At 38.0% G+C, this 144,179-nt stretch overlaps 3 protein-coding genes across 15 annotated transcripts in view; 1 reads left to right on the top strand and 2 right to left on the bottom strand.

The window, feature by feature from the left end:
- The first annotated feature begins 14,175 nt into the window (after positions 1-14,175).
- GNB4 (G protein subunit beta 4) lies at positions 14,176-82,732 on the top strand. 4 transcript variants are annotated; one of them, XM_020879170.2, is made up of 10 exons: positions 14,176-14,485; positions 47,315-47,412; positions 63,217-63,255; positions 63,936-64,042; positions 66,801-66,864; positions 68,249-68,411; positions 69,420-69,486; positions 69,594-69,795; positions 74,881-75,097; positions 78,375-82,732. In XM_020879170.2, exons 2-10 carry the CDS (start codon positions 47,356-47,358, stop codon positions 78,479-78,481), a joined length of 1,023 nt encoding a protein of 340 aa, XP_020734829.1. In that variant the 5' UTR covers positions 14,176-14,485; positions 47,315-47,355; the 3' UTR covers positions 78,482-82,732. The 4 variants fall into 4 exon arrangements, with proteins under 4 accessions (XP_020734829.1, XP_020734830.1, XP_070322471.1 ...); XM_020879171.2 differs by lacking the exon at positions 14,176-14,485 and adding an exon at positions 15,075-15,162; XM_070466370.1 differs by lacking the exon at positions 14,176-14,485 and adding an exon at positions 31,078-31,192.
- A 353-nt stretch (positions 82,733-83,085) lies between these two features.
- Positions 83,086-117,184, bottom strand: MFN1 (mitofusin 1). Of its 2 annotated transcripts, XM_020879168.2 has the most exons (18): positions 117,050-117,184; positions 114,144-114,259; positions 112,371-112,506; positions 110,865-111,027; positions 107,607-107,731; positions 105,095-105,203; positions 103,400-103,507; positions 100,753-100,906; positions 100,570-100,637; positions 95,223-95,344; positions 93,470-93,596; positions 93,197-93,301; positions 92,802-92,904; positions 92,425-92,654; positions 90,347-90,499; positions 89,280-89,476; positions 87,173-87,307; positions 83,086-85,256 (listed from the first exon to the last, which is right to left on the bottom strand). In XM_020879168.2, exons 2-18 carry the CDS (start codon positions 114,253-114,255, stop codon positions 85,178-85,180), a joined length of 2,226 nt encoding a protein of 741 aa, XP_020734827.2. In that variant the 5' UTR covers positions 114,256-114,259; positions 117,050-117,184; the 3' UTR covers positions 83,086-85,177. The 2 variants fall into 2 exon arrangements, with proteins under 2 accessions (XP_020734827.2, XP_070322470.1); XM_070466369.1 differs by lacking the exons at positions 93,470-93,596; positions 95,223-95,344.
- A 16,936-nt stretch (positions 117,185-134,120) lies between these two features.
- Positions 134,121-144,179, bottom strand: part of ZNF639 (zinc finger protein 639) — a 10,114-nt gene continuing 55 nt past the window's right edge. Inside the window, exons 1-8 of one of the 9 annotated variants that reach the window (XM_070466373.1) lie at positions 144,057-144,179; positions 143,199-143,283; positions 142,354-142,456; positions 139,270-139,332; positions 138,575-138,643; positions 137,456-137,566; positions 135,482-135,616; positions 134,121-135,341 (exon numbers count right to left, since the gene is read on the bottom strand). The exon at positions 144,057-144,179 is cut by the window's right edge and continues 55 nt beyond it. In XM_070466373.1, coding sequence (XP_070322474.1) covers positions 134,188-135,341; positions 135,482-135,616; positions 137,456-137,566; positions 138,575-138,632 — 1,458 coding nt within the window. In that variant the 5' untranslated portion in view covers positions 138,633-138,643; positions 139,270-139,332; positions 142,354-142,456; positions 143,199-143,283; positions 144,057-144,179 and the 3' untranslated portion in view covers positions 134,121-134,187. The other 8 variants (XM_020879158.2, XM_070466372.1, XM_070466374.1 and 5 more) reach the window with 8 other exon arrangements.

Raw genomic sequence — 144,179 nt, forward strand, 5'->3', positions numbered from 1 at the left:
TTGTACTTATGAGTTACCTGTGTTTTTTTTTTAAAGTATAATTGACATTCAATGTTACATTCATTTCAGATCTTCAACATGATTTGATATTTGTATAAATTACACAGTGATTGCCACAATATGTCTAGTTAATAACCATCACCATACTTAGCTACAGAAATCTCTTCTTGTAATAAGAACTTTTAAGATCTACTCTCTCAACAACTTCAAATTTCTAAGTATTATTACTAACTCTAGTTGTCGTGCTATACATACATCCTCATGACTTATTTATCTTATAACTGCATTTTATACCTTTTGACTTCCTTTATCCATTTCCACCCCCATTCCACCCCACCTCACACCTCTGGCAACCACCAGTTTGTTTTCTGTATCTACGAGCTTGGATTTTGCTTTTTGTTTTTTAAGATTCCACATATAAGTGAGACCATGTAATATTTGTCTTTCTTTTTATGACTTACTTCACTTAGCATAATACCCTCCAGTATTAGCAAATAGCAAGATTTCATTCTTTTTAATGGCTTAATAATATTGCATTGTGTATACATACCACAACCACATGTACGTGTATATATATCTGTATAAACTACAACTTCTTTATCCACTCATCCATTAATGCACACTCAGGTTGTTTCCATATCTTGGCTGTTATAGATAGCACAACAATAAACATGGAGGTGCATATATTTTTCCTAATTACCTTTTCATTCTCTTTGAGTAGATACCCAGAAGTGGAATTGTTGGATCATACTGTGGCTCTATTTTTAATTTTTAGAGGAACCTCCATATGGTGGAGGCACCAATTTACATTCCCAGTAACAATGCATAAGAGTTCCCTTTTTTCTGCATCCTCGCCAACACTTGTTAATTCTTGTCTTTTTGATGATGGCCATTCTGACAGATGTGAGGTAATATCTGACTGTGATTCATGATGTTTAGCAGCATCTTTTTATGTGCCTGTTGGCCATCTGTATGTCTTCTTTGGAAAAATGCACATTTTTAAATCAGATTTTATTTTTTGCTATTGAGTTGCATGAGTTCTTTATATACTTTGACTATTAACCACTTATTAGTTATATGATTTGCAAATATTTTCTCCCATTCAGCCGGCTGTCTTTTCATTTTGTTGGTGTTTTCCTGGGAATCTTTTAAAAATATAGATTCTGTTCTATAGGTTGAGGAGCAGGACTTGTTATTCTGTTACACTCTTTGAGGAGCAAAATTATTGGACTATTAAGCAAGACCACGGTTTTGGATACCAGTTACATAATGAGCTCATAATAAACACTTGACAAATGTTTAGGGCTGTTATTTTTACTATTATTACTAACAAGTACTGATTAATTCTTCTCTCCTGCAGAAGCAATGACAAATTTATTTCAGGAAACTGTCCTTAAAAATATGATAAATTTCTTCTGTTTTAGGAGACAAAATACCTAATCTTCCAATATATGCCAAATGGCGCTGTTTCTTTTCAATGTCTTATTTCTAAAAGACATAGTAGAGGAAGGATAGATTTAGAGAGAAGGGAGTTTGATTTCTTTTTTATTTCCAGGGGCTTCGTTGCTTTAAACAACAGCAGATAGTGCTCCCTGACTCAGTGAATGTAAAGACCACTAATAGAACTTCTTCAAGAAATAAAAAAAAAAAAATCTATTCTTTTGTTTGTTTTATTTGTTTACAGCCTTGCCATGCAGCATGTGGGATCTTAGTTCCCCAAACAGGGATTGAACCTGCTCTTCCTGCATTGGAAGTGCAGAGTCTTAACCACTGGACCATCAGAGAATCCCCTCCCCCCCAAAAATCTATTCTTATTTCTTTTCTCATCTAAATACCCTCAGTTATTTTTTCAAACCTCTTGAGACATTGTGCACAAACTTTCTGTCTCTTTTTATTCATTAGCCTATTTATTCTCTTTTATCTTTATCACTTTTTTTTCTTTTTTGGTGCTTACAAATGGGGTTGTGTTAGGTGGAAAGAATCTTCTTTTTACTTAAAATGGTTTTGTGGTAACTCAAAGCATGAGAGGGCAAGTGAATCAATGACTTTTCTGTACGTGGGGGAAAAAAAGCTCAAAAGGGATAGAGGCACTATATGAGCTTAGATTTTTCCAACCTCATAGCTCTTGTTCTCTCCACCATACCATGCCTCCTCTCAAATCTGGGAGATAAGACAAGCACACAGATGACTATAATTTAAGCTGAAGTGGGGCAGAAGCGACAGAAGTACACAAGAGCAGTATATTTAGGGCTGCAAAGATCAGAAACAAGGAGAGATTTGGTTGGGAGGATCAGTTGTGGCTTTGTGGACAGGTTCTGCTATGAGGCACTCTAGTTCAAGAGAACAGCACAAGGAAAATGGGGAATCCCAGGACCTCTTCTCAGAAGTAGGAAGAGGCAAGTTTCAATGGAGAATACCGCAGAGAAAAAGCTGGGACAGACAGGTTATGGCTAGGTAATGTCAGGCTATGAGTGCAGGTGTGACAGGAATGTTTAATTCAGTAAACAACCAGAAAATGCTGTAGGTTCTTATCCAAAAAGTTACTTAAGCAAAGTTTAACTTCAAAAAAATTAATTTAACAGTGGTATATTTGATGGATTGAAGTATGGAAAGTCAGAAAACTCTGTTTGGTGCCTTAAGGGATACAAAGATGGTTCAGACTTGATCTATATCTTTAAGAGTCTTATTTACACAATTACTTTTTACAGAATTGCACAAATAACTTCAATAAAAGGCAGATTTTAATAAACATCACTAAAATGTACAAAATATACATAGTTGTAGACTGAGGAAGAAAAAGATCTGGAAATTGCCATGTTTTAGTTGCTCTTGGTTAGACTTACTAGGCAATCATTGTCAATGTGAAAAAAGACACTAGGTCTGATTTCATGGAAAATAATTAAATTGGGGATATTTAAACTTCATTGAAATTTGTATTTCAGCTCATATGTGGACTGAAACAATTAGCACACCATCTCCAAGCCAAGAAATTCCTTCCAACTATTAATACTTGAAATCATTTTGTTAGATTACATATTCATTAGGTATGCCAAAAGACAAAGTTAAGAGTTTGGTTTTTAAAATAAAGAAAAAGAACAAATGTACAGTAAGTTTTATTTTTAGAGCTGCTGCTTTGTCAACTGAACCAAGATGAAACAGTTACTCATAAGATGACAAAATCTCTTTTTTTTTTCCTCCTTAAATTCATTTCTGAGTTAATACAAATCTGACTCATTGTCACCAAAGAAGAGGAACCTTCTTGCAGAGGCTGTGCGGCTGCCCTGGGGTTGATCTCTACAGAAAATACATTTGGACATTGCTAGTAATGTAAATACTAGTTAATTAAATTCTGGGTTTGGCTGTAAGTAAATCGGATTTTGAAAAAAAATTGGTAAGCTGGAGTAGAATTTTCTTTAAGAAGTGAGCCTTAAAAAATGAAACAGCCTACTTGTTACTTAGGAAGATGCAAATTCCAAATCACTGACTCATTTCCAATGAGAAAGTCCATGAAATTCTCAGAAAGTAAGATGGAGCAGTACAAATATCTGTAATGAGCAATAATGCCACATTACAGAAAAATTAGGATTAATGTCACTCTGATTCAAAGCTTTTAAGCCAGGAAATCCAAACAACAGAAGGGATAAAAGCTCAAATTTATTTCAGTTAAAGCAAAACAGGAAGAGCAGTAAGTAGCTATCCTGATAAAGAGAGCAGGGACATAAAGAGCAAAGAAATTGATGTTCTCAGATTGAAAGAATTTGTGACCTCTCTGGGATTTGGGTAAGTGTTGGGGCAAGTCAAGTTGGATGAGGGTGGAGCAGTTAAATTATCTACCTGCCTAGTTTTTATTTATGTAATACAACTGAAGAGATAGAAAAACCTCTGAGGCATTCATTAACCAGAGGGTTTGCTCCTAATTTATTTAGAAAGAAATACAATATCCAAAATGAAACCTAAGTGAAAGCAGTTGTGTTACTGTTGGAGAGTCAGCTTCAAAGAACAGGAATGGGAACACATCCAAGCATCAAGTCAGAAAGTTCTGGCTCCATTTGAAAACTCTACTATGTTTTAGGCATTTGATTTGATACAGGAGAGTCTCCAGGGCCAGGATATTGCTGAGGGAAGGACATGTTTTGAAGTTATATTTGCATAAAATTTGCATAGCCCTTTCCTTCCGTAGTATAGTTACTAGGGAAGCTAGGACGGCTGTTGGAGATAGAGGCCGTTGTTGTTCAGTCACTAAGTCATGTCTGACTCTTTGTGACCCCATGGGTTGCAGCACACCAGGCTTCCCTGTCCTTCTCTATCTCCCAGAGTTTGCTTAAACTCAGGTCCGTTGAGTTGTTGATGGCATCCAACTATCTCATCCTCTGTTGCCCGCTTCTCCTCCTGCCCTCAGTCTTTCCCAGCATCAGGGTCTTTTCCAATCAGTTGGCTCTTCACATCAGGGGGCCAGAGTAGGGGAGCTTCAGCTTCAGCATCAGTCCTTCCAATTAATATTCAGTGTTGATTTCCTTTAGGATTGACTGGTTTGATCTCTTTGCTATCCAAGAGACTCTCAAGAGTTTTCTTCAGCACCACAATTCAAAAGAACCAATTTTTTGGCACTCAGCCTTCTTTACAGTCCAACTTTCACATCTGTTCATGACTACTGGAAAAACCATAGCTTGGAATATATGGACTTTTATCAGCAAAGTAATGTCTCTGCTTTCTAATATGCTGTTTAGTTTTGACAAGAAGGATAAGAAGAAGATAAAAAGGATAGGAGCCTGAATTTTTTATGCTCATCCCCTGGCACTACCTTAGGACCTTGAGCAATATTCTACTCTCTCTGAACCTACATCTCCTCCTTTTCCAATAGGAATAATAGTATTTCCTTATAAGTTGTAGGTAGTAACTGAGGTAAATGATGTGAAGTGCTGACTCCTAAATATTCAATAAATGTATATAAACCTAAAAGGTACTGAAAGGGAAATACTATATTAGGATATCTGTTCTAAAGATTGTTTCTATTAGGAAAAAATCTTAACTCTGCTGCATTTCTAGAGCATTTTCAGTTCAGTTCAGTTGCTCAGTCATGTCCGACTCTGCGATCCTATGGACTGCAGCACTCCAGGCTTCCCTGTCCATCACCAGCTCCTGAAGCTTGCTCAAACACATGTCCATCGAGTTGGTGATGCCATCCAACATCTCATCCTCTGTCGTCCCCTTCTCCCCCTGCCTTCAATCTAGAGCATTAGATCTAGAGCATTTTAGATATTTATTTTCAGTCCTATGTGTTGGTTTTCCCCCTAGAGGTCCTGAAAGGAAGAGAAAAGCAGTTCTGTTTTTTTAACAATGCTGGTTCTGTTTAAATCAGCATTACCCGACTATTATTCTTGCATCAGCATAAAGGGCTGGGCTTTCCCACAGAACACTTAAAAACAAGTGACGATATCACACCCACTAGTGCGCTCAGCACAAACTATGAGAACAAAAGCTGGCTTCTGCCAAGCAGTCTTCTCCCATTCTTATCCCCTGAAGAGAGTGAATTGCTCCAGAAACCCTTATTCACTGCTGCCATTTGGATAACAAAATGTGGGAGCAGCCCCCTCCAATCCCCATATCACATTAAGAACTAAAATGATGGGACTTCCCTGGCAGTCCAAGAGTTAGGACTCCGGGCTTCCACTGCAAAGTGAGTGGGTTCCATTCCTGGTCTGTGGAACCAAGATCCCACATGCTGAGCAGCCAAAAACAAACAAACAAACAAAAACACTAAAAAGACAACAAAAGGAGGTGGTAGCTACCTTCGCAGCTACCACTGTGCAGATAGCTCAGAGCTCAGAGGTTGTGAAGGAAAAGTGTCCCAAGCCTTAGAACTTGAGCTCTGCTTCCACACCAGTTTGACCACCTTACTTGCCAGAAGACTCTGCTCCTAGAATAATATTGAATCAAGCATTTTGCGAGCGTGATTCTATTTATTTCTAAATAGCTTTGAAGTTATCTTTTTTCTGAGAACTTATCAAATACTCACAAATGAATGAATGAAGCTCCCAGCAACCTCTCCTTAGAGCTCTACAGTCTTTTATTCATTGAACAAACACAAGGGATCCCTACTACACGTTGGTGCTGTCCTAAGATTAAAGATACAGTGATAAGACAGGAGCCCTAGAAGTAAGAATTTGGTATGGAATAGTCATGTAATTGTAAACCTCTAGACCATACAAAATAATATATTATGCTCTATATACTATAATTATGGGCATAATTATAGAAGAAGGAAGTTATGTAGAATGTAACTTGAATACATTATACTCTTGACCTAAACTGATCTTGCTATCATTAATGATTTCATTTAACTTTCTTAGAATTTATATGGGCTTTCAAAAACATTATTTTGATATTCTGGTCCACTTAGAAAATATGACTGAGACAAAACAAATAAACCTTTTTCTCTTAATCCTTGGAGCAAGCAGAGGCTTTTAAAATCATTCCCTTAACCTTAGAGGTTTGTTCCAAAGAGCAGGTTTGTTAATGTCATTACTGAGAATGCTGTCTCTTCAACAGTTAAATAAAAATGTTTAGAGTAATAGCTGATTTATATATCTCCTTTCTTTAACTTCATAAGTAGAGTTTGAAGTCCAGGGTAGGTGACTTGGTATCAGACAAAAGCAATTGTTTTTTTTTCAGGAAACTAATAATGTTATTAAATTATTCTTTCTCAGCTTTCATTTACTGAAGGGAAGTGACATATTGTTGACAGCTATCAGAGTTCTTCATGCTTTATTGAAAAGTCTTTGAAAAATTACCATATCATTAATCTCAAATCTCAAAAATGTTTCAGAAACCTCTCAGAGAACTGGTAAGATAGACATGAGATGATATTATTATTTCCAAGTAGAATCACTGGGAATGTAGTTGGTCTATATCAGTAAAGGAGACATTTCTCAGCTGGATACAAACTGGTCCTGGATTTGCTGACCTGCCCAGGAGGGTGATCAAAGAACCTGGGGAAAGTGGCTGGGATAGATTGCATGGTATTTCACGGTGGTATTCCAGGCATAGAGAATCAAGGACAGTCCCCTCAAGTTCTTGTTTCTTGAGAAATACAGAAGAAAGGACAGAAGAGACAGTTTTGGGAACAGCACTGACAAAGATGAGAAGGCAAAGAACCTCGTCTCAGAAGAACAAAAGGACTAGATTGAGAGAAAAATAAAGAAGTAAAAGATGAACCTGGGAAAGCAGGTTGGAGTCAGATTATGTAAGGCCTTGCAAGGCAGATATATTCAGTTCAGTAAGTAATTGGAAAGTGCTGCAGGTTCTCTGAGCCAAGAATGAATCTAATCAGTATTGTGATATAGGAAAACTTATTTGACAGAAATGCATGGACTGGATCAAGGTAGAGAAAGGCAGGAGATAACATGTATGCATGACACTGAAGAATTTACAATAATGAACTGCTATGATGAGGTACTACTACACACCTATTTGAAAGGCTGAAATTAAAAAAACAAACACTGACATCAAGTGCTGACAAGGACTCAGAGCAACTCGAACTCCCCATCCATTGCTGGCTGAGAATGAAAAATGGACCAGCCACTCCAGAAAATGATTCGGCAGCTTCTCATACACTAACCATGCAATACAACAATCCCACTCATGGCTATCTGCTCTAGAAAAATGAAAACATAAGTTAACATAAACACTGCCATTTGGATAGTACATAAGTATTTATAGAAATTCTGTTCATAATTGCCCCAAATTGGAAAACATTCCAAATGTCACTGACTGGGTGAGTAGGTAAACTGTGGTACTTTCATACCATGGACCACTACACAGTAATGAGATGGAACAAGGCAGTAGGCTGAGTGAAAGAAGCTAGTCTCAACAAGTGCTCGGGCCTGGTGCACTGGGAAGACCCAGAGGGATCGGGTGGAGAGGGAAGTGGGAGGGGGGACTGGGATGGGGAATACATGTAAATCCATGGCTAATTCATTTCAATGTATGACAAAAACTACTGTAATGATGTAAAGTAATTAGCCTCCAACTAATAAAAATAAATGGAAAAAATAAATAAATAAATAAATAAATAAAAAATTAAAAAAAAGAGGAGGTCAAGGACAGGAAAAAAAAAAAAAAGAAAGAAGCTAGTCTCAAAAGGTTTCATACAGTAGGATTCCATTTATATATTAATAACCTTCTCAAAAAGACAAGGCTGTAGGGACGGAAGACAGACCAATGGTTTTTAGGAGTTAGGGAGGGAGGTAAGATAATAGTAATAATAATAATAATAAAAGGATGGCATGAGAAAATTGGGGAGGATGATAGAATTGTTCTATATCCTGATTGTAGTTATGGTTATAGGAATCTGTACATGTTTTTAAAATCATAGAACCACATACCAAAAGAAAAAGATCAATTTCACAACATGATAATTTAAAAAAATTTTTTAAAAGCCCAAAAACCAAACTAGCATAGAAAGCAAGACATTTTCCATTGTGTAAAATATCTATTAGATATTAGCATAAATAAACAAAAGCAATGTTAAATGGGAAAAAGGAATGGAAAAGTAGAATTTTAGATTTCTAGATTCACACATTAATCCAGGGTCAGAAAATATGCTCATGGCAGACTGTATTTTCAAGAATGGCTGCAACAATAGGTGTCTACCTAAATGCTCTTCTAGAACCTTGCTACTCCTCCATCAAGAGGTTTATGTCCCTATATACAATGGATATTACTCAGCCATAAAAAGAACAAAGTGATATTTGCAACAACATGGATGCAAGCATAGATTATCATATTAAATGAAGTAAGTCAGAAAGAGAAAGACAAACACCATAGGATATCACTTATAAGTGGAATCTAAAATATGGCACAAATGAATCTATCTACAAAACAGAAACTGACTCGTAAGCATAGAGAACAGTCTTGTGGTTGCCAAGGGGAGGTTGGGAAGAGGGACAGACTGGGAGTTTGAGAGTGGTAGATGCAAATTATTACATTTATACTGGATAAACAACAAAGTCCTAATGTATAGCCCAGGGAACTATATTCAATATCTTGTGATAAACCAGAATGAAAAAGGATATAAAAAAGAATGTGTAAATGTAAATAACTGAGTCACTTTGCGGTAAAGCAGAGATTGGCACAAAATTGTAAATCAATTTCAATAAATACTTCAATAAAATTTTTTTTTCTTAAAGAGAGATCTATGTCCCTATGACTTGAATTTGTGACTATTTAGACCAAGAGAGAATGCTGAAAGCTACAGTATATGCTTCCCAAAGTTAAGTCATAAAACTGCTATGCATTTCCTCATTCTCTTAGAAAACTTGCTCTTGGAACCCAGCCACTATAGCATAAGCAATTCCAAGTAGCCCAAGGAAAGGCCTGACTTTAGAGGAACAAAGGCCCTGGCTGATCTTCTTCTAACCAACAGCCAGCCCAATAGTGCCAGCCATATCACACAGCCATCTTGAACACAGAGTCAAACTAACTGACACTGTCCAGAACACAGCAGAGAGTGTCAGCAGAGCCCTGCCTAAGTAGGCTTTTGTGAGCAACATAAACAACTGCTGTTGTGCTAATCCACTAAGTTTGGAGAAGGCTGGTCACACAGCATGCATGCACGATTGCTAAGCCGCTTCAGTGGTGTCCAACTCTTTGCGGCCCCATAGACTGTAGCCCACCAGGCTCCTCTGTCCATGGGATTCTCTAAGCAAGAATAGTGGAGTGTGTTGCCATGCCCGTCTCCAGGGGATCTTCCAGACCCAGGAATCAAACTCACATCTCTAAACTGCCTGCGTTGGCAGGTGGGTTCTTTAACCACTAGCACCATCTGGGCTGTCCCCGACTAGTGCCACCTGGAAAGCCCCCTGATACAACGCTTTTTCTCACTTATAAGCCAGTAGATCAGAGTGCCTTCCTTGGGTGTGGTACAGGTTTCCCCCACTATTCAAAAGCAGAACCTCAGGAAACCATTTGTAAGCCAAAGTGGTCTAAAGTGAAGAAGTAATTATGTTAGGACCCACCTTGCTAATGGAAGCACAAAATAAAGCCCAGATGTCCACAGACACAGTTCAAAGCTATGGAGGATGGATGCTGAGATGCTGACTGTATTTCTCAGGAAAGGAGCTGGGGGGTGCCACACTCCCTGCTGCTTCGGGTGTGCACTGCCTCTGCCAGGGCTGTTGGAAAACAAATGCTGAATGCTATTTTCGCCTTTTGCCTTTCTTTCCCCATAAAAGCAAAACTCCTTCTTGGATTTCTTTCAGTTAGTAAAGAAACAGATTCTAATATAGGTCTTTCATAAATGTGAAGTGGTATAAACTGTTGAAAAGGTTGGGGGATACCTGTGTTCAGAAGAATTTGGGGGATGGTAATGAGGCTTAGAGGGAAAGAGTCCTTTTCTGATTAGTGAAGTTATACGTTGGGCACAGTACTGAGTGATGGCATCACTGCTATTTGCCAACCCTGTTAAGATCCAGCACTCCCACTTTGTATACTGAAGAAGACAGAATGCAGGCAGGTTATGATCTGCTCACACAGATATTTAGTACAAGAGCCAAAGCTCTAAATCAGGTCTTCTGATGTGCAGTTTAGTATTCTTTCCACTTGGCCTGTCCATTTTCAATAACAGATTCCAGAGACATGAACCATAGGACCTAGAGCAGCAAATATATGCTTGGGTGATTCTGTTTCCCCTTCCATGCCTGAGACAGACATCATTAATCAAGTACAGTGACTAAGATCACTGATGTGCATATAGACAATAGATCCAAATTACCATTAGAGGACCTGGGAAGAAAGATGCAAGAGCTTTAACTTATTTGTATTAGGAGAACAGATCAGAAGAACACAGTAAAGGCAGGCTCAAAATATAAACTGTAAAAAGAGCTGATATCAAAATGCAATGTGTGTGAACAAGAGGGAAGGGTTTAGACAGGACTGCCCAGGATTAAGGATATCTGAGACAACACACAAACTCACTTCTTAGAGTCTACTAAGGATTTGCTTCTTACATCCTTAAGGAACTCTGCTGCAAATCCTGTTAAAACAATTTCCATTAACATTTCTGAACTATTTAGTTGTAGTTAGAAGAAAATCTGTTACTTTAGTTCCATAAAGTATATGCCATGTAGAGAACTTGGTGTCATCCTGAATACAATAGATTGGAATGTATACAACACATACAACAGTCCTGTACTGGGATATTGTACACTTTGACTGTTGCGTTCTTCATAATGTACTTGGCATTGTCTGACAGCAAAGTAGGCTCAGAAAAAAAAAAAAACTAGACTAGTTCTAAATGACAAATTAGAAAATAGGTTCCAAACCATTAGAAAATGGTTCCAAATAGGAAAAGGAGTACGTCAATGCTGTATATTGTCACCCTGCTTATTTAACTTAAATGCAGAGTACATCATGAGAAACGCTGGGCTGGAAGAAGCACAAGCTGGAATCAAGATTTCCGGGAGAAATATCAATAACCTCAGATATGCAGATGACACCACCCTTACGGCAGAAAGTGAAGAAGAACTAAAGGGCCTCTTGATGAAAGTGAAAGAGGAGAGTGAAAAAGTTGGCTTAAAGCTCAACATTCAGAAAACCAAGATCATGGCATCCAGTCCCATCACTTAATGGCAAATAGACGGGAAGATAGTGGAAACAGTGGCTGACTTTATTTTTCTGGGCTCCAAAATCACTGCAGATGGTGATTGCAGCCATGAAATTAAAAAACGATTACTCCTTGGAAGGAAAGTTATGACCAGCCTAGATAGCATATTAGAAAGCAGAGACATTACTTTGTCAAAGATGATCCGTCTAGTCAAGGCTATGGTTTTTCCAGTGGTCATGTATGGATGTGAGAGTTGGACTATAAAAGAAGGTGAGCGCTGAAGAATTGATGCTTTTGAACTGTGGTGTTGGAGAAGACTCTTGAGAGTCCCTTGGACTTCAAGGAGATCCAACCAGTCCATCCTAAAGGAGATCAGTCCTGGGTGTTCATTGGAAGGACTGATGCTGAAACTCCAATAGTTTGGCCACCTGATGCGAAGAGCTGACTCATTTGAAAAGACCTTGATGCTGGGAAACAGTGAGGGCAGAAGGAGAAGGGGACGACAGAGGATGAGATGGTTGGATGGCATCACTGACTCAATGGACATGGGTTTGGGTGGACTCCGGGAGTTGGTGATGGACAGGGAGACCTGTCATGCTGCGGTTCATGGGGTTGCAAAGAGTTGGACATGGCTGAGCGACTGAACTGAACTGAGGGGATGATTTAAAAGCCGAGGTTATGAACCTATGCACTGTGGATTCTACCGTAGCTTGCTGAGAATCGGTTTCAGATTCATCCAATATAGAAACCAACAGCAGAGCTTTTCTGAAGTTGGTTATAAGCGAGCAAAACTCCCTGCAGAAGCAATGACAACTGAACTCCCAGAAAAACAGTGATCACTCTTCTGCTTTCTATGATTCTGAGTAGGGGCCTGAGGGAGGTCGGAATGAAGGTTGAGTAAAAGAAGTAGCCAGGTGCCTTTATTTATTCATTTGTTCACTGCGTACTTAGAATCTACAAGGTATTCTGTTAAACATCACAAAGAACACAAGGATGAAACAGACAGGAATTTTGACTTCCAAGGTTCTCCAGGGGAGCCCCCCACCATCCTCTTTTAATAAAATAGGATTTGCCAACATGGGGTTAATGAGTTAGAAATCAAAATACCAGCCAGTGGCATCTAAACACAAGAACACTGAATTTAATTATTAGAAGCAGGCAGGATACATCATTACACAATTGTCTACACAAATCCACAGGCTTGAAGAATATTAATAATACCTACCTCTCTTTCTCTCTCTCTTCCTTCTTTCTTTCTTTCCTTCTCTCTCTTTCTTGAAAGATTACTAATTGCTGGATCAGTTAGATGTATCACAGTGTTTTTAGGACATTATTCCTGCTACAGAAATTCTTTTCATCATCTCCACTTTCAGATTTGTAACACAGGCTTGTCCTTTAACAAGTAAGTGTTCTTTTCAGAGAAATGTGCAGCAGATGTGGCAAAACAGAAATATAATATTCTTGGAAGTGAACTAGTTTGGATAATAATTTAACTTTCTTTTTTTGTACTTGGACTTTATTCTTTCAGTAATTTCTCGGTCCACATCAAATTTTCAGGAAGGTTGAAGTGATCATTTTGTGTAACTTATTCATAAATCTTCAAATAATGGGCAGTAAAATTCTTGTAACATTTTTTTTTTCCAGGTTTTTGTGTTTAGGAGCTGTTGATTTATATTTTCCCTAATTGTTCCTGGAAGAGAATAACTCAATATTTTCCACTGGGTTTTCCTAAATACCAGCAACTTGCTTTTCAACTGATAATCTTAACCCAACCACCTCTCAAAAACCTACAATATCTGTTAAGTGCCAGCGCACAAGTAGGGGACAGAAAAGAATCTGAAAGCAAGTGGGTATTGGAGTCGATACAATCTGGATTCCATACAAAGTCTAACGCTGTGCAATTCTATATAAATTACTTAATCTCACTGAGCCTTATTTTTTTTTATCTGTAAGACAGGGATAGACTGCACACTGGAGAATTAAGTACAATGTAAGAAAGCAGGGAGCCTGGTACATAATAAGAGTCCCTTAAATAATAAATTCCCTTCGCTTCCTCTTAAACATGACAATGATAATGCTCAGGATTTGATTAATAAAACATAAACAGTTAACGACTGCAAACTACTCAGGTCCCAATCAGCTTTTCAGACACATATATGTAGAAGATTTGGCATGTCTCCTCCTTTTTCTTAATGGAAACAGCACCCCGCATTAAGAAAAATAAAAATCTGGTGGGGGGGGGAACCACCTATAATTTCATCATCCACAGCTGTTTCCATTTTTGTCATGGTCTGGCTTTTCTACAAAACGGTCACATCTTCTCTGTTGCAGTCAGGGTGTGCTCATCATGAAGGTACTAAAAAATTCATTCCAGGTGATGGTGGGGAGCTGCTGAAGAAGAAATGGAGGGCTGCGGAGGTGTTAAAGTTCTCTCATGATATTGTTCGAACGTTGCTTCAGCACAGAAACTCCACAAAGAACTCCTCTGCAGTTTTCGCTACCCAGGGCTGTTTCTTTAAATTGTTTGACGTCAGAGAAGGAATGCTATAGCAACAGTCTGTCAAACTGGAATTAACTCAGAAGAAAGATGGGGGTGGGGGGAGAGGAAAATTGCTCCCGGGCGGTACTGACTTCAGAGGAAGCAAACTGGGTAGATGCCTTCATTTTATGACATTTTAAACATAAAACAGCCCTAGAAATCTGGAAAAAGTCGGTTGCCTGTGATGTTTAACTCATGCAGAGATGAGCGAATTGACAGGGTTATCTAGAAGGCCTGGTTTCATCAGCGACAGCAGTAACAATAACTTCCAAGCGTTGATCATTTATTCAGAGGCAGGCTCTGTGCAAACGTTACCTCGTTAAAAAATTTCGCACCTTCATGAGGTAGGTACACTAGCCCTACTTTGCCCAGGATGACAGTCCATGAGACGGTACACAGTCACACAACTAGCGACGATAGAGCTGGGATCCCAAGGCAATTTTGGAAGACTCGGGGCTTCAGTTCACAGAATGTGAAGCCTAAATGGGACCTTGAGGTCTCCTAAGTCAGCCCCTCCATCCAGCCCACGAGCAAGCTGAGGCCTGCGCGGTGGCAGGAAGGAAACCGGCCACGCCACTTGGGCGCTCCTCAGAAGTGTGCTCAGAGTCCAGGCGCCGCACCAAGAAAACGAAACTGCCCGGGGAATTAATGTTTTTCTTCTCCTTCTAGCAGGAAACGAGAGAAAAAATAGGAAGCAAAAGCTGAGCGCCGCGCCAGCAGCTTTCGCCCCCCAACCCGGGACGCGCAAGCTCCAGGATCTGCGCGCGCCCGCGGCGCGTCCCCGCCGAGTCCGCGCGCCTCGTGCCTCGCGCCTTGCGCCTCGAGCCACGTCCCCGCCCCGGCCCCGCGCGCCGCGGAGTTGGCTGCTGGGCGGCGCGGGCCTGGGTGTGGTCGGCGGATCTCCGCGGCGCTGGTCTCCGCGGTGCACTGCGCTCTGCACGCCGGCTTCGCGCGCCAGGGGCGGCTGAGCGCCTAGCCGATCTCCGCACCCTCAGTCCACGCGGGCCCCAGCTCCCTCCAGGTAGGCGGCGGCCGCGCGAGCTGCGGCTCGTCGATGCGCCCCGCGGGGGCAGGAGGCGCCGCGGTTCCTCCCCGGCGGAACCCGGCCCGGGAGGCGGCGCGGGGCCGCCCGGGCGGAACCCGGCTCGGGGTCGGCGAGGTCCCTCCTGACTCGAAGACTGGGGACTCCGGGAGGCGGATCTTGCCTGGGAGGGACGGGGCGGGTGCGCCTCGATGGCACTCCGCTGGGGTGCGGGGACCGCCGCTCGGCCGCCGCTTCGGGCACTTCCTGGGCTGCTCGGACCTCTGGCTCTGGGCAGCGAGGGGGCGGTCAGTGGTCCTTGGCCTCCAGACCCCTAGTTCCTCTCCGCGACCGGAGGCCCCTCCGGGGCACTGGAACGCGAGCTCCTGTTTGTCCCGAGAATAGCGGTTATTCAGGGCTGCCCAGAAGGGTTATTGGGTGGTGAGCTCTGGGAGATATAAAAGTTCTCTACCGAGTGCTAAAAATGAGTCCAGTGCTTTCATGTTAGATTTATTTTGAAAAGGATGTGATGCTCAATATTTGGTGGATATTTGGTGGAGGTGGGGATTAAGGATTTTGAATACTTGTAAGTTCAGTACATGATAAAATGTTTTTTCCTTTTCTCTCCGTAGTCTTTTTCTGCCTCGAAACACAAACGATTGCCTTGTAGTTTTATTGCTATTTGGTAGAGGAAGATAGAATTTCCCAAAGTTTAAGAACAGACTTTCATTTGTTTATGGAAGCAGTGCTTTGTTATTTTGCTTCTCTCTCTCTCTCTCTCCCTTTTCCCCCCATTCCTTCCTTTTCTCTTAGTAAAGGGTGTGGATGCGTCTTTCTCCCTCCACAAGCTCTATATGTGAATTAGCACATATACTGGAAAGTTTTCTTAAGACGTTCGGCATTGCATTGTTGATGCATTCTAATCATCTTAGTATTGCAAACTGAGATTGTGACCTTTAAGCACATCTTCTAGAACAGAAATAGACTACACACCGATTATTTAAGATGAGAGAGAAGTCATTACTACTCGGCGAGGAAAACGACGGTCTGTAGGATAAAATTGTATGTTTTGAGTCTCATTGCTGTTGAGCTTATTAAGACTCTTAACGTGTGGGGCTTTGGGGTTATTACTGATTCTAGGCTCTGAAAGTTTATTGTATTTTTCAGTATTTAGTTAAAGGTCATTTAAGACTTTCCATGTTACATTTTGGTTTGTAGATTAATTTGAAACTTAGTTAACTTAGATTAATAGAAACTTAAAATATCACTTTATTCAGTGTCCTTAATTCTCTTGTGTGTATACGAATTTATAAAATTATAAGATTGGGTAATATTGCTTATAATACATTTATGTTCATTTCTTTGTGAGCTGTAGGCATTCCTTAGTTTATTTCGAGTTGTTAGCTGTTAACTTGCAGAATAGTTTCTATTATTACTTTCTCCAGCTTTATTGAGATTTAATTGATACAATTAACATATAACATTCTGTAAGTTTAAGGTGTACAAAGTGGTCATTTGATATATAAATTGCAAAATGATTATGGATGTTAAGGTTAGTTAATACATCCATCACCTCCTATAATTAGCTGTGTGTGTGTGTGTGTGTATGTAGGGTATTTAAGATCTGTTCTAACATCTTTCAAGTATGCAGTGAAAGTGAAGTGAAAGTGTCAGTTACCCATTTGTGTCTCACTGTTTGCCTCCCCATGGACTATAGCCCGCCAGACTCCTCTGTCCATGGGATTTTCCAGGCAGCAATGCTGGAGTGGGTTGTCATTTCCTTCTCCAGAGGATCTTCCTGATCCAGGGATTGAACCTGGGTCTCCCCATTGCAGGCAGATTCTTTACCATCTGAACCACACTGTAGTCACCATGTTGTACATTAAGTCCCCAGAAGGTATTCATCTTATAACCAGAGGTTTTTAACGTTTGATCAACATCTCCCTAGAATGGTTTCTTTTAAATCATTGGCACTTTAGTATGTCAGCACATATTTTTACACTTTTAAAAATAGATTCTGGGACATTCTGAAAATTGAGGATTGGAATTATGTGGACATTTTTTTTCTTAGCAAATACCACCTGCATATGTGCATGATCAGCTGTGTCCAACTCTTTGTGACCCCATGGACTAAGTAGCCCACCAGGCTCCTTGTCCTTGGAATTTTCCTGGCAAGAATACTGGAGTGGGTTGCCATGACCTCCTCCAGGGGATCTTCCTGACCCAGGAATTGAACCCAAGTCTCCTATGTTTCCTGTGCTGCAGGCGAATTCTTCACTGCTGAGCTACCCAGAAAGCCCCAAATACTGCCTGAGATGGTGTGATTTCACTGATTCCTTTCAGGCATGTTATTGTAGCACTTTACCTTGTTAATCTGTGTTTATTATAGGAACTACTTATTAAACGTATGTTCTGGGCCAGGTGCAAGAGACACAAATTTGATCCCTGGTTCCGGAAGATCCCCTGGAGAAGGAAATGGCAACCCACTCCATTATTCTTGCCTGGGAAATTCCATGGACAGAGGAGCCTGGTGGGCTACAGTCCATAGGGTCACAAAGAGTCATACACACCTGAATGCACGCACTCATCTGGGCCAGGGGCAATGCTGTACATTATTCTGTTTATGTCCTATGTTAACATGGTAAAAGGGACATTATCCAGTTCTACAGGTAAGAAAACTGTGGCTCTGAGATGTTAAGTAATAACTTGCCAGTGGTTATGTAGCTGTTAGGTAACTCATTTGGGATTTAAGGCCAGACCTCTCTGTGAAGTTTATGTTCCTCCCTCTGTGCCGCACTGACAGCATCAGGACATGAGGAGTAACCCTGTTACTCATTAGCATGTTAGTACATTTTACAAGAGGTTCCTAGAGATGTGAGTTTATTTTTCTAGCGTAATCATTATTATCTGTCAGTGCTATTATACACATCCTCGTTTTAGTCATTCTCTTCTCACCTCTTTTCCTCTTAAGTGTCAAGTTTGAAACTTCCCTCTTGCCAGGGCAGAATTTCTCCTACTGACATTAATAGGTTGTAATTGTTTAGTTTCTAAGTTGTGTCCAGCTCTTTTGTGAGACTCCTCTGTCCATGGGATTTCCCAGGCAAAAATACTGGTGTGGGTTGCCATTTCTTTCTCCAGGGGATCTTACTGACCCAGGGACTGAACCCATGTCTCCTGCATTGGAAGGTGGATTTGTTATTACTGAGCCACCAGGGAAGCCCAGCTTTAGTAACAGCGTTAGCTTAATTATCCTTCTGAATAATAACCCTATTTTTATGTGAGTTCTCCAGAGCCATAGGTATTAGTAATTTGGAAGGTTGCAAACAGGATGGCAGTCTATTTTGGAATATGGGAATCCTTCAATGTCCCTCAAATTAAACCAGAAGGAATTTTGATGGATATTTCCTTCTGTAGTTATCCTATCTCTTCTACATCTTCAATTTCAGTTTCTGTGGAATCATTTACATTATAATGCAAACATTCTGTTACATCTTCCATCTTAAAGTTCTTTCTTGATCCGGTATTCTGTCCCATTTCTCTGTTCCACGTGGAGAAAACATAATATTTTGATATAGCATAAGTAAATAGAGAAGAGAAAACCAGAAACTAATTAGTTACCTACGGGGAATGGGTAGGAACAGAGTAAAAGGGATGGTGGAGGGAGTGGCTATGCTCTGATTACACCTTTTTGTGTAGTTATGAGTTTTGGAAACTTTCTAATATTTTATATTTTTTTTTAAAATGAAATTAACAAGGTTGGGAGGGTAAAAAACTTCCAAAATTGAATACAGATAGCAGCAGATGAACTGACTATACTTTAATAACAAATTCTCAGAATAAAAAAAAAAATGAATCCAAGTAAACTTTTAACACAGAATTTGATTATATACCTTTAACTTAAGATAAAAGGACTGACAAAAATAAAAACAAGAAATCTTGAACCAGGTGTAGTAGGCTGTTATGTATAGTGGTAGAGACATAGCAATTTTACAACTATTCTGTGTGTATTGTAGGACTGAGCAAATGAGTAAATTCCTTGCTATGTTGGGAACTAGGATTTTCACTGTAGAAGCAGGGAAAATAGGAAAGAGAAGAAGGCAGTGAAGACCTCAGCAATGTTGGATGGGAATTAAGAGTTTATCCATATGAACTTGTGATTAAAATGTCCATTCATACAGACATGCATATAATTCCTAACTCTGTGTAATGAAAGGGCTAGAACTAATGACACCCTAGTAGCAGTGAGCCCAGCTAGTTTGCCCAAATGCAAATGGCAAATTCCAGGGTTCAGTTCAGTTCAGTCACTCAGTTGTGTCCGACTCTGCGACCCCATGGACTGCAGCACGCCAGGCTTCCCTGTCCATCACTAACTCCCAGGGCTTACTCAAACTCATGTCCATTGAGTTGGTGATGCTATCCAACCATCTCATCCTCTATCGTCCCCTTCTCCTCCCATCTTCAATCTTTCCCAGCATCAGGGTGTTTTCAAATGAGTCAGTTCTTTGCATCAGGTGGCCAAAGGATTGGAGTTTCAGCTTCAGTATCAGTCCTTCCAATGAATATTCAGGACTGATTTCCTTTAGGATGGACTAGTAGGATCTCCTTGCTGTCCAAGGGACTCTCAAGAGACTTCTCCAACACCACAGTTCAAAAGCATCGATTCTTCAGGGCTCAGCTTTCTTTATAGTCCAGCTCTCACATCCATACATGACTACTGGAAAAACAATAGCTTTGACTAGACCTTTGTTGGCAAATAATTGCTCTGTTTTTTAATATGCTGTTGAGGTCGATCATAGCTTTTCTTCCAAGGAGTAAGAAAAATAAGTAAAGTTGCTCAGTCGTGTCTGACTCTTTGCAACCACACAGACTGTAGCCTACCAGGCTCCTCTGTCCATGGGATTTTCCCGGCAGGAGTACTGGAGTGGGTTGCCCTTTCCTTCTCCAGGGGATCTTTCCGACCCAGGGATCGAACCCAGGTCTCCAGCATTGCAGACAGACGCTTTACCGTCTGAGCCACCAGGGAAGCCCCTCCAGGGAAGCCCCTCCAAGGAGTAAGCATCTTTTAATTTCATGGCTGCAGTCACCATCTGCAGTGATTTTGGAGCCCAAGAAAATAAAGTCTCTCACTGTTTCCCCATCTATTTGCCTTGAGTGATGGGACCAGATGCCATGATCTTAGTTTTCTGAATGCTAAGTTTTAAGACAACTTTTTCACTCTCCTCTTTCACTTTCATCAAGAGGCTCTTTAGTTCTTTTTCGCTTTCTGCCTTAAGAGTGGTGTCATCTGCATATCTGAGGTTATTGAAACTTTTCCTGCAGTCTTTATTCCAGCTTGTGCTTCCTCCAGCCTGGCGTTTTGCATGAAACTGAAACTCCAATACTTTGGCCACCTGAAGCAAAGAGCTGACTCATATGAACAGACCCTGATGCTGGTAAAGATTGAGGGCAGGAGGAGAAGGGGACAACAGAGGATGAGATGGTTGGATGGCATCACTGACTCAATGGACATGGGTTTGGGTGGACTCCGGGAGTTGGTGATGGACAGGGAGGCCTGGTGTGCTGCAGTTCATAGGGTCGCAAAGAGTTGGACACCACTGAGCAACTGAACTGAACTGAACTCTGCATATAAGTTAAATAAGCAGGGTGACAATATACAACCTTGATGTACTCCTTTTCCTATTTGGAACCAGTCTGTTGTTCCATGTCCAGTTCTAACTGTTGCTTCCTGACCTGCATACAGATTTCTCAAGAGGCAGGTCAGGTGGTCTGGTATTCCCATCTCTTAAAGAATTTTCTACAGTTTGTTGTGATCCACACAGTCAAAGGCTTTGACATAGTCAATAAAGTAGAAATAAATGTTTTTCTGGGACTCTCTTGCTTTTTCAATGATCCAACAGATGTTGGCAGTTTGATCTCTGGTTCCTCTGCCTTTTCTAAATCCAGCTTGAATATCTGAAAGTTCACAATTCACGTACTTTGAAGCCTGGCTTGGAGAATTTTGAGCATTACTTTGCCAGCATGTGAGATGAGTGCAGTTGTGTGGTAGTTTGAGCATTCTTTGGCACTGCCTTTCTTTGGAATTGGAATGAAAACACCTTTTCCAGTCCTGTGGCCACTGCTGAGTTTTCCAAATTTGCTGGCATATTGAGTGCAGCACTTTCACAGCATCATCTTTTAGGAATTTAAATAGCTCAACTGAAATTCCATCACGTCCACGAGCTTTGTTTGTAGTGATGCTTCCTCAGGCCTGCTTGACTTTGCATTCCAGGATGTCTGGTTCAAGGTGAGTGATCACACCATTGTGGTTATCTGGGTTGTGAAGATCTTTTTTGTATAGTTCTTCTGTATATTCTTGCCATCTTTCTTAATATCTTCTGCTTCTGTTAGGTCCATACCATTTCTGCCCTTATTGAGCCCATCTTTCCATGAAATGTTCCCTTGGTATCTCTAATTTTCTTGAAGAGATCTGTAGTCTTTCCCATTCTATTGTTTTCCTCTATTTCTTTGCACTGATCGCTGAAGATGGCCTTCTTATCTCTCCTTGCTATTCTTTAGAACTCTGCATTCAAATGGATATATCTTTCCTTTCCTCCTTTGCCTTTTGCATCTTTTCTTTCTCAGCTATTTGTAAGGCCTCCTCAGCAACCATTTTGCCTTTTTGCATTTCTTATTCTTGGGGATGGTCTTGATCACTGCCTCCTGTACAGTGTCATGGACCTCCATCTACAGTTCTTCAGGCACTCTATCAGATCTGATCCCTTGAATCTATTTGTCACTTCCACTATATAATAGTAAGGGATTTGATTTAGGTCATACCTGAATGGTTTAGTGGTTTTCCCTACTTCCTTCTATTTAAGTCTGAATTTTGCAAAAAGGAGTTCATGATCTGAGCCACAGTCAGCTCCTGGTCTTGTTTTTGCTGACTGTATAGAGCTTCTCCATCTTTGGCTGCAAAGAATATAATCAGTCTGATTTTGGTTTGACCATCTGGTGATGTCTATGTGTAGAGTTGTCTCTTGTGTTGTTGGAAGAGGGTGTTTGCTATGACCGGTGCGTTAGGAAAACTCTGTTAGCCTTTGACCTGATTCGTTTGTACTCCAAGGCCAAATTTGCCTATTATTCCAGGTATTTCTTGATTTCCTACTTCTGCATTCCAGCCCCCTATAGTGGAAAGAACATTTTTTGGGGGGTGTTAGTTCTAGAAGGTCTTGTAGGTCTTCATAGAACTGTTCAGCTTAGCTTCTTCAGCATTACTTGTTGGCACATAGACTTGGATTACTGTGATATTGAATGGTTTGCCTTGGAAACAAACAGAGATCATTCTGTCGTTTTTGAGATTGCATCCAAGTCCTGCATTTCGGACTCTTGTTGACTATGATGGCTACTCCATTTCTTCTGAGGGATTCTTACTCACAGTACTAGATATAATGGTCATCTGAGTTGAATTCACCCATTCCAGTCCATTTTAGTTCACTGATTGCTACAATGTCGATGTTCACTCTTGTCATCTCCTTTTTGACCACTTCCAATTTGCCTTGATTCATGCACCTAACATTCCAGGTTCCTGTGCAGTGTTGCTCTTTGCAGCATCAGACTTTACTTCCAGTTTCAGGGCTTGAGAAGGGAAAATACAAGATGAGGATGGAAGACAAAGTAAGGAAGTGTTTTTTTTTAAAAACGGGGGCATGTCAAATCTGAGAGAATATGGGGATCAAAATGAGTAATAGCAGTAATGGATTATAACTGATTGAATACAATCAGAATCCACAAGTCCATAATAAATAAATAAGAAAAAGGGAAAAACTCTTCTTGGTGGATGGCCAATAAAAACTGTAGAAGGAACGGTAGTTAGAAAAGTCACTAGTTGCAGCCATCATGGTAATACTGAGTCAGGCAGATGTTACTAATGGAGGAAGTTGGATGGGGGAAAGGATATTACTGCAGTTTCCAGTGGTCTCTCTTGAGATTAATGACCAAGGTGGGTACAGTAACTTCACAGTGGAGAAGTCTGTCTGGTATCACCTCAACCAAGTGATCAAGATTAATATTACCAGTAGTGGGAAAAACATGTTCTTCTTGACAGACTTGAACTAGGCAATGTCATTACTTTGCTGTGGTATTTCTAAAATGCATAACCAAAATCTAATCACAAGGAATCAGTCGAGGGCCCTTAATTGAGGATTGTTCTACTAAGTAACTGGCTTGTACTCTTCCAACACGCTAATGTTGTGAAAGACAAAGAAAGGCAAAGGAACAGTTTCAGTTTAAAGGAAGTTCAAAAGACCTGCAAATTAAATTCAGTGCAGAATCCTGGATTGGATCTTGAATTGGAAAATCCACTCTAAGAACATTATTGGGTTGTTGGCAGAATTTGCATATGTGCTGAATATTGATTAATAGGATATCAATGTTTAATTTCCTGAATTTGTTCATTGTACTGTAGTTACAGGGCTTCTCAGATGGCACTAGTGGTAAGGACCCCGCCTGCCAATGCAGGAGACGTAAGTGATGTGGGTTCGATCTCTGGGTTGGGAAGATCCCCTGGAGGAGAGCATGGCAACCCACTCTAGTATTCTTGCCTGGAGAATCCCATGGACAGAGGAGCCTGGCAGGCCACAGTCCATAGGTTCGCAAAGAGTCGGACACGACTGAAGTGACTTAGCACAGCACTGCAGTTACATAGGAAAATGCCCTTGTTCTTGGAAGATACACAGTGAATTATTTAGGGGTAAAGGGTTAAAATACCTTTCGTTTACTCTCATATGAACAAGCAATAATGATTATTACATATAAAGAGAGCAATAAAGCAAATGTGGCAAATGTTAACAGTTGGTAAATCTAGGTGAATGGAATAAGAGTGTTCACTATGGTAGGTGGTGGTTTAGTAGCGAAGTCATGTCTGACTCTTTCTGACGCCATGGGCTATAATCCACTAGTCTCCTCTGTCCATGGGATTCTCCAAACAAGAATACTAGAGTGGGGTGTCATTTCCTCCTCCAGAGGATCTTCCTGATCCAGGGATCGAACCCAAGTCTCCTGCATTGCTGATGGATTCTTTACAGAGTTAGCCACCAAAAATTTTCAACTTTAAGTTTGAAATTTCAAAAACAGGCAAGTTAAAACTTGAAAAACTAATAAAGCTACTTTGTGTTCAAAAATTTTTCAAAGATTCCATTTTGCCTGTGTCTACTTCTCAACTCCTCACTTCCCATTTTCTTCTGAACCTACTCCAGAGACTTTATCTTTCCTATGCCCCAGAACCATTCTTCTCAATGTCATCAGGGATGGCAGTCTTGCCAAATTAGATCTCTCAACCACATTTGACCACTCCTTCCTTAGGGAAGCCTTGTTTCCCTTGACTTCTGGGACACTAATTCTGATTTTCACCTGGCCTCACTGGCTATGGCTTGTAATTCTGTTCCAGCTCAGTTAATGGTATCACCATCTACCCAGATGCTCAAGTTTAAAACTCCTAAGAGTAATCCTGATTCACTCATCCTATGTTTATTACTCCACTGGCAAGTATTATGGGCTCTATCCTAAAGAAGATCAACCCTGAACATTCATTGGAAGGACTGATGTGGAAGCTCAAGTACACTGGCCACCTGATGCAAAGAGCTGACTCGTTAGAAAAGACCCTGATGCTGGAAAAGATTGAAGGCAGGAGGAGAAGGGGACGACAGAGAACAAGATGGTTGGATGGCATCACTGACTCAATGGACATGAGTTTGAGCAAACTCTGGGAGATAGTGAAGGACAGGAGAGCCTGGCGTGCCGCAATTCACGGGGTCGCAGAGTCAGACATAGCTTAGCAACTGAACAGCGATGGGTGCTAACTTAAAAATTATTCCAAATTTGTCTTATTTTTTAATCACTTCCACTACCACTACCCTTGTGTCAAACCACCATCTTTCCTGGCCCAGACAACTGTAGTAGAACCTAATTGGTCTTTCAGCTTCCAGTCTGTGTGTCTCCTGGCAACCAGCATGAACTTTAAAAGGTATGAATCAAATTAGATTCTGTCTCCCAGTTATCAAAACCCATTAGTGTTAGATAGAATATGAAGTCTTTATTATGGTCTAGAGGCCCGTGTATCACAGAGTTGGCTCCTGCCCACCTCTGTATAGCTTCTGCTATGTTCACTTCCCTCCAGTCTTCACCCGTGTCTCCTATTGATTCAGGCTTGCCAGGGTAGTTGCTACCTCAGGGCCTTTGCATTTTACTGTTTCTTGTGCTTGGAGTGCTCTTCCCTTTTTAAGGCATGGCTCAGTCACTCATTTCATTCAAGTCTTTAACTGAGATTAAATTCTTTAAAAATACCTCTCCTGGTCATCCTGTAACTTCTTTTTTTCCCCCTGCACAGTGCTTTACTTGAAATTGTTATTTATTCACATGCTTTGTTATCCTCTCCTAGACGTATGTAGAATAAAGCTCCATGACTACGGGAAACTTCGTTTTGTTTACAGCTAAATCTCTGGAGCCTGGATGTGCCCTGCATGTGGTTGGAACTCAGATATTTGTTGAATGAATGAATAAATGCATTAATATTGCCAGCTTTCTGGCTGTATTTTATTTAACGCTTTTGCAACTGAAGAAGACTGTCTCAGAGAATATCAGTGCTGTTTAAAGTTTTTTGGTGGCACCGCTCAAGATTCTCTGGAAGGGAACAAGTTATACATCTTTCTTTTGTCTGCCCTCTGGTGGAGGGAATACTCAGAAGCAAGAGATGAGTAGAACAGGTCAGTAGGAAGTAAAAGTGGACCAACCTTGATTACAAGCTGGACAATTAATTTTTAAACTATAGAAATTTGAAGATTTTAGTAAGTAAGCCTCAAACTTAACCATAATAAGATTGGAAAGAATGAAAAGAAAATAGGCAGTAGTTAAAGAAATATCTGGCTTAGGATGAAAAGTGAAACTAGCTCCAAAATGGTTTGATTACTTAAAATAATTTCTGCTTAAATATGCTTCCTCTCATAAAATATTTTTAACCTTTGTCCATCTTTTAGTTCAAAGACATCTTTTTCTCAACTGTGCTAATAATTTCAGCTAACCTTTGTAAACTTTTCCAGTTGTCAGTAAACGTGTGCTAGAGGAAAAGCCAGTATTCAAACCCGAACAGCTGGGTACTAGAGGCAGCGCTTTAACTAGCGTGCTTCGCTACAACCATCCTACAAATGTCCTGTGAATGGTGCAGGCACCAAACACTTTCCTTTGGTGTAATAGTTACAAACCAAAAAACGCTTGGTAAGTTCACAGCTTGTGTTCCTCAGGACCGTTTTCCTGGTTTGCGTGATGGGGAGCCTCTTCTAGAATTGCTGGGAATTCTATCTTACTTAATTTGTTTTGAAGTAGAAATCACATTAAAAGAGTTCAACACTTGGATACTGTTGCCTTCCTAAAATAATACGAAGTTTCTCTTAATGTCCATAGTTAATATTTAAGGCAGTATAACTTAAAATGTTTTCCCAGTTTTGCCTTTGGCTGGCCCATTGATTTATATTTATAATTTTGGGTTATGTGAACAGTTGGATGATGACTGTCTTTAAACATTCACTCTTTTTCTTTTTCTAAATCTTTGTTGCTGCACAGGCTTTTCTCTAGCTTGCAGTGAGTGGGGGCTTCTCTCCAGTTGTGGTGTGCAGGCTTCTCATTGCGGTGGCTTCTCTTGTGGAGCCTGGGCTCCAGGGCGAAAGGGCGTCAGTAGCTGCATCTCCTGGGCTGTAGAAGAGAACAGAGGTTCAGTAGTGATGCACAGGCTTAGTTGCTTCTCGGCACGTGGGATTTTCCTGGACCCGGGATGGAACCTGTGTCTCCTGCATTGGCAGGTAGTTTCTTTACCACTGAGCCACGAGGAAAGCCCTAAACATTGATTCTTCCTCTTCAAAAATGCCATGTTTTTAGAAGTTTTACTCTTTCTTCTTCATCTAACTTTTAATACATTTTTAGCTATAGAGAAATAGAATCTGTACCATAGAATGCATACACTACTTTGGGAGGGACAAAGATGAGGACAGTGGTCCCCATGCCCAAAGAACTAATAACCTCTGGGCTCTTCCATAGGAATTTTTGGTATTTGTTGGTATGATGACTTTTACCAATGGCTTGACTCAGTATTTTTCCCCTTCAGTTTTTATGAATTCCCCACCTAAACATGTTTACCCAGGAACTGTTTAAAATACAAAAATTGGGCATTTATTCTTTGGCTTGTGAAATTAAAAACCCAGTAATGCAACTAAAACTGAATGAGGCTTTGTTTATCCAAGTGGCATGTGACATAGATTATACATTGTATTTAGGATAGTTAACATGGCTTATGGTGACCAGTTTTTGATAAGAAAATTATTTTTAAGCATTTTTTACTTTCTGGGCTTCTTTAAATTAAATTATGTATTTAAATGGAAAATGGTAGACAGCTGATTGCTTAAGGAAGTTGAAATTTGTCAACAGGGGATCTTCATTATGTGCACTGCTTACTAAATGGGCCTCTAGGGAACTGTTAGGAGGGAAAAAACTTTTTTTCTTTTTTTAAAAATTTGTTTATTTTTTAACTGAAGGATAATTGCTTTACAGATGGGAATGAACTTTTTGAAAAATGTAGTCTCCTTGTCATTTGGTGTAAAAAAGCAAAAGCAGTCGGTATTTTAAAAGTTTTAAACTTAGATATTAGTTTTTATGGTTATGTGTTACCCTTTACCTATGGGAATTAAACTTCATCAACAAAGGATTTCATTATGTTTATTAATAATTATATGCCACAAGGGAAGATTTGGGGGAGGGAATAACTTTAAAAACACACACACAAAGACTCCTCCATGCCTTAAGTACAAGAAAGGAGAGAAATGTTTGTATATAAATTCCCCCCTTGGTATAACTAATCTTTTCAAGAGGGAGCATCTTTGTATATTTCCAGGGATGATAGGCAGGTTATGATGAGACAGTGAAGCATTAGAAACAATGTGTGTTTCCTTAATGCTGCTGAAGAGCAGTATTGGTGTGTGATGGTAGGTGTGGATGGTAGGATGAAAACGTCCATAGGACAACAGAAGTATAGTAAAACTGAGTGTGGCTACGATGCAAATGTAACTAAGAGCAGAATGTAGTGTTCAAGGCACTTGGTGGAGATAAACCCTTTATTGACTGATGGATTTTGAAGCCATTTGGTTGTTTAGTCACCAAGTCATGTTGGACGCTGTTACAACCCCATAGATTGTAGCCCACCGGGCTCTTCTGCCCATGGGATTTTCCCGGCAACAATACTGAAGTGGGTTGCCATGTCCTTCTCCAAGGGGTCTTTCCAACCCAGGGATTGAACCTGTGTCTCCTGTCTCAGCAGGTAGATTCTTTACCACTGAAGCCTAGAAAAGCATTTGAGGACGTTACTTGGGATGGGGAACTGGGAATGGAGTGGAGTTCCAAATAAGCTAGTGTAGGTTATTAATTAACTGCTGGTCTAAACCCAGGACAGCAATCATACGACTTTTTGGTGAAGTACAATCCTGAATTAGCATTGGTAACCAATATCTCATAAGTATACTTGCCGGGTTTTTTGTTTGTTTGTTTGTTTGACCATGCTGTGTGGTTTGTAGGATCTTAGTTCCCCGACCAGGGATCAAACATGTGCCCCCTGCAGTGGAAGCGTGTGGAGTCTTAACTAATGGACCACCAGGGAAGCCCCACATTTGCTTCTTAATTAGTAAAACGTCAGTGTTTTATCTCATGAGTAGGCATAATAGTTTTGCATGTGTCCATGCTAGTCACTTCAGTCTTGCAGCCCAATGGACTGTAGCCCGCCAGGCTCCTCTGTCCATGGGATTCTCCAGGCAAGAACACTGGAGTGGGTTGCCATGCCCTCCTGCAGGGAATCTTCCCAACCCGGGAATCGAACCAGGATCTTCTGCAGCTCCAGCAGTGCATGCAGATTCTTTACTGCTGAGCCACTGGGGAATGAAATCTGCACTGGGAGAAAGATACTGAGTGCTGTGCTCATATTTCTACTTCTTATGGGTAACTTTTAAGATATTTTATGTTTATAACTCTGAACATATGGAATTGTAGCTACCTATCTATGAATATGTTAATTAAACAAGTCACGTTTTGTGCTCTCCAGCCAACTCAGCAAATGAGCGAGATCATGATCGATGTGTGTTAGGCACTCATAAAAATTTGCTGGATGAAATTCTGATCAGTTGTTGTATTTTCATCCCTTAGTGGTAAGATTAATTAAACCAAGATTTAAGATTTAAGTGGTATGGTTAATAAAACCAATTAAACTTGGTTTTATATATAACCAAGAGTAATGTGTAACCAAATCTGGTAAATTGAAGGTCTTGTTTCTGGTAAAATAAAAGCAAATTATGTGACTTTAAAGGGTGTAAGACTTTGTGAGTTAGTGATACAGAGATGAACCATGCATGGTCCTATTCAGAAAACCCAAGAGGTGATAACACTTGAGTGAAGTTATATGAGAAGAGATAGGCTGACATGGTTATGATCTGTAATTTACATAATCATAATTGATTTTTCTAGTGTTTGGTTCACAAAGCCTTAAAAACACTAAAACTAGAGAAGTCTCAACTTAGAGAAAATAGTTTGAGGACTAAATAAGAGGAGATACCCTACTAGTTTACATCACTAACAGTGAATTTACAGAACTAGTTACCTTAAGAGGTTGTTGTTGTTTGTTATTTAGTCACCGAGTTGTGTCCGACTCTTTCCAACCCCACAGACTGTTGACCACCAGGCTCCTCCGTCCATGGGATTTCCCAGGCAATAATACTGGAGTTAGTGCCATTTCTTTCTCCAGGGATCTCCCTGAACCAGGGATTGAACCCATATCTCCTGCACTGGCAGATGGATTCTTTACATCTGAGCCACCGGGGAAGTCCAGTACAGCTAAAAATACAAGCATGCTGAAAATCGTTTCAGAATGTATTGCATTAAGTTTAAGGGAAATCCTTACTGTGTGGAGTCCTGTCACATTCTCATGAAACATTTGGTTTTGGTGACATAACACTCTAATTATGTGCCTCGTGGCACTTACCATCCTAATATAATTATTCTTAACTTTGTTGTGAGAAGATGAATTTTTCTGATTGGGGTTATTTTGTCTGGTCCACAGTAGATGTTTAATAACATGTTTGTTGAGTGGAAGAATAAATCACATAATGGTTTGAGTTGACAGTAGTTGGAATAGTCTCATTTATTATGTACTTAGGACTATAGATAAGAATATGAAAAGCAGGAAGAAAATTCTTTTTTTGAAAGCCTTCCCAAAAAGTTAACTGGAAAAAAGCTATACCTGTTCATTTAAAACTTCCATTGTGTCTTTATATATGTATATGGAAATTTAAAAAGGATACCCTGAAAGAATAGAAACATCCACTCTATATTTATTAATATAACATGTACTGTGCATCAGGTTTTCATGTAATACCCAATATTACAGTAATTTTGATTTGTGTTAGCTTTGCCTCAAGACTTCTTCCCCTTCTTTTCTATTTTCTTAAGGTTAATTTTAAATTAAAATTTTAATATAATTTTAATTTAAAAATTAAACTTAAGGAACTTAAGGTTAAATGCTCAGCTTTTATAAACAACAAATAGGCTAAGACACTACATATGTCACACACATTTAATTTATAACACGGATGTAAAAAATATGTAGGAAAAGAAATCCATTTGCTTGTAATTCCATGACTTTCTATTCCTTTTAAACATTTTTATGCATGACATTTTATGGGGTCTTGAAATTTACCATCTCAGTTTAGGTTTCTGCAATGATGATGTAGCCCATTCGATGACAGAGCCGCAAATTGTGATCCAAAGTGTTCACTCCAAGTGAATCTGTTTGTGACACTTGGATAAGGAACTTGGTTTCTTGGTTTCTTTCTCCAGGCACGAATACTGGAGTGGGTTGCCATTCCCCTCTCCAGGGGATCTTCCTGACCCAGGGATTGAACCCTGGTCTCCCGCATTGTGGGCAGATTCTTTACCGTCTGAACCACCGAGGAAGCCCCATTAAAAAGAGGTAATGGCTGCCCCCCCGAAAAAGAGAAAATCACGATTTTGCCAGATGGATAGTTTCCCTTGAGGAAAAGGAAGATAACACCTGAACTACATCAAGGAATTGTTAATCATTTCTTTGTAAAAAATATTTTACGTTGAGAGTGTTGAAATAGGAAATTTGTAGAGAAACCTCTCTTTTGTTTCCCTTCTATTGCCTCTTTTCTCATTCTCAAGTTGCCCTTCAGAAAAACAAAAATTAAAACATTTTCATGTTTCAAATATGGGAAATAGTTTTGCTCTGTTTTAAAACCAATTGGAAGGGGAATGATTTCTTTATTTATGTATTCCATCTATTATCTTTATTTTTTTAAAAGTATGTATATGTTTTGCTTAACCAGAAAGATAACATAAATGTCATATAGTGTTTTTAGGAATTTCTTCATGCATGAACACACATCCTTGAACTTTCCTCCAATCCAGTGGTTTTAGACGAGAGTCTAGCCCTGTGGTTCTCAGATTCCAAGAGGCATCAGAATCACTTTAAGTGCCTGTAAACACTGGTTGCTGGGCTCCACCCTCGGAGTCTCTGGTTCTTTAGGCCTAGCAAAGGGCCCACCAGTTTGCATTTCTGACAGGTTCCTCAGGAAAAAAGCTGATGCTGCCGGTCCTCACCTTTTGAGAACCAGTGATTAGGCTATTGGTTTTGTCAACCATGTTTCTTTCCTTACACACCTAATGGATAAAACATTAATTAAAATCTGAAATGCCCCAATCTAGTAGTGACAGGATTGGAGTGGGATGGGCAAGGTACTGTTGGAGAGGCAGGTGTTGGGATCTTCAGGAGGTGGGTGTAGTTGGAGGTAGCCCTTTAAAGGACTGAATGTTTCTTCTCCCTCTTTGACCCTCTTTTCCTCCTCCATGCCTATTAGAGAGTCCTGGTCTGTGAGTAAGAGTGCAGATGGGGTGGTAGTGTAGGTCCTCTCCCAGCAAACTTCCAGCCTCTGAGTCAGTGAGGAAGCAGTGGTGCTTTTCAAGGAATCGAGGAGACAAAGAAGAAGTGACATTGCAGGAGAATTAAGATGCTGAGGCCTTGAACAGAATTCTTTCTGGTGATAATTTTATTTTCCTTTTTTTAAAGAGTATTATTATATCTGTTGACCCATCAACAGATGTGAATATGAACCTGAGTCGTGTTTATGATTATAGAAGTGAAGTGAAGTTTCTCAGTTGTGTCTGACTCTTTGTGATCCCATGGACTGTAGCCTACCAGGCTCCTCTGTCCATGGAATTTTCCAGGCAAGAGTACTGGAGTGGGTTGCCATTTCCTTCTCCAGGGGATCTTCCTGACCCAGGGATTGAACCCAGGTCTCCCGCATTGCAGACAGATGCTTTACCGTCTGAGCCACCATGGAAACCCTATGATTTCATATATTCTTCTTCATATATTTCCTTCGTTAGGCCAAATTAGCTCTGACTTAAAGTTCTAAGGATGTTTGTTTATGTGTGTTATTTAATCCCTAAGAATCACTTGGAAGTAGATACTAGTGTCTCCACTGTCCAGATGAAGAAATTGAGGCTCAGAAGTTAAAACATTTTCTGTAATCACACAGTAAGTGTAGTCATGTTCCAACACTTACTAGGTTGTGTGAACTAGGGTGAGGTTCATAACATCTAAAACATGTAGTTTCCTCATCTGTAAAATATGATATTAGCACTTACCTTCTGAGGTTGATTTAGGGTTGTTAAATGAGTTACTGTGAAGAGTTGTGAACAGTCCATGACACATAGTAAGCACTCAGTAAATGTCATCTCTTGGTTGGCTAAATACTAAGGCTCTTTTAAGTTCAGGGGTCATCCAGGTAATCTTCCTCCTGTATATTATTATAGGTCACAAATATCTTTATCAGCTCACCTGGTCTATGTGCCACGAGATTTGAGAATCATGAATCTAAATGGGGGAGCTTGGCTTTTACAATGAGAAGGTGAAGGTGAAATCAGAATTTGGCTGCTTATACTCAAGAGGTTGATTTGTGTTACTGGCCACCTGTGCCTCCCTCTCTCTGTCTCTGTCTGTCTGTCTCTCTCTCTTTTAGCCACCAATTTTGTAAGAAATTATTTGTTACACTGTAGTGTATTTGCTCTAACTTATAATGAGACAGTATGCCAGTAAATTTGGAAAACTCAGCAGTGGCCACAGGACTGGAAAAGGTCAGTTTTCATTCCAATCCCAGAGAAAGGCAATGCCAAAGAATGCTCAAACTACCGTACAATTGCACTCATCTCATATGCTGGCAAAGTAATGCTCAAAATTCTCCAACCCAGGTTTCAACAGTATGTGAACTGTGAACTTTCAGAAGTTCAAGCTGGATTTAGAAAAGGCAGAGGAACCAGAGATCAAATTGCCAACATCCACTGGATCATCGAAAAAACAAGAGAGTTCCAGAAAAACATCTACTTCTGCTTTATTGACTATGCCAAAGCCTTTGACTGTGTGGATCACAACAAACTGGAAAATTTTTTCAAGAGGTGGGAATACCAGACCACCTGACCTGCCTCGTGAGAAATCTATATGCAGGTCAGGAAACAACAGAACTGGACATGGAACAACAGACTGGTTCCAAATAGGAAAAAGGAGTATGTCAAGGCTGTATATTGTCACCCTGCTTATTTAACTTATATGCAGAGCACATCATGAGAAATGCTGGGCTGGATGAAGCACAAGCTGAAATCAAGATTGCCAGGAGAAATATCAATAACCTCAGATATGCAGATGACACCACCCTTATGGAAAAGAAAGTGGAGAAGAACTAAAAAGCCTCTTGATGAAAGAGCAGAGTGAAAAAGTTGGCTTAAAGATCAACATTCAGAAAACTAAGATCATGGCATCCGGTCCCATCACTTCATGGAAAATAGATGGGGAAACAGTGGAAACAGTGGCTGACTTTATTTTTCTGGGCTCCAAAATCATTGCAGATAGTGACTGCAGCCATGAAATTAAGAGATGCTTGCTCCTTGGAAGAAAAGTTATGACCAGCCTAGACAGCATATTAAAAAGCCGAGACATTACTTTGCCAACAAAGGTCTGTCTAGTCAAGGCTATGGTTTTTCCAGTAGTCATGTATAGATGTGAGAGTTGGACTATAAAGAAAGCTGAGAGCCAAAGAATTGATGCTTTTGAACTGTGAACTGTGGTGTTGGAGAATACTCTTGAGAGTCCCTTGGACTGCAAGGAGATCCAACCAGTCCATCCTAAAGGAAATCAGTCCTGAATAGTCTTTGGAAGGACTGATGCTGAAACTGAAACTCCGATACTTTGGCCACCTGGAAGAACTGACTCATTTGAAAAGACCCTGATGCTGGGAAAGATTGAGGGTGGGAGGAGAAGGGGACAACAGAGGATGAGATGGTTGGATGTCATCACCGACTCAATGGATGTGAGGTTGAGTAAACTCCGGGAGTTGGTGATGGACAGGGAGGCCTGACGTGCTGCAGTCCATGGGGTCACAAAGAGTCGGACACGACTGAGCAACTGAACTGAACTGATAATGAGACTGTGATTAATCACTGCGTGATAGGTTGTACTTACTGGAAAAGTGTTCCTTTCTTGGAAATGCCTCACACATCTTTTAGATAAACTGTTATTTGCTTTAAAAAAAAAAAAGAGTCTTACCCACAATTTGGAGATCCAGAATGCTTTGAAACTGCAGGGTTTTTTGTTTTTTTTTTTTTGTCATGTATCATTAGTGGCAAAACCTTATGTGATTTGATCTCATTTGAAGGCACAGCCTAACTTTTGAACTAATGTGAAACTGTTGCTAGTGTATCTTTTCCCCACTTGATTGTGAAGATACTTATATTTTGCTGCAGAAATATTCCTTCTGGATTATGTGGGTGCTGCCACAAAGTCCAGTTGGGGTGTTATGAAATATATGTTGAATATACCTTTTAAAATCTGAAAACCTTAAAAAAAGTCTTTTTAAAATCTATAAGCTCCCAGATTCTGAATTGGCCCTTAGGGCTCAGGATAATGGATTATGGACCTAGGTGAATGTGCACTTAAAGAGCTTTTTTCCCTCTTAGACTGTCGACTCCTGGAGAGCTAGGCCTGTACCTAATTCATGTGTAGTCTGGGTTCTTGGCATGTAATAGGCATTCAGTAAATGTCTGGTGAGAGATGAACTGTGCCAGAAATACCAGTTAGGTAAAGAGAAACAGACTTGAGAGCAGCATCTTATTTGTTCCTGGAGCACAGACAAAACAGACTGCCTTCAGTTCATAAGAGGCTGAATTGTGTTACTTTAGGGGCACTTAAAAATGTTCAGTGTAGTGAGAAATTTGGTAGCAAAAATAAAAAATTCAGTGCTTGTATTGTGTCAAGCATCTCTTCTGTTCTTCTGTGATCTACTTGTCTCATACAACTCTAGATATTTGACTCACAAGGAAAGCCACATGGAATAGTTGTAATTGGAAAACTACTTGGGGTGGGTCAACAGATGTGTTTTTAAATTCCTTGGTGAGAATGATTATAAAAACTTCTGATTTTTATATGATTATATGAATGATTATAAAAACAAGTACCTTAACTAATTTCATTATGAACTTATGGGTTTGTTTTTTTTTTTTAAAGTAAAGTATAGGAGTTATGATTCAGGATTACAAAGAAAAGCAGAACATTAGAGGATTTAATTATAAAAATAGCAAACTTCAACTTTTCTGATAAACTCTAGTAAGTAAAAGTAGTTTATACTTAAATTCTTAAAGTACACTTTAAAATATTCTTTCATGCCTTAACATGAGCTACCAAGATCCATACGAAAATTATTAGTAGGTAAGAAATACTTGTCTTTGTCTCATATGGATTAAAATAGATGCTTGCTAACACAGCAGTATAATTGTATAGTCTACATAATGCTTTGCTTTAGTAAAAATTCTGTGGACATTTTAAGAAATGGAGAGAGGAGAATGTTTGAATTATGCAACTGTATTTTTTTCCATTTCATTTAATAAATTGGCTTGAGTACAATAGCCCCTTGGTATTTTTTGATATCTGTTACTGGTACAGCTGAACTTGTAAAAAGCCTATCAGTTGATAGGCTGCCTTCTGCTCAACTAACAGTGCTTTCACTATGTGATCAAGTTGTGTGAAATGTGTTAAATGAATCAAATATTCATGTTGAAAAAGAACTTAGTCAAGAAGTTATAGTAATTGAAAGAGCACTATGCTTATATCAAACTAATTTCTGTTAAATTATTAGTTTCAAATTGCTTTAGTAACTTCAGTACCATTTCAGAGACTGTGATAAACAACTCCAGTTGGATCTTGATTAAAAATCAGCGTTGGTGAAATTCCTTGACCATGCCCTTCTGATGGTTATTTGTAAAGAAAGGTAGAGATGGCTTCTATGTATCTCACACACTTCTGTAACTTCCCTTCCTCCCAGAAGGGAAATTTCTTAACAGTTGGTCGAAGATAGATCTGGAAAACATAAAATATTTAAGAAATGAATTGGGGATTGGGGGCAGGAGGGAAGACTCCACAGTGATGCAGAGAAGGAATAGTCAGTGAAGTACTCGGAAGATCTAGGAAGTGAGGAGTCTGGAAAGCTATTGGAGTAAAGCTTAAATAAGAAGGGAGTGTCGTTAGATTCAGCGGAGAGACCTAATGAAATGCCCTTGCATGCAGTCAAAGGAGAGTGGTTAAGACTGGCTTCCAGAGTCACACAAGCTTGGATTCATGTCCTAACTTTGCTTCTAATCTTAGGCAAATCGTTTAACCTAATCTCAGCTTCTTTTTGTCTTTATTTTTATTTCATTCCTTTACTTTTATTATTTCCCAGTGGACTTAAGGTGTGTTAAAAAGTAAACTGAGTCATACTGAAACATTGAAGATTATTTTGTTTGTTTTCCTTTTGAGCAAAAATCGATTTGGATTGGGTACTGCCAAACCAGAAGTGGTTAGGAGTGCTCGGCCACCCACCTATGGAGGCAGGGTTGAGACTTGTATAGAGAAGAGGAAGAAAGGGAGCAAGGGTGTTATTTGATTGGCTGTAGCTTACAAGGCTATGGTTTCTCCAGTAGTCATGTATGGATGTGAGAGTTGGACTGTAAAGAAAGCTGAGCGCCGAAGAATTGATGCTTTTGAACTGTGGTGTTGGAGAAGACTCTTGAGAGTCCCTTGGACTGCAAGGAGATCCAGCCAATCCATCCTAAAGGAGATCAGTCCTGAATATTCACTGGAAGGACTGATGCTGAAGCTGAAGCTCTACTTTGGCCACCTGATGCGAAGAGCTGACTCATTTGAAAAGACCCAGATGCTGGGAAAGATTGAGGGCAGGAGGAGAAGGGGACGGCAGAGGATGAGATGGTTGGATGGCATCACCAACTCAATGGACATGAGTTTGAGTAAGCTCCGGGAGTTGGTGATGGACAGGGAAGCCTGGCGTGCTGCAGTCCATGGGGTCAAAAAGAGTCGGACATGACTTAGCAACTGAACTGAGCTTACATGGTTGCCCTATTTGATACACTGGTTAGCTGTAATTGGTTGTCCTTAGGTTTTGATTTCTTAACTTTGAGGCATTTATAGGCTTAGGTTTGGGTTTGCTTACACAGGCTGCTTCCCTGGTGGCTCAGATGGTTAAGTGTCTGCCTGCAATGTGGGAGACTCAGCTTCGATCCCTGAATCGGGAAGATCCCCTCGAGAAGGAAATGGCAACCCACTCCAGTACTCTTGCCTGGAAAATTCCATGAAGGGAGGAGCCTGGTAGGCTACAGTTCACAGGGTCTCAAAGAGTTGGACACAACTGAGTGACTTCACTTTCTTTTTCTTCAGACAGGCTGCTAAGATATTAGAATCACCTCAGTCTAATGGCTTCCTTGTTTGACTGAATTTGTCCAAGAGTTGTATTAATTGTAAATATATTCTTGGATCCATGTATGATTCACTTTTATGTATTTATATTTGCTTGCTTATTGATAATATAGAAACACCTATAAAGCAAATACCCAACTCAGGAATTTGTAAAATAACAATTGCTTGCAACTACTTGTGTGTTTCTTCCTCCTGTTTTATCATTCTGTTGCTTCAAAAAGTTTTATTGGATATATATACACTCCTAAACAATGTATTATTTAGTTTTAGTTTCTTTTGCATTTTGTAAAAGGTATTACGCTGGTGTCTTCTGGAACTTGCTTTTTTCCTCTTAGCAGTATTTTTCAGATTTGTCTATGTTGTACATACCTATAGCTCATTCATTTTTACTGCAATGTAATAATTCATTGTAAAAACAGTATAATTATCCATTTCCCTATTGGCAGGTAATTTATTGCTATTACAGGTAATGCTGTATAAATCCAGCTCTTGAGCACATGAGTATATGTACTTAAGTTTCTTCATCTACCCAGAAGTGGAATTAAATTATCAGGTTGAAAGGTACACATATCATCACCCATGTTAGATATTGCCAGATTGCTTCCCAAAGAACTGTTTCATCAGAATATGTTATCATTTTCCCACAGCTTTGCCACCTCCTGGATGAAGGGGGAAAAAAATATTCTGTTAATCTGAGAAGTTGTTTATTTTCATTTCCCTGTTAACTTGAGGTTGAGTATCTTCTAATTTGTATATTGGCTTCTACTGGTTTTCCTGCTGTGATCTGCTATTTGTATCTTTGCACATTTTTCTTTTGGGTCATCAGTCTTTTTTTTTTTTACTAGCTTGGAGGAACTGCGTTTAAATTCTGGGTGCTGTGGATGTAAAACAGATTGACTACCAGATATTTCCCTAAGAGATGAGTTTTTTGGATTTATTGTAGAGAATTGTAGTTCAGGGTCTGTAACCTTGGCAAATCATGTGCCAGTCTCACCGGGCAAGGAAAGGAGAACCCTCTTATAGAGTTGAAAAGGAAGTTGAGTAGGCTGTAGTAAACAGAGCCCATGGCTTTCCATTGGCTGTGTCCTTGCTGGGAAAGAATACTTCGTCTTTCCTTGGGGGTTCTGTGATGTCACAGGGTGCGAGAGCTCCCTCTTACTGTCTCCCAACTCTAATTAAATTTGTTTGTTAATTCTTTATGATGCTAATCCTTTAGTTAAATTTTAGCTTGCAACTGTCCTTTCTCACTCAATCTATGTCTTTGTTTTTTATTTTTTTTCTTTCTCTTTGATGTAGAGGATAAGTTCTCATCATGCACACACTGTACTTACACAACCGAAGAGGCTAGCTCTTATAGCTGACCTTTCCTCCTCTCCTCTGTGCTTTTGTGTATAAAGATAATTGTTAAAAGCACACAACTCTGTGAGTGTGTGTGTGTATGCATCAGACTGTTAGACTGTTTAATAAGCCTGGAGGGTGATTCTACTTGCATTTGTTGGGAACTTTTTTAAGTGGCGTGTTTGATGCCTCTTTGTCTTCAGTTTTGGGGCTAGTTGCCAGGTCTGGGTCCTTAGGAGAAGCTTTACTCAATTTTCTGTTATACATATAACCAGTGGAGATGGTATACTTTAATTTCAGCGTATAATCACTTCTTTTTTTGGTCAGTAACTCAGGGAGGGTCTTATGAGAGAATGTTTTTGGTTTACTCCCTTCTCAGGTTGGGATCTTGATTATTTTAAATACTTTAGATTTAAATTATTTTAAATACTTCAGGTAAGGCTTTTCCATATCTATTTGTTGTTGTTATTCAGTCATTCAGTCTGTCCAACTCTTCAAAACCCCATGGACTGCAGTACCCAAGGCTTCCCTGTCCTTCACCATATCCCGGAGTTTGCTCAAACTTATGTCCATGGAGTCAGTGATACCATCCAACCATCTCATCCTCTGTTGTCTCCTTCCTGCCTTCAGTCTTTCCCAGCATCAGGGTCTTTTCTAATGAGTCGGCTCTTTGCATCAGGTGGCCAAAGTATTGGAGCTTCAGCTTCAACAGTCCTTCCAATGAATATTCAGGACTGATTTCCTTTAGGATGGATTGGTTGGATCTCCTTGCAGTCCAAGGGACTCAAGATTCTTCTCCAACACCACAGTTCAAAAGCATCAATTCTTCAGCGCTCAGCTGCCTTAATGGTCCAACTTCACATCCATACATGATTAATGGAAAAACTTTCCACTAGTTTTGACTAGATGGACCTTTTTCGGCAAAGGAATGTCTCTGTTTTTTTAATATGCTATCTAGGTTGGTCATAGCTTTTCTTCCAAGGAGCAAGCATCTTTAAATTTCATGGCTGCAGTCACCATCTGCCATGATTTTGGAGTCCAAGAAAATAAGGTCTGTCTCTGTTTCCATTGTTTCCCCATTTATTTGCTATAAAGTGATGGGACTGGATGCCATGATCTGTGTTTTTGAATGTTGAGTTTCAAGCTAACTGTTTCACCCTCCTCTTTCACCTTCATCGTGAGGTTATTTAGATCCTCTTCACTTTCTGCCATAAGGGTGGTGTCATCTGCATATCTGAGGTCTTTTACATTTCTCCTGCAGTCTTGATTCCAGCTTGTGTTTCATCCAGCCCAGCATTTCGCATGATGTACTCTGCATATAAGTTAAATGAGCAGGGTGACAATATACAGCCTTGACGTCCTCCTTTCCCAATTTGGAAAAGTCTGTTGTTCCATGTCCAGTTCTAACTGTTGTTTCCTGACCTGCATATAGATTTCTCAGGAGGCAAGTCAGGCGGTCTGGTGTTCCCATCTCTTGAAGAATTTTCCACAGTTTGTTGTGATCCACAGTCAAAGTCTTTAGCATAGTCAGTGAAGCAGAAGCAGATGTTTTTCTGGAATTCTCTGCTCTTAGTCTGCCTGGCTACACCCAGTGAAGACTTTTTCACTAGTGGGTGGCTATCTGACTGGTTTTCCATCTTCTGTCATTATTTTCCATATTTTCCTTTTCCCCACATGGGATTCACAATGCTTTATAAAATGTTTTGCCACTTCCCTTATTTCTGTACTTTATTAATAATTGTGGGTGCAAAGGACTGCAGGAGGGCAAGTAGTCTAATGACTTTGTTTTCTACCAATCAAAATAAATGCCTGTAGAGACTTTGCTTCTCTGATTTTGAGCATGCTATTAGGTGTATAGTTTGAGGGAGCTACTTAATAAACTATACCTCATGCAACAATATTGTCCTCAAGAATTCACAATTTTTGTAGCCATATATCCACAGAGCCATTTCCAGTAACCAGATTGGCCACTTCTTGAGATCCTCCTCCTTCAAAGCATAATTTATTAGGATTTACCATATGCAGATGACACCACCCTTATGGCAGAAAGTGAAGAAGAACTAGAGAGCCTCTCAATGAACATGAAAGAGGAGAGTGAAAAAGTTGACTTAAAGCTCAACATGCAGAAAACTAAGATCATGGCATCCGGTTCCATCACTTCATGGCAGATAGATGGGGAAACAGTGACTGACTTTGTTTTTCTCGACTCCAAAATCACTGCAGATGGTGATTGCAGCCATGAAATTAAAAGACGCTTAATCCTTGGAAGGAAAGTTATGACCAACCTAGATAGCATATTAAAAAACAGAGACATTACTTTGCCAACAAAGATCCATCTAGTCAAGGCTATGGTTTTTCCAGTGGTCATGTATGGATGTGAGAGTTGGACTATAAAGAAAGCTGAGCACAGAAGAATTCATGCTTTTGAACTGTGGTGTTGGAGAAGACTCTTGAGAGTCCCTTGGACTGCAAGGAGATCCAACCAGTCCATCCTAAAGGAGATCAGTCCTGGGTGTTCACTGAAAGGACTGATGTTGAAGCTGAGACTCCATTACTTTGGCCACCTGATGCAAAGAGCTGACTCATTTGAAAAGACCCTGATGCTGGGAAAGATTGAGGGCAGGAGGAGAAGGGGACGGCAGAGGATGAGATGGTTGGATGGCATCACTGACTCGATGGACATGGGCTTGGGTAAACTCCGGGAGTTGGGAATGGACATGGAGGCCTGGAGTACTGCAGTTCATGGGGTCGCAACGAGTCGGACACGACTGAGCGACTGAACTGAACTGACCATACTAGGTTTCATCAGGGGGTATCCTTTTGCCTCTTTTTACTCTAATCATCTCCTGGTCTTGTCTGGAAGTAGTTTATAATCCACTAGTCTATTCTGCTTGTAGGTTTTTTGTGGGAGAAGGTATATTCTCAGGAATACAGCAGTTGTCAGGTGAGAAGAAAACATCCACAGAAAGTCTGTTTAATCAAGTTATTCTCCCTCTTCAGTGACAGAACTAATTTAAATGGATCAGGTTGGGGCTCTCCGAGAAACAGAATCAGGCACAACTTTCTTCACAGAAGAGAATCCACTTTGATCTAAGCCATTCTGTGCTCTAAACCTGGCAACAGTGCTTGCGCCTGAACAGGTCCCAGTAATTGATGATCTGGGGGAACAAATGGCGAAGGAAAATGGCAACCCATTCCGGTATTTTTGCCTGGAGCGTTCCATGGACAGAGAAGCCTGGAGGACTGTGTAGTCCATGGGGTCACAAGAGTCAGACACTTAGTGACTAAACCAAGGGAAGGAAAGAATGTCAGGCAGGAGAAGTAGCGATAGCAAGATAATATATCAGTTGTAAGGACTCCCAGTTTTGTTTCTGTGGTGAAGATTAGCCCGAAGGGCTCGAGATCAACTGGAACCTGAGGGATGATGATGTTGACCTTTTCTGAACCTTGTGACTTTAGTCAACTAAAGTTTAGTCTCTGTAGACCATCCAGGCCCCTTCATGAATCTGCATGAACCCTTAGCTTAAAACTGCCTTAGTTTTGCTGCTGGGGAGATAACTGCTTCGGGGAAGATCCCCTGCGCTCTCCTTACCTGCTCTAAGTAGTAAATCCATCCTTCCAGTTTTTAAGGTGGTTGTGTCTTTTGGCGCAACACCTACCAGGAGTTGAACCCGGTTTTCAGGTAACACTTATAAGTTTTCATTAAAGAGCGAAAAGTTAGTTCTTGTTTCTAGCAACAGGCTTGAAAGGCAAGGAAGGCTGCTGTGATATTTTTCAGACATGAAAAGTTTGTGGTTGTCCTTTAGCAGAAGAAAAATAATTTTCACTCTGCCCTTCTGAGCTCTTGGCTGAGAGGGCCTGTGTGTAATAAAAGATGAACAGGAGGAAACCATAGAAGTCTAATGTGAGATACCCAGGAAAAAATGAGTAACTCCCTGAGGTACCCAAGCCACCAGCTTAAATACCATCTTCAGCCAAAGACAGAAGGAAGTTTGGGAGGTTAGGGGTGGAAACCAGTCTTGAGAGGTTCCTAGGTAAAGCAAGGGTAAGGTTTGATGTACAGATTTAAGACCTTGTCTTCTCCAGTGGTAAGACTTTTGTCATTTGGAGTCATCCTTCACTTATGGCACCAAGAAGTACCCTTAAAACTGGAGATTCCCTTCATAGATGTTGCTTTCCATTTCAAAGGGGGTAACTTCGCCTCTTGTTTTAATCCTCTTGCCCAAGAGGCATATTATGGGGTGGCATATTTTGCTACCCTTCACGGGGCACACGTATCACAAGGGTTCTGATTTTGCTGTTTGGAAATTTTCTCAGAAAGTCCATTGCCTTATAATTCCCCCCTTATTTTTCTGTTATGCCTTAAACTTATGCTTAAACTTAGCTGAAGTTTAAGTTTTCTATTAAGTAGAATATGAAGTTTTCTATTATGCTTAAACTTAGCTGAAGTCATTGGGCATGAGACTTGAGAATTCAGAATTCCGTATGAGGCCATAGAGTCAGATAAAGACAAGTCTGTTTGAAAGTTCCTTAAATATAGATAAAGGTCTGTAAGTGGTGGTAAAACATAGAATCAGGGAGTTTTTTCTTTTTTTTCTTAAAGGGAGAGACTTGAGTGTGTCTAATGAAAAGGATGCAGTTGAAAGTGAAATGCTCCCCACAGGTTGTTTGTTGAATGAAATGAAGATGTGTAACTTTACAGTAGACACACTAGCTTTCAATACCTGAATACACTGCTAAATCTTAGCTTCACTAATAGTGACATAAACATTAAGTTAATTCCAATGTTTTGTAATATGATGTCTAGTCTCACCTAAGAGTATTCTTGCCAAATACATTGAGCTTGAATATCATCTAGCCTGTAGATCTAACTTCCTTCCAATTCATAGATATTACAGAGGATAGAGAAGCGATACCATGAAGAAGTAAACAGAATGTGAGATGTTCTACAGGGTAGGTCTCTCCAATAACTCTATTTTCATAGAGAAAAAAGAAAGCAGGAGATGGGTTCTTCTAGATGGAGAGGTTTAAGAGATATTACTAAATGTATTGTAGAGTCCTTAGTTGGATCTTGATTTGAACAACTCTGATATCAAAGACATTGGGTGATAATGGGGGAAATTTGAAAATGAACTGGGTATTAGCTACTAGATAGTTGTGAATATGGAAGGTTTGTTAATGGTATTGGGGTTTATTAGGAAAATGTCTTGATATTTTTGGAAATGTGTACTGAAATATTTTAAAGTAGCTTGATGTCTGTTTTTTTAAAAATTTAAGGAAGTATAAAAATTTATTTATATTTGATTTATAATGTGTTACTTTCTGCTGTATAGCACAGTGATTCAGTTATACACAAATGTATATGTTGTTTTCATATTCTTTCCCATTATAGTTTATCACAGGGTATTGAATATAGTTCCCTATGCTATATAGTAGGACCTTGTTTATCCATATATAGTTTGTGTCTGCTAATCCCTAACTCCCAATCCATCCTACCCGCCCCTCTCCCGTTTGTCAGCCACAAGTCTGTTCTCCTTGTCTGAAAGTCTGTTTTTGCTTTGTATTAATAGATAAGTTCATTTGTGTCATATTTTAGATTCCATATGTAAGTGATATCTTATGGTATTTGTCTTTCTCTGTCTGACTTATTTCACTTAGTATGACCATCTCTGGGTCCATCCATGTTGCTGCAAATGGCATTACTTTATTCTTTTTTTGGCTGAGTAATATTCCATTATATATATGCAGCATATTTTCCTTATCCATTGATGTCTGTGTTTGACTTTAAAATGCTTCAGCAAAAGGAACAAAAGTTGGAACAAATACAGTAACAATATTAACAATTTGTAAACCTTCATGGTGGACATTATGGATGTCTATTATACAAATTTCTCTACCTCTTTCTGTGTTTGAATTTTTTCTAAATAAAAAGACAAAAGCAATTGAGAAAAGTAAGAGGTTCATGAACTAGGTGAAAAGGGATAATCAGAAGTGTAAGGTTACTAAAAAGATAGGGATAGATAGGATTTAAATCTCAGTGGAAAGAATTGACCCAGATGACAGAAAACTCAGCTCCTCTATCATGAGGAGGACCTTTTATTATGGAAGCTCCTTCTCTTAAGGAAGGAAACTCCTTCTTCTGTTAAGCTTCTATTAAAGAAGCTCCTTCTTTCCTTCTGTTATGAGAATCATTGATACTGAGCAGACGCGATGGGTAAAAAGCTGCATAGAGTAGCCAGCTAAATAGCTAGCTTGCTTATATGAACTTGTAGTAGAACTACGGGATGTGCCCTCCCCCATTTGACTTTACAGTCAGTGTTTGGTAGTTTGAGCGCTGGCTGAAAGAAAGTAGGGTGTTGGGTTTGTCGAAGGTGTGATTTTTGTCTGTTGAATGTGACCTAGTAGAAGGGCAGGGGAAACTAGGGTGCTGGCAGAGTTGTCCATGAAGTGCTGGACCTGGAATCTAGCCTGAGTGAGAAGGAAAGTGCAACTTGAAACTCGAAGATGAGAAAGTTCATAGTGATTGCAGTCAGCCATGCTCTGTCATGTACTTTAAAGCTGCTGAGAGACTAGATCTTAAATATTCTCTCCATAAAATAGAAATGGTAATTATGTGATGTGAGAAAGATGTGAATGCTTTGGTGGTGATCATGTTGCAAATATAACAATATCAAATCAGCACGTTGTGCATCTTAGATGTACACAAGGGGTAAAGGGGTCCAGTTGGATGCATATGTGCTATCAGTGAAGGTTGTTTTGAGAAGGAACATTTGAATCGAGATAAAGGTGCAAGGAATGAGAATATCAGGGGCAAGAGGCTTCCAGGCAGAGGTAAGAGCAAGTGCCGAGACTGAAGCTGGAGCCTGCTTAGTGTGTTCACTAAGAAAGCTTTCTAATATTAAGAAGGCTTTTGAGTGTCTGGACCAGGGGTGGGGGAGAGGGAGCAGAGATATGATGTTAGAGGGATGTATAACAGATTGTGTAAGACTCTGCATTGATGATGTTGTTTAGTTGCTAAGTTGTGTCCAACTCTTTGTGACCCCATGGACTGTCTCCCACCGGGCTGTTCTGTCCATTGGATTTCCCAAGCAAGGACACTGGAGCAGGTTGCCATTTCCTTCTCCAGGGAATCTTTCTGACCCAGGGATTGAGCTTGCATCCCCTGCGTTGCAGGCAGATTCTCTACTGCTGAGCCAGCAGGGACGCATACAGCTTTGTAGGTCAAGGTAAACAGACTGTGCGCTGAGTGGAGTGAAAAGCTATTGTAGCATTTCAAGCAGAAGAGTGACTTGTATTTTCAAAGGATCACTGGTTGCTATGTTTAGAATAGATTGGAGAGTGGGTGAGGGCGATAGGAAGGAGACCCGGGGAATGATAGTGGTGACTTCCACCAAGGTAGTCAGAGTAGGGGTGATCAGAGTTGGTCACATCCTGGATGTCTTTTGAAGGAATGCCTGACCTGATTTGCTGGTGGATTAGAGGTAGGATAGAAAAGAAACAGAACAGAGAAGTTAAAGATGACTCCCAGGTTTTTGGCTTAAACAATTGAAAGGACAGAATTGCCATTTACAGAAATGAGAAAGACTTCAGGATGGTGTGGGGTTTGCTTTTGAAGTAAGTTGAGGTGCCTTTTAGGCATCTAGGTCTGAATGTCTCTTGGTACCTTTGGAACTGTTGTAAAGTATTTCTCACTGTAGTACTGTCTATAATTTTGTCTTGAATACTACCACTCAAGGTGTCTCTTCCATCCTCTCATCCCATTCCTCCGTAAAATCCTTTAGTAAATAATCTAGATCTGTATTTACTAAGCCATTTTAAGTTCCAGTAATAATGTTTGCATTTGAGATTCAGAAGGACCAATTATATGTCAGTATTTAAAAAGTAGATTAATAGGTAAATGGAGAAGTGAATCAGTCTTTCTCTTTCTCTTGTGTACAGGGCTTTTCATTTGTTAGTTTCTGCCTTGAGGAAATTCAAGGATGAGCGAGCTGGAACAGCTGAGGCAGGAAGCCGAGCAGCTTCGGAATCAGATCCAGGTAAGAGCAAACTTCTTCATTTTGAAATTTTATTAACACTTTCATGAACTACTAGTGATGAACAAAATTTGAATAATAGTTTACATATACTAAATAATTTTTGAAATGAGAAGTGGTCAGTTTGTTTTTATCATGCCTCTAAAGAACACTCCAAAACTCCAAAAGTCGTTTCTAACAAATACCTATGTGAACCAGTGACCTCTCTGTCCCTAAGAAGTTAATATTGTGCATGTAATCCCTGCTGACATCATCCTCTTCTACTCACACGCCTGGAATCGCAGAATTGATGCTTTTGAACTGTGGTGTTGGAGAAGACTCTTGAGAGTCCCTTGGACTGCAAGGAGATCAAACCAGTCCATCCTGAAGGAAATCAGTCCTGAATATTCATTGGAAGGACTGATGGTGAAGCTGAAACTCCAGTATTTTGGCCACCTGATGCGAAGAGCTAACTCATTAGAAAAGACCCTGATGCTGGGAAAGACTGAAGGCAGAAGGAGAAGGGGATGACAGAAGATGAGATGGTTGGATGGCATCATCAGCTCAATGGACATGAGCTTGAGCAAGCTCCAGGACGTGGTAAGGGACAGGGAAGCCTGGCGTGCTGCAGTCCATGGGGTCTCAAGAAGTCAGGCAGACTGAACAACAGCAATACAATGAGGAAGATATTATATTGTAATATACTAGAAAATTAATCTCTAAAACGTTAGATTGCAGAAAAACATTAAAAATAATTAGTGGCATAATGCTGCTTCTAAGTCGCTTTAGTTGTGCCCAACTCTTTGTGACCCCATGGGCTGTACCCCTTCAGTCTCCTCTGTCCATGGGATTCTCCAGGCAAGAACACTGGAGTGGGTTGCCGTTTCCTTCTCCAGAGGATCTTTCCAACCTAGGGATCAAACCTGTGTCTCTTTTGTCTCCTGCATTGTCTGGTGAGTTCTTTACCATTTGCGCCACTTGGGAAGTCCAGTGGCATAATAAAGACATGTCTGTCTTCTTTACTCTTGGAAATCAACTCAAAACAGTAAAGAGCATGAGGAACAAATACAAATTCATCTTTAACAAAATTTAAAAACACTTAAAACTTCAGACCCTAATAGAATGGGGGAAAGTGATCAAATATCAGGGTGTGGACAGGCTCTAAAAGGAGAATTCTGAGGCTGTAAATCTTATACTCCCACAGGGACAACATCATTCCTTTCTTTTGGAACAATGGAAACATGCTTCTCTGGACTGAGGAATAGCAAGGAAGGCAGAGATAAGAATGAAAGGGTATAGATATGCCATCTTTTAGGAAGACCCTTGGTGAGCAGGGTAGAGGAGAGACTAAATTGTGTGTACTGTGGTGCTACCTACTTCTTTTCACAGGGAAAAGTAAGGGTTAAACAACTTATAAATGAAGAACCTCATTATGAAGCAGGGAGAATCCAAGGTATTAGTAACTTGGAACACTGCTGCGATCCTCCAATATGAGAAATATGAATCTTTTGCAGCAGTAATTTCAGAATTACTTATCTAATTTAAAAGTGAAGTTTTTTTTTTTTTAAAAGAACAATTATAGGATCTATGCAGAGGTATTACAGGAAGGAGAGGAAGGGAGTAGGAAAAACAAGGGATGGGTAAAGAACAGTCAGCAGAAAAATGTTGATATGAGTGGATTAAAACTATAACCAGTCTTCAGTTCAGTTCACTTGATCAGTAGTATCCGACTCTTTGCGACCCTGTGGAGCAGCACGCCAGGCCTCCCTGTCTATCACCAACTCCCGGAGTTTACCCAAGCTCATGTCCATTGAGTTGGTGATGCCATCCGACCATCTCATCCTCTGTTGTCCCCTTTTCCTCCCGCCTTCAATCTTTCCCAGCATCAGGGTCTTTTTCAATGAGTCAGTTCTTTGCATCAGGTGGCAAAAGTATTGGAGTTTCAGCTTCAACATCAGTCCTTCCAGTGAGCACTCAGGACTAATCTCCTTTAAGATGGACTGGTTGGATCTCCTTGCAGTCCAAGAAGACAAGAGTCTTCTTCAACACCACAGTTCAAAAGCATCAATTCTTCTGCGCTCAGCTTTCTTTATAGTCCAGCTCTCACATCCATACATGACTACTGGAAAAACCATAGCCTGACGAGATGGACCTTTGTTGGCACAGTAATATTTCTGCTTTTTAATATGCTGTCTAGATTGGTCATAACTTTCCTTCCAAGGAGCGGGCAGTCTTATTCCCAGGAATTCAGGAAGTTAATGATTTAGATGTGAATGAGAACTCTGAGTGGATACCTTAGGTGTCTAAACAAAGCTGTCAAAGGGGGATTTACTTTGCCTGGGATGATCAGAGAAGGCTTCATAGGCTAATCTCTTAGTTAGATGTTGCTGCCACCACCAGAATGGATTCTCCAGCATCTCTTTATCTCACTTGTTCCAGATCCTGAGCAGGAATGACTGATTGGCCAAGCACATTGGTCATGTGGCTGTCTCATTTTAAAACATTCTGTTCTCTGTATCTATAAGCTTGGGTGTTTTTTGTTTGTTTGCGCATGTGAGATTGTATGGTATTTGTCTCTCTCTGTCTGACATATTTCTCTTTTAGTGTAATGCCGTCAGAGTCCATCCATGTTGTCAGCACAAGTGGCAAGATATTCTTTTTTATGGCTGAGTGATATTCCACTGTGTTTATGTATGTGTGTGTGTGTCCTTTCATCTGTCAACAGATACGTGGGTGTTTCCATATCTTGATTATTATAAATAATCCTGCAGTGAACATGGGGGTGAGTATATCTTTTTAAGTTAAGGTTTTTGTTTTCTTTAGATAAATACCTTGAAGTGGAACTGCTAGATAATATGGTGGTTCTTTTTTTAATTTTCTGAGGAACCTATATACTAATATACTGTTTTCCATAGTGGCTGCACCAATTTACATTGCCACTAACAGTGCTCAAGTTTCCCTTTTCTCCACATCCTCATTGATACTTGTTATTCTGTCTCTCTTTTAAAAACTTTTTTTCAGTTTTTCTGTTTTTCGTTTTATTTTTTTAATTTTTATATTTTGGCTGCACTATGCAGCATGTGGGCTCTTAGTTCCCCAGTCAGGGATAGAACCCATGCTCCCTGCATTGGAAGCACAAAGTCTTAACCTCTGGACCACTAGGGAAGTCCTTGTCCTCTTTTTGATGATAGCCATTCTGACAGATGTGAGATACTATCTCATTGTGGTTTTTATTTTCATTGCCCTGATGATCAGTGATTTGAGCAAGTTTCCACGTATCTGTTGACCCAGCTATATGTCTTTTTTGGAAAAATGGTGTAAGATAGTGGTCCAGCTTCTTTGTTTTGCATGTAGCTGTCCAGTTTTCCCAACAGCACTTTTTGAAGAAACCGTCTTTTCCCCACTGTATATTCTTGGCTTCTCAGTTGTGAATTAATTGATCATCTCTGTGTGGGTGTGTTTCTGTGCTCCCTATTCTGTTCGGTTCATCTGTGTGTCTGCTTTGTGTCAGTATCATATTATTTTGAATACTATAGATTTGTAATATGTTAATGCTTGGAAATAAGGCATGTGATACCTCCATCTTTGTTCTTTCTCAAGACTGCACTGGCTGTTTGGGGTCTTTTCTGGTTTTATACAAATCTTAGGATTATTTGTTCTGTTTCTTTGAAAAATGGTATTGGGATTTTGATAGGAATTGCATTGAATCTAGATTGTTTTGGATAGTATGGACATTTTAGCAACATTCTTCCAATCCATTGAGTACAGAATATCTTTTCATTAATCTGTGTCATCTTCAGTTTCTCTCATCAGTGTCTTAGTTTTCGGTGTATAGGTCTTTTGTGTGCTCAGTCGTGTATGACTCTTTGCGACCCCATGAACTGTAGCCTGCCAGGCTCCTCTGTCCATGGGATTTCCCAGGCAAGAATACTGGAGTGGGTTGCCATTTCCTACTCCAGGGGATCTTCCTGATGCAGGGATCGAATCTGCATCTCTTGCATCTCCTGCACATTCTGCATTGACAGCCAGATTCTTTACCATTGCACCCTCTGGGAAGCCCATGGGTCTTTTACCTTCTTGGATAAATTTATTTCTAGGTGATTTATCCTGTTTGATGTAATTGTAAATGGGATTGTTTTCTTAATTTCTCTTTCTGATAGTTCATTATTAGTGTATAGAAATGCAGCAGATTTCTATATACTTATTTTGTATATTTCTCTATAATTGTATGTTTTGTATATATTATATATATACATTGTATATTGTATATACATTATATTGTATAAATGTATATTGTATATATTGCATATATATTTCTATATATATGCAAGTTTACCAAATTCCTTTATTAGTTCTGTTTTTGATTGAGTCTTTAGTGTTTTCTGTATGTAATATCATGTTATTTGCAAATAGTGATAGTTTTACTTCTTCCTATCACATTTTAATGCCCTTTGTTTTATTTCTGTTTGGACTTGCAGTACTATGCTGAATCAAAGTGGCAAGAGTGGGCATCTATGTCTTGCTCCTGATCTTAGAGGAAAAGCTTAAAGCTTTTTACCATTCAGTATGATGTTATATATGTTTGGTGTCATATATGTCGTATTTATCATGTTGAGGTACATTGCATCTATGTCCACTTTGTTGAGAGGCTTTTTCTTTTAACCATAAGTGGATATTGAATTTTGTCAAAAGCTTTTTCTGCATGTGTTGAGATAACTGTATGATATTTATCCTTCATTTTGTTAATGTGGTTATATCACATTGATTTGTGAGTGTTAAACTGTACCTCATCCCTTGAATAAATCCCATGTGATCATGGTGTATGATCCTTTTGATGAATTGTTGAATTTGGTTTGCTAATATTTTGTTGAGGATTTTTGAATCTAGATTCATCGTGGATGTCAGTGTGCAGTTTTCATTTCTTGTGATGTTCTTGTCTGAAGTGCTTGGCCAATTATTTGGTCACATGTGAATTTCATTTAGTTCTCATAGCGACCCTGTGAGTTAGATGGTCCTTCTTCATTTCGTAGTTGAGGAAACTGAGCCTCAGTGAGATTAAGTAACTTGTGAAGGTAACATAACTTGGAAGTGGTAGATCCAGGACTCAAACCAGGTGTATTTTGGTTCCAGAACTGGTGCCATGGGTACCACTATGGACCTGCCTGTAGACTCACTATAGAGTCTATATATATGGCAGTGGTCCTGCCATAGGACCACTATAGACCCAGCCGGGTCTAACACCTGGCTTTGTAGCCTGTCCTATAGCCACATGAATTTGTTGTCATTCCCTGAGCATGCACTGCTCTTTTCTACTTTCTTGCTTTTTTCCAAATCTTTCACTATGCCTGGAATTACACTTCCTCTGCTCTGATTTTGCTCCTGGTACTTCTATTCATTGAATCCTACTCTTCCTCTAAAAAGCCGCCTCAAAGTCCTCCACTTGTAATTCTTTTTCTTTTGCTGGAAGGCAGCATGGCCTGATGGAAAAGTGTATGGATTCTGTCTTTTAACTATTTTGTGGTCAGGACACATTTACAGATTGTTTGATGCTCAGCATCTTTGCTGTAAAGTATGAATACTAAAGCCTGCTATATAAGTTTATGGAGAAGAATGAAACAAAATGACACGTAAAGGACTTAGACCAATGCCAGTAAGTGCAGTTCTTTGTACAGCTTTTTAGATTTGTGTTATAGGGTTGATTGCAGCTTGCTTTGTATTATAGTTCCTTGTGCATGTTTGCCTCCATTACCTGTGTCTGACTGGAAAATTCTGTGTCTTAATCATCTTTATATCTCACCAGCATCCAAGTAGAATGTCATGAGCGTATAGCTCACTGAATCATCTTACATGATTTCAAGTAACCACATATATGTAAAATACCACATACTTTTCAGTTTAATCATGTCATGCAATAATTAAAAATCCTTTCTTCTTTCTTTCCTTTTTTTCTTTCTTAATTCCAGAAATATAACTTAACTGTATATTTAACTAAGGTATAAACACATGACATAATAGAAATGTGTGCTATTTGGTACAATACATAACTCATTAAACATTTTTGGTGTTTTATATTTGAGTATCATTGATTAATCATGATATATTTTAAATTGAAAAAATAGAAAAAACATAGATTTTCTTTTGTAATTTATGCTTGTTTGATTTGGGGTGAGAAGCACCAATTTTCTCTTACTTTGTGCAAAGATGTTAATATCAGAGCTTGCATTTCTTAAGGCAGACAGTAAGAAATTCAGCTGTTATTTGGGAATGATTCCCTTATATTCAGTTTATAGTGAATATAACTGTTTATTAGACTAAGTTCAATCATGTTCACTTACAGTGTTTTAATTGTGTTGTTAATATTAGGGTTAGCTCTGTGAGGCCAGGGATTTGGGGTCTGCTGCTGTTTCCATGGTGCCTATAGTAGTGTGTACAACAGACATTTTTTATTGAATGACTGAATTAAGAAAAATAACCTAAACAATGACAGTTCATTTTCATAAAGCTTAAAATCAGAGAGCTCTTTTTATAGACTTTAGTCTTCGACTGCACCATTTTTGGACATGGCTCAGGCCATCACTGTCATTTCTGGAAGTTCTTTCATTGTAGGAGAGTAGGCTAAATTATTCCCTGCCAAATCAGGTTTCTAAACCCACAGTTAGACTGAGAATGAGAGAATGAAATCATATGTATGTGTAACTACTTATGAACACCCTCATATAGAAATATTCTAAGTGTTCATAAATAGGTCAGAGGCCACCAAAAAGATCTTATGTCCATTTAGCCTTTGTTGCAGGTGATGGCTGGCATTTTTCCCCTGAATGAGTGGAATAGGTTGTCCTTTGGGGACATTAATTCAACAAATAGTGCCTGCAAAGCACAGTAGGGAAAAACAGAGTTGAAGATTGTACTACCCTAACCTTTGGGGGAAAATGTTTGGAACAAATCTAGTCGGAGAAAATGAATTGTGCTTTCCATGTATATGGGGCTTCCCTGATAAAGAAAGCTGGTAAAGAATCTGCCTGCAATGCAGGAGACCCCGGTTCTATTCCTGGGTGGGGAAGATCTGCTGGAGAAGGGATAGACTACCCACTGCAGTATTCTTAGGCTTCCCTTGTGGCTTAGCTGGTAAAGAATCCACCTGCAGTGTGGGAGACCTGGGTTCGATCCCTGGGTTGGGAAGATTCCCTGGAGAAGGGAAAGGCTACCCACTCCAAGATTCTGGCCTGGAGAATTCCAGGGACTATCCATGGGGTTGCAAAGAATTGGACACACCGAGTGACTTTCACTTTCTCTTTCCCATGTATATGAATCTTCTAAATTTTTATTAACTGATAAACTTGATTTAAAACATTTTGTGTGTGTGTGTGTGTGTGTGTGTGTTAGTTACTTAGTCATGTCCAACTCTTTGCAACCCCATAGACTGCAGCCTACCAGGCCCCTCCATCCATGGGATTCTCCAGGCAGGTACACCAGAGTGGGCTGCCATTTCCATCTCCAAAAGGAGTTATAGAAAGAAAGTGATATCGCTCAGTCGTGTCCGACTCTTTGCAACCCCATGGACTGTAGCCTACTGGGCTCCTTCATCCATGGAATTTTCCAGGCAAGAGTACTGGAATGGGTTGCCATTTCCTTCTCCATTAACATTATATTGAAAAAAAAAACATTATATTAGTTATTAAACATGTCCTTTGCTTGCTTTTACTTACTTTGTTACATTGATTTTTGTTTCATTATCTTCCTTTTAATAATTCTTTTCAGTTTGTGTAAAAATTTAAGGTCTCTTTGAAAGGCTACCCTGTAATACTTAAGCATAAATATCTGATAACCTGTAGAGAATTTGCTTTTAATATAAAAATATAGATGTGACTTATATAAAAAGTTATTTTCCTGACATGTCATATCTTTTTATCATGTTAGAGCTAAAGTATTTTATTTCTAATAGCATCTGTATATAGTATACTTGCAAAATATTTTAAAGAAGTGTTATATTTTTTAATTAATTTTTTTAATTGAGATGTAGTTGTACAGTATTTTGTTTCAGATGTATAGTATAGTGATTCATAACTTTTAAAGTTTATATTCTATTTATAATTATTATAAAATATTGGTTCTATTCCTTGTGTTGTACAATACATCCTTGTAACTTATTTATTTTATACATAGTAGTTTACACCTCTTAATTTCCTGCACGTATCTTGTCCCTCTATCCTTTCTTCTCCCCACTCAGTTCAGTTCAGTTCAGTTCAGTCACTCAGTTGTGTCCGACTCTTTGTGACCCCGTGGACTGCAGCACGCCAGGCCTTCCTGTCCATCACCAACTGCCAGAGTTTACCCAGACTTATGTCCATCGAGTTGATGATACCATCCAACCATCTCCTCCTCTGTCATCCCCTTCTCCTCCCACCTTCAATCTTTCCCAGGGTCTTTTCAAATGAGTCAGTTCTTCACATCAGGTGGCCAGAGTATTGAAGTTTCACCTTCAGCATCAGTCCTTCCAAAGAATATTCAGGACTGATTTCCTTTACAATTGACTGGTTTAATCTCCTTGCAGTCCAAGGAACTCTCAAGAGTCTTCCCCAACACCACAGTTCAAAAGCATCAATTCTTTGGTGCTCAGCTTTCCTTAGAGTCCAACTCTCACATCCACACATGACTATTAGAAAAACCACAGCCTTGACTAGACGGACATTTGTTGACGTCTCTGCTTTTTGATATGCTGTCTAGGTTGGTCATAACTTTCCATCCAAGGAGTAAGCGTCTTTTAATTTCATGGCTGCAGTCACCATCTGCAGTGATTTTGGAGCCCCAAAATAAAGTGTGTTGCTGTTTCCACTGTTTCCCCATCTTTTTGCCATGAAGTGATGGGATTGGATGCCATGATCTTAGTTTTCTGAATGTTGAGCCTCAAGCTAACTTTTCACTCTCCTCTTTCACTTTCATCACAGGGCTCTTTAGTTCTTCTTCACTTTCTGTCATAAGGGTGGTGTCATCTGCATATCTGAGGTTATTGATATTTCTCCCAGCAATCTTGATTCCAGCTTGTGCTTCCCCTAGCCCAGCGTTTCTCATGATGTACTCTGCATATAAGTTAAATAAGCAGGGTGACAATATGCAGCCTTGACGTACTCCTTTTCCTATTTGGAACCAGTCTCTTATTCATGTCCAGTTCTAACTGTTGCTTCCTGACCTGCTTACAGATTTCTCAAGAGGCAGGTCAGGTGGTCTGGTGTTCCCATCTCTTGAAGAACTTTCCACAGTTTGTTGTGATCCATACAGTCAAAGACTTTGGTGATGTCAATAAAGCAGAAATATATGTTTTTCTGGAACTCTCTTGCTTTTTCAGTGATCCAGCGAATGTTGGCAATTTGATCTCTGGTTCCTCTGCCTTTTCTAAATCCAGCTTGAACATCTGGAAGTTCACAGTTCATGTACTGTTGAAGCCTGGCTTGGAGAATTTTGAGCATTACTTTGCCAGCAGGTGAGATGAGTGCGATTGTGCAGTAGTTTGAGCATTCTTTGGCATTGCCTTTCTTTGGGATTGTAATGAAAACTGACCTTTTCCAGTCTTGTCGCCACTGCTGAGTTTTCCAAATTTGCTGGTATATTGAGTGCAGCACTTTCTCAGCATCATCTTTTAGGATTTGAAATAGCTCAGCTGGAATTCCATCACCTCCACTAGCTTTGTTCATAGTGATGCTTGCTAAGGCCCACTTGACTTCGCATTCTAGAATGTCTGGCTCTAGGTGAGTGATCACACCATCATGATCATATGGGTCGTGAAGGTCTTTTTTGTACAGGTCTTCTGTGTATTCTTGCCACCTCTTCTCCCCACTAGTTACCGCTAATTTGTTCTCTATATTTGTAAGTCTTCCTTTTTGTTTTATTCACTAGTTTGTTTTATTCTTTAGATTACACATATAAGTGATGTCCTACACTGTTTCTCTGACTTATTTCGCTTAGCATGATACCATCCAAGTCCATCCATGTTATTGCAAATGGCACAATTTCATTCTTTTTTATGACTGAGTAGTATTCCATTATATGAGTATATGTGTGTGTGTATATTTTCTTTATGCATCATCTGTTGTCAGGCATTTAGATTGTTTGCATATCTTGGCAATTATAAAGAATGCTGCTATGAACATTGGGGTACATGTATCTTTTTAAAATAGTGTTTTCAAGGGTTTTTTTTTGGATAAATACTCAGGAATGGAATTGCTGAGTCAAGTGGTGTGTCTGTTTTTAGTTTTATTTTAATTTTATTATTGGGGTATAGTTGATTTACAGTGTCCAGGTTAATTTCAGGTATACAGCAAACTGATTATCTTTCTGTCAGGTTGGTTTATTTCTCTCCCTCTGTTCTTATCTCATTGCAACAAAAATTTAAATGATAGACTAAACGGTTTAAAACAGCAGGCAAGTTACACCTCAGTTACAGCTCAAGCAGACAGAACTTTTATTAAACAGATACTCCCTAGACATGGGAGCAGGCTGACCCCAGAGAAGTCAAAAGGTTTCCCTTTTTTATACTTCCCCTCTTGCCTGGAACTTCCCGTGGATGTTGGAGCCTGGTAGGCTGCAGTTCATGGGGTCGCTAAGAGTCGGACACGACTGCGCGACCGCTTTTCTCTTCCTTTTGGTTCTGCCCAATGCAAAAGGGCTTTAACCACCACCAGTCAGGAAAGGGAATGCAAATGGACGTACTCAAGTCTGATTTACAGTTGCAGGCTATATAGCAACAGACTCTGTTGTGCCTGTCTTCCCATAATTCAGTCTGTTGTTACCAGATGTATGTATGTATGGAACATTAATCAATCCTTAATGGTTTCCTAGCTGCCTAAGGTCACTTGAGTAAGCCCCTGTGGTTAGTTTATATTCACTGTGTGCCTGAGGCTCCTGTGAGAAGTTGGAAAAGTCTCTGTGGTTATTTTTGTAGTATATCTGTGAGCTCCCCTGGGCATGTCTGGGATGGGGTTTAAAGATCAGCTTGCATCCTTTTCACCTAGCCCACCCGTCATTGATCATGCCTAACTTCCTACCTAACATATCCAATCATTTTAAAATTCTTTTCCCCTATAGGTTATTACAGAATAATGAGTAGAGATTTGGGTGCTATGCAGTAGGTACTTGTTGAAGATCTATTTTATATATAGTAGTGTGTATGTATTAATCCCAAACTCTTAATTTACCCCTCTCCTGTCATCTTTCTTGATTGGGAGCATACATTTTTTTTTTTTTTAAGTCTGTGAATCTTTTTCTGTTTAGTAAATAGGCTCATCTGTAATCTTTTTTTTTTTTTTTTTGGCCAAGCTGTGTGGCATGCAGGATCTTAATTCCCTGAGCAGGGATTGAACCCATGTCCCCTACAGTGGGTAGTCAGAGTCCTAACCACTGGACTACCAGGGGATTCCCTGTAATCATCTTTTTAGATTCCACTATCAGTGATATCATACAATATTTGTCTTTCTCTGTCTGATTTACTTCACTTAGTATGATAACCTCTAATCTCTAGGTCCATTGTTGTTATTGCAAATGGCCTTATTTCAGTGTTTGTTATGGATGAATAATACTCCACTGTATATCTATGTACCATCCCTTCTTTATCCATTTATCTATTGGTGGACATCTAGGTTGCCTCCATGTGTTAGCTATTGTAAATGGTGCTGCAATGAACATTGACATGCCTGTATCTTTTAAAAATTTTTTAATGTATTTACTTTTGGCTGCACTGGGTCTTTGTTGCTGTGTGCAGGCTTTTTCTCTAGTTGTGGCGAGCAGGGGCTACTATCTAGTTGCAGTGCATGGGCTTCTCATTGTGGTGGCTTCTCTTGTTGTGGAGCATATTGATAGCTTACGGTGAACGATGTCCGATTTGTGATCTCCGAAGAAGATTTAACTTCAGGACCAGGGACCAGGCTTGATCACTCAAGAACTTTTGTGTAGCAGAGTTTTATTAAAGTATAAAAGGGGACAGGGAAAACTTCTGACACAGACATCAGAAAGGGGACAGAGTGCCCTGTTTCGCTTAGTCTTTGCAAGGGAGCTTTATACCTTGTTACAATAAAGGGTTTTACCAGACCCACTCCCACAGTATAAGATAACAGGATTAGAACTAACAATAGAAAGACCCACTCCCCCAACATGCATCTTAACAAGATTAGTCAGAAGGTTCTTGTTAAGGAGAAACATGTCCTTAAGCAAGATAACATTGTTATGTTGACTAATACAAAGCAATGTAGAAAAAAAGTCCTTTTCTCCTCCTTGAACCTCAGGCCCCTTTCTCCTTCTCAAGGGTCCTGGACCTTTTCCTCCTCAAGGGCCCCAGACTACTTATCAAGTACCTAAAGATGAGCTTTGGGATTCGAATGAAATCTGACCTTTTCCAGTCCTGTGGCCACTGCTGAGTTTTCATTCCAATCCCAAAGAAAGGCAGTGCCAAAGAATGTTCAAACTACCATACAACTGCACTCATCTCACATGCTAGTAATGCTCAAAATTCTCCAAGCTAGGCTTCAACAGTACATGAATGGTGAACTTCCAGATGTTCAAGCTGGAATTAGAAAAGGCGGAAGAACCAGAGATCAAATTACCAACATCTGTTGGATCATCAAAGAAGCAAGAGAGTTCCAGAAAAACATCTATTTCTGCTTTATTGACTATGCCAAATTCTTTGACTGTGTGGATCACAACAAACTGTGGAAAGTTCTTCAAGAGATGGGAATATCAGACCACCTGACCTGCCTCCTGAATAATCTGTATATAGAACTGGACATGAAACAGCAGACTGGTTCCAAATTGGGAAAGAAGTATGTCAGGGCTGTATATTGTCACCCTACTTATTTAACTTATATGCAGAGTACATCGTGTGAAATGCTGGGCTGGATGAAGCACATGCTGGAAGCAAGATTGCTCGGAGAAATATCAATAACCTCAGCCATGCAGATGACACCACCCTTAGGGCAGAAAGTGAAGAAGAACTAAAGAGCCTCTTGATGAAAGTGAAAGAGGAGAGAGAAAAGTTGGCTTAAAATTCACCATTCAGAAAACTAAGATCATGGCATCTGGTCCCATAACTTCATGGCAAATGGATGGCTAAACAATGGAAACAATGAGAGACTTTATTTTGGGGGGCTCCAAAATCACTGCAGATGGTGTCTGCAGCCATGAAATTACAAGACTCTTGCTCCTTGAAAGGAAAGCTATGACCAACCTAGACAGCGTGTTAAAAAGCAGAGACATTACTTTGCCGAGAAAGGTCTGTCTAGTCAAAGCTATGGTTTTCCAGTAGTCGTGTATGGGTGTGAGAGTTGAACTATAAAGCTGAGCACTGAAGAATTGATTCTTTTGAACCGTGGTGTTGGAGAAGACTCTTGAGAGTCCCTTGGACTTCAAGGAGATCAAACCAGTCAATTGTAAAGGAAATCAGTCCTGAATATTCTTTGGAAGAACTGATGCTGAAGCTGAAACTCCAATACTTTGACCACCTGATGTGAAGAACTGACTGACTCATTTGAAAAGACCCTGATGCTGGGAAAGATTGAAGGCGTGAGGAGAAGGGGACGACAGAGGATGAGACGGTTGGATGACATCACTGACTCGATGGCCATGAGTTTGAATAAGCTCTGGGAGCTGACGATGGACTGGGAAGCTTGGTGTGCCTAAGTCCGTGGGGTCACAGAGAGTCGGACATGACTGAGTGACTGAACTGAAGGATGAGCTCTCTCAATAGGGTGCATGAGCTTCAGTAGTCGCTACATACAGGCTCAGTCATTGTGGCACACGGCCTTAGTTGCCTCTTGGCATGTAGAATCTTCCCAGAGAAGGGACTGAACCCATGTCCCCTGCAGCAGTGGGTGAATTCTTAACCGCTGAACCACCAGGGAAGTCTGTGCATGTATCTTTTTGAACTACAATTTTCTCTGGATATATGTCCAGGAGTGGAATGCTGGATTATTTGCTAGTTCTATTTTTAGTTTTTTAAGGAACCTCCATACTGTTTTCTGTGGTGGCTGTACCAATTTATATTCTCACCAACAGTGTAGGAGGGTTCCCTTTTCTCCACAACCACATCAGCGTTCATTGATTGTGGGCTTTTGGATGATGGTCTTTCTTAACTCGTGTGAGGTGGTATCTCATTTTAGTTTTGATTTGCATTTCTCTAAAAATTATTGTACAACAAATGAGGCAAGAATATACAGTGGAGAAATGACAGTCTCTTCAATAAGTGGTGCTGGGAAGACTTGAACAGCTCCATGGAAAAAAATGAAATTAGAACATTCTCTAACACAAGTGGGACCTAATTAAATTTAAAAGTTGTGTACAGCAAAAGAAGCCATAAACAAAACCAAAGACAACCCACTACATGGGAGAAAATATTTACATATGAAGCAATCAACATGGGATTAATCTACAAATTATATAAAGTGCTCTTGTAGCTCAATATCGAAGAAATAAACAACCCGTGCAAATGGGGAAAGATCTAAATAGAGATTTCTCCAAAGAAGACAGAGAGATGGCTAAAAGGCACATGATAAGATGGTCGACATTGCTAATTATTAGAGAAATGCAAATCACAACTACAGTGAGGTATTATCTCATAACAGTCAGAATGGCCATCATCAAAAACAACAAATGCTATAGAAGTAATGGAGAAAAGGGAACCCTTCTACACTGTTGGTGGGAATGTAAGTACTCCATAAATCTCAGTTCACTCCATTTGATCTAATGTGTCATTTAAGGCCTCTTTTTCCTTATTGATTCTCTGTCTGGATGACCTGTCCATTGCTGTAATTGAGGCATTAAAGTTCCCAATGATTATTGTGTTACTGTCAACTTTTCCTTTTATGACTGTTAGCATATTTGGCTTGTTAAAGTTTTCCTATGTTGGTTGCATTTATATTTACAATTATTGTATCTTCTTCTTGGATTGATCCCCTGATCATTATGTAGTGTCTTTCTTTGTCTCTTGTAACAGTCTTTATTTTAAAGTCATATTCTCTGACTTAAATATAATACATGATACCATAATACTCCTGCAAGAGAGCATGGGCAAAATGTTCTCTGACATAAATCATACCAATGTTTTCTTAGGTCAGTCTCCTAAGGCAATAAAAATAAAACCAAAAATAAACAGATGAGATGTAAACATAATTGCCATATCACCCACCAAGTCTGCTTTTAGTTGTATGCCCAGGAGAATTGGGCATACACATCACACACAAAAACCTGTATATGAATAATCACAGCATCATTAATCATAAAACCACAAAATAGAAACAGCATAAATGTCCATCCAGTAAATTAATGGATAAACAAAGTGTAATATATTCATACAATGAAATATTACTCAGCCATAGAAAGGAATGAAATACAGACATGTGGTACGACATGAATGAACCTTCAGAACATTACATTTAAATGAAGGAAGCCAGACACATGAAAGTCATATATTGTATGACTCCATTTGTGTGCAATGACCTGAATGGGCAAATCCATTAGAGAGTAAATTAGTGATCACATGGCGGTGGGGGAAGAGGGAATTGGAAGGTATAGGGTTTCTTTTTTCGGGCGTGATGGAAATGTTCTGTATTTAGGTAGTGGTGATGGTTGCCCAACATTGTCAAGATGCTGACCAATCCAGCTGCACACATTAAAATGATTAAAGTGGTTATTTTTATATTATGTGAATTTTCTCAATAAACCTTTTAAAAATAAAGATTGGGTACTATACTAAGGAGCATATTTCAAATCTACATTTCCAATGTAAACCTTATTTTAAATCATATCTAGGGATTTCCATGTCTAAACGTATAATCATCTTTATTTCAGGATGCTAGGAAAGCATGTAATGATGCAACACTTGTTCAGGTAAAGTTTTCTTCCTCAGTTTCTTTTACTAATTTGCATGAAATAGCTTGACAATAATGCAAATGACAGATTCTATTTATTAGTATTTAATTGAAAGCAAAATGAGATCTCTATTAAAAAGGCTTTTTAATTTGTCAGATGCTGTTTAAGAGCCTTTTAAAACATACTTGTGAAAATGAAAGTCCGTGAAAAAGTAAATACTATAAAAATATGTAGATTATATGTTTCTTTTTAGGTAGCTTCTGCTTCTTTTTGATATGCCCTGATTAAGTTTTTTCTTTATATAAACTATTAGGAAAGTTTCATTAATTAAAATTGCTCATTTTTATTAAGGATATTTTATGTGCTATCTAAATAAAAAATTGGCTTTCTTTAAATAATTAAAATTATCAATATTTTACTATTTGATCATCTATTAACTTTTTATTTGTGGCTATTTTTTTACTAAGGTTGGAAGGTATGTCTATTTTTTTACTTATTAGTCTATAGAAAATGTTCTTATTGGAAGGTGTGCAAATAAATCATACTTTTTCTTGAGCATCATAGGAATTATTTATATTAAAATATCTTCAGTAACTGTCCATTTATTTTATGTCTACTCTATTGCCAATTAATTGTTTCTGCTTTATTTTTTGAGCTGGGTCTAAGCTAAAGAATAACATTCTCATCACTTCCTAAAGATCACGTCAAATATGGATTCCGTGGGTCGAATACAAATGCGAACGAGACGTACGCTGAGGGGTCACCTAGCTAAAATCTATGCTATGCATTGGGGATACGATTCAAGGTTTGTACCTGCCATTTTCAAACTGCCTGCAGAACTGTTTTGTTGACTCATCACTTGCATTTTCCATTAGAAACAACCTATTTCTATGAAGTGTTTGAAAAAAATGCATCTAATATGACTGCTTTGCTTTTAATAAAAATATTCATTGACACTTTAAAAGTTTAGAAACCTTTAATATGGAAAAGAAATTTACCTCTCAGAAATACCCTTTATCAAATGATTTAGGAAAAGTGTTTAGGATTTCTTTTCTTTGCAGTGAGGTATTATACTTTGTTTTTTAACATGTCAGGGTAGCTTTATTGCATAATAAACATTGAAATTTCAGGTAATAAGGAAATATTTGTTGAATATTGCTGTGTACAAGTTACCAGATATTGCTATAATTTATTCATTACTACCTAAATTCATGAAGAATGGAATTACAAAAAGACATTTTCATTGAATACTTCTTTTATTCCCCAGCCACACCCTACAAGTGTGTGTGTAGTGAGTGTATGCACGTACACACACAGCTGCCGTCTGGATTGCAGTTGAATGGTTGGTCATGACTTGTTCACAGGGTTACAGTATGGTCTGTGCTTTTTCCGGAGAATCTGACGATACTGCACAGTGTCTGACCCTGCTTCTGTAATGGTTGACTTGTTCCTTTGACTTGGTCCCTCTAATTGGGAAAATTTCTTAACTAAGAAATTATTTGGGGGGACTTTCCTGGTGGTCCAGTGGCTAAGACTCTGCACTCCCAATGCAGAGGGCCCAGGTTCGCTCCCTGATTAGGGAAGTAGATCCCACATGCTGCAACCAAGAGTTTGCATGCCACAACTAAAGAGCTTGCGTGCCGCAGCAAAGATCAAAGATGCCCTGTGCCACAGCTAAGACCTGGCGTGGCCAAATAAGTCGAAATTTTAAAAATTAATTTTAAAAAATTCCTTTATTTATTATGATCACTGGCTGTGCTGGCCTTTGTTGCTGCATGGGCTTTTCTCCAGTCGTGGTGAGCGGGGGCTTGTCTTCATTGCAGTGTGTGGGCTCCTCCTTGAGGGGGCTTCTCCTTGCAGAGCACAGGCGCTGGGGCATGGAGGCTTCAGTAGTTGCAGCTCTCAGGCTCTGGCGCACAAGCTCGGTAGTTGTGCACGGGCATAGTTGCTCTGTGGCCTGTGGAATGTTCCCTGATCAGGGATTGAACCCATGTCTCCTGCACTGACAGGTGGATTCTTTACCACTGAGCCACCGGGGAAGCCCAACCAATTAATTTCTAATAGATGTTGCACATTTTTTTCTCTTCTTCCAGGAGAATCCAAAAATGTTGCTACCTGTTGCCAATGGTTCCCACATCTCAGTGTAAATAGGATTCTTGAATACAGTAAAATAGAACTTGGGCCTCTTCGGAGGGGATAAATGAAAGTATATAACTGACAACCAACGTAAAGCTAGGCCAAATGTTTTTTTTTCTAGGCCAAATTTTTTCTTAAATTTAACATAAGCAGTAATCTGACCATTGAGATAGCAAATACATAACTCAAAATACAATCACTTGAAAATGTTAATGGTTCTTACTTAAAATTTCCTCAAGACTATTAATCTTCACAGAACACGAAGTGTCAGCAAAGCGCCTGTCTCACCTGTCTTTCTGCTCATTCTGATTATCAACCTGTTACTTAACTTTTTCTCAACTCAGTGCTGATGATACCAGCTGTTTTTAAAAAAGCTTCAGTTCCATCCCATACCCTGTGGTTGTATCTGCCCTTTCATGAAACTTACAGTGCTTACTACATAAGAACCTGATAACGGTATTTACCTGTAGTGAAGGGAAATGGGTGGCTGAGTGATAGGAACACAGATGTGATTCTTTTCACTGTATATCTGTCCTTTTGTATCTTTTGAATTTTATACCGTAGTGAAAAATAAAATTCCAAAAGAAAACAAAAAATTCAGTGGCCTGTAACTTCAGTCAAGAGTTCCTAGTTAGCCTGGCAGACAGAGCCTTCTGCTGTTTAAGCCCAGTCTGTTTTCCCAACTGTTTTTTCCATTTCTTATGAAGTCTGTGTAACTGGGAAATTCACAGATCTTGAAACACCCATTGTATTTTTCCACCTCTTGCCATGGAACTTGCCCTCTTTATAGAATACAGATTTCTCCAGCTTTCAAAATTCCGTTTTTTCAAGATGTGTTTTCTTTCACCAGACTTCCTGAGTAACTTAGTTATGTGTCCCTCATTTGTTTTCCTATGGCCTTTATTTTATACTACTCCTCTGACTATTTTCACTTACCTCATTTATTTTAGTAAACATCCTATCTCCACCAGATGCTAGAGGCCCCAAGGGTAGGAGGTATCGCCTATGTTGTGCCGTTAACACAGCGTTTCTGTCACAGGCTCTCAATTGATATTTTTAGATTGAATGAAACGTGGTTGTTAGACTTACATGTACTCCTTTGTCATTATATTTAAGTCAGTACGTACTAAACCAGTCAACTAAGAGCTACCAAAATCGTGACTAATACCTAGAATGTTGTCACCATGAAAAAGCTGAATCATGACTAGAGACATTTTTAGTAAAATCTCTAAAAAATTTTAATATTGACAATTTTTGGCATGCAGAATATATATTTTTTAAGTTGAGAGTGTTTCCTGGTATCAATTTTTTTATTAGAAAAATTATATTTGTCTTTTCTGAACTGTTCTACATTAATGCAATGCATAATTAATTTAAACTACTTTTTTCCTCTAAGTGTCACATTATTTTTGTGTTTGCTCCTCTAGGCTACTAGTCAGTGCTTCCCAAGATGGAAAATTAATTATTTGGGATAGCTATACAACAAATAAGGTAGAATTTTTTTAATCATCCTCTTATATAACCTTTTATTTGGTTTGATAAACCAGTTCTTTCCTTTATTATATTACTTCAAGCTTATAATTTCTTCCTGGGATAAATTTATTCCATTAATTTTTACTTAGGTCCTCTCTTTAGGCCTAGTATTTGCTTTTAATATTTAGCCCTTTTTTTATCCCCAAAGACAACTCTAGGAATACAGTTCAATGTGTCTTGAATCCCCTATTTCATACTCAAATATTAAAAGATAGCGTGCATCAGTTTTATATATAAATGATTTTTGTGAAGTTCCCATTTCCTAATGTGACAGTGACCTTATAGTTTTTATTTTTAGTTGTGGATAAGCTGGAATGCTAGGCATTGATTTGTGTTTCTGGGCTGTTCAGAAGATTCAATAGGTTGGAGGCAGATTACAACTTGTTTAGATCCCTTGGTGGTAAATACTAGTGAGTTCTTCTAATATGTATCCTGGAAAGAATTCCTGATGTAAGGGTGTTGAGTGGTAGTGGAAAAGCTCCAAGAAGATGCTCACAAGTAAAATGTTTTCCGCTTATACCACTGTTTCCATTAAAGATATAGAAGTAATATTTTATGAAGCAAACAGGAACTTCAGCCTGGTTGAGAATTAAAAAGCTAGCTAGGATAGATTTATAGTATAATAGTTTTCTTAGTTTTTTGGTGTCAGTCAATGACTTTCAGCTATATTATTCTAAAATGAAAAATACTCTTTTGGGTTAAGTAAGAGCATAGTAATCACATAATATGTTGATTCTGTGTCTGGGCCATTTAGCCTTGATGTGTTCCCATTCACATTAAACTGTGCTACCTGATTTGCAGATGCTTGGTGTTGGGTAATAAGACATCAGACAATGGTGTGAATAGATCAGTGCAAACTATTACCCTTGTTCAAGCCCAGAATACGAGTTATTAGAAAAACATAGCTCTTCATGGAAGGACCATTCTATTCAACTCCAGTTCTTGTATTGTTCAGTGTTCTGTTGTAGGAAATTCCTCTTTTGAACACTACTGCAAAAAGCCAAGAATTATATTAAGGTTTTTTTTTTTTAACATTTTATACTTAATATTTCAAACAGCTCTATTAGTGTTGAAACATTCTGTGTCTTTGTTCTTCCTAAAAGAATACTTTCTGAAAAGAAGAAGTAAATCCAAATGATTTGCAATATGCAGAAAATATAACGGGCATTTTAGTGTGCGTTGTGGTTTTCTTTATTCAGTTTCTCCGTTCATTGTATTCTTTATTTTACTTGGCTTATTTTTAAGATATGTTTACGTTTTAGTAATGTCTGCTTCACTGTAAATAGGTTGAAAAATCAATGACTTTCGTAAGCTTAGTTTTTGTATTGTGTTTGTTCTGCAGATGCATGCTATCCCTCTGCGGTCTTCCTGGGTGATGACTTGCGCCTATGCTCCCTCTGGTAATTACGTTGCTTGTGGAGGGCTGGACAACATCTGCTCTATATATAACTTAAAAACCAGAGAGGGAAATGTGAGAGTGAGCCGAGAGTTACCGGGTCACACAGGTGAGCTTCGCTGCATGCTGGCCTGTCCTCCCAAATTTGACTTCTCTGAAGATCAAGGAGAAAGGGGGACAAAGGGGCTCAACTGACCAAAGGATTCATGTTTAAGTGAGAATGGAAATTACTGTGAATCTGAGAAGCATTGACTTTTTATTTATACAAATGATGACTCTACTTCTATTTTTCTTTGAAAAATAGTATTGTTTTATAGAAATTACTTACTGCAAAAATTCAAACAATAATGAATACAGAAAGAAAGCAAATACGATTTTCTGTATTCTCTGCAAACCTATAACAATTATAGTATTTGGATGCTTCATTAGGTAGTTGAAAGTTTGTATCAAGCTACATTTATGAAATATTTTTCCACTGTGTAATAATGCATTGCTTTATTAGTGTACACACCGTAGTTCATCAGTATAGTATTTGGTTAGCAGTGTTCATAGGAATTTGTTGCCACTTACCAGGTTTAAGCCTCTCTGAATTCTTGGAAGTACTGTTTGGCTATGCTTTTTATAAAATCTCTATAATGGTATTTCTCCTGCTATTTCCATATTTTGAACAACTGGTGAATTCTGAGCATTCGAATCCACCTTTTTTTTTTTCTAATCCACCTTTTTAATGAAGCTTTCACTGAGGTTTTTAAAGTATTTCTCCGAGGTACTTAACCCAATCTGCTATAGATAATAGATAATATTTGTATTAAGGAGTATCCTTCTCCTAGGTAATTGTAGTAGGTGGAAGGGACTATGTCTTTTACTCAAGTTTGTAACTTTCAGAGCCATTGACATAGTAAATACCTAAGAGAGGGTTTGTTGGTAAAATAAAGTTGCAAGCAGCATAGAATTGGAAGTTATTAAAAGTAGAACTAAAAAAAAAAAAGTAGAACTATAGATTTTACTAACAAACACTTGTTGCCCAGGTATTATATTTTTAAAATACATATTACTCTTTTGTATGGTAATTGAATTAATCAGTGATAACCTAACATTTGTTATCTCTGTGCTGTAGGCTACTTGTCCTGCTGTCGGTTTTTAGATGATAGCCAAATAGTTACAAGTTCAGGAGACACAACTTGGTAAGTGTATTCCAGAAGATTACTACTTTGAGGTTGAGCGTGGTGGTAGGAACTAGAGTAAGAGGGGAGAACAGTCATTAATTATTTCTGTCTATTTTTTACCGTAGTGCTTTATGGGACATTGAAACCGCCCAGCAGACCACCGCCTTCACTGGGCATTCTGGGGATGTGATGAGTCTTTCTCTGAGTCCTGACATGAGGACTTTCGTTTCTGGTGCTTGTGATGCCTCTTCAAAATTATGGGATATTCGAGATGGAATGTGCAGACAGTCCTTCACTGGGCATGTGTCGGATATTAATGCCGTCAGTGTAAGTGAGCGGCATTTCTAAGGAAAGTTTATTGTGCATATAAAGTGTTGAACTCCATAGTATGATTTTAACAACAAATTTCCTTTAAGGATTCCATAAATAAAGTGCTCTTAACAACATTTAATCCCAAAATAATAAAAGTTTGATTTTTTTTTTAATGGAAAGGTTTTAATAGGCCTAAGTCTTCATTTGCAGGGTAACAGGAATAAGTTTAATTTCTAGATTTACAGGGCAAGATAATCTTGAACAAAAAAAGTGGATCCAGAGTATCAGCTGTGTTCAGAGGAGAACAGTGTCTCTTTTCCCCACAGTCAGGAGAACAACCCCAAGAGAGAGCAGTCAGAAAGACAGAGGTGACTGTTTACTGTAGAGAGCATAGCTTTTGAAATCCGCCAAACCCTGGATTGAATCTTAGTAATCTGGGAATCAGCTGTGTGAGATCAGGTGGGCTACTTAACCTCTGTGAGCCACACATTCCTTGGTAGGAATAATGCTACCGTGGTGTGGAAACTAAATGAAACGAGATGGATGCTCAGTAAATAGTATAAATTATTTATTAGCTCCTTCATATTAAGGAAAAAACAATTCAGACATGTAGCCACAAATAGATTAAGCCAGATAATAACTCCGTATATATGAAAGTGAACTAGACATACGTGTATAAATTAAAGCCAAAAGACATTTTGAATGACAATCAAAATGGTTTATCCATCAGGATTGAGGGGAGGGGCATTAGAAAGTGGGATATTCCTTGACTTAGGTAAATTAGACTATGCAGATCAGATTTCAGAACGTATACAGATGACTGGATTTTCCAAAAGTACTGTAATTGCTACTATGTATATGTATAAGATGTACTCTGATCTTCTTTTGCAAGAAGATATTTTTGGGATAAATTTTATTTATCATGTATATATCGACAGTCACTTTTATATCACCTTTTAGAGAATATCAGAGAAAGTAAAGGCTCTGTGACCTCCACTGCTATTAGGCCAACCTGGCTTGCAGAGTAGAATTTTAGAGCAGGCACATACAATCCTGTCCATCTCACATCCCCACCACCTTTATCAACTTGATGATCTCTTCTGTTTCTAGTTTGCTGCACATTTATCAAGAATGAGTGTTGAAGTTTATCAAAGGCCCCTTTTTCATCTATTGAGATGATCATGTGGTTTTTTCTTTTTCAGTCTGCTAAATGGTAAATTTACATGAGTTGAATTTCAAATATTAACCTAACCCTACATTTAGCCTCACTTGCCTATAATGCCTAATCATTTTTTATTTACTGGTGGATTTTGATTTGTTGTAATTATAAGATTTACATCCGTATTGATGTTATGATATGATTTTTCATTTCTTGAGGAATTTTGTTCCCACTTTGGTATTAGCTTAATGCTAGACTCATAGGAGGAGCTGGGAATCTAACACTTTGTGTGGAATTGATAAGATTTCATCCTTAATTGTTTGGTTGACTTTTCTGTCTGGCCAAGGAAGTTTTCTTGTGTGAGAAGAAATTTAACTAAAAATTTAATGTCCTAATTAGATTTAGGCCTACTTAAGCTATCCGTTTCCGCTTGAGTAAGCTTTGGTAATTTGCCTTTCAAGAAATTTGGCTCTGTAACCTGTGTTATCAGATGTATTAGCTTACGGTTGTTCATAATATTCCCTTTTTTTTTTTTTTTTGATAGCTATGGAATCTATAGGGTATCTCGTTCATGATATTGGTAACTTCTCTGTTTGTTTTTTCCTGATTGGTCTTGTAGGTTGAATTGAATACTCTAAAAATTTACATGTTGAAGTCCTAACCCCCTAGTACCTCAGAATGTGACCTTATTTGAAAATAGTTATTGTCGATGTAATTAATTAGTTGAGTCATCCTGGATTGGGGTCCCCCCTTAATCCAATATGACTCTTGCTCTTAGAAAGGGAAATTTAGAGACAAACACACAGTGTTAACAGTGTGAAGAGACATAGGAAGATAGCCCATCTATAAACCAAGGAGATTGTCCTAACAGACCCTTTTTAGGCCTCAGACACCTTGATTTCAGACTTCTACCCTCCAGACCTATGAAATGATAAATTTCTGTTGTTTAAGCCATTCAGTTTATGATCCTTTGTTACAGGAGGCCTAGCAAACTAATGCATTTGGTTAAAGGTTTATCAGGGCTTCCCTGGTAGCTTAGTTGGTAAAGAATCTGCCTACAATGCAGGAGATCCAGGTCTGATCCCTGGCTGGGGAACATTCCCCTGGAGAAGGAAATGGCAACTCACTCCAGTATTCTTGCCTGGAAAATCCCATGGACAGAGGAGCTTGGTGGGCTACAGTCCATGGGGTCACAAAGAGTCAGACACAACTGTATCAGTTTTTTTTTAACTTATCTTCTCAAAGAACCATTTTTTGGCATCAAAGAGCCTGTTCTCTGATTGATTTTTCACTGTTTATTATTTCTTTTCTTCTGCTTACATGGGTTTTGTTTGCTCTCCTGTTTCTCATTTCCTTTTTTTTTTTTCTCATTTCTTAAGGCAGAAGCTGGTATCATTGGTTTGAAACCTTTTCTCTTTTCTAATATTGGAACTTAAAGTTATAAGTTTCTTTCTAAGCATTGCTTTTTGCTACATTCCACAAATTTTGATTCATTTTCGTTTAGTGAAAATTTTCCTTTTGATCTCTTTGATCCATGAAGTTATTTAGAAGTAGCTTCTATAGTTTTAAATATTTGTAGCTTTTTAAGATATCTTTATTTTTGCATTTCCCTGATGATTAGTGATGTCGAGCATCTTTTCGTGTGTCCCTTTGCTGTTTGTATGTCTTCTTTGGAAAAATGGCTTTTTAGTCCTACCCTGCCTGTATTTTAAGCAGATTATTTGGCTTTTTGATACTGAGTTTTGCAGATTGTCCGCATGTTTTGAGTATTAACCTTGTTCTGGATATACTGTTTGTAAGCATCCTCTCTCACCTAGAAGGCTGCCTTTTCCTTTTCTCAATAGTTTCCTTCATGTGCAAAAGCTTTTTCTAGTTTGATTTAGTTGCATCTGTTTATTTTTGCTTTTGCTTTCCTTGCCTGAGGGGGCAGATCCAAAAAGAAATATTGCTAAGACCTGTGTCAAAGAGCATACTGCCTGGGAATTCCCCGGCAGTCCAGTGGTTAGGACTCCGTGCTTTCACTGCCAAGGGCCTGAGTTTGATCCCTGGTCTGGGAACTAAAATCCCACAAGCCACACAGTGCAGAAAAAAAGAACAAAAACATACTTCCTATGTTATCTTCTAGGAGATTTATGGTTTCAAATTTATACATCTAAGTATTTAATCCATTTGATTTTATTTTTATATATGGTATGAGAAAGTCATCCAGTTTGATGCCTTTGCATGGAGCTGGCCAGTTTTCCCAACACCATTTATGTCTTTTCCTCATTGTATATTCTTGCCTCCTTTGTTGTTGACTATGTTTTTATGGGTTTATTTCTGGGCTATTCTGTCCCATTGATCTGTGTATCTCTTTTAGTGTCAGTAACATACTCTTTTGATTACTGTAGCTTTGTAGTATAGTTTCAAATCAGGGCCTGTGATACCTCCAAAAAATTGCTTTATATTTTTAAAAAAGTAAACAATATTAGAAGGAAAATGATAAGCTGTATTTGCCACAAAGTAAACAAACTTATTCTTCATTTTATTCCTGCAGATCAACAGGTCCTAAAAAAGCAATACATATGACCAGTAGATATGTGAAGAAAATTGATTTCTTCTTTGTAAAAAGTGTTGAGTAGTGCCACAATATCTGAGAAATGAGATTCACAAACTAATAATGCATAGTTTTTTTTCTGTGTGTGTGTTTGCATGCACGCGCATGAGATCATTTAGTCTACTGCTAGCTTCACTTTATAACCTAGCCTAACTGGATGATTTATGTTCTCTTTTATAAAGTGTTTCTATTTATTTCTCATAATGAGGTTTTTGGAACATGTCTTTGAGTCCACATACATATTTAAATACTGTAAATGGTAATATTTGATTTAAATGTTCTAGTAAAACATGTGGAGGATTAGGGGCTTCCCTGGTGACTCAAGGGTAAAGTTTCCACCTACAAAGCAGGAGATGTGGGTTTTATCCCTGGGTTGGGAAGATCTGGAGAAGGAAGGATTTGCCTGGGAAATTCCATGGACAGAGGAGCCTGGCAGGCTACAGTCCAAGGGGTTGCAAAAAAGTCAGACACGACTTAGTGACTAAACAAGAGCAGAGGACCAGAGCCAGGATTTATTGAATATCTGTCTTGTGCTGAACAATGTGTTATGGGCCCTTTGCATGTGTTATTTCACTTTGCCCTAACCAACCTGCTAAAGCTGAAACTAAGGTGGCACTAGTGGTAGAGAACCTGCCTGCCAATGCAGGAGACATAAGAGATGCAGGTTTGATCCCTGGGTCAGAAAGATCCCCCGGAGGAGGCCATGGCAACCCGCTCCAGTATTCTTGTTTGGAGAATCCCATGGACAGAGAAGCCTGGCGGACTGCAGTCCATAGGGTTGCAAAGAGTCAGACGTGACTGAAACGACTTGGCACACAACATGCACAAGGCCCAAGTGTTCAGGGATCTTCAGTGCCTAAACTCACTCACCTGATCCAAAGCCAAGTTGAAATTTGAATCTCGGTCTTTCTTACCCACTCCTGAGAGTCCTTTGGACTACAAGGAGATCTATCCAGTCTGTCCTAAAGGAAATCAGTCCTGAATATTCATTGGAAGGACTGATACTGAAGCTGAAATTCCAATATTTTGGCCACCTGATGCGAAGAACTGACTCATTGGAAAAGACCGTGATGCTGGGAAAGATTGAAGGCAGGAGGAGAAGGGGATGACAGAGGATGAGATGGTTGGATGGCATCACCGGCTCAATGGACAGGAGTTTGAGCAAGCTCTGGGAGTTGGTGATGGACAGGGAAGCCTGGCATGCTGCAGTCCCTGGGGGTCATAAAGAATCGGACACTACTGAGCTACTGAACTGAACTGTTTTACCCCAGCGTCCATCATTACACTGCCTTACATAATTTTTTTTTACTTCTATGGAATAAGTGTTTGTTGCTTTTCTTTATAGTTTTTCCCAAATGGATATGCCTTTGCCACTGGCTCTGATGATGCCACTTGCCGGCTGTTTGACCTTCGTGCAGACCAAGAGTTATTATTGTATTCTCATGACAATATCATCTGTGGGATCACTTCCGTAGCTTTCTCAAAAAGTGGGCGTCTCCTGTTAGCTGGCTATGATGACTTCAATTGTAACGTATGGGACACACTCAAAGGAGATCGTGCAGGTCAGTAAATTGGTACACATTAGTTTTTGATTTTGCCAGGAAACATGAAGTCTCCTGTCAGTTGTTTTTGAGGTCTCCTGGACACCCTGGGGAATGGCAACCTGGCAGTTTTCATTCATGTTTGTTGTTAACCTTTGAGTTCAGTTATAGTTCATAAACTGCATTTATGTTTCTATTTTCTAAAGAGTAATATCTGATTCTATATTTTCATGTTTGGTAAGTTTTGACATAAAGATGAATAGTGAATATAGTTTACTGTGATCTTCAGATTACAGTTTGCTTATAATCTGACAGGAAACATTGTAACTGCTTTGCATCCTCTTTTTGGTTCAGATCTTGTCCAGGAAAGGGCATAGAACTACCATCTCCTCTTAATCTCATACTCTTTTGAGTTCTCCCCTGCAGCGTCTGAAATTCTAGCATCAAGTTGTATTGGGGACTCTCATTAATAACAAATTACAGAGTGACTTAAATGTTTTTAGAATCAAACTTATATGCAAAGAATCAGCTAGGTCCACATAGGTTATTACTGAAACACAGCAGTCTTCTGACCTCAGCCCATATTTTCTGCTCCGAAAGGTAGCTACTTTTAAGTATTTATTTCCATATCTTTAAATAACATACCTGTATTGGTTTTTTTTTTTTCTCTTAACTTTCAGGCATTCTCTCTTGAGGTTTGGCTTTAACATCCTTCCTCCCACCGCAGCTTCCATCTTCCAATTTTTCCCATGTAGTGAATTCTATTTATTGATTACACACTTAAGAATTTTTAAAACTGTACTTACTGCTGAGCAGTGACATACATACATATATATACATATATATATATATATGTATGTATGACTTCTTTTGTGATGCAGCTTCTTAATATTCTCTAGGGTCAGATTATTGGGCCTCTTAATTTTTGGCTCACATTCTTACTTTTGATGTGCTTCTCATTACTCTTCAAACTTTCTGCAAGTTTTGCTATGTCTGGGGGTAGATTCATTTCTGTCTATCATTCTGAGTATTCAGTGGACCTTTTAGATCTTAAAACGTATACCTTCTAGCACTGGGAAGTTTTAGGGGGCTCATTTCATCAGTTGCACATTTTTTCTCCATCATCATTCTCTTTGTAGGACTCCCATTATTCTGATGTTGGACTTCTTGGACTTTCCTTTGACTTAGTTTCTCTCCTATTTTCCATCTGTCTTTTTTTTCCTGTATGTTCTGGGAGAAATCCTTGCCTTTTCTTTCCATGAACTGTCTGTTAAGCTTTGGTTTTCCATTTTTGCTACCATCTTTTTGAGATTTTTTTTTTTTTAAGGGCATTCTTTTTTCCATGAATAAAAGTCTTTTGTTTCTGTAGGGTCATTAACAAAAGCCTTTCTTGAAGTTTTCTTTAAGCATAATCTTTTGGTTTCCAAGTTGCCTTTTCTCCCCCTTATTTTTTTCAGTCCCCTGTATTAATCTATTTCCTTGAAACTCATGATTTTTAGCCTCTTATTTATCCTTAAGAGTAAGGCATTAAAACTGTCTGAAAGCCTTCTGTATGCCTAGGGTGTACTGACAGTAGGCCTCACTGAACAATGATCTGGCCAGGCTTTCATTGGGGAATTTCTGACATGTCTTATATCCTTTTCCCTCTTGGGCCTGCTGTGTTCTCTGAGGTGGATTTTTCCACTTTTCTACCTGGAATCTCTAAGTTGACTGACAGCTTCGGGGCTGATTTCAGGAAGAAAGCTGGGGTGCAAAACAATTAGGAAGTAAACTTTGCTTATTCCCCAGCTTTCAGTAGCTGCACCGATCTCAGCTGTGCCTGTTTTCTTCCAGTTGAGACCCTCTTGTTCTGTCTCTCTAGCACGTCTCTGGTCTTGTGTTCTGGGCAGGATGATAAGCCATCTACGGAGTAAAGGTAGAGACCTGGAGAGTCTAATCGACGCCCAGATGTTTTCTAATGCAGTCTTAGTCTACCCCATCTTGGCCTGTGTGTGGTTCCAGAGATACCTGGTTCCATTAGTTTCTGACTTCTTTGGAGCTTCTGCAGTCATTTTTGTTGTTGTTGGCTTATCAGACCATTTGCTTGGAACTCAGCATTTTGGGGTCCATTAATAATCAGCATACAGCTCACAAACTTGTTGCCGTTGCTGTCATATCCTTGCTGTCCTTGTGTTCTTACCGTTTTAAATTCCTGTACAGTTTTTGAGGTTTCTGAAGTAGAGGCAGTGTCAGCATCACCAGGGACAATTTTCTACAACCTCTCTTAAGAGACGGCAGCAGAGTTCATGGTTTAACTGATTCCTTTTTTGTGGTATTAGGTGTTTTGCCTGGATTGAATCAGTATCCATAACAAAATAGAAATGTGTTTTTCCTATTTTTTAACATCTGCTTGAGATTTAGTTTTGCTTTGCTGATAGCTGTTTGGTTTCAGGTTGACTCAACTGGCTACTTTCACCTTAAAATTGAATTGTGACATGAATTGCTAATTCATTCTTCTTTCCAATATGATTTGGAGTATTTAGTCACAATGGTCATTTTTTGTAATTTCAACCCATAATGGTAAATTTGCCTTTTTCCAAACATTGCTATACAGAAGGTACTGCAGAGAATATTAAAGAGTTACACAAGATTAACTTCTGTGCCAGAAATTGGGTGCAAATGATATGCTGAATACATGTGAGAGATATTGCAAACTCAAACAGTATGTTAAAGAAAGACTCTTACTGAGAATTTGATATAGTCCGATTTTTCTTTTAAATCTCTACATCTCTCATTTTCCTCCCAGTTTGGAATATTTAATTTTATCCTGTCTGGTGGTCCTAAGATCAGATAAGCTTAATAATTCAAAAGAAACTAAAACTAGATATGAGTTTGATGGCTTCACAGAGTTATGACCAAAACATTCCAGTGTTAGTGGTTAAAGGAATAGAGTAAATTTTGTTGGTATTTTTGGTGGTGCATTCTTAGTTTTTGTTGTGGTGGTGGTAAAAGTTCATTGATTTCATTTAAAATTTTGTTTTTGTTGTAACAGCTTATTAGCAAAATTCAGAAGTACCATGAACTTATTAGTGACATAAAAGCCTACATGTTTTTGAAGAGATGATTTTGAATATAAGAAAGCAGTTATACATTTTTCAAAAATGAAAAACATGATGCATATGTCAGAAATTCATGTAATACAAAGAAATTTTATTTTATATTCCTGCCCATAAGTACCCTTCTGAGATCTTTCTGCATACCCTTGTTTAATCCTAAAACTTGCCCATCGCTAACTTTTTACTGAACTTTTGTCTTTCAGGTGTTCTTGCTGGTCATGACAACCGTGTCAGCTGTTTAGGTGTAACTGATGATGGCATGGCTGTGGCAACAGGGTCTTGGGACAGTTTTCTTAGAATCTGGAATTAACAATACATGCAAATTTACCATTCTCCACTGATACCTGGAGAAATCAGTACTACAGCCTATAGCTGTGAAAAAGAATTTACCTTATATTTGCAGGTGAAGATTTTTCTATTGAGATTATTATATACAAAAAAGAAGCTTTCAGTAAACTACAAAATAAAAAAGGTGAAAACAAGGTAAAGGTGCTTGCTGAGATCAGGACCAGTGTATCAATCTGAGGAGTTGAGCTCATTTAACCTTGATGAATTCTTGCTTGTATTGTCTAATTCTTTACTTTCTTTGTGTAGACAGAAATGTACACATTACAGCAACCTATCATGTTAGAATGTATGTTTGCATTTTTTCAGAATTACATTTTAAATTTTATATAGAAGTATCGCATTTTTGTGTTCTGTAGTGGAGGAACAGGCACAGTAATACATGGAAGTGAGACCATACATGTGTGTACTGATGTTTAAAGATCTCCTTGAACTCCGGCTTTCTTTTTGATCTGAAAGAAATCCTGGTTGCTTACTGTTTAAGAATGCTGACGACAGGGACCTACTCTATAGCTCAGTGTTATGTGGCAGCCGGGATGGAAGAAGTTAAAAAAAAAAATGCCGTCAGACATAGGTATCACTGAGGAGATTCCGTGTGAGTATCAATAGTTTCTGCCTCATACTCTGCCATGTTATTAATTTAAATGCTCATGTTGAGTCCTTTAAAGGGGACATAATCTAAAGGCCAGGGAATTTCACTCTGAAATTTGAGACATACATAGGAAACTCGTATTATATTAACAGGTAGATAGCAGTAATCACATGAATTGTTCTTATTTTTTAAAGTTGGATATGATCAAGTGATACTGAGCATTCTAACTAGTTAGGCTTTCCTACTGATTTCATCTCCTAGAGCTAAGTTTGCAGGGTGCACTCTGATGAACATTTGGACTGTCTTTGCATCTTAAGAAATTTTCCCAGTGTTTCCATCAGTATGTATCTAGGAAGGACACATAGTGTGTGATGGCATTATGATTTTGAAAGAAGTAGAAAATCTAACAAATCTATTTGTTATATTGTAACACACAATTGCTTTATGAATTTATGTTCATATAAAACCTGAATTGATGTTAGCTCTGTGTCTTGAAAAATTTTAAAAGTAAACATTCAAGCTTTTTGATCTTTTGTACCGTTTCCTCCCACTAGGACCAAATACTGGTTTCTAAGTGATTTTGCTTCAAAGGATACCTAGATCAAAGTGATCCCCACTTTAAAGCCAAAAGAAAATTCCAAGGGCAGTTCTTAAAGGAGTCAGAGGAAAATACTAAGCAATTTCTCTGCTTGTCAGTGATATTATGTGTTTATTACTAGAATGAGCCCCCTTAAATTTAAACAAAGATACTTTTGCTCTTGGGTTTTCTCTTACAAATAATCTAAATGATTGACAACAGAAGACTGTTAAGTCTTGCTTGATAGTGAAGTCATGGAGTTTTTCTAATATAGAGGTGCATTGTGTTTTGTAACTTAGTAAACTGTGTCAGTTACTATTGAGCTAGATCTGTTAACTTTTGATCACCTGTAATCCTAAATACTCCCAAATTTTACTTGTAAATTTACAGTTTTATATTGTGGATGTGCTAATAAGTACATCAGCCATAAGGAAGTAACTGTTTTAAGATACTAAAGAGAGAATAGAATGGAAAAAGGAAGATCAGATATAGGACCAAAAAAAAACCCAGACTGCTGTAGATGGCAGGCATGAATGTATATTTATATACATATAACAGGATTTCTGCGGACTTTTGATTTTAATGTTTGTGGACTATTTAAGAGTGATATAAAGAACAGCTCTTTGAGGTAAGGCAAGATAATTTTAAAGGGACAGTCATTTGCAAAAATAGGAGTTGAGGATTACCATGTAGTGTAGCAGTTTATTCCAAAATCCTGTTGAAGCAAACACTTGTAGCCATGTGCAAAATTGCCTTATATATATGAAGAGTATCTCCACTAGTTAACAAGATAATTTAGAGGCACACAGACTGTAAGAATTATGTTGTCTTAAACATGTTAATAAAAATAATTTAATATTATTAAACTTTTTGTAGGTGGTTAAAAGGCAGTTATCATAATTAAACATGTACTAGGCAACACTATCATGGCTGATTATACATATGACCAAATGGTGATACCATATTAATTAACTCACAGGTTAAAACTTTTGTTATCTAGTGATATGGGTCCCACTTGCTAAATCTGTGTACTTGCAGTCTGAGTTCATTTGATTGTCTATTTAAAACTTCCTGAATTTGGTATATTTTGTAGAAGCACAGTATAGCTTGAATCTTAGTTTTTCCAAATTAAAAAAAAAGCCAAATGTAGTTTTGAGGAATTTGCATCAATATTGCAGTTCTGGTGCGTGATTTATTTTCTTTTTACCTAAGAAACATTTAAACATAATGTGCCTCAGTTGGGTTTGTAGATTCTTGAATCACTACATAAAGAACAGGTGAGATATGACAGTATTTTAAAGGCAAATATTCTTTTCTAAAAGTGGGGTGATGGCCTTGTGTTCAGCACATCAACCCATAAACCTTCTCAAAAAAGCGCTTCATGCTGTTAGCAAGGACACTGCCTCCACTTCGATGGACCGGCCTCATTTTTGGCAGCTGTGCTACTAGAGATTTAGACTAACCATCCAAGTTTCTTCCCTAGCTCAAATTTTTATAGTTGTGAATCCATGGTTACAACAGCATATTGAGTTCCATCTTCAGAGAGGCAAAGATTTAGGCTTAATGTCTCAAGAGATACTTAAGTAGATACTTCTTAATTCTGCAAGAGGGCTTACCTCGTAGGTAGTCTCCTTGTTTTAATTTAGACTCATCTGAACTGATTAATACTGCATGATGATAGTAAACTAGTCTCTTAGACATAACAGAGGTAGGTGCTTCTGGAATATGTTAAGTAATTTTAAAGTTAACCTATTGCAAGAGAAATAAACCTTGGCTTCTTCAGGTGACAAAATGAAATTTTTGAAGTTGCTAAAAAAATACTGTTAATGTTATATAACTAACCTTCTTCAACACTTTTGACGTTTTAGATTTAGAAATAAATTTAGATTCTGTTTTAAAAATGAAGATGTTCAGGGAAATTTATGCTTATTGGTTAGTGTCTCACAGTTTATAATAGTCAAATACTTGCGGCTTACCTCTTGATGTGTTTAAATGTAATGGAAACTGATTAAACAATCTCCCAAATGGGCCTATGATTTTAGTAATAAACAGGTTCTTTCTAAAATCTTTAGGGTGTGAGTTAGGCTTAAAAACATTTTGAAATTATGTTCAGTTTCTAATTTCCCTTTTGCCATCGTGGAAAGCAAAATTTTAAATTATTTCTTACCTCGTTAGAATTTTGAAAACACCCACCAGACTATCTTGTGAGAAATGGTAGCACAGTGGATAATATTGGTATTTTAAATTAGATTAAATACAATGTGATGCACCCTTCATATTTACTGCTTCTTCTCCCATTGTTCATTGTAAGTTGCCTTAAATTCAGTGCTATATTTAACAGTATTGGTTATAATAGGTACTCAATAAAATGGTCTGTAGTTGAATGTCTAAGCTAGCATTGTTTTAAAAAGTAATTTATTAATCAGAATGATGGTACAACTTGTGTTTAGCAAATTTGTTTGCATGTTGATAAAATTTCCTAAGTCTTTTTTCTTAAAACCAGTTATTGAGCCTATAAAATAGTTGACTAATGCAGCATATGGAAAAACTGGTTAAATGTTTCAATTGGTGTTAAGTGTGCCCGACAAAATCTTACATCATACAGTATTTTTTAATTAATAGAACTTCAGTGATATACTTGGTAGATATTTCAAGCCTTTTCTGTCTCTTACACAATGGTGCTCTATCCTATTGTTTTCTCTTCTCAAAGAAGCATCTGAATACTTGTATTTGCATATTCTTATCCAAAGGCATTCATATCTAAATGGGTTTTTTTAAGTTGATTAAAATGTTTTTCTTCACCTAGTGTGGTTTCTACAACACTTGTGGCCAACTGAACCTGAATGTCAGTAGTCTGTGGGAAAGGTGAATGTATTAGATTAAAGCTCTTAGAAAAAAGCTTTAAACCAAACTATGGACTTGTATCACAACTTAACAGTATTCTTGAATCATTCTTGCAGTAATTCATTCCTTTATTTGTATAGTAGCTCTGTGAAATAATGTTGCTGTGAACTGATATTGTAATCAATAAAGTGCTTTTAACCAGATTTCATGCAGCCTGTTTTAATCAGTTTTTAGTAGGATTACTTTTTTAAGTCTCAGAACTAAACTCCAAGCCCAGCAGTTCATGCTCAGCTCTGACTCCTTTATCTAAGCATTCTCGTCATGAAAAATGAATGGGCTGCCAGAAGCAAGGAAGAGATTGGAGGTCCAATGACCTATCCTATAGTACTGTGAATGCTGGCCTACTGTTAAAAGGCCACACATTTTCATGAAAAAGCAAAATTTAAGTCATTCTTCCCTTAAATCTCCCTTAGGGTAAAAATGAGCCAGTTTCCCCAAGATAGCTTATATGCTTGCCATAAAAATCATCAAAAATAAAAGATTAAAACTCACTAAATGCCAGTATAAATGTTCTATTTATCAACTTTCAGGCAAACAAGTTTTATTTCCACCTTGCATATTATAAAAAGTCTAGGTTTGTAAAAAGCTGAAGGTTATACAAAGTTTATAAATAATCCTGCAAACACATAGTAGACAAGTGAATGTGCAGTAACTTTGAACATCAGCCATAAGTCACAATTCTTTATCATTCATGGGCTTGGTCATAGGTGCACTTACCCCAAGCATAAAGGTGGGCTTTATTATTTTAGTGTCCCACTTCCAACATTCACGTATTTTCAAACTTGATCAGGCAGAACTGGATTCAAGCTACTGATGGAAAATTTAGTATAAACTTACTATAGCAGAACCACTACTCCACAGTTCCCAAATTTTGGCATGCATCAGGATCACCTTGAGGGCTTGTTAAACCAGAAACTGCTGGTCCCCAAACCTAGTATTTGATTCAGCAGGTCTGGGATGAGCCCTGAGAATGTAATTCTTACAACTTCACTTGTGATACTGTTGATTGAGGGACTGAACTGTGAGAACCACTGTACTTAGCACTCATGGGGTAATACCAAACCACTATACTATTTCAGAAGTTCAAGTACTTGTGTATAAAGATTAAGGCCTTCAACTCGTAGCCTTAATTAGCAGTACACAGTCTTAAACATCAGTTTTTTCTGTTGCAGTTGTTACTTAGTCCCACTTCTTGGTGACTTGTATAATCTTTTGGTTATAAAGCCACAATATTAGCTATAAATGAATATCTGGATTTGAATTGCATTCTAGTATCTGATTTGCATAAACAAACATTAAAGGCTTCTATGGCCTAAATAATGTTATTTTTTCCTTCCTTAAAATAACCAGAAAAGGTGTTGCACCTGTTGTGAAAAGACTGAATAGCATCCAAGAGACTTAAACATACAGAAAAAGTACTGAGTATTAAAAGAAGAAAAAAGCCTGCAACATTATCCCTCCTGTGGAAGAGCAGCATCAACTCTACCAGCCAAATGCGCTGTGTCTTCTGGGATTGTGCATTCCTAACATGCGCCTGCTGATGTTGATTCAGTGCTCCTCAAAACTTTTTGCATAGCAAAGCCTTAGACCAGTTTTTAATGTTTCCATATAAGTTTCTATTATTTTTTTTTTAAACACAGAAACAAACACAATGTTTTAACTCATAAACATTTTCATTAAGGTAAAAAATAAAAATTTTAACCGTGCCCTGTCAAATTCATACAATTAAATAAACATAAAAGTCACCGTGGGGGACAACCCAGCAGTATCCTTGGCAAATACCTTCCAAAGAACAGCATTTTTTACTGTAACCACCCAAAATTCAGATCTCTCATCTCTTTGGCTATTTTTATCACTTCAAACTTAACTCTCAAAACAGAAAGCTTTCCTTACTGGAATCACAGCTGAGGCTAAATGTGTTTCTTGAGAAACATGAGCAGACTATTTAGACCCAAATACTTTCATAAAGGACTTTCTTTCTAATAACAAAACCTATACACTGCTTTACATCAGTTTCAATGGGAATAAAAGGGAGTAAAAACAGCATTAATTATTAGTGGTTTACATACCTGTCAGGATGGCAAAAGTGATTGTAACCTGCATAAATAATACACTCAAGAACATTCCACACTCCTTTGTGGTTACAGCAATACAGTTTATAAAACAAAAATCTGATTAGTCCCATTAAAGTCAGCATCAAAAATTAGTTTTGAGAAAGAAGATGAAAGGAGCATTCTCTAACTCCTGGATGCCAGGAAGCAGAGTTTTTCAGAATCAAAAACAAAGAGAGCCCTAATTAAGAGCAAGGCCCCACCCCTCAGGGGTCACAGAGTTGTTTCTTTTGCTTTAAACTAATTCATCATTTTCACATATCAAAGAATTTTTCTTTACCCCAAATTAAAGAGACACCATAACACTCTTCAGAAGTGCAAACACCCTAAGATAGATCAATACCAAGATCTACTCAAGGATTTGCTATTTAGGTATAGTTAGTATAATTCATACTTAAAATCACTTCATAAAAATAACCATCCAGATCTTCCAAACTCCATTTTCTCCTACGATGATCACCAAAGCAATCTCTATTGTTAAGATTCTTCACTGCTTGAATGTAGAAACCGCTTAGTAAAATTCTCCAGCTGGTTTTCAAGTTGAACAGCTTTATTTCTAATTAAAAAAAAAAGAAACACCAATGTAATTATCATAAAGGTCAATGAGAAAAAAAATGCATCCCATCCAAATCTTGGAAAAAAAAAAAATCACTAGTCAGCTGTTGCTACATTTATCTGAATTCAGATCCACTCTTAAAAGCATTTACTATATATGCTACTATAACTTTGTAATAAACACAGACTCCACTGGCCAGGAAAGATATACTGAGATAAAATCTTTAACAAGAATGAAAAGCCTATGCATATGTATACCTATGGCTGATTCATGTTGAGGCTTGACAGAAACCAACAAAATTCTGTAAACCAATTATCCTTCAATTAAAAAACAAATTGAAAAATTGAAAAAAAAAAAAACGAAAAGCTTAAGAGACAGTGGAGTCACACCACCTTACAAGTAAATTATATCCTAAGTCACATTAAGACAATTGTTCCTGAATTCCCTTTAAGTATAAAACATAGAATAAATGATTTTATGTATACATACAGTAGCTGGCAGATGTCAAAGGACCATAGTTGCCAAAAATATATATTTTTTATTTTTATTTTTTAATATTAAAAAAATTGTATATAAAGAAACCAAATGCCCGTAAAAAGAGGGAAAGCAGGTCTGTGTCTCCACTCTCATAATGTGCCACAGTGCACACACACACGTAAATGAGTCTCTCTCTCCTTCTTGGTCTTGTTATGTATGTTGCTAAGTGGATATTGTCAAGGCCATATAATTTAAATGTGCATGTGAACTCCACTGTATATTTCTTTAGTAAATGCTCCTGAGATATATAAATACCAATAATCTATCAGTTATTTATTTTTTTTAACTATAGCAAGATGAAAAAATAAAAACCTACCTCAGTTAAAAATTTTTTCTATTGGATACTGTTTCACCAAATTTGAAAGGCTGTATTTGGGATGATCTAACTTAGGAGCAATGGGACACACAAAATTCACTCAGGTGGGGGGTGGTGTGTATGTGTGAGAAAGGATGCTGGGGTCTAAGTCACAGGCAGTCACGTTTTCAGAAACTCTGGAACAGAAACTCAATGAGAATGTGACTGGTGATCATACTGAAATACCATGCAGGACAGATTCTGTGTGTGTGTGTGTGTGTGTGTCTGCCTGTCTGTAAGGATATTGGGGTCTAAGTCACAAGTAGTCATGTTTTCAGAGACTCTGAAACAGAAACGCGATGAGAATGTAACTGCTGATCAGACTAAGATACCATGGACAGATCTTTGTGTTCTACAATTCAGGTCACAAGGACAGTCTCTCCAATTTGCAAATATTGCAAACTGTTTTTATACAGGCAGCTTTATGGAGCATGTGCCCTGGTAAGTAGCAGCAGAAATGAAATGATGCTTAGTGAGTCTCCCAGACTTGCAGTTGAGTGAGCTAATGCATAGCAAATTAAGAACTGTCAACAAGTATAGACTTTGTGCTAATACTTCTGGTCTTGACTCCCCAAAGCAGAATTTATTTAGGGTCCAAAGAATCCATGGCCAATCATATTAAACCATAATTCCACTTTATATTAGGATATCTTGTTTACTTCTGCTGCTTCAAATTTAAGTATACCTAAGAGTCCCCACTGAGAAGAAAAATTATGAATTTTAGATATATAGGACAGAAAACTCATAATTTTAATAACAGAACTGCTCTAAAAAAGGACAAATATAGCTTAACATAGGGCTCTAAGTCTGGATCTAAAAAATCCCTTTAAATTCATATTTTTTTGCTGTTGAAATTAATTTTCACTGAAATTATAAAACATGGAATTAAATATGGAAAATTATAATTAAGCCAATGCAGAAAGCCAAATTTTTTAACATAAATTTGCTAGCAATTTTACATAATTGTATTCTGGTAATGAGACCAGTAAATGTTCATATTATTGAGAAGAAAAAGTTCAAATACCTTAAGAGCTTTGAACTGTTTTGTATTTTCTCCAATTGATCTATTTCTTTGGATAATCTAGCAATTTCTTCTTCTAGATGTTTTTGTGTAATATCAACTTGTTGGCACAGGCGAGCAAAGGTGGTTGCCATCTCCCTTAAAATAAAAAACAATTTTATCAGCAGTCATGAATGTCTTTTTAAAATGAATAAGCTTTAATCTAAAGCTAACATTAAAAAAAGATCACAAGGTTAAAAAATCCCTAAGACATAAGATATCAAAGAACATTGCTAAGAATGGTATGAGGGAGGGTAGAGTGTATGGTACTTGTAAGCTTAATATGACTGTAGGCTTGATTTCATCTGGCCTCAAGACAAATGCTCAACAGGTAATAACTACTCTGCCATTTTGTTGTGAATGTGAATAAGCTATAAAAAGGCAAAGGTTGGGTATATTTCTTCAGAAGCATAATAAGCCTTACTCTCATCCCCTACCTATAAGAATAAATTACTGGAAACAGGAAAGGAAATTTCATGACCTTCTGTGACTTAGTCAAAAATACTTTATAGCAACATTTTACTATATTTCTAGAGTTAACGGGTGTATTTGTGTGCTAGTTAACATGTTAACTTTGGCAAATATTGTGTGTTTGCTATTGGGAGCATGCCTAGCAGGTGTGGACCACTGGACTTTGACTGACTGACTGGTTTTTCTCTGCAACTATTCTCTTGCCCATCTTCATCTTTCCCATGGTCCTTTCCCTCTCCCATCTCTCCTCATCTGACCAAATACCAAGATTAGACAAATGAAGCATCTATTTTAACATTTCACTACATTAATATTTGGCTAGTATTATTTTAACTGGAATAATTATTTGAAGTTGCCTCTGTTAAAGTGTAAAGTCATGTAAGAGAGAACACAAGTTATCTTTAACTTTTAATTTACCATAACTTCTAGCTATAGTTATTGTCACATGGTAGGTGATTAATAAATGTTTGATGATGATGAATGGAAAGCTTCATTCTGTTTTTATGAAATGTGAACCATGACTGATTTCTTTTGGAGGTCTACATCATCCTCTAATATAAAGAAATCAAAATTAACACCATTAAATAAAATAGGAGCTCAATAAATATTTGGGAAATAAATGGACTAAATCAGTGGTCTCAATTCTGTGACCTCGTTGTTTCCATTCCCTACAGCTCTAAATAGGTTAGTACAGGCTCTGATCTTGTGTTTGAAACAGTTTAATCTTCTGGCAGTTTTTGTCTCCTGAGTCTAAACCACTTAACACACTATACCACTGCCAAGTTATCTGTTCTAGAGCTTAATGTTAATGATGCTACTCCCAAGATTCCTGATTATCCAAACCTGTCCTATTGTTAGGCTTACACTCCAATGGACCCCTCTTACATACACATCTGCCACACTGAAATTGTCTCATGTTTCTGAACACATTCCTTTTCTCCCCAACTTCTTGCTTTTAGTTTGGGCTCTTTTCTCTGTCTCCCTCTTTCTATTCTGCACATTCAAATCTCATCAGGCTACCTCTCCTCCAGGAAACCTTTACTGACCCACTGTCCTTTATGCTTTAAGATTCTAGAGTCTCACATTATGAAGCTCTCATTACCTATCATTTTTCATCTTTTTTTTTTATATAATTATGTACATGTTGCTTTTTCTACTAAATTGCAATTATCTTTAGCTCAGAAAACTCAGCTGTCAGTAGCACCCTAATGCAGAATATTACGCATCGATTTGACTGGGGTCCTATGTATTTTTACTAAATTAACAATAAATATTTGAGTGTATGGTACTTGAGTGTATACATAAAAGACACTCAGCAGACCCAGCTATTTATTATTATAATAAAATTCTCTTGAATTTTTAAAAAAAATCATGCCTATAAATCTGGGCTGTAATAGTCAAAACAAATTACATCAACTACCACGCATTTATTTTGAGCCCACTGTTTGATTATTCTATTTTTTCCATTTTGGTGGCAATTATAAAATATGTCCATGTTGTGCTAATTCTTTGAGTTGTACTCTTATTCGTGCATTTCTGCATGCATGTCATACTTCAGTAAAGCTTTAAAACAAAAATATAGATGAATCTTTCAACTTACTGTTGTACTTGATGGCTGCAGTTCGCGCTTGTGAAGCTAACGATCATTTGCAGTTTTTCAGTTGCATAATTCACAAACTGCTGTTTAAAGGCTCTCTCCTTGGCACGGGTGGTCCAAGTGAGCCTTTCATATAGATACAAAGCTCCATACATACTTAATGAAACAGATATGAGTTTCCAACCTACAGTTTTCCAAACCTGTAAGATAAATTCACAGCTTACTTTAAGAAAGAAAGACACTACTAGGGAGACTGTATTAAAAGGCATTTTAGAAACTGCACTGGCTCCATACAGATCCTTGAGTTAGATCCATTTTTTAAAATGTATCTTCCTACTCTATAAGAAAATACAAACTTGCTGAAAAAGGAGCAGCACAGAAATAGCAGGCAAGAACTTTTATAACCTGCCAAGTATTTGGTAAGTTGACTTAATGTATCTCAAAAAGGGAGGTTAATTTTTTTAGGTCAAAAAGTTTAAAAAAACAAACTATATATACAATAGACTTCCCTGGCAGTCAAGTGGTTAAGGTTCTGTACTTCCACTGCAGGGCGGTATGGGTTTGATCCCTGGTCAAGGAATGATGGGGACTCCCCAGGTGTGCAGTGGTAAAAGAATCTGCCTGCCAATGCAGGAGACACATGTTTGATCCCTGGGTCAGGAAGAATCCCTGGTGTAGAAAATGGCAACCATCCCAGTATTTTTGCCTGGAAAATTCCACAGATAGAGGAACCCTGTGGTTCTTCATGTGGTTGCAGAGGCAGATGTGACTAGGTGCACACACACAAACACAGGACTATGATCCCACATACCACGGAGTGAGGCCAAAAAAAAGTAGCCAACAAGTACCTACTTATAGCACAGAGAACTATACTCGATATAATAACCTATAAAAGAATCTGAAAAAAGCTACACGTCTGTGTGTGTGTGTGTGTGTGTAACAATCACTTTGAACCTGGAAACAGAAATATACCTTTCTTTTCCTGATTTAGCAGGTAGCTTTGCAAAAATTTCAATTTTAATTACACCAAAAAATACTGTTTCTAAAAAAAAAAAGGTACTGTTTCTTACCACTCCTCCAACAACAATGATGCCCATAGACGTTCTAGATGTGAGAGAGGCTAATGTTGTTATTAGGGTAACCATGAGTTCTTCCTGTGATGCATTATCTGGCGTTGCTGGGTTGGAAGGAGCAGTGGGAGTGGAAGCTAAAGATCTGGGGAGCTGATAAGGTTGAGGGGTAAAGAATTAAGTCAATTAAACAACTATACATGGAATAGTCATTTACAAAATTCTATTATATTCTCTTTTAAAATTACAGCAGTAAAACTACAAAAATAATGACTCCAATTAATGAGTTTACCATAAGTACATGAAGAAAATAAAAATGGTCTGAAACGATAAAGGACAGATTTTTATAACATACAATGAGTCTATCTATAACAATAGGCCCTCAAGTCTCAAGAGAAATTAAAACTGCATATAAAATTTTTTTCACACCAAAAACACAATCTTTCAAAAAAATACTGGGTTTCAAAATTAAAACCTTGAGAATTTCCTTGTGGTCCAGTAGTTAGGACTTAACACTTTCACTACCAAGGGCTTGGGTTCAATCTCTGGTCAGGGAACTAAGATCCCACAAGCCATGTAGCCAAAAATAATAAATAAATAAATAAATAATGAAAGTATAATAAAATCAAAATTAAAACCTTTACACTTTAAAACATACCATAAGAAAATTAAAAGGCAAGTTACAGACTAGAAAAACATAAATATTTTGAAATCATGTATCTGATAAAGACTTTTATCTGGAATATATGTAAAGGACTCTTAAAAGTCAGTGAGAAGCCAAATAACCTAATTTAAAAATGAGCAAAAAATTTGAATAGACATGTTAGAAAATGAAATACAAGAATAAGCATATGACACGATGTTCAAAATCATCAGTCATTAGGGAAACACAAATCGAAACTATCAATACAATGAGATACAACTTTGTATCTGCCAAAAAAAAAGCCTTGATTAGAATGTGGAGAAACAGAATGTTAATACGTTGCTGGTGGCAATGTAAAATGGTACATCTGCTTTGGAAAACAGTTTGGCAGTTCCTCAGAAAGTTAAACATAGAGTTACCATATGGCCCAGCAATTTCATTCCTAAATACTCAAGAGAAATGAAAACACATGCCCACATAAAAACAGTATATGGGTATTTATAACACCAGTATTCATAATAGCCAAAAAGTACAAGCAACTCAAATGTCCATCAATTGATGAATGGATAAATAAAATGTGTGACAGCCATGGTGGAATACTATTCAGCAATACAAAAGAAATGCTGAATACTGATACATGCTACAACACTCATATAGTATGATGACAAACCTTGAAAACATTAGGCTAAGTGAAAGTAGCCAGTCACATTTTGTATGATTCCATTGATAGGAAATGTCCAGGGAGAGCAAAAATAATAGCTAGAGAAACCTGACTAGCAGTAGGGCTAGAGGTGGAAATGAAGCCTGACTGCAAATGGGGCACAAGCATATCCTTGGGGGTGACAAATGTTCTAAAAGAGGATTGTGGCAATGGTTTTAAAACCCTGTAAGTTTCTTGAAAAATTACTGAGTTGATAAATTCAAAAAAGTTTTTTTAAATGATTAAGATTAGAAAATTTACAAAATAGAGTGTCAAAAGTGAATGCAGAGTAACCTACAACAGTACTGAATGAAAATTTGGGGATTGGCTTTCCCTTAAACATAGTAGTATACCTAATTCTGAAATGGCTCTATATCATAAATATTACCTACAAATAAGCAAAGCTGACACAGCTAGTTCTATAGAGAAAATCACACAAATGAAATAAAAAGAGACTCTCAACGGGTAGAATCAGATACATACCTGTACAGTATAATAATAACCACCTAATAAAAAGCCTACTCAAGGGGGAGGTGGGAGGGGAGATCAGGATGGGGAATACATGTAACGCCATGGCTGATTCATGTCAATGTATGACAAAACCCACTATAATACTATAAAGTAATTAGCCTCCAACTAATAAAAATAAATGGAAAAAAAAAAGCCTACTCAAATAGAAAATTTTTTAAAAAGCCTACCAAAAAGAAAAAAAAATATACATATATAGATAGATACCTGAAAGATAGGCTCTGATAATCCTAGAAGCACCCGCTGAGCATTTGTAGGGCCCAAGAAACGATGGACAAGAGAAGACCAGCCCAGAGAAAAACGAAATACAATATCCTCTTGAAAATCTGAACATAACTTGTGGCAATTTAGGTCATAGCTAAGATCAAATTTCTTGCAAGGAACCAGTGTATGCAGTTTATTCTGAATACCAGCTGGAAGTAATGGCTTCAGATTTTCTAGAAAGAACCAAATTATGATACTTTGGTTAACAACAGTAAATAATGTTTTACATTTTATAAGATATCTAAAAGATATTATAATAAATCTTTTATTACTGAAAAAAAAGAAAAAATTACATATGAACTTGCAGACATAAATATTACCAATAATTTCTTGCTGGGATTGAAGCATTGAAGCGTTGACTTCATTGGTGCACCGATCAGCCAAATTTCTTCCCATTCCATCTTCTATGTGCTTATTTAACTCCTGTTAACAATGGTAATAAGTGCCCACATTATTTTCTTCTCTAGGACATATACAGACTTTATAAAAATGCTAAAAAAGTAGTAAACACTAAAATGATTTTATTCTTTTGAAGTGGATAATTTTCTTGTGTATTTTATAATTTACATTTATTATAAGAATGCACAGGAGAGCTAACAGTTTAATCCTGTACTGATTGCCATGAAGACACTAAAATGGTCAAGTCACTGAGGACTAAGACTCGGTAAGACAAGTAAACTGTATCTGAGTAACATTTAACTACAATTTAACTTACATTTTTATATACTTTCAATACACTTGGAGTAGGATGAAACTCAGAACAAAATTCATCAACCAAAACAGAGAGTCGACAAATTTCATCTGTCATCGCACATGAAACCTGGAAATACAAAAAATCAGAATTAGAAAATTTAAAGATGACTGACTACTCAAAAAAATCAAATTGAAAAAACTTGATATTCTTTTAAAGTAACAGATGGATAATATTTTTAGCACTACCAAAAGTATTTTCATTCCCAGATATTATCACAAAGCTAACGTTACCCACCTTATTTGCAACCTCCTCTGTAACCTCCCTGATTTTTTTTTTAACATCCAGTGTTAAAAGGTTCATCTGGTTTCGGATAAAGTCCAGTCTATCAATTTGGTCTTCCCTCTCTTCTATTGAATAAACCCTATTATAGTATGAAGAGTAATTAATATTCAGGATACATTTAAGTCCTAAAGAAATTAAGGAGACACTCACTTATATATTGAACCATCTGTTAGTGTGATGTAAGAAAAAAAAACCACCTTGTATTTCAACATCTAAAAGGAATTCAAATAACATTTCACTCATAAAATGTCTTACAGATGACTGGATAGAAACTGCTATCTCTCTGCTCCTATGGGCACCTGAATCCCACAAAGGATTAATAAGGATTCTAAATCTCCACCCATTTCACAGATACAAATATTCAAAATAGAACTAACTCATTATTGAGCCTACTTAATAAAGCTCCCTGCAAGCTCAATCCAGCCAGCTGCTAGTTTTTGTTAGTTTCCTTGGAATACAGTCACATGCATTCATGTACCTATTAGGTGTAATTGGCTGCTTTTGCTCTAAAACTGCAGAACTGAGAGCTGCAAGACAGACAGCATGGCCCACAAAGTCTATAATATTTACTATCTGCTAACTTTGTTAACCCTTAGATGGTATCGGAAAACAAAAGCCTGAGATATTTTTTTTAATATCTTTAGCTAAAAGAGTTACCGTCCTCAATTCACATCTTTTTTTTGGTGCCAGGTTTATTTCAATGTTTGTATTTTTATAGAAATTAAGGTCAATCCAATGGACCAATACTTACTTTGGCTACCGTAATATAGCAACTGAGCCCAACATACAGAAACACTGTGACAAGGCCAGCGATCAGACTCTGGGTTCTGACCCTTGTGTTTAATACGCTGCAAAGTCTCTAATTTTATACATATTGCATCCTACAAAAATGCCAAAATTAGGCAACAGACCTAGATATGAGTGGAGTTTTCTTCTCAGCAAGATCGAATACATTTAAAATTACCAATTTTACATCGCCTTGGATTTAATCTTAGATGCTTTATATCTTTCCACTGATTGGCTTAAGTGCATTTAAAGGTTCAGTTGAGGCTTAACATCATTATGCCTGTAACATCTAATAACATCTGGATCTTTTTTTCAAGTGTACGAAGTCTGTGAGAACTACCCTTTTCTTTGAATAGTGCTGGTTTCTGTATTTGTTTTCATTGTTACAATAAACAATAAACATACTGTACTACAGTATGACATATGGAGTAATGCTTACCAAATTCACCTTCTGGCTGGCAGGTAGTACCACCTTGCTTGTTTACCAGCTGACATAAAACCACAACTAGCATAAAAGAGTGATTTCAAGGTTTCAACATATGAATAAATAAAAGATGAGTGATAGGTTGAATGTAAAAAAAAAAAGTCACCTGTTTTGAACTTCGAAAAATTCTGCTTGAAGAAATGGTTCTTTCACTGCTTTAAAGATATTTTCAAGTCACTGAACATTTAAAAATCATAACTCATACACACGAATACTGAGACTGTATACTGAGAATGTAAATAATGTGTTCAAGGTTGTAAAAAAAAAAATGCTTAACAGTTTCAAATATTCATTAAAAAACATGCAAGTAGGCATCAGCTAAACCTATCAGACTGATGTTAGTGTGAAAGGTATTCAATAACAATAAAAATTTTAGATCAGTCTTTTTATATTGACACAAAAATAATTTTTATTTTGCAGTAAATGAATTCATACCTTTTCTCTGCTGCTGCCACGTTTATTGAATCCATTATGTTTTTCACAGTTTCTAGTATCTGTTTAGCTCTGATAGTGTGCTGTTCAAACTTTGTTTTCACTGCTGACTGCGAGATACACTCCTGCGAGGGGCCCAAGCCATAACACATTACTGTAATTCCATCCAAACATTTTCAGGAATTTAAACACAAAAACTTGCTGTTCATATTAACCAAAACAGACACAAGGAAAGAAAATAAATGAAACACAAATACAACTCAAAGTTATAAAGGTTAAAAAAAGTCAAGGATTCAAAAGTAAAAAAGCTATAACAGCAAGTTCATAGCTTTGTGTAATTTTACACAGTAATGTGCAATGGATCTTTGACTATACTATCTTCAAAAACAAATTAAAAAGCATACTATTTTCAATGTTAAAAAAGATTTCCTATTAGATTACTAATTTTACTTGGATCACCTTTAATCTATTTCTAGTTCATCTATCTTGATCTTTCTCAAATTTGTAATTGATCACCTCATAAAGTTCTTAAGCCATGGAACCAGAATTATACATTGAAAAAAATTAGTTGAATGATGTCACATAAAATTCATAAAGGAACTTCTACAGACTGAAGCCTGAACAAACTGAAAAATACTCTTTTAACACTACACAATGTAGTATTTTAAATTGTTTACAGAAAACATCTATAGCTATTTCTAAGATAATCCCATTACTGTCATGGGACAATATAGCGTGTGCATACAGGTCAGAATGATATATTATCTCATGTTTTACTTTCAAGTTAATTGCAGCTCTTAACTTACTAACAGTTGTACAAATCAGTGTTTCATGACCACTATTTTTTGCCCAGAGAATAATACATCAAAATGCATCACATATGATCATGGATGTTTCTTTCGTGAAATTGTTTCAATTTCAGTATGTGTGCATACTGCTTGTTTTTTAAAACATTTACTGTGATTCATCACTTAAATCTCTGCAAAATTATTAAACTAAAATTGGCCTTTCACTTTTACTTCATAGAAAGTCTAATTCTATACTGACATTAACATCTGAAAACAACTGCAAGCATCTATAGAGAAAAGGTAGCTGGTCTTTGAACAATCAAGAAACACTCATCTGGGTCACAATATCAATACGCACAACAGATGCTCTGTAGGACACTATGTTTATTTTTTACAATAAATTTTTAAAAGGATATACCTTCCAACTCTCTAATATTTCCACGAATTTATTTTCTTGAGCTTAATATAAAACTGGTACAAACTGTGATAATTACTTCCTAAAGTAATACTATCCTTTATCAAAATAAATAGCTTTCAAGTTTTAAAGGCAGTCAATACCCTAGCACTGTTATTCATTACCTTGAAATCATTAGCATATATTCAGTCCATGTCCTATTTATAATCTATGTTAAGCCTTCACATCTCTAAATGATTATTTTGTTCACTTCACTTTACAGAAAGTGAAAGTCACTCAGTCATGTCCGACTCTTTGCGACCCCATGAACTATACAGTCCATGGAATTCTCCAGGCCAGAATACTGGAGTGTGTAGAAAACAAAACAGATTCATTTCTTTAGCTCCAGGGTACATGAGGATAATTCATTTAGCTAACAGTTTCCTTAACTCAGAGCCCACTACTTTTTTCAAAGCATAGTCTCATTTTTGCTCATCATCAAGCTCATTTATAAGTTTCTCAATTATCATTAATCTCTAAAAGATTAGTGTTAGGAAGTTAAGAGTATTACTGTTTTGTACATGCCAGAGCAAAAACCACGAAAAATTACATAATATCAAACATTTAAAGAGTCAACTGCTTATTTTTTTTCTTTTTTTACAGTTCCTGCAACTGCTTATTTTTTAATGACCAAAACAAAGCTTTGATTTTACTTTAAATAAGTGTCTCATTAATTGCCTAATTAACCTTTACAAAACCATAATAAAAGAATAAGAATATTTTTAAAAGAAAAAAAGTTAAAAGAAATTCTATGTTCCTCGATGAAGCAGATCTAGATATCAGCAATGAAGACCCCAAATTTGTAGATAACAGCACAGTATTAGAGCTAGACTAGACAAAAAGGAAAAATCTCCAAGTTATTATAAGTTACTCCTTGATTCAAAAATATACAGTAGTGAATATGTGGAAAGAAGAAAACAGGCAATTTTTTTCTAATTAAAAAGTATGCCACACTGATGTTCCCACTGATCAGAAAAATATCAAAAGTCAACTACAAAAGGAATACTCTATTCCAAATGAAGTATAGAGAATGCTAATTTAAATAAAGCTTCTTTACTGAACCATTTCTCAGAGTCCTGTATACACTAATATACTTATGAATCTCCATGGAAGTCACTGCAGTAGTATCCAGACTTATTTCATCAGGAACTCTGCTTTCATTAGGTGAAGTTTAAAATGCCACACCAGATATTTTAAATTTCATCTTATCAGAATATGCCAGAGGCTGCTTGAAAACTTATTAAAGATTTAGAAGCAAAACAATAATCACATTTCAATTAAGATTTTCTGATTTTCTACTAACATCTAAAGAAAACAGCTGACAACTAGTCATACATAGTTACAAATTTGTACATATTAATATTTATGTGTAATTAAAACATAAAACAAATCTGTCAAGTCCCCTTGACAAAAGATCCCAAATACCCAATAACATGCTATTTACCACTCCAAACGTGTTACTTGGAAATATTTTAAACTGACAGAAGAAGTGCAAGAAAGAACACCAAGATACAATATACCTTTCAGCTTCTTCTAAATCAAATGAATCTCAAGAGGTCTATGGTAAAGATCAGATTGTTTGATAAAATGATGAACTTGGTACAGTTTTTCTTTTCACAAAAATCGTAAGACTACACACACACAAACAGAAGTCAATTCTGAAAACAGAAAATGGGCATTTAAGGCCACATGTCATCACAACACACACACAAAAATCAAGAAAAGTCATATGGGAAGGATCAAAATATCTCAATTTTAATAATTCCTGTATTAAGTAGGAAATGCCAAAAACTATAGTTAAAAATTAATCAACAATGAAATTTGGTTACTGAAAGCCATGGAACACATCCAAAGCTACACTCACAGACAAATTCATTCCACTTTTATAATGAAAGCAAAAAGAAACTTTCTGTAAACATTAGTTGAACTGAATGACTAACAACCAAAAAATGCTATTTATAAACTGACAAATTATCCAATTAATCTTTAGAGGATAAAGAAAAGCAATCAAATCATTGACAAATCTCAATTAAGATTAAAATATAGATATTTCTTATATACTTTATCTAATGATATATCTATATATAGGTATATAGAGAAAAGGAATACAAAAATTTTTAAATAAATAATTTTATACTAAATTATAAATTCTCAGCAACATATCAATTTATAAGAAATCATAAATTACCAAAATTAATTTTAAAGGTAGCAAATTTGAACTTTGGCAAAAAGTTAAAAAGAGCTGTCAATTTAATTACCAAAAAAAGGTTTGGACATCAAGACAAAATTGTTTGTCCATATGACTATTTCCTTAGGTAAATTCAAATCATTTTTTAGCTAATTCTCATTTTATATTTATCATAGCTTTAAACAAAAATTTCAGACTCTAAAGCCTAACGTTCTCTACAACTTCCTGGAAAAGCTCTTGCTCGTAAATAGTTTTTTCCAAACATAAATTTTTCGATTCTCAAAAGAACTTCTAAAATAAAAAAGTGAAATACCAAGTTTCTTCTAAACACCTTAGAAAGAATAGTCCCCAACTTTCTGATTATCGCCATCACTTGGGGAGCTTTAAACATTTGGGAGCTTCCTAGGCCATCCTGGCCTACTGGATTAAGTCTCTGGGACAGGTCAGGAGCCTGCGGTCTCTAAAGTGCCTCATGTGTTTCTCATCACCAGCCAGGTCTGGGACCCAGCGCTCTGCAGCACATCTTTTATTCTTCTCATTCCCACCTCTTCAAGGAGATATTCTGGGAAAGCAACAGCTGTACCAGGAACCAGTATGAAAGAGCTATGAGTGTATAACTGAATAGTACATGATTTGGTAGGCGAAATCAATGATAAACACATATACACAAAGAAAGAAAAGCTCAATAAGTAAGAAAAGATGAGAGAAACAACAAAAGATACTCTCCCCAATATTTTTTCCATGGATGAAATGATTGTTCCTGGTAAGAGTGGGTAAAGGATTGATTCTCTTGTGCAAGAAAAGGGAAAAAATATAAACAACGATCTTTAAGTAACTGGGATATCATGTATCCCACAGCTTAACTTGACAGAACACCTATTGATATTCTAGGGACCTCTGAAGAATCAGAAACACCTTACCAAAGAGTAGGCTCTTAAAGACCAAAGAGTAGGCTCTTAAAACATTTTGTCTTTATCTACCTAATGGTCTTTCTTTTTCTCACCAAATTAAAAGTAGGGGATAAAAAAATAAATAAATAAAAGTAGGGGATAGAGAGCAAATGATTAATTTTAAAAATTCTTCCACGCACATTCAATATTTATGTCCTTAGTATTATAATAGTTACTACTTAAAAGGAAGAATTACAGATGGAAGTTTTTTCAGTTCTGAGTATTTATGTTCATCTGGGGGTGAGGAGATATGTAATCTAATAAATACAACTAGATAGAGCTAAATGAGAGCCAAGAAGATTAACAGCTAAAGTATTTTTCAGTCAGTCTAGGATGTTTTAAGGTCTCTGAATAAAACACCTATCCCAAAATATAACAGGATCTTCTCTCTCCACTGGCACACACACTAGATATCCCTGCATCTCAGTAGCTTAGATTCCCCTAAAGTATAGGACCTGCATCTTAATTATTTTTGCATCTGTTTGCTTTGTTCAGGACATTTGGCATAAAACATGAAGAATTAACAGGTGGCAATACAATTGAGAAATGTAATTAACTTTTGTCAAATGGCATTAACTATGTTCTATCAAAAGAAAAAAGATCTTCATTTTGCTCTATTACCCATTCCAACAGCAATTACATTTCTTTCATCTTGTCCTTAACTACTGAATATAGACTATTATATTCATCACACAACACAATATTAGAAAATAATGTCTCATTTAGATACAAATACATAAAAAAAGAATAAGAAGAAATTATAATCTTTAATTCTCTGTTCTTACAGATCATCCATTTTGCAGGGACCTTCTTTCTTCAAACTTTCCTTGCTTCACTTGTTCTGTCAGAAACTACACTAAATAACACCAAAGGTTATTAACAAAGACAGGTAATGAAAATAGAAGATGATGCTCACTTTCCAACCAAAGCTCCAGTTTTATATTAGTCAATACATTCACAAAATTCCTACCTCAAAGATTTGTTCAAAATTCTGAAACTCTTGTAATCTTGCCTGAAATCCTTCTGCAAGTGCCCCACCTGGAATATTTAGGTGAAGAGTTTAAAACCTAGTATATAGCAAGATAAGATATTTGCATGCTATTTTTATAATCCATATTTATATTTCAAAAGGAAATCTGTAATGAATACACACCACCTTCTGGCATCCCCTGTGCCTTGTGCTTTCTAGCACTAAGAACTTCCTTTGCAGAAACAAAAAAGATACGATTGCGTGCTTCGAAAGGATCCACAACTCTGAGCTCCTCCACCAAGAAATGCAGGCATCTTTCCATGTGCTGTCTGCGTACCTAACAAAAAAAAAAAGGAGGTATTAAAAGAATTCTAATAACTAAACAAATATGATTTACAGGTCTATACTAAACTCCATTTATAGCGATATTAAGGATGGCATCACCAACACAGTGGACATGGGTTTGGGTGGACTCTGGGAGTTGGTGATGGACAGGTAGGCCTGGTGTGCTACAGTTCATGGGATCACAAAGAGTCAGACACAACTGAGCGATGAACTGAAATGAACTGATTACTATACTATGTAGTAACAGTTGCCTTATACTTTTTTTTAATAACTTAATTTTTTTCAACTACTTTTTTTAAGATTGGAGTATAATTGCTTTACAACGTTTTGTTAGTTTTGTCTTATAATTAACAAATAAATCCAAAAATTCTAATAAATGAAGTCTGATACTTGCTGATGGGAAATCTTCCTCTTAACTTGGTGATTCTTCCTTGAACATTTAATTTAAAATTCTGATGGCCCATCAAATACTACACAACCATTAAAAAATATATTCTAGACAAATACTAGTACTTAATGGCACAGGGAAAGGTTCTTAATTCTGTATTAAGGATATATGATGTGTATGCATATTTATGTAATTAATACATGGCATGCAGGCAACACTCACTAAAATGGGTGGCAATTTAATTTCTTCCTTAGGATTTTATTTTCTAAATTTTCTACAATGAAGCTATTAAAATTAGAAAATAAGTGCTACAATAAATTTGCTATAATGAAGTTAGTTTTATTTTGAAATCAGAGCATAAATGGTATATTTTTCTTCCAAAAAACACTGGGAATTAAAATTGGGGAGAATACATTAGCTATGGATTAGAGCTGTGACATTAAGTTTAAGATTAGCACTTGCGTATCTAAATAAAGAATAAGGATTAAAAGTTAATGAGGGTTTAGTACCAGCCTTTAACATTATGGCTATGATAAGAGATTTCCATGTTAAGACTTAATAAAATTAAACTAAAGAGGAATGGAGAAGAACAATCTGTGGGTGCTATCTTCTGATTCTGTGATTAAATGAGAGCTTGATTTGAAAGAGTATGATTACAAAATGAGTTAATAACAGGATATAAGGTTTCATATTAAGCAAAATTTCAATTTGGGGGGTCAGGGGAAGAATGAAAGCAAATAATCTAACATGTGAATAGTGATGGGACAGTATAAATTTTATTTTTTTAATGTATTTTCTAAAGTTATTTTTGGTTGTTTGTTTTTGACCAGGCCATGTGGCTTGTGGGATCTTAGTTCCCTAACCAAGGATTGAACCCATGTCCCCTGCAATGGAAGCATGGAGTCCTAACCACTGGACTGCCAAAGAATTCTCTATAAGTTTTCTTAAAAAAATAATAAATATCAAGCAAATTAAATATTACTTGTATACTAAATGGCAGATTCTTCATCCTTTCTAAAAAGTCTCTAAAACCACCAGCATGACTAAAATGAAAGCAAAAAATACCAAGCACTGGCAATGATACAAATGATGTGGCACTCCCAATGTGGTGACGGAAATATAAACTTATATGAGCACTTCAAAAAACTCTTGGGTTGCATTTATTAAAACAGCATATTCTTTACCTATAATCCAGGAATTCTACTCCTCGGTCTACACCCATGGATTACTGATTCCTGCATTACTGACACTATGAGTCAGATAAATCTGGCTTGGGGGCAAGAGCTGTTCTGTTACAGGTCATTTAACAGCATCGCAAGCCCATCCCCACTAGATGCTAGTGGCACAGAACCCTCACAGTGAGAAGCGCTGTATATATGCAAGAGAAATATACACCAGTGAGCAACAAGAAGACACACATAGGAAGATGCCAAGCAGCACTGTTCACAATAGCTAAATGAAGGAAAGTTACCCAAATGCCCATCACTATCAGAATCAAGAGACCGACTGTTATTCATAGGACGAAAGACTATACAGCAATGAGAACGTACTTCATCTACGCACGACAGAATGCACATATGTCACAAATTTAATACTGAACAAAGAAACCTGACACAGAAGTAGATACTATGTGGTTCCACTACACAAAGTTGAACAACCAGAAAAACTAATTTAGGCTATCAGAGACACAAGTGGTTATCCTTCGGTTGGAGGGTAGAAGCTAGAAATGGGGGATACTGGGGTGCTGGAATGGTCTCCTTCTTGACCTGAACCCTTACAAAGGTATTACATTTGTAAAATTCACTGAGCTGGACACCAATGATTTGTACACTTTTCTGTTATGTTATACTTAAACAGAGAATTAAAAAGGATGCTTCAAGATCTAAAATAATTTGACAGTACTGTCATAATACAACTTTATTTCAAAGTAGCTTAATACTCTGTTCTTAGCACATGTCCGCTTCAGGTTTTGTACAATTGTACTCTTTTCTCAAGAGGATAGCTGCTTATGATGCTCTACTCGATGATGTGTATTGTTTCTCAGATACCAATGTACATTACTATATTTCAAAACTTAAGGGAAAAAATGTAACTTACATCTTCCATGTATTCTGGCTCTGATGCAGAGGCATCCCAACGATTATTCAGGATAAAAATATTAGGCTTGGAAAGTCGCTCATTTACCTTGTGAAAAAACTGTTTTTCCTGAAAAACATCCAATACCCAACAGTATGTTCACTTTTAAAGCTACTTTATTTCTATATTTATACATGAAAACTTATTTGAATCTAAAAGTTTGAACCATTTAACAACAGTGAGAACACCCAAAACACCTACTGATAAAGGATCCCAAAGCACTCTGAACATTAAACTTCCAGAGATGACAAAATTAAAATATAAGAAAGCAAAAGTTAAGATTTTCCTGCTTCTCTCATGAGTCTTTATTGAAATTCAATTGAACAAATATTTATCGGTTTCTACTACATGCAGGACATAAGATACTGCTAGATATGACAGTACTTTTAAAAAGCTACCTCAAATCTTGAAGATTCAGCCTAAGTAAATTAATGAAAGACACATGTATCATAATAAACACAGGACTTCCCATGTGGCTCAGACAGTAAAGCGTCTGCCTACAACACGGGAGACCCGGGTTCGATCCCTGGATCAGGAAGATCCTCTGGAGAAGGAAATGGCAACCCACTCCAGTACCCTTGCCTAGAAAATCCCATGGTCGGAGGAGCATAGTAGGCCACAGTCCATGGGGTCGCAGAGTCGGACACGACTAAGCGACTTCACTTCATCTTCACTTCATCATAATAAACAATAAAACGTATGTGCCATAAATGCTACAAACATCCAACTGAAATTAAGAAATCATCTATAAAGGAGGAAGTGATGATAAAGATAGGTTTGATGGTACTGATAACGGCTTTTTGAAGGACAGAAAAATTGAGAGGGAAAAGAATTGTGAGCCAAGAATAACATAAACAAAGGTACCAAAGTCAAGATGTATATCAAAGTTTGTTTACCTGACACCTAAATAATGGAGTTACTCTAAACCAGATTTTAAACATTTACCTATTTTTTATATCATCAGGTTGTAAAGAGCTGTCAGTGCTGTCAGAGCAACATGGTTTATAATATAGATCAGGCCACATAAACACTACTAACACAGTGACAAAACAGGACCTGCTGGTAGCACCTAGGTTTTAATGGTGTTTGGCTGTTTATATGGTTTTGAGGAATAATAATGTTTAAAAATTACACTATAGCTTTGGAGACTAGATATCGAAACTCTGGGAAGTTTATTTGAGATATGTCTGTTTCTAGACATCCCGGATAAATAATCTGTGTTTAACAGCAGCTTAAGAGTGTACACAGGTAAGCGGATATCTAGGGCGTACACAGGTAAACCTTTGTGAGAAAGTTGACAAAACTCAAAATATGAAAAGCTTTGCCTGCCAGACAGGAAGGTGAGGTGGGAGTGTTCTATCTTATTTAAAATACTTAAGTCAACAGCCTAATAATTCTGGTGTCTGTTCCTTTAGAAACTTGCAAATAACTACAGTAAATGTCAACAACACACCTTGAACTCAAATACTCACTACAAGCTAGAACCATCAAACCAAAATCAGTCTTTCTAGTCCCAAAGAAACACAAACCCCTTCATTCACCCCTGATATTACAGCTTCCTTCTAATATACGATTTGGATTTCCCTTACTTTTCATAATCAGAAAGGATATTACTTCATATTCTATCACTCAAACAAAAGAATGATTACATCCTACCGTGTTCATTAGAGTTGATTCGGAATTTGCAACCAAAACGAAGACATCAGCATCTAGGCAAAACTTATCAATCCAAGTATCCAGCTCTGTAGTGACATCTGTGCCCGGACTAATGGGAACAAAATAAGAATTATATTTTACATACATATATATATGTACATATGTATTTTTTCATTTGGCCATGTTGCACAGCATGTAGGATATGAAATCCCAGTTCCCTAATCAGGAATCGAACTCACACCCCTCACACAGAAGCACAGATTCTTAACCACTGGGCCTCCAAGAAGTCCCTATACATTATTTTTTTTTTTCCATTTATTTTTATTAGTTGGAGGCTAATCACTTTACAATACCGCAGTGGGTCTTGTCATACATTCTTTAAAAAGAAAATTTAGATTACAGAGAGATAATTTTTTTTAACTTTTAAGAATTAGTTGAAGTCTAAAGGATAGGTTTTCTACCAGTTATCAGTCTGAAGCCTAGGAGATTTAAATTACTTTCTCATCTATAAGAGAACACTTGTGAAAAGTTGAGAACTGTGCTCTATATACTTCTGTTCTGCTTATAACTCCCAGAGCCTATCCAACTGACAACTAAACAAATGTTAAAAATATTTATTTATTAAAGAGAGGAAACTTCCTGATTTTTGACAAGTAACATGATAAATATTTAAAATCTTTATGCTTTAATATACGGTATTTGTTCTTCTCTTTCTGACTTACTCTACTCTCTGTGTCAGACTTTCTAGGTCCATCCGCACCTCCACAAATGACCCTATTTCCCTTTTATGGCTGAGTAATATTTCACTGTATATATATGTACCACTTCTACTTTATCCATTAATCTGCCATTGGATACTTAGGCTGTGTCCTTGTCCTGACTACTTTAAGTAGTGCTGCAATGAACACTGGGGTACATGCGTCCTTTTAAATTATGGTTTTCTCAAGGAGATTAAGACTGATATATATATACGTGTGTGTGTGTGTGTGTGTGTGTGTGTGTGTGTGTGTGTGTATACACACACATTACCATGTGTTAAAATAGCTAGCGGGAACCTGCACTGAAGCACAGGAAGTCCTGTTTGGTGCTCTGTGATGGGTGGGAGGGCATCGTGGAGTGGAGGGAGGTCTAGAAGGCCCAAGGGAGGGGACATATGCATATGTATAGCTGATTCACTTCACTGTACAGCAGAAACTAACACAGCATTACAAAGCAATTATATTCTAATAAAAGAAAAACTTTATGCTCTGGGAGGCTGAAAATAAGCACTAGAAAAAAAAATGACGCTAATACACAATTTATACTATAAAAAGTATAGTCGAACTGTATATACATTGGCTTGATGTATCCTGTGACCAGCTGGCAAGATAAACCAGTTGAGGTCATAGATACAGTTTGGCCATGAAGTAAACAAAAAATTATAACTATTATATTTAAACTAAATATTTTTAGGTGATTTCTCTGGCAGTTCAATGCTTAGGGGGCGCAAGTTCAATCCCTGGTTGAGGCACTAAGATGCCATATGCCACATGGTATGGCCAAAAATTAATTATTTAAAAAATTAAAACATAAAAAAATAAACTCAGTGTTTTTATTTCTCAAGTATCTTTTCTCTCATCCAAGCTATTTCTGTTAAATTACTTGAAATACTCTTTCAATCAAAAGGGAAAGTCCTCATCAAATAAAAAAAAAGTTTCCATAAAACACTGAAATTTTAACTTAAGAAAACAAAAGAGCATACCATAATTTTTAATCATTTAACTACTTTTTTTTTGGTTAAGGACTCTGCTAAAGGGACATGCATTATCATTTTATTAAGCACCAATGTAGTAGGATGATTTTTAAAGAACATATTAAATGCAGGTTAATCAGAAGAGCTGGGAATAAATTACAAAAGCATTTGATTAATTCTTGAACAACAAAAAGCTGTATGAACTGTCCAGCAGTTATTCTGGGAAACTAGGTCTCAAGAATGATTACTGATTAAAAACAATAACTGGTTAGTTATTTATCAAAGATATCTGGGCTTCCACGGATGTGGGTCCAATCCCTGGGTCAAGAAGATCCCCCAAAGAAGGAAATGACAACCCACTACAGCATTCTTGCCTGGGAAATGCCATGGACAGAGGAACCTGGTGGGCTACAGTCCATGGGGTCAAGAGTCAGACACGACTCAGTGACTAAACCACAACAATAATCAATGTATCTAGAATCAGACAGTGTCTATCTAAGGCTCAGCCCATTATCCAAACTACAAAGTCAGTCTAGCAAAAAAAGTGGTCAGTTCTTGAAATTTCCTGTACTAGAATTATACTGATAAATCAGCACTTTCATGTAACCATTAAGAAACAAAATAAAAAATAATACCTTAAATGTTCTGTTACAATCTAGCAAAGGAGAACAAAGCAGCAATTGAACATTTAAAATTTTTATGTACTGCATTCGACATACAAGCAGCATTTCTATTAAACAAAACTTTTACAATGAGAAAATATTTCATATGTAATTTTACCTGTCTACTAAAACCAGGTCATCTCTCAAGAGGGCACATTTTGCCTTTGGCCAAAACACATGCACAAGACACCCAGCTTTCAAGTCTTTGTCCATATGAAGGGCATGGGCCAGCTGATTAACTGTCTAAAAAGGGAAGGAAAGAAAAAACAAAACTACTTATAACAAAATTCAAGAAAAATTTTAAATATTAGGACTTGCTAAATTTATTTTTGCAAAACATGTGGAAAAAGCAGAACTTTATGTAATTTGAAATAAAACCATCTGGGGCAATCTTGAAAAACCTGAGGTTTAAAATTACCAAGTAGGAAAAAAAGAAAATAACAGCCATGAAAACAGTTGACTCGTACCATCATGCAAAACAATGGGCTGGAAACATTCTAAATGCCCCAACAAATGGCATCCTATGCAACACCTGTACTTGATTATACTGTATGTATGAAAAAAAAATCTACAATATATTAAGGGAAAAAAAGCAAATCAGAAAATAGCATATAAAACCATTTTCTTTTAAAAATACAGAGAAACACTAATTTAACTCTATACCAAAGTATTTCCACTGATTTTGGAAGTGTGTGAGTTGTGGAGTTTCTTTTCTTTTTTTCTAATTGTATTTTCTGACTCTTCTAAAATGAATTTATTGCTTACTAATGGGGGGCAGGTAAAGGAATGTCGCTAGGCCGTATGCACACACGAGTGCTTTCAAGTTAGCAACAGCCACGTGCTGGGCTGGAGGAAACACAAGCTGGAATCAAGACTGCGGGGAGAAATATCAATAACCTCGGATATGCAGATGACGCCACTCTTATGGCAGAAAGCAAAGAAGAACTAAAGAGCCTTGTGATGAAAGTGGAACAGGAGAGTGAAAAAGCTGGCTTAAAACTCAACATTCACAAAACTAAGATCATGGCATCTGGTCCCATCACTTCATAGCAAATAGATGGGGAAACCATGGAAACAGTGACAAATTTTATTTTTAGGAAAGGAAAGGAAAGTGAAGTCACTCAGTCATGTCCAACTCTTTGCAACCCCGTGGACTGTAGTACCAGGCTCCTCCATCCATGGGATGTTCCAGGCAAGAACACTGGAGTGGGTTGCATTTCCTTCTCCAGGAGATGTTCCTGACCCAGGGATTGAACCCGGGTCTCCCGCATTGTAGGCAGACACTTTACCATCTGAGCCACCAGGGAAGTCCACCAGGGAAGTTATTTTGGGGTGTTCCAAAATCACTGCAGATGGTGACTGCAGCCATGAAATTAAAAGATGTTTGCTCCTTGAAAGAAAAGCTATGACCTAGACAGCATATTAAAAAGGAGAGACATTATTTTGCCAACAAAGGTCCATTGAGTCAAAGCTATGGTTTTTCCAGTAATCATGTATGGATGTGAGAGTTGGACTATAAAGAAAGCTGAGCACCGAAGAATTGATGCTTTTGAACTATGGTGTTGGAGAAGACTTTGAGAGTTCCTTGGACTGCAAGGAGATCCAACCAGTCCATCCTAAAGGAGATCAGTCCTGGGTGTTCACTGGAAGGACTGATGTTGAAGCTGAAACTCCAATACTTTGGCCACCTGATGCACTGAACTGACTCATTTGAAAGACCCTGATGCTGGGAAAGATTGAGGCAGGAGGAGAAGGGGACGACAGAGGATGAGATGGTTGGATGGCATCACCAATGTGATGGACATGAGTTTGAGTAAACTCCGGGAGCTGGCGATGGACAGGAAAGCCTGGTGTGCTGCAGTCATGGGGTCACAAAGAGTCGGACACGACTGAACAATTGAACTGAACTGACTGATGCCCTCTCTTTTCATTTAAGCTCCCTAAAATATTACTACTTCTCAAGATGACTTCTGATATACATTCTTTTATTATCTTTCATGTACATGTTAAATTAAACATACAATTAAGTTCAAAGGGCTTAAGACAAAATTAATAATCAAGGAAAAGGCATCAACACACATACCTCTATGATTCTTTTGCAATTTACATGAAACTTTAAAATGGAAACATCTATTATCAAATGGCCACAGTAGTCCTGATCAGGGTTGAAGTGAATTTCCGCAGTGACAATGATAAGTAGTGGTTTTTTTTGTTTGCTTTTATAAGCTTTTTGATAGAATTACAAACTTGTGACTCCTCTGTATGGCTTAAAAGTTTGAATGTTTTCATAAATATCATCTCATTTATTGCTCATAAATAAATACTGAAGGGTATTAGACCGATTGAGTTACCTGCTCTGATCAAACAGCAAACTCACAGAAGGATGACTAGACCTATGAATTCACCTACAGTTTAGTCAAAAATGGCATGGATCTTCACAAACTGAACTTCTATATTTGTGCAAAACCTTTTATGACTAAAGTGAATATGAGAAACAGTGCCTTTTCCACTTGCTTTCACCAAAGCAAACAACTTGCATCCTAATTTTTTCTTTTTGTTTGGCTGAAAAAACCTAGTGCCACTGAATTCCTTAAGAAATTTATACAAAGTAGGGAACTACTGGAGAAGGCAATGGCACCCCACTCCAGTGCTCTTGCCTGGAAAATCCCATGGACGGAGGAGCCTGGTAGGCTGCAGTCCATGGGGTCGTTAAAGAGTCAGACACGACTGAGCGACTTCACCTTCACTTTTCACTTTCATGCATTGGAGAAGGCAATGGCAACCCACTCCAGTGTTCTTGCCTGGAGAATCCCAGGGATGGGGAAGCCTGGTGGGACTGCCGTCTATGGGGTCACACAGAGTCAGACACGACTGAAGCGACTTACCAGCAGCAGCAGCAAGGAACTACCACTGGCTTTTATCTGATAAAGTACAGCATTTAGACATGAATTAGCTTACCAAATATTCCAAAGGCAAGAAGAGTTTGTAAAGGCACAAATGTGGGTCAAAAACAGATTCCAGAGCCCAATTTTTCAAACAAAGCTTTCTTAGAAAGACAAGATTTGTGACTAACGGCAATGACACACTTCAGTAATGTTCTTTTCACTGGGAACAGTACTTTAAAAATTTTATAAACTTTTAATTCTAATTTATCTTTATTTTAAGTTAAGGACAGGTTTTATTCTTCCAAGAATTTAGCTCTGAAGCAAAAGTATCTGAGAAAATCCAAAATATTACTGATGGTTTTAAAAGCTATGAAGAAATACTAATGGTTTTTCTATCTCTAGCAATGCAGACATCTTGTAAAAGCTTCTAAAAGAACAAGTTAAGGACATTGTTTCAGGTGCATTATGCTACTAAAGGTCAAACAGTATACCTTCACACTCTTTTTTTCATCTGACCCTTCTGTCATGAGATAGGCTTTATCTCCATCAGTTCCTTCAACACTCAGGAAGCAATTGGTTGTATGGCCAATCCCACTAGGGAGGACTTTATCCCACAACATGGCATTGATAACAGAGCTCTTCCCACTGCTTGTCCTGAAGAAGGAATACACAAAATCACGACAAAACATCATGATAAAAATTTTGTTCTTTCACTGGGTCAAAGGCCAACTTTTTTAGAATGCAAATTTTGTACAAAAATTTCACCAGATTCCATTTTTTATGAAAAAGTCAACAACTTGATTTACATAACTATTAGCAATGTACATTTCAGAAAAACAAAATGGAGGAAAACAAATCCTACCTTTCCCATAAAGCTATCCTCCCTTACCCTTTTTAATCTTTCTTGCTTTTTGATTCCCATAACAAGGTGTGGTCTAATATCCATTCTTAAATCTTCTTAAATCTGGGCTGGACCTTCTTTACATGCAAAACTCATTCCTGTTTCTTCTTCTCAAGTAGGACAACTGAGTCATCACTTCCCCAACAAGCCTCTTCCCTCCTACTCTAACTCCTATTCCACCCTAACCTGAGGTAGGGTCTCTTTCATGGACTTACTTCATACTAGACTCTGCATAAGGTCAAGTGGGTAAAGCAAATAACAAAAAAGACAAACAGAAACGAGCTTGAAGAAAGGTTTTCAGGGACATAAACAAGGTGGTTTAATAGAGAATAACTGAAAAGGAATACCTTAGATAGCTTGGTCTGGAAAGGTTTCTATAGTAACATTTAGAATGAGACTTAAAGAATGCAAAGGAGTCCGACACTGAACAAGACACAGAGAATTCTACGGATAGACCAAAGCGCTAAAGCCCTAAGATGGGAAATAGCTTAGAAGGCCCACGAGGTTAGCTTAATGAGTAAATAAATGCCTCTATTAGGCATTTATGCCTAATGACATGCCACATGACATTATGCCACATGACATCTGAACAACCAAGTATGGGCCTTGTCATTTGTCTTTGCATCTCTAGTGATTGGTGCATAGACAGTTAACAAATGGTCCCTAAATTAATGTATGAGCTGTGGCAGAAATCACTCTTATCACTCCACAAGATTCTTTAAGGAATGGCATGTCTTATTCTCCCTCTGGGAATCCTGGAGCTGAAAACCTTTTTGGAAGTCACACCTGATAATCCATAGAAATTTAAAAGAGTAAGTCACAAATTATACTTATCTGTTTTTCTATTCTTATAATTGGCTAAGAAGCCAATTCTTAGAGATGAGCACCCTTAAAAAAGAAATGACTTTCATAAAGCTTTATTTTATACCAGGAACTAAAATGAATAAACTCTCTTACATGCTAATAGCTTGAACATTTAATATGAGCAGAAATTGCTGTAAAGAGAAGAAGGAATACCCTTGTTGAAACATCAGAAACAAAGCTGCAGATATGATCAAGCTGAACACTATGCTTGAGAAGAATAGTAAAGAGTTACCTGCCAAAAAATGCCACTTTCATGTGTCTCCGAGACAGCACCTCACCAATGATGGAAAGCTTGTTTTTATACCTCTGTATTTCTATCAGATCATCCTCTGTAGCTACTTGGTCAAGTTCTGGATTCTTATATGTTGCTGTAAAATTAAAATGGTATTAGACAAAATAATATAGATGAATATTACGTTAATTATAGGGCTTCCCTTATAGCTCAGTCAGTAAGGAATCTGCCTGCAGTGTAGGAGACCTGGGTTTCATTCCTGGGTTGGAAAGATACCTGGAGAAGGAAATGGCAACCCACTCCAGTAATTATAAAATACTTAAGATGTGCATACATTTTGGCTTTGTTCTATATTAACATGACATTTGAAAATAAAAATGGCATGGTATCTGAATATTTGGTAAAAGATGAATGCCTTGTTGCAACGGGTCATTAGGAATACTGCTCAGAATTACAAAATTATTAAAAATTACAGGGGTCCAGTCAAAAGGGCATTTATTTAATTTTAAAATGTTTATTTATTTGGCTGTGCTGTGTCTCAGTTGCAGCATATGGGATCTAGTTCCCTGACCAGGATTTGAACCTAGGTCCCCTGCACTGGGACAGAGTCTTAGCCATTGGACTACCAGGGAAGACCCAAAAGGGTATTTATTATTCATCTAATACAAAATACCCACTTAAGACCAAAACGCATTTCTGAACAGAGTAACTAGAACCTAATATCCACCAATTATAATTTCATTCTGACAGGAGCTTCAAATCTTGAACTGAGCAGAGGGATTCACATGCTAAGAGTGGGGTTTGAATAGGTAATGGCTGTTGTTCAGTCACTAAGCTCTGTCTGACTGTGATGCCATGGACTGCAGCATGCCAGGCTTCCCTGTCCTTCACTATCTCCCAGAGTTTGCTCAAATTCATGTCCATTGAATCGGTGATGCCATCTAACCATCTCATCCTCTGCCACCCTCTTCTCCTTTTGCCTTCAATCTTTCCCAGCATCAGGTGGCCAAAGTATTGAAGCTTCAGCCAACTTCACTGAGCTGGCTCTTTGCATCAGGTGGCCAAAGTATTGGAGTTTCAGCTTCAGCATTAGTCCTTCCAATGACTATTCAGGGTTGATTTCCTTTAGGGCTGACTGGTTTGATCTCCCTGCTCTCCAAGGGACTCTGAAGAGTCTTCTCCAGCACCACAGCTCAAAAGCATCAATTCTTTGGTGCTCAGCCTTTATGGTCCAACTTTCACATCCATACTTGACTGCTGGAAAAGCCATAGCTTTCACTATACGGACCTTTGTTGGCAATTATACAATGTCTAGGTTTGTCACAGCTTTCCCGTCTTACTTTTCACTAAAACAGATCTGAGATGTTGACTTAACTGTTGAGTTGACAGGGAGATAAGTATAATGGCTAAATGTGGGCTGCCTCACTTTTTAGTCTGGGCATTTAGTTGTGTGATCTTTGGTAAGCTGCTCACCTTTTCTGTGCCTTAGGTCCTTTATCTTTAAAATGAGTGTGATTAAAATCTTCCTCAGTGTTGATTTGAGTATTAAATGAGCTATTATTAAGTGCTTAGAACAGGACCTCACACATATACTTCTTTCTTAGTTGCTATTAATATAATTCAATGTTCCTCCTTTGGTCAGCAGAAATGGGTTTTGTTATGGTATCTCATATAGCACAATGCTCTGTATGTGTTCTGTATCCAAGGCTGAAAGAATAAAGGATCTTTATATGTTTTCAAAAGTAATTATTTTAAAAACTTAGAGATATTAACCTTCAACAAAATGCGATCCTTCAGTAACAAACTCCAGTAACTGGTCGAAGATCGCTGTAATTGTCTTCTTAGCCAGCACAAAGTGCTTCAGTGGAGAAGCAGTTTCTGCCATTATGCTGAAAATAAAAAGTTAGAAAAGTACAAATTAAAGACACGTGAGTTAATGACACTTTTCAGCAACACTGACTCCCCAATGAAACAAACTTCCAAAACATTTATTTGGCTCTGCTGGGTCTTAGTTATAGTTTGTGGGCTCTTCAGCTGCAGCATTCAAGCTCTTAATGGTGGCATGTGGGATCTAGTTACCCGACCAGGGATCAAACTCAGGCCCCCTGCATTGGGAGTGTGGTGTCTTAGCCATTGTACCACCAGGGAAGTCCCCCTAAATATTTTTACGTAGCTCTTTTCGGGAGAGAAGTGATTTACTCAGACAATTAAAGACTACTTTTGGGCAATATTCCACTAAAATATGAGAAGTCTATTGCCCAAAATTTGATCGCAATTTCTACTTTAGTTCCCTTTGCTGATGATGAAAACTAGCCAAATTCTGAGTGCATGTGACTCTATTTTCCCCCCCAAACTTTAAACTTTTTATTTTGTACTGGGGTATAGTCAATTAACAATGTTGTGGCAGTTTCAGGTGAACCTTGAAGGTACTCAGCCATACATAGGTATGCTAAGTCACTTCAGTTGTGTCCGACTCTTTGCAACCCCATGATCTGCAGCCTGCCAGGCTCCTCTGTCCATGGGATTCTCCAGGCAAGAATAGTGAAGTGGATTGCCATGCCCTCCTCCAGGGGATCTTTCTGACCCAGGGATTGAACCTGTGTCTCCTGCATTGGCAAGTGGGTTCTTTACCACTAGCATCACCTGGGAAGCCATACATATACATGTATCCATTCTCCCCCAAACCCTCCTCCCATCTAGGCTAGCACATAACATGAAGCAGAGTCCCATGTGCTACACAGTAGGTCCTTATTGATTATCCACTTTATATATAGCAGTGTGTTCATGCGGAGAAGGCAATGGCACCCCGCTCCAGTGCTCTTGCCTGGAAAATCCCATGGATGGAGGAGCCTGGTGCGCTGCAGTCCATGGGGTCGCGAAGAGTCGGACACGACTGAGCGACTGAACTTTTCACTTTCACGCACTGGAGAAGGAAATGGCAACCCACTCCAGTACTCTTGCCTGGAGAATCCCAGGGTTGGGGGAGCCTGGTGGGCTGCTGTCTATGGGTCGCACAGAGTCGGACACGACCAAAGAGACTTAGCAGCAGCAGCAGCAGCAGTGTGCACATGACATTCTCAAAGTCCCTAAGTATCCCTCCCCCTGGAAACCATAAGTTCCTTTTCTAAGTCTATGAGTCTTTTTCTGTTTTGTAAATTTATTTGTATATTTCTTTTCAGATTCCACATACAAGGGATGTCATAGGATATTTCTCCTTCTCTGACTCATTTCACTAAGTATGACACTCTCTAGGTCCATCCATGTTGCTGCAAATGGTATTATTTCATTCTTTTTAATGGACGAGTAATATTCCATTGTAATATATGTACTGCATCTTTTTTATCCAGTCCTCTGTAGATAGACATTTAGGTTTCCTCCATGTCTTTGCTATTGTAAAAAGTGTTGCGATGAACACTGGGGTGCCTGTATCCTTTTGCAGATATATGCCCAGGAGTGGGATTGCTGGATCATATGGTAGCTCTATTTTTAGTTTTTTAAGGAACCTCCATACTGCTCTCCAAAGTGACTATATTGATTCCCATAGTGACTATTACATTCCTATAAGCAACATAGAAGGGTTCCTTTCTCTCCACACCCTCTCCAGCATTTGTTGCTTTGGATTTTTTGATGACAGCCATTCTAAATGCTGTAAGGTGATATCTCATTTCAGTTTTGATTTGCATTTCTCTAATAACTACTGATAGTTGAACATCTTTTCATGTGCCTATTGGTCATCTGTATGTCCTCTTTGGAGAAATATCTATTCAGGTCTTCTGCCCATTGTTTTGAATGGGTTATTTGTTTTCATGCTAGACTTAACTACATCAGGGAACAGGATGAGCGAGATGAAGCCAAGTTCACCAACAATAAGTTACTGTCTATCAACCTTGACCTCTAGGTGTGTGGAGGTGGATAGGCAGAGTGAGTAAATAAAACTTCAACATCATATGAACGTTTGATGCAATACTAACGTTTAGAAATTAGTTTTCGTCGCAACAAATAAGGAGGCAAGCTTTAAAAAGAGCAATACAAACGTTTAGAAAGTAGTAGTTCTCATCGCAGCAAATAAGGAGACAAGCCTCATAAAGAGCATCAACGTTTCCAGTCAAAGTAACAAGAACTTCAAGGAATTTAAGTTAAGAAAAATAATTTTTGGTGGAAGCTTCTCATAAAAAGCACCCAACAAAACCGATCACACACCTGTCTAATCCTTGTGTGCATGTGTGTAAAATGGAGCAGAACAGCCATAAAGAAGGCTGAGACTTCCAAGGGGTCAGGAAATGACTGACCGAATGGCTGTGAGAGAAACCACGGGGACAATAACCACCCGGTTCAGCTGGTTGTGAACGCCTTCCTTGGAGAAAGGCCTTTCCCGTCCTCCACACCAGGCGCGGGAGCCCCGCCTGCGGGGCTCGGGGCCAGACCCCACCCCCGTCCCGCGAGCCCTGGCGCGGACCCGGCCGCCCGACTCTTTGGGCACTGACCTCGCGGGCTCCTCGGGCCCGACCCGGGCGCCGGCCCCACTCGCAACCCCTCCAGCTCTCTCCTTTGCCGCAGACCCCGCGGCGGCGCCTCTTCACAGAGCGCCCCGTGCACGACTCCCCGCCCTCTATCCCCAGCAGGACGAAGGTCACCCGAGCAAAGTGAACCGATCCGCGGCCGAGACAGCGGGCACTCACCCAGTCCGGGCTCCGACTTGTCACCCAGCAACCGCAACCTCAGCCACAGCCCTCAAGCAGCCTCATTCTCCCAAAAGATGCTGGGAAATTAAGAGGGGGCGGGAGGAGAGGCTCGAGGGCGGCTACTTCCGGTCTCTTGCCCTCCCGGATTTTGTTTGGCTCCATGACCGGAAGTGCGTCTTCGCCGAACGTCATATTTCTTAAGGGCACAGGGCAAAGAGTTTTTGTTGGCAGGGAATGCTGCTACAAGAAGGCTTTTCAGTTCACCTAACTTCTGCTTCGCCTCCCTCTGCCTTCAAAATTTCCAAAGCTCTGCCCAGCCTCGGCGTCGCTAGCTGCCAGTGGTTGGTGTAGTGAGGAAGAGCGAAAAGGAGGACAGGTGCGGCGAGATGAGGTTGGGTTGTGGTGCAACACAAGCAATCCTGCTTGCTCGGCCATCAGCAATAAAGAAAAAACTTTTGACTTATAGACGAGGTTGCCATTTCTTACTCCAGGGGGTCTTCCAGGTTCAGGGATACAACCTGTCTCCCGCCTTTGGAAGCGAATTATCACGGAGCCAATCCTTGACTCAGTTTAGTTCAGTTCAGTCGCTCAGTCGTGGCCGACTCTTTGCGACCCCATGGACCGCAGCAGCCCAGCCTGCCTGTCCATCACCAACTCCCGAAGTTTACCCAAACTCATGTCCAGTGAGTTGGTGATGCCATCCAGCCATCTCACCCTCTGTCGTCCCCTTCTCCTCCTGCCTTCAATCTTTCCCAGCATCAGGGTCTTTTCTGTGCATCAGAGTGGCCTAAGTACTGGAGTTTTAGCTTCAGCATCAGTCCTTCCAAAGAATATCAAGGACTGATTTCCTTTAGGATGGACTAATTGGATCTCCTTGCAGTCCAGGGACTCTCAAGAGTCTTCTCCAACACCACAGTTCAAAAGGACCAATTCTTCAGTGCTCAGTTTTCTTTATAGTCCAACTCTCACATCCATACATGACTACTGGAAAAACCATAGCCTTGACTAGACGGACCTTCATTGGCAAAGTAATGTCTCTGCTTTTTAATATGCTGTCTAGGTTGGTCATAACTTTCCTTCCAAGGAGTAAGCAGCTCTTAATTTCATGGCTGAAGTCACCATCTGCAGTGAATTTGGAGCCCCCAAAATAAAGTCTGTCACTGTTTCCATTGTTATCCCATCTATTTGCTGTGAAGTGATGGGACTGGATGCCATGATCTTAGTTTTCGGAGTGTTGAGCTTTAAGCCAAACTTTTCACTCTCCTCTTTCACTTTCATCAAGAGGCCCTTTATTGACTCTACCAGAAAATTACTAGAGCTAATCAATGAATATAGTAAAGTGGCAGAATATGAAATTAACACACAGAAATCCCTTGCATTCCTATACACTAACAATGAAAAAACAGAAAGAGAAATTAAGGAAACAATACCATTCACCATTGCAACAAAAAGAATAAAATACTTAGGAGTACATCTACCTAAAGAAACAAAAGACCTATACATAGAAAACTATAAAACACTGATGAAAGAAATCAAAGAGTACACATACAGATGGTGAAACATACCGTGTTCATGGATTGGAAGAATCAATATTGTCAAAATGGCTATACTACCCAAAGCAATCAATAGATTCAATGCAATCCCTATCAAGCTACCAACAGTATTTTTCACAGAACTAGAGCAAATAATTTCACAATTTGTATGGAAATACAAAAAACCTCGAATAGCCAAAGTAATCTTGAGAAAGAAGAATGGAACTGAAGGAATCAACCTGCCTGACTTCAGGTTCTACTACAAAGCCACAGTCATCAAGACAGTATGGTACTGGCACAAAGACAGAAATATAGATCAATGGAACAGAATAGAAAGCCCAGAGATAAATCCACGAACCTATGGACACCTTATCTTCGACAAAGGAGGCAAGGATATTCAATGGAAAAAAGACAACCTCTTTAACAAGTGGTTTTGGGAAAACTGGTCAACCACTTGTAAAAGAATGAAACTAGAACACTTTCTAACACCATACACAAAAATAAACTCAAAATGGATTAAAGATCTAAATGTAAGACCAGAAACTATAAAACTCGTAGAGGAGAACATAGGCAAAACACTCTCCGACATAAATCACAGCAGGATCCTCTATGACCCACCTCCCAGAATATTGGAAATAAAAGCAAAAATAAACAAATGGGACCTAATGAAACTTAAAAGCTTTTGCACAACAAAGGAAACTATAAGCAAGGTGAAAAGACAGCCCTCAGATTGGGGGAAAATAATAGCAAATGAAGCAACAAAGGATTAATCTCAAAAATATACAAGCAACTCCTGCAGCTCAACTCCAGAAAAATAAATGACGCAATCAAAAAATGGGCCAAAGAACTAAACAGACATTTCTCCAAAGAAGACATACAGATGGCTAAAAAACACATGAAAAGATGCTCAACATCACTCATTATCAGAGAAATGCAAATCAAAACCACAATGAGGTACCATTACATGCCAGTCAGGATGGCTGCTATCCAAAAGTCTACAAGCAATAAATGCTGGAGAGGGTGTGGAGAAAAGGGAACCCTCTTACACTGTTGGTGGGAATGCAAACTAGTACAGCCACTATGGAGAACAGTGTGGAGGCTTCTTAAGAGACTGGAAATAGAACTGCCATATGACCCAGCAATACCACTTCTGGGCATACACACTGAGGAAACCAGATCTGAAAGAGATACGTGCACCCCAATGTTCATTGCAGCACTGTTTATAATAGCCAGGACATGGAAGCAACCTAGATGCCCATCAGCAGATGAATGGATAAGGAAGCTGTGGTACATATACACCATGGAATATTACTCAGCCATTAAAAAGAATTCATTTGAATCAGTTCTAATGAGATGGATGAAACTGGAGCCCATTATACAGAGTGAAGTAAGCCGAAAAGATAAAGAACATTACAGCATACTAACATATATATGGAATTTAGAAAGATGGTAATGATAACCCCATATGCAAAAGAGAAAAAGAGACACAGATGTACAGAACAGACTTTTGGATTCTATGGGAGAAGACAAGGGTGGAATGTTTTGAAAGAACAGCATGTATATTATCTATAGTGAAACAGATCACCAGCTCAGGTGGGATGCATGAGACAAGTGCTCGAGCCTGGTGCACTGGGAAGACCCAGAGGAATCGGATGGAGAGGGAGGTGGGAGGGGGAATCAGGATGGGGAATACATGGCTGATTCATGTCAATGTATGACAAAACCCACTGAAATATTGTGAAGTAATTAACCTCCAACTAATAAAAATAAATGAAAAAAAAAAGAGACCCTTTATTTAATCTTCACTTTCTGCCATAAGGGTGGTGTCATCTGCAGATCTGAGGTTATTGATATTTCTCCTGGCAATCTTGATTCCAGCTTGTGCTTCATCCAGCCCAGCGTGTCTCATGATGTACTCTGCATATAAGTTAAATAAGCAGGGTGACAATATACAGCCTTGACGTACTCCTTTCCCAATTAGGAACCAGTCTGTTGTTCCATGTCCAGTTCTAACTGTTGCTTCCTGACCTGCATACAGATTTCTCAAGAGGCAGGTCAGGTGGTCTGGTATTCCAATCTCTTTCACAATTTTCCACAGTTCATTGTGACCCACACAGTCAAAGGCTTTGGCATAGTCAATAAAGCAGAAATGGATGTTTTTCTGGAACTCTCTTGCTTTTTTGATGATCCAGCGGATGTTGGCAATTTGATCTCTGGTTCCTCTGCCTTTTCTAAATCCAGCTTGAACATCTGGAAGTTCATGGTTTATGTATTGCTGAAGCCTGCTTGGAGAATTTTGAGCCTTACTTTACTAGCATGTGAGATGAGTGCAATTGTGCAGTAGTTTAAGCTTTCTTTGGCATTGCCTTTCTTTGGGATTGGTTTGAAAATTGACCTTTTCCAACCATGACTGCTGCTAAGTCACTTCAGTCATGTCCGACTCTGTGTGACCCCATAGATGTCAGCTCACCAGGCTCCCCCGTCTCTGGGATTCTCCAGTCAAGAACACTGGAGTGGGTTGCCATTTCCTTCTCCAATGAGTGAAAGTGAAAAGTGAAAGTGAAGTCGCTTAGTCGTGTCCAACTCTTAGTGACCCCATGGACTGCAGCCTACCCAGGCTCCACCATCCATGGGATTTTCCAGGCAAGAGTACTGGAGTGGGGTGCCGTTGCCTTCTCCTCCGACCATGATTAGTGCTTCTCAAACTTTGTGCTCAGGAATTTTGTACTTGAGGATCTTATTAAACTGCAGATTCTGATTCACTGGGTCCAAATGTGCATTTCTAACATCCCTTGAGTGTTGCTGCTCCTGTTCTGCACATGGCTCAAAGGAAAGTCCTTTGACTTTGTAGAGTTGGCAAGAGACACAATTCTGCAATTGAAGCCCCTTCATCCTTCTGAGCCCCAGGTACTTCATCCACAAATGCAGAATACTAATACCTACTTTATGGTAGGAGCTAGTATCCAGTTATTCAACCAAACACTAACCCTAGGTATTTCTGGGAAATTATTTGTGATTAACATCTATAGTCAGTTGACTATGTAAAAGATGGAGAAGCTCTATACAGTCAGCAAAAACAAGACTGGGAGCTGAACTGTGGCTCAGGTCATGAACTCCTTATGCCAAATTCAGACTTAAATTGAAGAAAGTAGGAAAAACCACTAGACCATTCATAGACCATTCAGGTATGACCTAAATCAAATCCCTTAAAATTATACAGTGGAAGTGAGAAATAGATTCAAGGGATTAGATCTGATAGACAAAGTGCCTGAAGAATTATGGACAGAGATTCATGACATTGTACAGAAGGCAGTAATCAAGACCACCCCCAAGAAAAATGCAAAAAGGCAAGATGGTTGTCTGCTGAGGCCTTACAAACAGCTATGAAATGAAGAGAAGTGAAAGGCAGAGGAGAAAAGGAAAGATATACCCATATCAATGCAGAGTTCCAAAGAATAGCAAGGAGAGATAAGAAAGCCTTCCTCAGTGATCAATGCAAAGAAATAGTGGGAAACAATAGAATGGGAAAGACTAGAGATCTCTTCAAGAAAATTAGAGACACCAAGGGAATATTTCATGCAAAGTTGGGCACAATAAAGGACAGAATTGGTATGGACCTAACAGTAGCAGAAGATATTAAGAAGAAATGGCAAGAATACACAGAAGAACTAGACAAAACAGATCTTCATGATCCAGGTAACCACAATTGTGTTATCACTCACCTAGAGCCAGACATCCTGCAATGCAAAGTCAAGTGGGCCTTAAGAAGCATCACTATGAACAAAGCTAGTGGAGGTGATGGAATTCCAATTGAACTATTTCAAATCCTAGAAGATGATGCTGTTAAAGTGCCACATTCAGTATGCCAGCAAATATGGAAAAGTCAGCAGTGGCCACAGGACTGGAAAAGGTCAGTTTTCATTACAATCCCAAAGAAAGGCAATGCCAAAGAATGCTCAAACTACTGCATAACTCCACTCATCTCACACACTAGTAAAGTAATGCTCAAAATTCTCCAGGCCAGGCTTCAACAATACGTGAACCATGAACTTCCAGATGTTCAAGCTGGATTTAGAAAAGGCAGAGGAACCAGAGATCAAATTGCCAACATCTATTGGAGCATTGAAAAAGCAAGAGTTCCAGGAAAACATCTATTTCTGCTTTATTTACCATGCCAAAGCCTTTGACTGTGTGGATCACAACAAACTTTGGAAAATTGTGAAAGAGATGGGAATACCAGACCACCTGACCTGCCTCTTGAGAAATCTGTATGCAGGTCAGAAAGCAACAGTTAGAACTGGACATGGAACAACAGACTGGTTCCTAATTGGGAAAGGAGTACGTCAAGACTGTATATTGTCACCCTGCTTATTTAACTTATATGCAGAGTACATCATGAGACATGCTGGGCTGGATGAAGCACAAGCTGAAATCAAGATTGCCAGGAGAAATATCAATAACCTCAGATCTGCAGATGACACCACCCTTAAGGAAGAAAGCGAAGAAGAAATGAAGAGCCTCTTGATGAAAGTGAAAGAGGAGAGTGAAAAAGTTGGCTTAAAGCTCAATATTCAGAAAACTAAGATCATGGCATCCAGTCTGATCACTTCATGGCAAATAGATGGGGAAACAGTGGCTGACTTTATTTTCTTGGGGCTCCAAAATCACTGTAGATGGTGACTGAAGCCATGAAATTAAGATACTTGTTCCTTGGAAGAAAAGCTATTACCAACCTAGATAGCATGTTCAAAAGCAGAGACATTTGCCAACAAAGGTCCGTCTAGTCAAAGATATGGTTTTTCCAGTAGTCATGTATGGATGTGAGAGTTGAACTATAAACAAAGCTGAGCGCTGAAGAACTGATGCTTTTTAGCTGTGGTGTAGGAGAAGACTTTTGAGAGTCCTTGGACTGCAAGGAGATCCAACCAGGCCATCCTAAAGGAAATCAGTCCTGAATATTCTTTGGAAGGACTGATGTTGAAGCTGAAACTGCAATATTTTGGCCATCTGATGGGGAGAACTGACTCATTTGAAAAGACCCTGATGCTGAGAAAGATTGAAGGTGGGAGGAGAAGGGAATGACAGAGGATGAGATGGTTGGATGGCATCAGTGACTCAATGGACATGAGTTTGAGTAAGTTCTGGGAGTTGGTGATGGACAGGGAAGCCTGGCGTGCTGCCGTCCACGGTGTCACAAAGAGTGGGACACGACTGAGGGACTGAACTGAATGTAAAAGAGGTCAGTTTGGATAATCTGAGTGATCCAATCAGTTAAAAGATTTTAAGAGCAGATCTGATATTTGCCTAATAAAGGCATTCTGCCTGTGGACCGCAGGACCGACTGTTAGTTCCTGCCCAAGCCTTACTGATGACTTGCCCTACATGCTTTTTGCTTTTGTTTTAAACAAAATTTTAATTCTCTCATAGTCATATGGAGGCCATATTGTCTACAATCTAAGTGTCTGCAGGACTAAGTTCTCTCTGGACGCTCCAGGGGGAGGTTCCTTCCTTCCCTTTTCCAGTGTCTATTGGCTAGAGGCATTCCCTGGTTTATATCTCCTGCATTGCAGGCAGATTCTTTTACCATCTGAGCCACCAGGGAAGCCCTGGCTTAAGGATACATGGCACCCACCAATCTCTGCCCCTATCTTCATATGACCTTCTGCCCTTGTCTAAAATCTCTCTCTCCCTTCTTTTACATGGACACTGGTCACTAGATCCAGTATGGGGATTGGGATCTTGGCTCCTAAATCCAGGATGATCTCATCTCAAGATCCTTAACTTAATTATATCTTCAAAGGTATTTGAAGGTATTACTCTTTCTGAGTAAGATCATATTCACAGATATCAACAGTTAGAACTTGGACACATATTTTGGGGAGAAAATGTCCAACCTATTACACTTGTGTTTTCTTTAGAGCATGGTTTGGTTTTTCACCCTTTAAAAATTTTTTATAAGGAAAATCTTAAATATTCTGTGGAGGGACAATCAGACTAAAATAAAGGAAGACAAATTACATGCTCCCTTCATGTCAGACCTTTCACAATGTGCGGTGTGCATCTACATTACACATTAAACAGACCTTCTCAAAGCAGGAGGATGAAATCACCCTATGAGAAAAGGTTGGCCCCATTCTTCACAAGACAGGATTACATTGTAATTCTATGCTTAATGTATTTTTTTCATCTCAGGCAAGGGCACAAGGGGTGGCACTGACCAAAGCCTTGTCTGCATATGTGTAATTGAAAAAGAAAAAAAACTTGGTTGATTGAACTATCTATCGAAATAATGCTGTCAAAATGTTATATAATTTCTTTGTCTCAAAAATCTATAAAACTGCATCTCTAACTCCTGACCAATGAAGCAACTCTTAGAGCTTCTGAGAATTTGTTTCCTGGGTTATAATCCTCAGTTTGGATGGATTAAATTATCTTTTCTTCTTAGCTTATTTTTTTGTCAACAAATTGAAGTTTAATTGATGTATGATGTTTTGTTAGTTTCTGGTGTACAGCAAAGTGATTCAGTTTTATATACATATATACACACACACACATAGACAATTCCTTTTTCAGATTTTTTCTATTACAGTTTATTACAAGATATTGAATTATTGAATATAGCTCCCTGTGCTATACAGTGGGACATTTCTGTTTATCTATCTTATATATAGTAGTTTGTATCTGCTTATCCCAAACTTCTAATTTATCCCTTCCTCCCTGCTCTTTTCCCCTTTGGGAACCATAAGTTTTTTTCCTATGTCTGTGATTCCTTTTCTGTTTTATAAATAAGTTTATTTGTATCATTTTTTAAAAGATTTCACATGTAAGTGATATGATATGATATTTGTCTTTCTCTGACTTATTTCACTTAGTATAATCTCTAGGGGCACCTATGTTGCTACAAATGGCATTACAGTATTTCATTCTTTTTATGGCTGAGTAACATTCCAGTATACATACATATATATGTATATCCCTATACATTTTGGATATATATATATATATACATGTATATAGATATATATATTTACCCCTACATATTATGGATTTGCCTAGCCAGCCCTCAATTCCTTGCAATAAATTTCTTATCCTCTGAACCCTAACTGATACACACTGTGACCCAGCTGACATGGAAGTAAGAGACTATGCTTGGTCTTTATTGTAAAAGACATTTGATAGAAGTACAATTCTAAGGATTCCTAGCAAAAATAACTAGTATACTGTTTATGTAAGCATTTTTGTTTATGGCATAGAGAGGGAGGGTAGGGAGAGAGATAATGAATTAAAAAGCACAAAACACTCTGAAATCAAAAGACTTCTGTTGTACTTGCCTGACCAACAAGTACTATAATTTAAAATCATTAAGGCATTAAGCAAAAAGGAATGAAATTTTCAGGATGAATTTCAAGCATCAACCAGCATGCGAAAGGTGAAAGCAGTTATCATCCTGAGATCTTCATGTTTATTCAACAAATATATATTGAAGAAGAAATCTTTTAATGAAAGGGCATGTAACTTAATCTGAAGACCTTAGTTCATATCTGCACTATGCCAGTTAGTAGCTATGTGAAATCCTGAACCACTCAAAATCAGTTTTGAACACCAGGAATCTCAAAGGTAACTTTTGCTTTATTTATATTATTTGAATTTTAAAAATCGTAACAGTATCACTTTACAAATAACAACTACATGTTTAATATAATTATTGTATTTCAAATAAAAGTGACATTACATGTTATAAATTATAAAAATAAGTGTTTTCATATAATAAGTAATTTAATCCACCGTTTTCCTTATTATAGAAGACTCATAGGCAAAAACCACATGAGTAAACATAAAGAAGAAAGGGGAAAAAATTAAATATAAAGGCTAAATAAAACAAATAGAGATTAACAAAAAGTAAAATTCAATTATTTTAAAACTTATGAAAAACTATTAAGTACTCAAAAAATGCAAATGGCAATTTCCCATATACACTAAAAACAAGCCAGCCTAAATGACTTTAGAGATAACCCTTTACTAAATCTTTCAAGAAAAGATTAATTTTATCTCATACAGATTTTTGCAAAGCATAGAACAAGAGGAAAAAACAGTCCAACTCACTTATAAGACTAGAATAACCTTAATACCACTTACAGAAGGTTAAGTAAAGAAAATCACATGTATGACTATAGAGGCAAATATCCTATGTGAAATATTAGCTAACTGAATCCAACACTGTGTTAAAAAATTTTTTTTCTACAGGTACAGTTTTCCTAGAAATACAAAGATGATATTAGAAAATCAACCAATGGGATTCATATTAGCAGCCTTATAGGAGAAAGCCCACATTTATTTCAATATCTATAGAAAAAAATCACTGCTAAAGTTTAATCCTACTTACAATAAAAAGTCTTCAAAACTAAGAAAACTGCTAAAGGCTACTTACCAAAACCTACAGAAAATATACTTGACAGGGAGACTAGAGGAGTCTTACACTTAAGGCTAGGAGCAAAAAGAGGAATGCCTGCTAATGCTATTCCTACTCTTTATGGTAGTGGAAGCACTGACAAATTCTGTGATAAGAAAAAACGTCATTCAGGACTCGCAGACTAGGAATAAAGAAACATGTACATAATTTATGACAATTATATGATGACTTACATTAAAAATTAAGGAAAGACAGCTATTAAAACTAAGAAGATTAAAACCAAGAAGATTAAAACCCAAACACTTCTATATGCAAAATCAAAATTTCAAAATTCAGAACCTTGCCTATAAACATGCAGTAACCAATTAGAAAACAAGAAAGCATGTCAAAGCAACCAAAACTAAAGACTCTAGTTATTGACTTAACGAAAACTGCATACAACCTTTATGGAAAATTTTTTAAAGAACATTAAAAGAGACCTAAGTAAATGGAGAACTATACAGTGTTTATGAAAGCAAAGATTTAACACTATAAGGATGTGAATTCCCTCTAAAATGATCATAATTATAATGCATTCCAACAAGACTTTAGATGGAATTTGGAACTAATTCTAAATTTACATGGAAGAAGGAAAAGTCCACCAATAGCTAAAACAATTCTCAAAAGAAGAGTGAAGAGAATAAATTCACACTACCTGATATTAAGACATACTGTACTGAGCTGAGCTTCCTGTGCTTTATCGCAGCTTCCACTAGCTATTTATTTTACACATGGGATGGGAGTTACAGAGTGAGATCCAAAAGGGAGGGGGTATATGCACACATAGAAATGATTCATTTATTATACAACAGAAACATAACATTGTAAAGCAATCATACTCCAATTAAAAGAAAGACATACTGGAAACCTATAATGTTTTAAGTAACTGTTAAAGTGTGATACTGTTGCAGGAACAAACAGGAATATAATGAGTACAGACACAAATTTGTATGCCAATTATGCCCATGGGGAGTGATATATGATCAAATTGTTATCATGAATCACTGGGAGAAGAATGCATTATTTAACAAATAGTACTGACGAAATTGGCTCACTTGAATGAACAAAAACAAAACCTGAATCACTCTTACACACAGAGAAATTCAGACCTAAACACAAAAGGCGCAACCAGAACATTACTCGGAGAAAATATAGGAAAATAGTTCTGTGACTGGGGTTACAGAGGAGTTTGTTAACAAGATTGTAGAAAGCACAACTTGTAAGGTGAAATGTGATGGATCTATCCACATCAAATGTAAAGATTTCTGTTCAACAAAAGACATCAGCAATGGATGGGAATCCGGGAATCTGTTCTCTGCAGTGTATATCATCAACAAAGGACAAATAATTAAAAATTTTAAAGAACTTCTCAAAAGTAACCAGAAAACCCAATAGAAAGGTGGACAAAGGGCAGTCCCCTGGTGGTCCAGTGGTTAGGACATTGGACTTTCAAACAAACAACAAAAAAAACCCAAAGCATATGCAGAAGCACTTCACAAAATGAGAAACCAAAGTGTCTCATGAATATATTGAGACCTTCCCAATCTTGTTAGTAATCAAACAATGCAAATTCAAACAACAGTAACATACTGCTTTATGCCCTTCAGATTTACCAAAATCAACTCCCTTTATTGTCTATAAGGATGCAGGGAAACCTGATCATATGATGGGTGTATAAACTTGAGCCAGTCTGGATAATATTTTGGACATATTTAATCACAAGCATACAAAAAATATTTACAGAAAGTCCACATCCCTCCAAGGGACCAAAAAAAAAAAAAAAAAATTTCCAAACACCTTAACACATACAAGAATGTTTATGGTAGCATAATATAGAAAGTGAACAGTTAGAAACACAAAAGGCACTCAGCTTCATATTTAACTGGAGTTCAGAAGAATGACAGAGAAGTTTCCTGCCCTATATAGTAAATCACTTTGAGGACAGGAACCATAGTTTATCTTTGTATCCCTGTGCATATGGCTTGAGAAGAGACATTCCATAGTTTTTAAACAGAGTAGTAGTGAAACAAGTTTTTAAGGAATTGAAAGAAAAACTTGGTAACATTACATCCATTGTCCTTGGTTAGTCACACAATTTATGGTTAGCTAACAGGGACTAGAAAATAAGGTCTCATGCCATGATCCAGAACCCCCCATTACATTATTTTCTCTCTTCAGTTGTCTGGGATGACATTTCGCTGAAAAAATAGGGTACATTTTCACTTTTTCTAAAATTCTTTGAAGAGTGGTAGAGAGTTAAAAGTCATATTTATTATAGCTTAAAAAGCATTCGACTAACGATGTTAGAGAATCATTTTCTGAGCTATAAATAAGAAGTTTAGGTAAGGATTTTGTATTCTCAAATTTGTCATCCATGTTTTACCTGCCTATTTTTTCCATGTCGATGTATCATTATTTACTTCATGTTTTTCTTTAAACGTTTGCTTTAAAAAAAAGATTAGTTCTGTCCTAAGTAAAAATATTCATGAATGAGATTTGATGTATTACATTTTACAACATATAATTTAAAACCATAAAATAAGGTACTATATACAATTATTTTATGTAATGTGCTTTATGGGTCCGGATTAGATGATTTCTGAGGTTCCTTCCAAATTAACGTTCTGTCACTCTGTGTTAGTTTTTCTACTTCAGCAATTTAGTTGTTCAATAAAGAATGCAATTAACTATAATCTTATAACCATAAAGAAGTGCTGTGAGGGAACTCCCTGGCCGTCCAGTGCTTAGGTCTAAATGCTTTCACTACTGTGGCCTGGGTTCAGTCCCCAGGTGGGGAATTAGGATTCCGTAAATTGTGTAGCACAGCCAGAAAGAAAAGTGCCATGATATTCTGCTTCTTAAAAATCTAAAATAGACACATTAAAATTTATAAATTCACTACTTCTGTTAGACAGGATATAATAAAATATTTACAGGGTGTAGAAGTGAGTGATGAGGTATACGGTATGAAAGGAGTAAGTTATTTTAACAGTTTGGAGAACATAGAGAAGTAAGAATTAAGACATCCACTCTCTCCTTGCTAAATGGGAAAATTTGACTCTCTTGAGACTTTCTGAAAATCCAAAAGAGGTGAGAAAGGGTTGCAAAGCGAAGAGTAATCAGTCATAGAATATAGCTTGAGCAATATATTTCAGAAACATAAGGTTATAGCAGAGAAGTGATAACCCTAAATAAAATGTGCAAGGTAGGCAAGAAAAAAGAATTCAATACTCTCACATTTCAGCCAACTAAAATCCAAAGCATCATGGTAAATGGTATTTAGGCAGAGGATCAAAAAAAAAAAAAACTAACACCCCTCCCCCAAACAAAACAAAAAACAACCCATCACCCACCAGAAATGATGCTTCTATGTTATTTTCATTTGATTCCAATTCCTAATCTGAGCTTACTCTGAAGAATAAGGGCAAAAATACCAATTATTTCATCTGTAATGTTTTTTAGTAGACAATACCTAGATATTAAAAGCTAGAAAATGTTTTTATTAAAAATATACTTTTCATTAAAATTTTCAATGTGTAATTCATTCAGTTCAGTATTTTCAGCAGCAAGAAAAAAGATTTTCCAGGTCATATCTGTTTGCCTATTTAAAACTCAAACAATCAACAGTTACGACAACAAAAATTCCTTTAAAAAAAAGAATTTAAAGTCATTCTTTTTAAAATATGTGAATAAAACTAGTAGATAATACAATATTCCTATTTAGCAATGTGAGAAAATTGTTTCTTTTTACAATAAAGAAATTACTTTTCACAAATGTGATTTATTTTAGGTTCAGGGAGTTACTAGTTTAATATCAAGGTTATTAAAGAGGATGGACTTAGTAAGAAGTCATGGTGATGCTTTAATATGGAAAATCTTTGTATAGAAAAGTATTTTTCAAATCATTAGTATAGAGCAAACACCATTAAAATTTTGTTTTTTAAACTTGTAAATTGAGCATGCAATTTCATATAAACATGTAAATTACATATGACAACTTTAAGCTTTGTGTATTTATATTTTACACCATAAATATACACATTTCTTTCTCTTAGATTTGAATGTTATTAATTTATGGAAAGCTAAACCAATACAAGGTATATTTAAAATCCATAAACCCAATGCCATGCCCTAAAAGATATTCCGTATCTTCAGTCATCAGAACTGAAAGTTACAGAAGACTGTATCTTCAAAAGTTCATTTTTAATTTACAGGGATGAGACTGTTAATTGTAGTGTAAAACTGACTAACCAAATTTGCTTCTCTGTTGGGATTTACAGTTAATCGTTAACTATTTATTTTCAGTTAAGTAAGTAGTATTGATTATTTTAAGTCAATCTGCTTCCCAGGAGGATTGTGGTTAGTTGATTTTTATTAGCTTTTTCAAATTTATGTCACTTATAGTGCTTTTAAGTCATCAGAATCCATTAAAAATTAATCACAGTAGTTTGGGGGATATATTAACCTGCTTGTAAAAGGTAGTAAGACTGGGAAAACAAGCTAAGATAAAGTGCCAGGAATTAAGTAATTCAATGCTTTGAAGATCAGATTTAAAAATTAGGAGCATCGTTAGCTTACTAGGGGAAAAAAACCCCAGAAACCTGTATATACTACACCTACGAATAATTCAGCAATCACCTAACAAGCTGTGGACCCTGTGGAAAAAAGAAACTGGTTAGTATGTTATGGTACATATTCAGAGGAACCTACGAAAGGCAATTTAAAATGCTAAAACAGGCAGATTTACAAGCAGGAAAAGAGGCTTTTGAATACCACACTATTTTCAAATAACACTCATTTCAAGGTGAAGATGAAAGAAAAAAAAAAAGATCCATCACTACTGTTCACTGCTGGCAATAATTCTATTGTGTATTCCGTTATGTATTCTCGAGTCACAAGAGTACAGTGGAAATGTCTTTGAGAAGAAAAAATCCAGAAGCAGTTAGAAAATTTTCTTTGTTTTTCCAAAGAAGTTCATTAAACCAAAAATATAGACTTGCTACCACAGCAATTTAATGGTCACTTATAGGCTTATTTGAAAGCTGAGTCAAAGCAAGATTTTATTGGACAAAGTGGCAGTAAAATGTGGCCTCAAGCTGCAGATTCATCAAAAAAGCACCAAATTATATGGTTCTAAAACTTGGATTTAATGTCTCGAGTGGTTCCATTACAATCTCTAATTTGATTACTAACACCTGATCAAAAATGCTATAAGATACACAATTAGAAAATAAAAACAAACCAAGTCATTACTTAAGTTTTCTGAAAATCAAATTCCTGAAGCTGAATGGATATTGAAAAAGTATAAAAACTGAATTACCAAGGCAATTCTTGGCTAGGATAAGTAGTCATGAAAAATATCCCAAGGACAAAGTTCAGATTTTTATAACATGGTGTAATGGAAACATCACTAGACTGGAAGCCAAACAACTTGGATTCCACTCCTGTCTGCTCTAACTGGTTTCGTGACCTCGGCCTAATAATAACCTGTTTCTGTAAGAAACAAAACAAGAGGGTGTAGATCAGATAGTTTCTAAGGTTTTCTTCCAATTTAATTACAATTTTAAGTCTTCTAAGAAACATTTTTATCAGACAAGCCCTACCTGGAATGTTATAATCAGATGGAATGGTAATTTCTAGGAATACAGGTATGAATATATGACAAAAGGGTGGAAATAAAAATGGTTTTGAAAAACTTATTGCTGTCACAATTTACAAAACAGACTAAACTCCCATGGGTCTCAAGGTGGGAAAACCATGGGTCATAAACCAGTCTTGTCAACTATATTAATATTCCTGAGTGACAATAGTTTGGAGCAGCAGTTTATTATATTTGAGGCCAATGATGCACAAAACACCATCTTCTTGATACTATTGAAGAAGCTGTTACTGAATTGTGGTGGTTGTGTCTCCCCAGTTCATATGTTGAAGTAATGGAATACAACCTTATTTGGGGACAGTGTCTTTATTAGGTTAAAATGAGCTTGGCAAGGTAAGCCTTAATCCAATGACTGCTTGATTCCTTGTAAAAGGGAGACAGACTTGGACACAGGGAGATCACGTGAACATGAAGATGACCACATACAAGTCAAGGAGAGTAGCTGAGAACAGATTCTTCCTTTACAGCTCTCGAAAAGAACCAACTATGCTAACATTTCAATTTTGAATTTCTAGCCTCTACAACTGTGAGACAATAAACTTCTACTTTCTAAGCCACTCAGTTTGTGATAATTTGTTATGGCAGCCACAGAAAATAGACGCTAAGACTGCTTTACCATTATCAAAAGTAATTTATACCTTCTCATAATAGCAACCCCAATCTCTCATACCTTCCTATTTCTATTTTAATACTTCAGTGGGTTTTCTCAGAAACAAATGATTTGGTATCAGAAGTTCAGGCATGACTTTGCAGTTGCATAAGTGAAAATGAAATATGAACAGATTAAAAATGACCTGTTTCATTTATAAATGAGTTATGAAATGTTCCTTTATTGTTTAACCCCTTATCAGTTCCTCCCCATCTACGATTATTTAGCACATGGATGGGCTAAAGTAAGGATTACAAAAAAAAAAGATTGCCAAGAAAATCAGATCTTTCCTTCCTACCGTAACATGGGGCTCCTAGTGTCACTCACAGACTCACACAGATGGAGAGTTCACTGACTGTCGTGGGGAGAGTAACTACCGGGGAATGCAGAAGCAGGGTCTGGATCTTGTTAATGGGAGTATCAGTGGACTTAACTGTGCATTATGTTGCACTTTAGCTCTGGAAGTTCAGTACTTTAATGACTTCATCCATGAAAGACTCATCTTGTTTTGAGTTTAAAGAAGAAAAAGTTTGTAACACCTATATTTATGGAAGGAAAAGTATAGTTTCTGTAGTGTATGTTTCCTATCAACTCATAAATTCAGAGCACATGCAAGAAACACGATGACAGTCACCAAAAGTGGTTAAAACTACGAATGCACTGAAAATACCACATTTAGGATACAACTATATACTGAAAAGGCAGCAATGCCAAGAAAATTGGCAATTAAAAAGATCCTGTTAAAGACGATTCTCACAAGTTGTGTTTAAAATCATCCATTTTAACATTTCCAAAATAGTTGAATTTATTATTTCACATCAACATTATGGAAGTTAAAGAGAACAATCAAGTTGTTTCATGGACTGGAAGGTGACTTATTAATTCCCTTTCATTTCCAAACCTCATCAAGCAGTCACTACATTTATGAGGTAAATCAGCCGAATGCTTGAAATCTAGATGGATTTTAAGATCTTCAATCTGTCCTGTTGAATATTCACAGTACTGACATAAGTAAATCCCTTCAGATAAATGTGAATTTAAATGTTTGCAATATTCTAGCATACTTGAGAAGCCTTTCCCACAGTCATCACAAACATGAGGAAAAATTTTAGTATGTTCAATAGCAACATGTCTGTTAACATTTGTATGAAGTCTACTCCGAAACCCACATACTTGACAAACAAAGAAGTTTTTACATTTGTCAAATGTGATTTTGCTCAAGAGGCTATACTGTCCATGTTCTCCATTGTTATACTTATCACTTAACTCTATTAATTTACATGCATGCTCATTTACCACATGGCTATGCAAGTCTTCTGGATCATTCGTTTCATGTTCACAGAACTGACACAAGTACTGTTCATCACAGCTGTGTTCCTGGAAATGTAGGTAGAGCTCACTGCTTGAGGAGAACTGCACGTCACATTGCTCACACCAATAAAGGTGATCACTAAAATGCGTGTCTGCAATGTGCTGGCTGAGGTTCTCAAAAATTACTGTCTTATAATCACAGTATTTACATATGTAGGGATCTTCTTCATGAAGTTTGGCATGTTCGATCAAAAGCATGTTGGTAGAGAAACTCTCTTTGCATACTCGACACACATTTGAATCAGTACGCTTGTGCTTCAAGATCATATGCTGCTTTAAATCAGAAAAATATTTGCTGTTGAACTCACAAAGTTCACATTTATAGAGGCCACTGCTATTAGCTCTCAGTAAAGGCCATTTCTGCTGGACAGTCACATTCAAAGCTTGGCTCTTGTCAACAATTTTGCAAAGTTTGGCTGGTGGCTCTTCATCAGTTTGGTCTTGGAGACTCTCAGAAGAATTGTTTTCTGCCTCTATATCATAGTCTTCAGAAATTGCATGTACTTCTGCAGCAATTGGAACATCTTCAGCAGTGTGAACTTCTATGGGGCTCTCCTCTTGGGTTTGCTGGTGGACCGATTCAGGGGAGTCACAGTCTTCATCACAAATTTCAATATCAGCAGATTTTTCTGAAAAACAAAGCAAGACTATTATTATTATTACTAAATAAGACCTATTAAATAAGTAATTGGCAAAAAGAAACTTATTTTACTTATTATTTTTTTCACTGAACTATACAAAATGTGCAGATGCCATTACTTTGTCTTACCTGTAGGAAAGGCAGTGTGGTCTAGAATTCTAAGTACAGGACTGGGAACCAAGTAGTTTTGATTTCTATTTCTGGCTTTGATTCCATCAGTAAATTTTGGCAATTCATTTGTTGTCTCTGTATCAGAATCATCATCTGTAAAAAAGAATTTGGAAAAATACTTATTATTTATATCAATCAAAACATTAAATATTACATGGACAAACTGAAATGCCAGTCACTAGAGAAAACTGGGCTTCAATAGCCTGTCTTTTTTAAAAGGACTTTATTTTTCACAAGTTTCAGATTTACAGGAAAAAAAATAAGAAGGTAATACAGAGAATTCCCACATATCCTGCATTCGGTTTCTCTATTATTAACATCTTACACTGTTTGTTGTAACAATGACCAGATGCTGGTAAACTATCATTAACTAAAGTCCATACTTCATCCCGATTTCCTCAGTCTTTATCTAATATCCTTTTTCTGTTCCAAGGTCCCATCCAGGATATATAACATTTATTTGTCATATCTCTAGGCTACTGCTAGCTGTGGCAGTTTCTCAGACTTCCCTTGCTTTTGATGACCATGACAATTCTAAGGAGACCGGTCAGGTATTTTGCAGGATGCCCCACCAATTAACTTTGCTTTTTCATGATTAGACTGGGATTATGGATTATTGGAAGGTAGACACAGAGGCCAACTGCCTTGTTTTAAAAATCATATCATATAAAGAGTATAAACTACTAACATTATTTATGACTGCTGATGTTGAACTTGATAACCTGGGGCTTTATCAGGTTTCTCCACTGTAAAGTCACTCTTTTACTTTCCATACTCTACACTTTAGAATTAAGGCACTGAGCACAGTCCATACTTAAGGAGTGGAAAGTTATGCTTCACCTCTTTGAGGGAGGATTAGTTACGCAAATAATCTGGAGTTCTTCTGTACACATTTGTTTCTTCTCCCTTATTTACTTATTCTATCATTTATTTATATCAGTACAGACTCATGGATATTTATTTCATACTTTGGGTTATAGTCCAATTTCTCCCCCTCTCAAACTGTTTCAGCTTTGGATACTGGGAGCCCTTTTAGTTGGCTCCTTATGCTCCTTTGGCATACTTGTACTGAGTGACTCTGTATGTTGAGTACTTTCTTATTTTTTGGCACAACAAAATGCTCCAGGCACATCTTTTAGGTTTCCTGCTCCAGAACTAGAATCTGCCATTTCTCCAAGAAGCTCTCGTTCTTTTTATTGGAAAATGGTATTAGAAACCAAGATCAGGGCACTAGATGTTCTCATTGCTACTGGGATGTCATTTCTGTTAGACTCTCAGTTAACAGAGCAAAAAATACGTGCACATGCACTACTACAAACATACTGACATCCCATAAGTGTTTCTGTAACTGTCTGTGTCTATACTAAGCCAAACATGAGTTCACACTGCTGTCTCTGACTGAATGTTCTTTAAATGACCACATCTGCCACCTTGCGTTCTTTCCTTCCATTAGCCCTCCAAACGGAGATGTATAGCTGAGCAGAAGAACTGTGTGTAACACTGTTCTTTCCGTGGTTTTTGTTTTTTTTTTCCACTCTACACAGCACTTAAGATCTTAGTTCTCTAACCAGGGATTAAACCTGTATCCCCTGCAGTGGAAGAACGGAGTCTTAACCACTGGACCATCAGGGAACTCCCTGAAATACCACTATTTTTAACTTTTCATCATAAATACTCAAAACTCTGGGTCACTCCTGCTTCGCCACCAATTCCTAGCTGACTAAAACTGATAGAGGAGGATGTTTTTTTGATTTATATGTCTGAAATAATGTTAAAAATTAAAACTCACTTACCCAAAAGTCTCTTGTTTTCTTAAACAAGTTTAGATACCTGCTCATTTTGAAATCATCACTTTCACCCACATTTTCAAACAGGAAATGAAAAATTATAAAAGCAATTTGAATAAAAATATTTTGGAAAATTTAAATATACCTTTGTTGTCAAAATATTTTAAGTCTGGTTGTCTCATAGAACAAACACTGTAACAATGATCAGAAAAAATTCCATTGAATCCATCTGCAATTCTGCTTATTCCAGAGGAATCTGAACATAAAACAAAATTTACACATTTTCAAGCACACCGAACACACAAACATCTAATGACAGCCATCTGTTTATCCAACATAAATAAATTTTCATAGTATTGGGAATAAGGTGTTAATAGTTCCCTCAATTCTGAAGGCTTTCATAATTCAGATATTGACTTTGAGCTTTGAAAGAACCATAAACCATACAATTTAAAATACAATACTTTGAAACACACTAAGATACAATTCCCATGGTCAAGAGTCCCACAAAATATGAATATGCAATAAATGTGTTAATTGCAAAAAACACTGAATTAACTACCAAGCAGATCTGCCATGTACTGCAGAGAAAAGCATAATACACAGAGGAAGGTCTGAGGACCAGTTAGGGCTCCTGAAGACAGTCATTTCAACTCTTGCTTGGGAAGGGCCAGTTAGATAGACCAGGTTTAATTTCCTCAGATATGAAAAACAAGTAGGCTGGGTTGGTTAACAGGTGTACCTGAGACCACCCCAAGTATACATGTGCATAGCATTAGTTACAGATGGTCAAGACCTCTTATTTGCCAAGACAGTAGAGCCAATCTCAAAGAAAGGATCTAAAATTACACAATCACAGTGAAACTTACAACATTTCTGGAAATAATGTACAGGATAAAGTTTTTTTCCAATGATGCAAAGTATCTCACATCAAGGTTATTATTAAGACTTAAGCACAAGCTTGGGAAACACCGGCAAATATCAATTGTGCTATGTAAATATGGAACTTGGATATCTAATTCTAAACGTCTATAAACTATGAAGTTGTGAGGATTAAAATAAATGTCTGTGAAATTCTGATGTATGTTTAGCACACAGCAGACACTGAGAAATATATTTTCAGAAAACTTAAAGTTTCCTCTTACCTAAAAAGTTGACTCAGATATTTAACTCTTATAGATCATTTATGAGAAAATGGATGGAAACACAATTGCATGGGAATTAAACATGGCCTAACTTTTAAATAATTTAATTGTACACTGACCTGAATAACGAGAAGGATGTAAAGTCTTCCTTTTTCTTTTTTTAGGATATTCATTCATATCTTTTTAATCTAAAAAATGGAAAAAATTAACAAATACATCACAAATAACAAGTGTTAATAGTTATGCAAATTTCTTCTAATAAAAAAATTGGCTAGCGATAGGAAATGTTTGCATCACATAAAAACTGACTTCATGAGAGAAATATTAAACAATCCTGCTTATATTTTGGATTTACTTTTCTGACTGAGTTTAAAGGCAGGACACTGAGTTCTGTTTTCTTTCTTCCTGAGGTTGAGAACTTTTCAAATGTTGATATAATTGTGAAAACTGAATAATTACATAAGCTTTATGCTTATTTTTTATAAAAGACAAATTGTACCTATGGCACCAAATTAAGAGTTTTAAAGGTACATTTCTTACAGTTGGGAATATTTTGACAGTTTTGAAGCCACAACCCCCTTAAAAAAGAATACTGTCACAAATCTGTATTAATCCTCTGGCTTCAGAAGGGAAAAAAAATCACCGTCATCATTCATAGGCTCAGAATATAATTTCAAGAAAAAATCCTTTTCTTACTCATGAGGTCACACTCAACATTCTATTGAGAACAAAAGAGATGTGGGAGCTATTGAATAAATATCCATAGACAGTTATAATATAAAGTTGACTAACTAGTTTGCCACATCCTACTTACTTGGTGTAATATGGAGAGAGAAAACTGAATTACAGGGAAGTTTTCACAGACGGTGAAATATGCCTGTAGGAGAAACAGGACAAAAGTCTTATGAGCAAAAATATAGTTCATTTCTGAGACTCAAGGTCTCAGATGTTAGTTAACTGGATGTTAGTTAACTGGAAAGCTATACAGAATTAACTCAAGTACAATATTGTATTAAGTACTAAAACTTGTATAAATTGGTAAATATGTGACTACATGTAAATATGTGTCTATTTCTTTGAAGTGAATTTACCTTCTAAAACTATCGTAACACCAAAAAAGGAACATAAATAAAGACACAGGAATATAAATCTCATTAATTTATTTGTGTGTGCTCAGTTGAGTCCAACCTCTTGAAACCCCATGGAGCCCTGCCAGGCTCCTCTGTCCATGGGATTCTCCAGGCAAGAATACTGGAGTGGGTTGCAATATCCTACTCCAGGGCATCTTCCCCACCCAGGGACTGAACCTCCTTCTCCTGCCATTAATTTATTCAGTTACAATGAAAGCCAATATAATGAAAGCTGACAAATTAGTACAGGCTTTTTTTCCCCTCATTTTTGGCTGCACTGGGGTGGCTTGTGGGATCTTAATTTCCTGACCAAGGATAGAACATGTGCCCCCTGCTGTGGAAGCATGGATTTCTAATCACTGGACCACCAGGGAATTCCCAAATTACAGATTTTCAACTGTTTAAATCCTCCTTATAGGTTACTTTGTATATGTGCTGCCGAAGCGAGCACAAATCCTCCTTATAGATTACTTAATAGAAGAATAATAATCATTTATTGGGCACCAATTATGTACCAGGCTGTGAACATACTTTTTTATTTAAACCTATGATTAGAAAGGGCTTCCCTTGTAGCTCAGTCGGTCAAGAATCTGCCTGCAGTGCAGGAGACCCAGGTTCGATCCCTGGGTTGGGAAGATTCCCTGGAGAAGGAAATGGTAACCCACTCCACTATCCTTGCCTGGAAGATCTCACGGACAGAGGAGCCTGGTGGGCTGCAGTCCATGGGGTTGCAAAGAGTCGGGCACAACTGAGTGACTCACACACATGATTAGAAAAATCTATAACACACTCTCCAAATCACTATTATCTACCAGTTGTTACTGATAAAGAGGGCTTACCAGCTGCTGCTGCTGCTAAGTCACCTCAGTCGTGTCTGACTCTGTGCGACCCCATAGACGGCAGCCCACCAGGCTCCCCCGTCCCTGGGATTCTCCAGGCAAGAACACTGGAGTGGGTTGCCACTTCCTACTCCAATGCATGAAAGGAAAAGTGAAAGTGAAGTCGCGCAATTGAGTCCAACTCTGAGCGACCCCGTGGATTTTCCAGGCAAGAGTACTGGAGTGGGCTGCCATTGCCTTCCCCAGCTTACCAGGTGGCTCAGTGGTAAAGAATCTGCCTGCACTGTAGAAGATGCAGGAGACACAGGTTGGGACCCTGGGTCAGGAAGATCCCCTGGAGAAGGAAATGGCAACACACTTCAGTATTCTTGCCTGGAAAATCCCATGGACAAAGAAGCCATCGCAGGGTTTGACAGGACATAACGGCTAAACAACAACTGATAAGGAAATTGAGGCATAAACTTAAGTCAGAGGAATAGTAAACAAGTGAGAGTTGCACAGAGATCTAACTTGAACATAGATTTTCAAGTCTATGCTTTTAATCTCTTTTATTTATAGAAATAGGGAGAGAAGTGATCAGTCCAACTGAAGTAATAGTGCTAGAATCAGAACTCTTTCCTCCATTTCAGATTAGTGTTCTTTCTACTATAGCAGTGGGAAAATAAGGAATGTCAGAGAAAAAATGCATTGTATTGTAAAGTTTTTTCTGTGAACTTATAAGCTTCTTTTCTCATCACCAAGGCTATACAGGTACACAGTAGGAAGAACTTGGCATCATTATTTCTCATCTCAATTCTAGCAGGAGGGAACTTGAGGTGCACATACTATTTCTGCCACTTTATTAAGTGCTGGGTGTATCAATACTGGGCTTCCTAGGAGGTTCAGTGGTAAAAAAACTGCCTCCCAATGCAGGAGACTCAGGTTTGATCCCTGGGTAGGGAAGAGCCTCTGAAGAAGGAAACAGCTACCCACTCCAGAATTCCTGCCTGGGAAATCCGGTGGACGGAGGAGAATGGTGGGAAATACACATTCCATGGGATCGCAAGAGTCGGACATGACTTATCTACTAAACAGTAACAAATTATCAGCACTATACATAATGTAATCATACAATAAAGTGCTGCTGAATTTACTGTGAATTTTATTAGATTTTCACAACAATCCTGTGACATAGATAGAAGGGCTACTATCAAATCTACTCCAATTTTACTGGAGGAGGAAACAAAATTCATTGAAAGTGAAGTCATCTAAGTAGAAGAGCCAGCTATGAAAAAATGTGTCTTCTGACTTCTGGGTTTACAATTGTGTGATTAAACCTTCATTTATAATCACTGTCACCAGCAAGTTATATCTTGCTGCCAATACTTAGTCAGCCACCAACTGGGAGGAGGGCGCGGGAATCACCCAAAGAAACTGACAACCATGATTATCTGCAGAAATGGTGTCAACATATATAATGCTTCATCTAACAACGCAAATAGCATTCCCTGAGCTCATCCCATCAAGTGCATTAAAAAAAAAAATAAACAGCTGTTTTCATATTTATGTAATAAACTAAAATCTTAAGACTTATTTCTAACACTTCTTTTGTACAGAATTTATACAGCTGAAAGCTTTATACTTCATGTTATAAATGTTTTACAAGTATCAGATGGAATACTGAAAACTGCCAGCCAAGCATTTCAAACACTTCAAACTCTTTCAAAAAAGCAAGGAAACCAAGCATGGCATTAGAATTAATGTTGCAAGCTGGCTTGGATTCAGACTGTCAGGTGAAGAGAAAGGATTACCTTGATCAGGAAATGTCTGACTCCTACTTAGGGCTGAACAATATCCAAAAGTTTACCCGACCTCCTTTAAGCAAGATGGTAAAATGCCCACTCAAGACCAAAAATGCTAACCACCCTTCATTTCAGCAAATGTTTTTACCTAAGGATGTCATACACACATTTGCTCTCTTGTCCTCCTCTTTTAATGGGAAGATTCTGAACAGGCAATTTTTCACTCAAGTCCTCTTCTTCACTTGAAAAAACTACAGATAAAATTAATATATGTCACTGTAGTCAAATAAGAAGAAAAAAGAAAATAATTAAATTGCTTAGAATCTGTTCATCCAGAAAAAACACTGTTAACATGGTCTTTCCTGGTAGCTCAGTGGTAAGGAATCTGCCTGAAGTGAAGGAGACAAAAGAGAAACCGGTTGGATCCCTGGGTAGGGAAGATCCCTTGGAGAAGGAAATGGCAACCCACTCTGGTATTCTTGCCTGGGAAATTCCATGGACAGAGGAACCTTGTGGGCTACAGTCCATGGGGTCGCAAAAGAGCTGTACAGGCTTAGCGACTGAACATTTTAAAGTACAGACATGTAGACATTTTCTCATGCTAAGGGATTCATACATACTCTAAATTTACAAAAAAGCTAACCATGCCATCCAAAACACTCGTTAAAAAAAAAAAAGCAACTTAGAAGACACTTGTCATTATCTTTCCAATGTCACTTTTTCAACAATAAGAACGTCTAAGTACAAAACACAATACAGATTGGCAGACTCCTATTGGCAGTCAGCACTTGTATCAAAGGGTTCAACCTTTTTAAGACCTTTCACGCAATGCAAATATATATAAGACAAGCACTTACAATAAAAAGCTGGTTTTATACTAAAGAGTTTTAGAAGCATGTTCTTCCCCAGCCTCATTTTGAAACAAGTACATGTTTTCCAGATTTTGAAAGAAATGAAAACACAAAAATGCAGGAAACTTGAACTAGAACCCACCACACGTCCCATTTAGTGTCAGTCTTTGCTTTATCTCTCTGCTTAGAGATAAACTGCCTCAAATCTCTCTTGTCCCTAGGTTGTACTGAAAAACAAAATTAAAACGGGTTAGAAGTACCCTCATTAAGTGCCTTAGACTATACTAGTTGGGGACTTAAAGAGCCAGAAGGTTGCGAATCCCGGCGCGGGAAAAGGGTGCGCCGCCGGAGGGTCACCGTGCCAGCCGGCAGGGCCTGAGGGCCAGCGTGGCACGGATGGGGGCCCGCGGCCCAGAGAGGCCGCGCAGGAGCCACCGGGACCCGGCTTCTCCACCCGCGCGCCACGTACTGGCCCCATCCGGGCCCGGCGACGAGCCGGGAGTCCCAGATCCCGACCCCAAAAGCACCATTCGGAAAAAAGGCAGCGGGGGACCGAGGCCAGCCCGGGCCGAGATGCCCTCCGCAGGGGGTGGTACAGCCTTCGGGATGGGGGAGGGGCGCGCCGTCCCGCCAGAAAACGAAGGCAGGGTTTCAGTTTTAAAGGCGCCATCCGGACTTCCCTGCCCTCTCCCGCAGGAAGCTGCGCCCGCACGCCCGCGGCCCTTGCAGCAGTCCGGCGACCGGGCCGCTCCGCCCTCACACTCACCAGTCCCCGGGGCCCGCCCGGCCAGCCCAGGCGCAGCTGCGAGGCGGCGGCCAAGACGCCCGAGCGCGGGCGGAGGGGTAGCGCAGCCCTGCCTGCAGGCGCACGGCGGCGGGCGGCACCGCCTCTCTGGCTCTCGAGCTACCCGGCGCTCCGCCGGGCCGGCCCTACTCCCTCCCCGCGCGCCCGACGCCCAGCCTGCGACGCCCCGGGCCCAGGCTCCGCGGCCGCACTCACCGCCGCGCTCCGCGCCTGCGCCGCACGCCTCAGGGGCCCGCCGAGAGGGCGGGGAGGTGACGAGGTGAGAGTGGGGGCAGGGAGCGAGCGGCGCGGCCTCGCCTCGCTCAGGGGCTAGGAGGG

The sequence above is a fragment of the Odocoileus virginianus genome, chromosome 4, assembly GCF_023699985.2.
Source record: "Odocoileus virginianus isolate 20LAN1187 ecotype Illinois chromosome 4, Ovbor_1.2, whole genome shotgun sequence".
Lineage (NCBI taxonomy): Eukaryota > Metazoa > Chordata > Mammalia > Artiodactyla > Cervidae > Odocoileus > Odocoileus virginianus.

Excerpts from the sequence above, each read along its gene's own strand:
- GNB4 (XM_020879170.2), top strand. The coding sequence starts at position 47,356 with ATGAGCGAGCTGGAACAGCTGAGGCAGGAAGCCGAGCAGCTTCGGAAT. Across the intron at positions 63,256-63,935 it reads ATGATGCAACACTTGTTCAG|ATCACGTCAAATATGGATTC; the intron begins GTAAAGTTTTCT and ends CACTTCCTAAAG. Across the intron at positions 64,043-66,800 it reads CATTGGGGATACGATTCAAG|GCTACTAGTCAGTGCTTCCC; the intron begins GTTTGTACCTGC and ends TTGCTCCTCTAG.
- MFN1 (XM_020879168.2), bottom strand. The coding sequence starts at position 114,255 with ATGGCAGAAACTGCTTCTCCACTGAAGCACTTTGTGCTGGCTAAGAAG. Across the intron at positions 112,507-114,143 it reads AGGATCGCATTTTGTTGAAG|CAACATATAAGAATCCAGAA; the intron begins GTTAATATCTCT and ends TTAATTTTACAG. Across the intron at positions 93,302-93,469 it reads CAGAGGAGGTTGCAAATAAG|GTTTCATGTGCGATGACAGA; the intron begins GTGGGTAACGTT and ends TTGTATTTCCAG.